This window comes from Eleutherodactylus coqui, chromosome 13 (genome assembly GCF_035609145.1).
Source record: "Eleutherodactylus coqui strain aEleCoq1 chromosome 13, aEleCoq1.hap1, whole genome shotgun sequence".
Taxonomy (NCBI): domain Eukaryota; kingdom Metazoa; phylum Chordata; class Amphibia; order Anura; family Eleutherodactylidae; genus Eleutherodactylus; species Eleutherodactylus coqui.
Genome location: NC_089849.1, coordinates 126,869,566 through 126,991,461, shown reverse-complemented (window position 1 = coordinate 126,991,461; position 121,896 = coordinate 126,869,566). Strand labels below are relative to the sequence as shown.

Genomic DNA, 121,896 nt, shown 5'->3' with positions numbered 1-121,896 from the left:
CGGGGTACAAGTATACTCGTGGCCTCATCCACATGGACATTGTCGGGTTGGAACCCTTCATGTGACTCTATGCGTCATCCTTGTATGAGGGCAGGAGGCTCTGAGCAGAGTTCTGTCTTCATACATCCCTGAGATATCAACTAGTTTACTTGTGGAACATGAAGTGCTCAGAGGTGAAGAACCCCTCTAAGAAAAACCGAAATATCTATGTGGATGGGCCATAAACATTTCTGGAATGTCTTGTTTAAAGGCAACCTGTCACCTTCTTCTAGTCCGATGAGCTGAAAGTAGGTCATCCACTGAGTTCAGGAATGTAAGTTTTAAACTTACCTCCCCTATTGTTCCCCCGGGATAACGATGGGGGAGGTAAGTATAACTGATCCCCAGACTTAGCAGGTCACCTACCATTAGCCCATAAGCTCAGTTCATAGGACTAGAAGAAGATGACAGATTCTCTTCAAAGGGGGCATCTGCCTCCACTCTACGGTGAATGCTAACAAATCGGTATATCCAGACCTTCATAAGAGAATTGTGTTCAAATGTATCTAAGGAGTCCAAGATAAGTTACCAACAACCACGTGGGTGAAACACACAGAAGATACACCTCCCTTACAGGAGAACATAGTTTTAAGCCTTTCCAATCCAATATCGGGCCTTGTCCGACATCGCGGTTTCCCTGCACAGCTCCGCTGCCGGACGAGGTCTGACAGATGCAGGACAGAGCTCCGATGTCAGATCTCTCCTCTGTATAATGTAATATACATATAGAGAAGAGAACTCCAACGATGGACCTCTCTGCTGCGTCGTGTAATATATGTATATAATATACACATCAACTCACTTTTAATTTAATTTTTTGAAATTGTTAATAAAATCCTCATGGCAGCTTATCTTTATGTGTTTGTGTTGAGTCATTCCAAGGAATCCACAAAGCACTTACCCATCCAAAATAAATAAGAGCTGGGGAGCGTGCGGGGCAGGGAAATTGGATTGGAAAGGCTTAATAATGCCACAGGATGCTTAAAGGGGTTGTCTGTGATAAGAAAAAAGGGTACTTTCCTTCCCAAGGAATCCGCCCCTTTAGTACGTGGGCTGAGCTTGTCTTCTAGCTCCTCCCCATTTGTGGTGCAGTTTTTTTTTTTTTAAATCGGCAGACTTTTTGTAAACTTGCACAAGCCCTTTAAGCCCCGGTATCATGTACAAAGACAAGACTACACAAGCGGACGGAGCAGGAAGAGGTCTGTTCCTTCATTTAGTATCGGTCTGTATGTTCTACTACATGTTCAACGGAGGTGTGAAGACTGACAGATGTACAACATTCACTAAAGCCTGTTCATCGCCCCATTCCAAAGCCATAACTCACTGCCGTGCCGTGGAGGGGCTTACTGTTTGTGGGACGCGTTATATCATTACATGTCACCACATATAACGTGTTACAGAAGATGGAAGCCCCCCAGGCGTTCCACCATTGTTCTTTAGGCGTTGTCTTCACAGCGTTCAGTAAAAGTAACACGACATTTCATTTATCTGGTAATACCTATTATGTGCTGCTTTAACTAAAAAAATGGTATTTCATCCATTTGAAAAGATATTTTGGACCAAACTGAACAGGGGAATCCCAATCCCGGCTCCATTACCCTTCCTCACCCTAATACTCTTCTTCCTCTCTTTCCTGAGTCTATTCCCATGTCTGTCTCTATTTTCCCCAGACCAGCAGATTTCTGGGAGAGACGGGTAATGGGGTTATCGTGAAATGACTGCATGAGGTGATGGGTAACCACTAACCATCAAGTGAGACACAAGCGGTTTGTGTTCTTCTGTTGCAGTTTGAAGACCGGCCTGTATTGCCACGAATAATGCAGTTGAATAATAAATACTTTTGAACCAATAAAAAGGGTTTTTGTGCGGAAAATGCATATTTTTTAAACCGGGTTTTTAATAAATTAAACTCTATTGAGCTTCTTTTTACACTATTTTTTAATCACTCAGAAGACTTCAATTGGTAGCATAGTACACTGCATTACTTATGTGGTGCATTCTGCAATGCCTATGGCAGCAGCCTATTAGACTCTGCTGGAGGCGGGGTCTAGGAGGCTGAGTTATATGGCAGACATGGAAGACTTTATCAAGCCTCCAGCTGCCACGGGAGCCAATTGGTACTTTGCAATCGCATTGTGTCGCTAGGTGACAGAAGGTTCCCCCTCCCATCTGCTTACTTGCTACAGTTGCTATTGATTGTAGCATGTAAGGGGTTAAACTGCCAAGATCTGAGGTTTCTCTGTTCCTGGTAGTTACAGCCGGTTTCTGTCAGTAGTCGGCTAAGCCACCGCCTTTACATGATGTATGTGCAGGTTTGAAGGCCATTAGTGACCGCTGTAAAAAGGCGTATTGGTGGTCACTAAGGGGTTAAGCATCTCTGAATCATATACATTTTTTTACCCCGTATAACAGGGGTGTCAAACTCATTTTCACCAAGGGCCACATCAGGCTTATGGTGACCTTCAAAGGGCCGATTGTAAGACTGTATAGTAAGGGCCCGTTCACACCAGCGTATCTGCGTACATAATATGCAGTGAATAGAAGCCATTGATGTCAGTGAGCTCATTCACATGATGTATATTTTCACACAGCATGATCTATATTGTTACATACTACGCACCCCAATAGGCCACTGAAGTGAATGGGCCGCGCAAATACAGGGTGAATGTGCAGAAGACCTCTGTATTCACTGCATATTCGTGCACCATTTCAGTGGGCCCATCTGTGCTTTGCGTGCCCAAATATGCAGGCATAAGCGATTTTTGATTGCGCAAATACAATTACACCCGTGTCAACGAGCCCAAATAGTGACCGCTATAGTGGTCGCAGTAGTAATAGTGACTCTGATACTGGCCCCAGTAAAAAATAGTGACTCTCATAGTGGCACTAGGAATAATATTGACCCCACAGTGGGCCAATTAGTAATAGCGACCCCTACCGTGGCCCTCAGTAGTAATAGTGACCCCCACAGTGGCCCCAGTTGTAATAGTGACTCCCACAGTGGCCCCAGTAGTAATAGCAAGCCCCACAGTGGCCCCAGTAGTAACAGGGTACCCCACAGTGGCCCCAGTAGTAATTGCAACGCCCACAGTAATAATATTAACCCCCTCAGTAGTAATAACCCCACAGTAATATCCCCCTCAGCAATATTAACCCCCCTCAGTAAAATTAACCCCCCTCAATATTAAACCTCCTCAGTAATAATATTATCCCCGTCAATAATATTAACCCCCCTCAGTAAAATTACCCCCCCATAGTAATATTAACCCCCCCTTCAGTTATAGTAATAACCTCCCCTCAGTAATAACCACCTCTCAGTCATAATAACTCCCCCTCAGTAATAATAGTTCCCCCACAACCCATATACTTACCTCCTCCTTGCTGTGGGCGCCACTCCCCCTCTGCTCATGCTGAGCCCGGATGCACACTGACATCAGTGTGTGTGCCCGGAACATTTCCTTCCTGAGTCCTCTCCTGCAGAACTGAGGAGCAGAGGACTCAGGGGAGGAGGATCCCGGCTGCACACTGACGCCAGAGTGTGTGCCGGGATCAACGGTAACAGCGTGATTACCAGCGGGGAGCTGCAACACCACAGCTGGTAATCGCTGCAGTGGTGAGCGGCCATCGGCACGCCACGGGTCACATAACATGAGGCAGAGGGCCGGATTCGGCCCGCGGGCCTTGTGTTTGACACATGTGCCGTATAGCGTCATGCACCCGTAGGCTAGAATGGGTCAAACATTGTTCAAATCTACGTACTTGTTCTGGCGTTTAACCTCCCATACGTTTGTGAGCCTACCATGTTGTCTGCCCGCAAACATAACGTATGGAGACGTATTCTAGGGCTTTAACACTGCGGTCACCGGGAAGCACACGGAATCGTTGGCCGGACGCTTCTGGGCGTTTAACTATTTAGCTTTTATCAAATACTTCAAAGGAAAAAAAAAAGTGTTCAACTACAAAACTGGATTAGGAAAAAAAGTGTTTACAGTGAAAAACGTGCGTGGTTTATGATAATGATATGTTAATGAGAAGCGGACACAATGGTAGAGAATCGTACGGTTACCAGATCATGTAACGCTTTAATGAAGTTCAGGCACGCTTGGATACATTACTCATGTCCGTTTATTGTATACGTGAAGCATACATGAGAGCGCTGATGTTCGCTGCCCCTTAGAGATGATTGGAGCGGCGGGTAAAGGGGTTCCTATATAATAACTAGCGCACATGAATACATTCAGCATCTATATACACAACCATCACCAACCTGGTGCCCTTTACCCGGGAGTGACGGTTGGGATCCTGGAGCGCGGTGGCAGGAAGCTGTTCCTAAACCTCTCCCGCCTGCGTGGGTCACATCGTACATCCAGAACGTCATTTCCCAAACTAATGAGTCAGTAGAGTCAATATTCAGATGCCCAACATCCTATTAGTGTAAACTACTCATTCTCTACCCCTGGCAACCAATTATATAGCAGGTAACATTGACATTGCACTGACCGTCAGGCTTGGCATGCCTCAAAACAAACACAGAACTTCATGCAGACCGAAACTGGTGAGAACCGCGATCACATGACCATCTGAGGAGGAAGAGGCCAGGAGCTGCAGGTAGCGGGAAACAACTGACCGGGGTGACACTAACCAACCTGGGGGGTACTGCATAATAAATCACCGGAGCGCCCCTTTATGTAAGTGTGTTTGTGGTACGTGGAGCGAGCTTTTTTTCAAGTCATGTGCGTTTTGGGTTTTTTTTTAATGCGTTGCATGCATGTTGTGATGCAGTTAAAAAATGCAGCAGAAAATGCCAAGTGCAAACGCAGTCTTACGAGTGGCGGCTGAGGGAGACTACAGCTTAGAAAGGGTTAAAGGAGTTGTGTTATTAGAAAAAAATCCATATTTCCCTTCTTCTCCTGGCTCCTCCAGTCCCCGGGTCGGCCTCTTCCTGTGATGTAGCGTCCACCAGCTACAGTTCACTTCCCGCAGGGCGGTGTACCCGGTCACTGGTGACGTAGCGTTCACTGCCTAGCAGGGAATGACGAATCCTCAGCAGCCTGCTTTAGTGCGCAGGCGTGGGCTATTACCACTAGTGTCTGATATCGTACATGAACACTTGTGGCAAGACGCCGCGCCTGCACAGTCATAGCTTGTGCTAAAGCAGGCAGCCCAAGAATCGGCATTTCCTGAATGCTACGTCACCAGTGACCAGTGACCCTGCCCTACAGGAAGCAGAATGCCGCGAATGGACGCTATGTCACACGAAGAAGAAGATCCGGCCGGCGTCAGGTGACGTGAGGGAAGGGTTGAGTTTTTTTCTAAAGACAGAATCCCTTTGAACAGCCCAGTGTTCTAGTTATACACACCACAGCCAATCAGAATCAGACTGGTGTAAGGAGTGAAATTAAAGGGGTTTTCCACAGAAATACAATTGATGCAATTACAAGCACCGGCCACTATACGGGGGTCGGTGCGGAGGCTTCCACTCGGACCTCTGTGTATTTGGAGAGGAAGTCCCCATGCCAACCTCCCATGCAGTGGTCGGCGCTTGTAACTGCAGGCAATGAGAGCCATCTCTGCAGTTACAAGTGTTGGTCACCACCCGGAGGTTGGCGTGGAGGCTTCCGCTCTGACCTCTTTGTATTTGTGGCGCTGACAGCATGCGCCCCCACAGCTGATCGGTTGAGGTCCCAAGCGACGGACCCGGACGATCAACTATTGATAACTTATCCTGATGGTAGGTCATCAATTGTATTTCCCTGGTAAACCCCTTTAAGTATAAGTTTAGACAGAGTGTAGATAAGATCATTTAAAGTTGCTGGTTTAGGATTCAGTATGCTAACTGGCTTGGAGAGTGACCCATGGAGTTCTGCCACAGTGGCAGAGAAGCAACCACCATGCCACATGCAAGTGGATTTCTACCTATTTACCCTCATGCTTGGTGGCCACATATTCACTAGCTGGCAGCGTTCTGCGGGGGTCTGTGATAGAAGTAATAGGTCAGTTCTGCGTTGGTTCGGTAACAGGGTTGGGCTCATCACACACAAATGACCCTGTTTATGTACAGTTTAATTCATACTTTGTTAATATGTGACACAGCTTAACTAATTGGACTCTGGCATTATCTTTAACAGGGGGCATTTAACTGTCTAACATCAGCATAGCAAAGAGTGCATGAAAACTTTTAATTCCAAGACCCAACAAAACAGCGCCACCTATTGGCCATAATATCACAGGCTATAATGGAATCACTTACCTACAGTGCACAGTTCCACCCTTGCTGTAAGTGTATCTTATTTCCTTTTCCTAGAGCTATGTGACCTAAGCGTATGACTATACCAGCATGTCAAGTTAACGAATGCTAATAATGCCAATTATGTAAAAAAAACATGTGTATGAGCGCATAATGTACTCAGTGCTGCACTACCCTGCATGATGTGAGAGATCAGGAATGTTCCGAGCTCCGCAGTTACAACTTGTATTGTTTGTTAACCTTAAAACCCACCAAACGCAAAAGACAGGTTAGGCTGGTCTAGCAATGCATTTAACATTCCTACATAGTTCCACAAGAATACTTAAATACTTCTGTTCCACCAGAAATGGTTATCCTCTGCTGTGGGAACAACCACTGTAAGCCACAGACAAATAAGACTTTCATACTAAGGACAATGGAAGTCTTCAGAGGCCGGACAGACATTCGTCTGGGATGATTTAGTGATCCTGCACTGAGCAGGGGGTTGGACCCGATGACCCTGAAAGTCCTGATGACCCCGGAGGACCCAATGACCCTGGAGGTCCTGATGACTCTGGAGGACCCGATGACCCTGGAGGTCCTGATGACTCTGGAGGACCCAATGACCCTGGAGGTCCTGATGACTCTCGAGGACCCAATGACCCTGGAGGTCCCTTCCAACTCTACCATTCTAGGATTCTAACAGCATTATTGCAGCAATGTAAACAGGTGGCTGTAGACTTGTCTGCTTGTCTAGCCTTTTACGTATATCCAGATAGAAGGTCAAAAGGAAGGAGACATCTCCATACCGTCTCCTGATCCCATAGTCTTTATATACTTCGATGAGACCAGTTGGCCAACCAGCTCCCTACTGGTGACTGGTCTCTAGTTAATGTCTAGTGACGAGTGGGACATGTTTATATGCAGCTTTAAGAGCAACGGTATATAATACATGAGGCAAGAGTAATGTACAGCTCACATATCCTTCATATAGACACATCTGTTACCCCTAGGGCATAATGATCAGCATTACATTTACATTCTACTGTATTTGGCCAATGGTGACCATAAACATTATGATGGGGTCACTGTTGACATTTGTTCCCAGTAGGTAGGAACAGCCTGACTCACAATAGGGTTTTATACCAAGGTGTTATACACCAAACCACACATCTGATATCTGATCAGTGGCTCACAAGACTTGTACCTTAAGCGGAGGTTCACATGGGGCAGATTTGCTGCGTAATTTCCATGCAGAGGAAGGGGACATTTACAGGACCCGCAAAATGGTTGAGATTTTGAAAATTTCACCCACAAGCTGCGGAAGAAATCCGCATAAAACTCGTGTAGAAATTTCCATGTGGTGTGGAATTCAGTTCCATACATGTCGGTTTTATCGCTGTTTCCACTGCAGAATCACCTCTTCTCAATGAGGGGTGAATTCCGCACAGGAATACGCGATAAAACCCGCACCAAGTGGAGCAACGTTGGAGGCAGGCTTTCCGCGGCTGACCTGCTATGGAATGCCCACTGCGGACATTCTGCTGCTGATAAGCCCCCATGTGGACCCCTCCCAAAGAGGTTCTCTAAATTATAAGCTAGTCTAAGATGGAAAGTAGCATAGCTTGCCTCTTGTCCAGCTTACCCTTCTGAGCTCGGCCAACATGGTGAGTCCACTTTCAATTGATCAGATAGTTCAGCACTCCATGCACTTTCAATGGGAATGCAGAGATAGCTGAGCGACAGCCACTCACGGATTTCCATCCCTCCCAGTGAAATGAATGGAGTGCTGACTGCGCATGCTCGGGCAGCGCTCCATTCAGAGTACGGTCACTGCTGGGGACGCGGGAGGGGAACCCCTCTAATACACGGGTTGCACTTACATCAGTGAAAACTTAACCTAAACCGGTGTAGTGCTGCGTTTGGGCGGAATGATTATCGTTCAAAAAATCGCTCAATTGTTCGGCTTGATGGCGACCGACGACCGCATGAGAAGCGTGCACTTATCTTCACTGTTCACATTCAGCCAGCATAAGAATCATCGTTCGCTTATTGCTGCATTTAAACACTCAATGCGAAGCTCTGAGCGAGAAGTCAACGATTCTCAACGATGATCCGCTTGTCTAAACAGCCGAACGACTACAAACGAGAATCGGCTCACCAAAAGGGGTGTAAGAGATGCCAGCCCAAGTCAATCTGCCCCATGGTGCCGTGGAGGACCCGCCCCGTTGAGACACACATTCTCATCTCCTTATCTCAAGTGCATAAAGAGACTCCTGAGGATGGGCATCGTGTAGAATATGTTTTGGATGTGGGAGGACACCGGGGTACCTGGGGAGATTCTGAACACTCACAAAGTACCAATTCATGGGCAAGAGAGATGGAGATAGATCTGTGGCCCACTACACCGGGCAATGTCGTATCACCAAACCACCAATTGTTATGGCAAAGTCGGCTCTTACTGATCAAACATAATAAATTAAAAGCTTTGCTAGAAGTTTTAGTGGTTGTGACATCCAGTCTACCGGCCCAAAGTCCTGTCCAGGTTATGGCTTCTGGTACGTTTTCACCAGTTGAGCTCCTTGTGCTTCAGTTTCTCTTTGTAAAATATACAACAAATATGTCAAGTAAAACATTCCCAAGTCTTTCCATCCCTGACAGCATTGTAGGGTACTGCAAGCAAAGCAGAGGTCCAGAGGTTCCAGGTTGAGGGGAAGCTTCCGGAAGGCAGGAGTATGGATCTTTGTATTGGTGGTGAAAAAGAGGTAAACTTGGATGGTGGAGCGGGTAAGGATTGGGAGGAGGTTAGGATCAGTAGCTTTGCAAAGTTTTGCTGGCATGGATGGAGTTAAATTACACCTGGGATAAAAGAAAAACATACATTACAGAAAGCTACAAGGCACTCAGCAAGCTCCTCCCCTCAGAAAGAGGCGGACCTCATCATAGTCAAGGGGGTCTGTCTGGTTCCGTCCAGAGACGGAGCTATTTGGTTGTGGGGATTACCCTTTCCTGATCACCAAACGGAGCAGGAAAATGGAATTGCCAACGCAGGCGTGAAACCATCCATAATCTGTACGGAGCACAGGAGTCGGAGGTGTCCGCCATCTTGGGTCTAGAAGCAGGACATCATTGTCAGTGTTCTCTTATGTGTTTAAGCCCATGCATCTTTAGTTGCACATGACCTCTTTTCAGCATCCTGATTTCAGAAACTCCTAGCCTTCTCTACGGGTGTATTCACATGGGCGATTCTTCCCGGGCGAGTTCTATCCAATTCCGAGATGGGGAGAACTCACGCAGGAAAAGAACCCGTTCATTTGAATGGGTTAAGTCGCATCAATGATTTTCCCCTCGGAGCCGCAGTCCAAGTTAGGACTCACTCAGGCATGTACAACTTTGGTTCATGAAAAATGCACCATTTTCACTGCATGTATATTTGCATTTTTGGTGCGCGTTGCATCCATATTAACGGTCTAAGAAGGCCCAATGGATGTCCCCTTCGTTCACACTGTCTTCTGGGAACATGCGTAATAATGCAGTGACTATACATGGAGCATCTCTGTTCACTGCAATTGTAATTGCTCCCATAGACTTCCTTGGGCTATCCTGGTCGGTGAACATCCACTAACACAGGGCACGCTGCGATCTATTATTTATCCTACGCATGTAATATCTGCACGTCTGAATACACTAATATAATACAACGGGTCTGTATTCAGTTAATAAACATCCACCCATGGGAATGGGCCCTTAGAGCAACGGCCGCATGTCCTGTCTGCCTGGTTTCTTCAAGAATCGACCATTATTTTCTATGAGAGCAAAAATCAAACGCATCGTGATCCTATTCAATGCAAATATCATGTAAGTGCAATGCGTTTATAACAGAGGTTACTGCGGGGGCCGCATGAAAGGACGAACCACGAAGTTCAGAGCGGACAAAGTAGCAGAACATCGCCTGGAAATTGGTCCATTTTTCACTGACTAAAACTGCATTGGTCCATGTGAGTACAGCCAAGAGTGGGTGCAACTGAAACATATAGACCTGGGGGGGCCACACACCCGTATCTGTCGGGGCAGTTAGGTCCGGCCTTAGGTTGGTGGATGCCCTCTCCATTACCGTCTATTGGCACAGAACCTTATGATGCATCATATACAGTTGTACCCAAATAATCCAATCATATAGCGCCCATTGCCATAAGGTGCCTATACTCCACTCCCAGACAACTACCCAGTCCAGTCATTATACTATGTAATACAGGGCACGTTTTTTCCCATTTGAATGCCATTTTTCTGCTCAAAAAACAGAACAGAGTTCAAATGGAAATACCTAACGAGGATGTGAACGAGCTCCTCCAGCATCCGGTGCAGCTGCCCTTCAATAGGCTTGGGTCCAAGAGTGGCATAAGGGGTACAAGCCCAGGACATCAAGGCCAGTGCTACCTCCATGACTGGTGACAGATGAGGCTGGTAGGTTGCACACCCCGAGGCCCGTCCTTGTGGACTAGAGTGTATATATATACATATATTATACATCTATTATACCAGTAAGCTGTTCCTATCCAACAGTCACATCTCCAATCCCAGTTGAACAATATCCAACTAGTGTTGGGCAGAGGCAAGGAACAACCACGCCACGTTCCACTGTGCCTTCCAGAAGCTGAGAAGTTTAACAATTCCTATTCTATAAACTACATCTCACCCTACAGTACTAAGTGGGAAGACGTCTACTAACTGGGCGCTTCTCCTGATTGCTGCACCGACAGAGTGTTTCAGAGGATGAAACCAGTCCAAAAATGTTTGGATGACTTCAGGTTGATCTGAATGCCATTTGTATCACACATTCATTTTTGTATAACGGTGATACTAAAACACACGATGTCCTGAAACTGATTGTAATCCCATTGCATACCATGATTAGGCATAGAAAGTCGTGAGGAGTAGCAGCCTAGGGAATCCCCTCTAAATGATGACCTCTAGAGTACTCATTATGTAATAGTCTTAGAATTAGGATGGTATTTTCATACCTTGAAGACTTTTCTGTCTTCCCAGAATATAATAAAAGTTCTCTACTTACAACTGGGCTTCCCCCAACATGAAGGTCGTAGGCTCAGTGCTTCAGTCCCACAGACAAGCCGATAATCAGAGCAATAATTGCTAGTAGAATAATTACCACCACAATAATTATGATCATTTTCTGGAAGGAGGCAACATCAAGGAGAAGGGTAAGCAACGGATTTCAGACAGATACCCAACAGATACAGCCATAGTTGAGAGTTGGCCACAACCGTACGGTCCAAGATGATGATTATCACTTCCTGGCCGCAGTGATCCGCCACTCGTAGGACAAACACTTCAAATAATGTAATTATCAACATTTTCATAACAAATTTTGTAGATCTTTTTGGAACATGTTTAGGCCATTAGCATTCGACCCTGTGAGTGCAGCCACAATCATACACTGCCTTGTAGAATCATAGACCCTCCCATGTTAGACAATCTGTGTCTACGACCACAAATACATGGCTTGGTTCATAGTAGACACAATCATTATGTTTGTAGGCCACAGGTCAGGGCATTAGTCATTTACTATGTGTCAAGTAGTCAGAGAGACCCCCCGGGGCGTGCTGGTCTCATTGGACAGTAGTTGTTTATGTTTGTGCCGTATTTTCTGTATTTGTGGTTGGGCAGAGGTTTGTTTGAGCCGTTTGCTCCCCGTGCTGCACTTGTTTCTATTCTACAATGTTGTTGTGCTGTTTACTGTCTGCCAATTATTTCACTGTGTAATATAATATATTGCTATTGGTGTTGTTTTCCCTGTGGCGTTGGGATAATCAGCCCTAATGGCAGGCTACTAGTGCCCGCCTACACAGCCGGTAATGTGCTCCAGGCGTGTAGTATGATGCCATAATGCGAGAATTGGTGATATAAAGTTTATAGAAAGGACAGAAGTTGGTGCACTGATCAGTAGTCAGCGACAGAAAGCTGACTTTTCGTTGGTTAGGATAGCGGAGATTAGGAAGCGCCGCGGCCTGATGGAGAACGAGCGTGCACTGTATTGGGCTCTGGAGATGAGATGGTCTGAGTGAGGCTCCTTGTACTGTGAAGGTAGAGAGAAGTCTCCATGGGAGGTAATATGAGAGGAAATGGAGGCTGGAGGACAAAGTCCCCCCACAACAATTAAGGATGTTGAAGTCTATAGATATATTTGTGCCATAAAAGTCTTATCTGAGAACTATTACTTGGCACTTGGTGCTTATAAGAGAACTCTACTGAATATGTACAACTGCAAATACGTCTGGGAATGTGTGACCAGCTACGCCCCACCGCAGCTATATAGGTGATCTATGTGTATACCCCAGCGTGCAGGGGATAGCAGGAAAAATGACTGATCCAAGGAGTGCTTCACTCCACTCACATGACTGAAGACATACAAAATGAAGGACTGAGGGAAGGACAAGCTAAACAGTTGTCTATCTAGCACCCGGACATTAGGCTAACTACATTGTAATGTGGTGTACTACTGACGAAACAAGTTGTGAAACTACATGCTAAGGGTGTGGAGGAGTTGGCTTCAGGGTAATTCTCACCCGCCTGGCCTCACTCTGGAATTTTACGGCTTTCTTTGTGTCGGCCACGGCTCGTTCCACGAAACCCACAGACTCATCCATGTTATTTTCTATGCGGTCTATAAGAGCACCCTTTATGAAGAGAAGAAAGGATAGCAAAAGAAGAAATGGGAAGATAGAAGCGAGGAGAGCGGGATGAATGTGAAAACAAGAGGGTGACAGAAGGACGGTAGGTACAATGCAGGCGGCAGACCAACATTGGTTAAGGTATGTAGAGAATGGCACGGAGAAGGCAAATACAAGAAGCAAGGTTGGTGGTCATGTATGGACAACGGCGGTAAGGAACAGAAGCAGGATGTAGAAAGAGTTAGAAGAAAATGTGCAGAGATACATAAATATGCTGAGATAGCGTACAACCACATTACAAGGTGCCGTCAACAGTGTCCTGGCTGGACCTTCACCGAGTCCCACAACCCTTAGTTGTCAGATATACAGCGTGGGGCTGTTCTGTCGGCTCTGCGGTCTCCTGTTCTCACCTTTCGTGCTTTACTCTGGTATTTCACTGCTTTTGTGGTCTCCACTCGAGCTTTCTCTACATGTTCCACCGCCTTCATGACATTGATCTCTATGTTATCTGTTACTTCCCCCTGAAATGGACAAAATGCTTCAATACATGTAGCTGGAGAAAATGTTTCAGGAGAAGGAATAGAGCCGGCCAACAGATGTAGTTACCTGAGCTACGTTCAGCCTCAGTCTCCAAGCAAAGCATTAAAGATAGAAAACAGGACACAACTGAGACATCCGGTGGTTTACAGGAGTTCTCTTAAGGACCACAACACATTCCCACCCTAGAACCCTATAAGTTCACTGCACTCTGATAGCTACGTCCTCACGGTCTCCTTGTCTTATCGTTCCCACAGTACCCTATATGGTTACCTGGTTCTCTACTAACATGGCGATGTCCAGGAACATATCGTGGAGTTCTTTCAAGCTGCTCTCTAATCGTACAATATCACGATGCCGGGACTCAATCTCACTCAACGCTTGACGGGAAATCTGCGAGTCATTGATTATCTGCAAAATAACAGAAATGACTTGTCTTATAACCAGTTGGCATAACTGATTGTAACCGGGATTACTTTTGGTCAGCTGGTAATGGACTGCTTAATCCGTCTTTCATACATTGTACATCCCAATAAACCTCACCTTCATACTCCTTGTTTACTTGTCCAGCAGTGTTTCCTCTTCTCTTGTCCTAGCAGCACTAAATACTATTTATATAGCTTTATATCACCGCTTCGTTGCTTTCCATATTCTCATGAATGTTCCTTCTCTCTTGGCGCGATCAGTATTGTCTATTTAGAGCAGCAGTTTGTGATCAGACTGACCCACGGGGATCAGGTGAATCAGGAGTCGGCGCCCAGCTCCCCACACAAGCAGCACATGGCACAATGCAAGAGCCATATTACAGTAGGGCACTACACAATGAGGAAAGCTGGCAATGAGGTCCACAATGAAGAGAAAAGGGCTGCAAGCAACTATAGTAAATACAAGGGTCGTACTGAAAGTAACGCAAAAGTGGCCAGAACTTCTTTATTAACTGCTGTAGATCATTAAACTGCACATGTAGTTGGGGTGATTCTTCCTCTATACAAATCTGTTACTCAATATAGTCTCCATTAAAAGCGATGCATTTGCACCACATACCGTTCGCTGTTGATGGCACGACTTCGTTCCAGAACATCAAGGAGAATGACGCCCTTGTCATCCCTAAAACCAGTCACCACGACCTTCTGTGCTGATCGCTGGCTCTTGCACTCCCTAGGCCTTGGAGAAGAGGTGTGCCACCATGCATGGACTGATTCTTGGTTTCTGAATCATGAAGATACGCCCATGCTTCATTCCCCATCACCAGATCGGAAAAAAACTCGTCTTCATTGGCTTTGAACACTTCAAGCAGATCAGTGCAGACTTCCACCCTTGGAATCCATTCTTCACCAGCAAGGAAGAAAAAGATTCTGAAACCCTTGTATAGAGGAAGAGTCACTCCAACTACATGTGCAATCTGAACAATCTACATCAGTTAATAAAGAAGTTATCAGCACTTCTGCATTACTTTCGGTACGACCCTCGTAGCTACTCATATACACAAATTGCCCAGAGTAGTATAAGAGAACGATTGCTAAAGAGGTGCCACCAGAATGAAAAGTGAAGCAAGGGTCTTCCTAAAGAGAGGAATGAAGGCTACATGTGGTCAACCCACCCACCCACTCTACGGGTATGACTGGTGGATGCCAGGGTTCATCAGGGTGCCACCGCTGGCGATATGCGCAGAAATCCTCTGCAACTTGTTACTTGTGACCGCAATGAAAATCTCCGGGTATGTGTGGCACATTTCATATTGGAAAAACTGGCAAAGCCTTGTGCTCAAGGGCGATCTCTGAGATCTCAGACTACAGAGTCCAGTATAGGCAAATGTCATCGTACTCCCAGGACTGTTACCCCCTCTAAACAATCATATCTTTCATTCTAGTCTCTTACCCCAGATGTGAAAATACTAGGATTTCCGCTTTCAAGCATTTCTTCCAGTTCATCGTCTGTTGTACTTTTGCCAGCTGGGAAAGAAGACATAATCATCAGCATGGCCGTCATTAGAGGTCTTAAGATACTTCATTAATTATTCATTCCATTATTTTCAGAAATATCATCCTTTCATTGACAGAGCGGGAGCGAGCGGGAGAGACGGGTCCACTATTTCAGGGTGTCTACTCGGCATTCTGGTCTTGGATGGTCATATGGAGTTAATGGAATAGAAGGTCACCCTGGTGGCTTTGCACCCTACTGTGCACTACATGTCACTGTATAGCTGAAGTGTACGTAGACTTCAGCAGGTCTACATAATAGCAGATGCAAATATATCTTAAATGTTTCAAAGCAGATAAAAGCGGACAGTTTCCAGTTGACTCACTGATTTCCAGCTGTCTCTGGATCCGCCCTTTGCTTCTCTCTCTGAAATCCACCTGAGCCTCGTTGTACTTGGTCATAACATCCACAAATTTCCGGGCGAGAACAGAATGCTGTACAAAAGACAGGAAATGAAATGTAAATAGAGGTTTAACATGTGACCCTACAAGGTTGGACCGGCCCACCGGAATACCAAGGAAGGCTTTAGTGGGCCCAGGCGTAATACAACAGGGCCATAAGAATCCAGCAGAAGCCCAATCACCTACCACTAGCAGCTAGGACCTATGGGATGAGACATTGTCTGCTGAACGCCTCAGGCTCCATGTTCATTTCTGAAGCGAAGCGTGTGGATGAGTTCCTTGAGATCTCATCCATATTGCTTGTACTGTGATACGGTATTTTCTGCATGCAATCCACCGCGCATGCGCTACATGTGGACGTACTCTAAAAGCATTAGTAAGACGCCCGGTTATGTGCCGCTACGAGTATGGAAAACATGGAGGTGTTTGGGACATATTTTTAAAATGTATAACTTTAGGCAACATTTGTACCGCGTCCTCAAATGTATGGAAGCGCGCTTTACTACAAAAAAGGGAATGCAATGTATGTCTGCTATGTGCTGCTTCTGATGGATCCAGTGGTGGGGAATATACCGTGGTAATGTAATGAGCTTGCTTCTCTTATCATATCTATGGAATGGATTTAGTTCTGGTACTGTATTTATGTAGTAAGCTTGGTTCTGTTACCAAATATCCATCTAGTAAGTTTGGTTCTGTTACCGTATTTATATAATGATCTTGGTTCTGTTGCCATATATATGTTCTAGTGGGTGATAATCCTCTGACAAAGGCATATAGCAATACCTAATTGAATCCCTTTTCCCCAACAGAAACCCTTGCACTTTTGCCCAAGCATGCATGTGTATGAGGGAGTCAGAGGGTCAGAGGGGAGGGCTGTCATCCTAATATGTGTGTCAGGACCGGCGGGTCGCAGAGCCTCCATCCACACACCGCTGGCCCAATCACCCGGGCTGCATCTGTGTGGCGCAGGGGAGCTCCGGTTCTGGTAACCTCCCCTGGCCCTGTTCGCCACAGGGTCGGTAAGGACAGAGCGGGTGCCGCCCCGCGTCCCTGTCGCCATGACGACCACATGCGCGTTCTTGGTCTCCGTCCGTCCAGCAAGGCTGGGGGCGGGTTCCCCAGTGCCTCGGTGATTGAACTCTGCTGCTATCAGGCTCCCTTTCCCAATCAGCTGCTGGGGCCGGAGCTCTGACAGCATTTAAGCGCCTTTGTTCCTTCCAGCATTGCCAGGTCTTCTGCTGCACTCATGTTCTTTGGATTTGCCTGTCTCCCTGTTTGACTATTTGCTTTGACCCTGACTTCGCCTTCGCCTGCCCCTTTGTACCGCGTACCTTCCTGTTGCCGACCCGGATTGCCTGACTTGCCTCTGTGTTTGTTTGTCTCAGTGTCTGTTTGTAGTCTGACCCCTTGCCCCGCTTCCCTAGAGAGTCTAGAGACCGTCGCCCAGTTGTCACCCTGGGGCCTAGCCCAGGGGGGCAGTTAGGTAGGGACAGTGGGTTGCGGGCAGTTTCTGGGACTTCCAGTACCCAGACCCCAGTTCCCTGACAATGTGTTTGTCCAACAGATATCTCATGCCTACAGGCAGCAGCTTTAACCTAACTCCCCAATAGGGGCAAGAGCACGAAATGTTTCGAGGGCAACATGAACTCTAAATACGACCCTGCTGGTGGGTCGAAGCCTCGCCAGTCTGATGCTCTACCCACAGATCTACACTAGGCCACACAGAAGAGTTATACAACTGGTGTATGTTATAACCAAATAATACTTAGAGAAATCTAACAACCAAAGCAAGACATATCTGCAAGACGGCACAGCCGAGTCGGCCGTTATCGGGCCCCATCGTGCAGCCATACTGTTGTATTACTTGGAATTCTAGTATTCTCTCCTGTCCCTCAGATCCATTATTATCTGAACGATATCAGACCAAGCATTGATTTAGATGAAGGTGAGGGTAATCAAGGCCAGATTACAGCGAGGGATACATATGACTCTCACCTGATTTAGGCTCCTGAATAGCAACTAGTCAGATGCCTAAACGGTGTTCAGCTTGCCACCCTGGCTCTACAACCACATGGTATGACTATTATAAGGAACATAAAAAGTAGAATTTTATAAAAACTGTTGGATTTGGGGGTGTCATGTGGTGATCTGAACAACTCTGCCCTCGTTTACCCCCCTAACAGTTATGTTAAAAGTGGAAAAAGCCTCCCTAAAATGTCACTTTTTTTATTTGTAGATTTTGAATTTACATCTCATATGAATATATTTGGTGGTAACTCAGTTGCCTTAAAGGGGTTGTCTCATGAAATCAAGTGGGGGTATACACTTCTGTATGGCCATATTAATGCACTTTGTAATGTACATCGTGCATTAAATATGAGCCATACAGAAGTTATTCACTTACCTGCTCCGTTGCTGGCGTTCCCGTCGCCATGGATCCGTCTAAATTCGCCGTCTTCTGGCGATTTTAGATGCGCTTGCGCTGTGCGGTCTTCTCCGTGGTGAATAGGGCCGCTCGTGCCGGAGAGCTGGTCCTCGTAGCTCCGCCCCGTCACGTGTGCCGATTCCAGCCAATCAGGAGGCTGGAATCGGCAATGGACCGCACAGAGCCCACGGTGCACCATGGGAGAAGACCCGCGGTGCATCGTGGGTGAAGATCCCGGCGGCCATCTTGGTAAGGTAAGTAAGAAGTCGCCGCAGAGTGGGGATTCGGGTAAGTACTAAACGGTTTTTTTTTTAACCCATCCCTTGTGTTTGTCTCGCGCCGAACGGGGGGGCCTATTGAAAAAAAAACAAAACGTTTCGGCGTGAGACAACCCCTTTAAGTGCATTTTAACCCTTTTGTAATGTTGCTAATTTTAGCCTTAAAATCCAGTAAATGATTTCCCCCTTTATGTTTCAGTGGTCATAACTTTTTATTTTTGTGTATAATGTAGCTGCATGACCGACCTGACAGAATAATAGGGGTGCAGGTTGGGGTACATGGGAAATAGTGACCGTAATGTAATACATTTCACTTGTCTGTTAAGAGAGAGTTTTATAGGAGAGCTATAAACAACAAAAAAAGCATTTAAACTACTTAAACTAGAAAGCAGCAAAGCCCTACAAACCTATAAGAGGAAAATAAATGATGTAACAATCAGATAAAAGCAGCAAAGATGGAGACAGAGAGATTTATTGCCAAAGGGAGTAGAACCAACCCTGAACTGTTCTTTAACTATATAAATAGTAAAAAAAATAATACTGAAAGTATTTAATAAATAATGTAGGAAAAATTGTAGAGGCTGATGAGGAGAAATTATTTATTGCCAGTGTATTCACCTAGGAAAATGAGATGTCAAGTGAAATGCATATACAGTAAACTCTCCATTAAATGTCACCAGTCTAACCCAGTAAGGGGTGCAGAGCCTCCTTAAACAGAATAAAATAGAGAAATCGCCGGGTCCCGATGGCATACACCCCTGAGGTCTAAGGGAGTTAAGTAATGTGATACACAGACACCTTATTTCTTACATTTAGGGACTCTGTAGTGACGGGTCTGTTCCACTAGATTGGCGCATAGCCAATGTGGTGCCAATATTCAAAAAGGGGGCAAAAAGTGACCCTGGAAACTACAGACTGGTAAGTCTAACTTCTATTGTGGGTAAAATGTTTGAGGAGCATCTCTTAGAAACTATCAGTAAAAATAGCTGTATAACTCCGAATCAGCACGGGTTTATGAGAGATCGCTCCTGTCACACCAACCTGATCGACTTCTACGATGAGGTAAGTTCTAGACTGGACCGGGGAGTCACTGGATCTTGTGTATCTGGACTCTTCCAAAGCGTTTGATACTGTGCCGTATAAAAGGTTGGTATATAAGATGAGAATGCTTGGTCTGGGGAAGAATGTGTGTAAGTGAATGAGTAAAGGCCTGTTTACACTGGACAAGTGTCGGGCAAACAATGACCGACACTCGTCCCTGTGACTCTGCGCTCCTGCTCCTGTGCTCCTGCACAGGAGCTAGCAGGGCTGGATCACACACACGAAACAGCCAGCAGGGGGCGGGGCAGTGCAGGAGATTTCTCTCATCTCGCTACCCCCCCCCCCCCTTCCATTCACATAACACAGCGGCTGTTCACTACTGAACGGCTGCTGTTTAAACTGAACAATGATCTTCATCGCTCATCTTTCATGCAGCATAAAGCTCATCGTGTAGTTTAAACAGCCACCATTCCATAGCGAACGGCTGCTGTGTATCTCAATGTAGAGGGGCGGGGAAGCGAGAGAAATCTCCTGCACTGTCCTGCCCCCTGCTGGCCGCTCCATGGGGAGACAGCTGTGCTAGCTCCCGCGTGACAGCATGGGAGCGTGGAGATACAGGGCATCGTTTGCCCGACACTCGTCATGTGTAAATGGGCCTTAACTGGTCAGGGATAAAAAAGGAGAGGGGGGTTATTAACGGTACATACTCTGATTGGGTCACGTTACAAGTGGGGTACCACAGGGAGCAGTATTGGAGGGGTCACTATTACTAGTGCGGTATCACAGTGGGCAGTATTGGAGGGGTCACTATTACTAGTGGGGTATCACAGGGGGCAGTATTGGAGGGGTCACAGTTACTAGTGGGGTACCACAGGGGGCAGTATTGGAGGGGTCACTGTTACTAGTGGGGTACCACAGAGGGCAGTATTGGAGGGGTCACTGTTACTAGTGGGGTACCACAGAGGGCAGTATTGGAGGGGTCACTGTTACTAGTGGGGTACCACAGGGGGGCAGTATTGGAGGGGTCACTGTTACTAGTGGGGTACCACAGAGGGCAGTATTGGAGGAGTCACCGCTATTAGTGGGGTACCGCAGGTTGGCAGTATTGGAGGGGTCACTGCTACTAGTGGGGTACCACAGGGGGCAGTATTGGAGGGATCATCATTACTAGTGGGGTACCACAGGGGGCAGTATTGAAGGGGTCACTGCTACTAGTGGGGTACCACAGGGGGCGGTATTGGAGGGGTCACTGTTACTAGTGGGGTACCACAGGGGGGCAGTATTGGAGGGGTCACTGCTACTAGTGGGGTACCACAGGGGGCAGTATTGGAGGGGTCACTGTTACTAGTGGGGTACCACAGAGGGCAGTATTGGAGGGGTCACTGTTACTAGTAGGTTACCACAGGGGGCAGTATTGGAGGGGTCACTGTTACTAGTGGAGTACCACAGGCGGTAGTATTGGAGGGATCACTTTTACTAGTGGGGTATCACAGGAGGCAGTATTGGAGGGGTCACTATTACTAGTGGGGTACCACAGGGGGCACTATTGGAGGGATCACTTTTACTAGTGGGGTACCACAGGGGGCAGTATTGGAGGGGTCACTTTTACTAGTGGGGTACCACAGGGGCAGTATTGGAGGCGTCACTGTTACTAATGTAGTAACACAGGGGGCAGTATTGGAGGGGTCACTGTTACTAGTGTGGTACCACAGGGGGCAGTATTGGAGGGGTCACTGTTAGTAATGGGGTACTACAGGGGGAAGTATTGGAGAGGTCACTATTACTAGTAGGGTACCACAAGGGGGCAGTATTGGAGGGGTCACTGTTACTAGTGGGGTACCACAGGGGCAGTATTGAAGGGGTCACTATTACTAGTAGGGTACCACAAGGGGGCAGTATTGGAGGGGTCACTGTTAGTAGTGGGGTACCACAGGGGGCAGTATTGGAAGGGTCACTGTTACTAGTGGGGTACCACAGGGGGCAGTATTGGAGGGATCATCATTACTAGTGGGGTACCACAGGGGGCAGTATTGGAGGGATCATCATTACTAGTGGGGTACCACAGGGGGCAGTATTGGAGGGGTTACCGTTACTAGTGGGGTACCACAGGGGGCAGTATTGGGGGAGTCACAGGTACTAGTGGGGTACCACAGGGGGCAGTATTGGAGGGATCACCATTACTAGTGGGGTACCACAGGGGGCAGTATTGGAGGGATCACCATTACTAGTGGGGTACAACAGGGGGCAGTATTGGAGGGGACACTGTTACTAGTGGGGTATCACAGTGGGCAGTATTGGAGGGGTCACTGTTACTAGTGTGGTACAACAGGGGGCAGTATTGGAAGGGTCACTGTTACTAGTAGGGTACCACAGGAGGCTGTATTGGAGGGGTCACTGTTACTAATGGGGTACCACAGGGGGCAGTATTGGAGGGTCATGGTTACTAGTGGGGTACCACAGGGGGCAGTACTAGAGGGGTCACTTACTAGTGGGGTACCACAGGGAGCAGTATTGGAAGGGTCACTGTTACTAGTGGGGTACCACAAGGGGCAGTATTGGAGGGATCATCATTACTAGTGGGGTACCACAGGGGGCAGTATTGGAGGGATCATCATTACTAGTGGGGTACCACAGGGGGCACTATTGGAGGGGTTACCGTTACTAGTGGGGTACCACAGGGGGCAGTATTGGGGGAGTCACAGGTACTAGTGGGGTACCACAGGGGGCAGTATTGGAGGGATCACCATTACTAGTGGGGTACCACAGGGGGCAGTATTGGAGGGATCACCATTACTAGTGGGGTACAACAGGGGGCAGTATTGGAGGGGTCACTGTTACTAGTGGGGTATCACAGTGGGCAGTATTGGAGGGGTCACTGTTACTAGTGTGGTACAACAGGGGGCAGTATTGGAAGGGTCACTGTTACTAGTAGGGTACCACAGGAGGCAGTATTGGAGGGGTCACTGTTACTAATGGGGTACCACAGGGGGCAGTATTGGAGGGTCATGGTTACTAGTGGGGTACCACAGGGGGCAGTACTAGAGGGGTCACTTACTAGTGGGGTACCACAGGGAGCAGTATTGGAGGGGTCACTTACTAATGGGGTACCACAGGGGGCAGTATTGGAGGGGTCACTGTTACTAGTGTGGTACAACAGGGGGCAGTATTGGAAGGGTCACTGTTACTAGTAGGGTACCACAGGAGGCAGTATTGGAGGGGTCACTGTTACTAATGGGGTACCACAGGGGGCAGTATTGGAGGGTCATGGTTACTAGTGGGGTACAACAGGGGGCAGTACTAGAGGGGTCACTTACTAGTGGGGTACCACAGGGGGCAGTATTGGAGGGGTCACTTGGGAAATCCATGTCACCGTTACAAACTAAATAGGAAACCACTGGGGAGCACTGACATGGAGAAGGACTTGGGGGTTTTATAACTGTAAGCTTAACTGGAGCAACTAGTGTCAGGCAGCTGCTGCCAAGGCAAATGTATTTGTATGAGGGCTTGTTTTTTGCAGGATGACTTCTAGTTTTTATTTGAGGTGTATATGACTCTTTGCTTATTTTGTATTCCTGTTTTGGGGAAGCAAGAAGAATAGAAAATGGCTATTATGGCTTTTTTATGGACTTTACCTTGCTGGATAAACAATGTAATATTTTATAGTACAGGCTGTTATGGATGCGGGGACACCAATTACGTGGCGTTTTTTTTTTTTTTTTTTTTTCAAAATTTAAAGCATTGTGTAAAGTGAAAAAAAAACAAAAAAACAATTTCTGTAAAAATTTGACCACGTGAAAAAACGCACGGAAAACAAATCGCGGCATGCTCTATATCTGTGCGGGGCTCGCAGAGGCCCGCACAGAAACGTCACTAGTGACACGCCGGTTCCACTCTGCCCACGCGATGGCTGGGTGGCAGCCGGCACATAGCAGAGCTTCGGAGCCGCGGGAGCAGGCGAGTCGCACTGGTCACTGAAGGGGCGCGGGTCGGATCCTGCTGCCACAATTCTCGCAGTGCGATCCGACCCGGCCGTCTGCAGGCGGCCTTAGACTGCGTTCTAGAATAATTCTTCATTTTCCATACCTGAGATTTCCGTATCCGAAGGTCAGCAGAGGACTGAATGCTGTCCTGCTCTATGGACTGTTCCATTGCTGTAAGGAAAAGGTAAGTGTTTAGAATAGGTTGAAATTCAAAGGTTTACAATATATGAGGTCAATGTGTAACTCTGGGACCCTGCAGGGCCACCACGAGCGAAAACTGACATCCTAGGATGGTAATGGGCCGTACACAAAACACTCACACTTTAAGCGGGACCTGACGCTGTTCGCGGCTTTCTTGATCTCTAACGTCAGATTCTCCAATTCATCCTTAGTTTCTTCAAAAAGTAGAGAAACAAAAAGTTATTGATATTGTCCGGCAATATTTTAGAATAGCAAATCTAGCAAAACATCCAGGAGTATTTAGTGCAGACAGGTCAAAGCTGAGATCTAGATAATGAAGAAGTCCTTCAAGAAGCCCTTCTTCACTAACAGCCTCTGAATCCTCAAGGTGGGCAGTTTGCAGTCCACTAATTCCCAGCATGGCCGTCCTTCAGCCGATACAAAGTGCCTAGTGAGTTTAGTGATTAAAGCATAGTCTATATTGTCCTATAAAGAGTGACGGTGCTCAAATCCCAGAATAGGAGGTCCTGCTTCTGCACCCCCCAATGCGTTCCTATCATTTATAGAAGAACAGCTGGACGCTCAGGTCACATTGCAGGATCCATGGGAGGAAAAGTTCACAAAACTCACTGCTTAGTAAAATTGGACCTGCCTGGAATGAAGCCCACTGTCTCCACGAGACCCCCTATTTTACCCATCATACACCCTTGAGAAGTAAACGCATAAAAACAGTGACATTTTGAAAGTTTGGATCAGTGGAAGTGCTGAAACCCCTGCTGATGGCTGAAGTGAAGGCGTTGCAGCGCTGTGCCTCTTTGTCAGTCTTCGTTGCCTGACAGCTCCTCTCGGCAGCTGAGGACAGAAGCATAGACCACTGCCCAGAGAAGCCAACAGGCAATGGAGCCATCTGCAGGGGCGCAGCGCTCAGGTGATGGAAGGAGCCAGGGTCACCTCATCTGCTGGTCTTACTGCTCTACACATAGTGACACTGCTGTACGCACTCTGCTCAGGCAGCGGCGCTGAAAGGATCACACTGTGCAGTCTCTTGGTCTCAGTGACGCTCTCAGAGATCTTCTCAATGTTCTGCCGGGTCTCTTCAATCTACAAGTAGACACAGAGGTTATAAGACGTCTTAAAGTATATGAAGATAAGCAGAGGGCATCTCTCACCTGGGCAAAGAAATCATCCATAAAGGCCGCATTGTCGATGGAGATATCAATGTCATCCGTGTCGTCTGTATCTTGAGTCTACAACACAGAGGAAAACTGCAGGATTACAAACATGCCGAGTTGTCCGGGTGCTCTCCAGCATGAACTCACTGGCACCCCTAAGGAGTACCTGCACTTACACCTCCGGGGCGCTTCTGCTTCATCGGTAGTTTTTGGCTCTTTCTGGCCGACGGAGCAGACGCTCTGAAGGTGAAGGTGCGGGTACTCTAAACAATCGTGTGCCCAGCTGAGCCCTTGGTGCTGCGTACTTGATGCATTAGTGAAGGCAACAGGGCATTCAGGTTGTTTGCGTGTTATGCCAATGTGTTACTCATATAAGTTATTTGGAGGAACTATGCTTCTACAGCTAGCTCTCATCTTTACACTATGTAGAAGCGGACATGGTGGGCTGGTGAGCGCTCTGGGTATGAGTGTGGGTTTTAGGATGGAGCCAGAGTATATAATGTGGCATCTTGGAGAGTGAGCAGAAAATGCCTTTAATCCTGAACAAGACTGCCATGTTTACCTAGGTCTGTGATGGAGAGCGCTATGTGACCAGAGAAGGCCATGGGTAAACTGAAAGGGATTTCGGATCACTTCCAGCGTGTTCTGCATTGTCATCCCTACCCGTATGTATGACCAAGGGCCAGAGACTGAGCCAGTGCCAAGCCCACAGTGGCCTCCTGTGCATTAAGTGCTGTAATACAAGATTAACAGAGACTGTAACTGCCAATATGTGTGTGCAATAGAGACTGTAACCAACAAGCTGTGTGCCCAATTTAGACTGTAACCACCAAGCTGTGTGCCCAATTTAGACTGTAACCACCAAGCTGTGTGCCCAATTTAGACTGTAACCACCAAGCTATGTGCAACTGTTTGTTCTGTTCCATTCAACTGTGCTATGTTTGCTTCCATCACCCAACCATCCTTGAGTGGAGTGCCGTGATATGGTCAAGGGCCACACACAAAAACTGATCCTCTTACACGGTACTTTTCATCCATGGCCAGCAGTAGGGACATGTATCCAAGACCATATTTGCCACTAGGCACTGGAGGTTCAATTCCTGTGGTGTCTCCTGGGGAATGACTGACAAGACTTCTTTCCTCTACCCACAATCCTTCATGCCATGAGGTTTAGCAGTAAAATTGTCATCTTTTTCTCACCCGTCTCCAGTTACCTCCTGGCTCTCTGCTGCCATCATACCCGATGACACTAGACCTCCACATTCCACTGCAGCAGTGGACAGTAAGCCACACCAGATGCCTACATGTTTGCAGACTACCGAAGAGCCAGACGTAGCTGGTCTCCTCCTGCCAACAAAACCTGATACCTTCTTCTGCCAATTGTGGGTAAGTTACTTGTTCCCACTAATCATTGTGCCAGTCCCCTGTGCCACCATGTTTACATCCTTATATGACCTGCCAACATCCCGAAAATATTAATGACTAGTTTGACGCACAGCAGGTCTTCTATGCAGCCAATTACCGTGAGGTTTCATGATGCAATGCTTTCTACAGGTCAAAAGTAAAAACACATTTCGCCAGTAGGAAGCCTAGCGGTGGCCGTGCAGCCGGCTCATGCCTTGGTTGTGGCAGAGGGACAGCCGGGGGCCCCACCGTGATGCAAGTCCACGTCGCTTGCTAATTAATTACGTGTTCACTAGCTGTAAGTTATTAATGGCTCGCCATTAGAGATGAGTGAGCATACTCGCTAAGGACAATTACTTGATCGTGCATTGTCCTTATCGAGTATCTTCCCGCTCTGGAGAAAAGGTTCGGGTGCCGGCGCGGGGGAGCGGTGAGTTGCGGCAGTCAGCAGGGGGGAGAGAGGGAGAGAGAGATCTCCCCTCCGTTCCTCCCCGCAGCTCCCTGCCTGTCGCCGGTACTCGCTAAGGGCAATGCTCGATCGAGTAATGCTCCATAGCGAGTATGCTCGCTCATCACTAATCGCCATCCATTGAAGGGGTTTTCTGGCCACAAAATGGAAATTCTGAAAATGCTGAAATCTTGGAAGTACATGTATGAAGTGGCAACCTGTACCTTTTTTCTGCCACTCTGAACCCCCTTTTTTGTCCCATGCAGTCAGCAATCTGCCATTGTGTTACATACATCACTTCCACACTAAATACAACAGACTGTTGCCTACAACTCCCAGCATGCCTAGCACTGTAGCCCCGCCCACAGCTCACAGGTTCTATAGCCCCGCCCACAGCTCACAGGTTCTATAGCCCCGCCCACAGCTCACAGGTTCTATAGCCCCGCCCACAGCTCACAGGGCCTACAACTTACTAGCTCCAACCTCCCTGTCACTCAGTGCTAGAGAAAGCCAGCTGAAGCAGGCAGACCGGACCTCCCGGGACCCCAAACTGCCCATGAGCAGTACAGATCAGTGCGCCTGCTCCTGTCCTCCCATCATGCACTGCTCTCAGTAACAAATGCGGACAAGATGTCGGAGGATTGGAGATATTTTTCAGGCAGAGGATCATGTGACAGATAGAAAATGAATAAAGTAGCAAGACGGGGTACAGAGAACCTATTACAGAATGACTTAGATTTTAACCCCTTAATGACCCCGCCCTTTTTTTTTAGTGTTTTCCTCACCGCTTTTTTAAAAAGCGTAACTCCTTCATTCATCCATTGACGCAGCTGTGTGAGGACATGTTTTTTTGCAATGTTTTCTACTATTTACTGTATCCTATAATGTACTGAAGAACGTTAAACACATTCTAAGTGGTATAAATGGGGAAAAAACGACATTCCGCCATCTTTCAGTGCGTCTTGTTTCTACGGCGCACAAACGGCAATATAAATGGCCTGAAGACTTTGTTCTGAGGGTCGGTACGATCACTGCGACACCAAACATACAGGTCTATTTTTCCGTCAACATAGTTGTGCGCGGGCTCGTTTTTGCCTGTCGTTTGCGCTGGTACCATTTTTGAATGCATATGACTTTTTGATCACTTTTTATTGCATATTTTCTGGGAAACAGGGTGACCAAAAAAGTGCATTTTTGCTGTTCGTTATTTTTTTTTTCTGTGACGACGTTTACCCTTTTACGGACGCAGCAATACCAAGCATGTATTTTTGTTTTATTATTTAAATTCTTTTATTATAAAGATGGCAAAAGTTTTTTTTTGACCTTTTATTACAGGCAGGCAGTCCATCAAGCCACCCCGCGTGGATGTCTTGATAGGCATTCTGCTAAGACTGCCCTGGAGCCTTTCAGAAGGCCCCCGGCTGCCCTGACACCCGCACGGCTCTCTGCAATCTCATGCCTGCTGCGGATTTAAATGCCGCTGTCAGAATTGACAGCAGCATTTAAAGGGTTAATAGCGCCGAGCAGCTGCATGGCTGATTGCAGCTATTGCCTGCGGGTGTCAGCTGTAATAAACAGCTGACGCCCGCGCTCTATAAAGAGAGGTTCCCCCGTGATCTCTCTTCATACATACCCCGACCCCGCAGGACGTAAATGTAATTCCTATACCGGGAAAGGGTTAAAATGTTATTCGGTGCCTGAAGTCCCCCTCACGGTGAACAGCAAGCCAAGCCAAGTGGTCCTGCATGACGGTGAGGCTGTCCGCCACATCACTGCCACCACCAAGATGTGACCCAGCCACGCGGCCACCACCACTTGGGACAATGCCCCAACACTGACCAGTTACCAAGGGGTGCAGGGCTTAGTGCCTTGGGCAGGGGGCGCTGTAACAAAATGTTATTTGGGCACCATACTGTATGCCACTGGTAGTTATGGCCTCTATGGTGTAACTAGCTGTACACTATAGTATATAACAGCCCACCATATGGGGGAGGCCGCCAGCAAAAGATTCTACAAAGGGTTCCATCCAACATAAAACCAATCTTGACTGGACAGATAAATGGATACACGCTCTCCTTTAACAATATCCAGTCCCTGGGAGTTGTCAATTTGCTACACAATTCGGCATGCAGTTACATCTCAGGCAGATAAGCCTATAAGAGGCTCTCGGGGGCCCCTTGTATGCAGGGACCTCTTTTTCCGCTTGTGTAGAGCTTGTTGACCGCTAGATTTAACATAGTTTGAAAGGCGTCACTTTATTGAAATGCAAGAGGCTGGATGGTCATATTGCATAAGCTGGATGCGGCCCAACAGGGTGCTGGGGTGTGCGTGCCCACCCATATCACAACTTGGATCCTCCTAGAGGCAGCCCAACAGGGCACTAGAGTTACCATGCCCGCCCATATTATATTTTGTATACAAGCTTGAGACGGCCCAACAGGTTAGTAGAGCTTCTATGCCCGCCCATATCACATAGTGTATCCAAACTAGAGGTGACCCAGAAGGATACTAAAGCCTCCATAGCGGTCCGTATCACATCTTGTATCCAAGCTAGAGGCGGTACAACAGGGTACTAGAGCCTCCATGCCTGCCCATATCACATCTTGTATCCAAGCTAGAGGCGGTACAACAGGGTACTAGAGCCTCCATGCCTGCCCGTATCACATCTTGTATCCAAGCTAGAGGCGGTACAACAGGGTACTAGAGCCTCCATACAAGAGGTCAGTTCTCTACAGTAAATCCTCCTTTTGCTCTGATATTGTAATCACAGAGAGAAAGTTTCATCCAACAATGTCTAGAGGAGAGATGTTACTGACAATGAGTGTGTGTGTATATATATATATATACTCCATCTAAGGGAGAGGTGCTATGGATAATGAGTGTGTATATATATATACTCCATCTAAGGGAGAGATGTTACTGACAATGAGTGTGTGTGTGTATATATATATACTCCATCTAAGGGAGAGATGCTATTGATTATGAGTGTATATATATATATATACTCCTTCTAGGGGAGGGATTGGTTTTTACAGTGAGTCTATATGAGATAGTAGAGTGTGATTTCTAATTTATCACATTTGTGTCTCTGTTGTTCGCTGATGATTTATCGTTCTCTCTTGTGCTTTACTCCTGTGTGAAGCCTTCTCTCTGCTGTGATGTCTCCGGTCCTGCGGCAGTCGGTGACTAATGGCAGGTGTCTCGTGATCTGGGTAAATCTCATCATTCTGACAGGTTCTGACAGTCTCAGAGGTTTAGCGTTGCTCTAACTAGCGGCCAGTTCATGTTTGCACTGGGAGTCCCTCCGTGGCCAGATGGCCAGTGGATAATCCCCCTAATACCTATAACACGTTATTAAGGTTCTTACTGTTTAGTGGGGAGGGGAGCGGTGAGAGCTCCACACAAAGTCAGAGACCGTGCGCGGTCTAAAGAGACAGCCCGATGACTGCGCACAGCAGTCAGTATACATAGACTGCCGGAGGGACCGGCCAAGGATTCATTCAACATAACTGCTACCCTACAAACAAATGGCGAGTGGCCCTGGCCAGGGGTGTGATGGCGTGACCCACCCCAGCGACAGAGCCCCTCATGTCTGTGAGCGCCCGACAATAAAGGACTGTTCTCTCAATGGATGTTGTACAAATGATCTTTCTAATATGCGCACTGGACATTTGCACATTACGCCCCGGGGCACCATATTTAGGCCTCATGTCCGCTAGCGGAATTGAATTGCGGATTCCGCGGGTGAAATTTTGCCCATGTGATATCATTGGCATCCGCAGTCAATGACATTGAATTTTGCACCCGCAGATGGCATTTTAATTGATTTGTGTTTTTCGCAGCTCGCTCCATTTTAGTGCGGATTCCGCGCGGATCGGCCACATTGCCATCTATAGGTGTGGATATCCGCATGCAAGAAAAATACGCCCGCATCTATTAAGTTCTATGGAACCTCATAGCTCAATGCTCACGTGAAATCTCCCGTCCTCACCTGCGGCATGCTCTATTTGCCGCGGGTGTACGCACGGCCGGTTTCCATTGCAGTCAATGGAAGCCGTCCGCTCACGTTATCTTCTGCTGTAGCACAGCGGAAGATAGCATGAAATCGCCTCTCCGCCCACCACCGCCGCGTCATATGACGCCGCCGGCCACGTCATGTGACGCTGTGGGCGTGTCTTATGACATACCGGCATGTCACATGACGCTGCGGCGCATCACGCCAAAGCGTCATGCGGGACCCAGGTCGCCGAATCCGCTGGTAAGTATGTGGTCTCTGGGGGGCGCCGTGATGGGCTTCCCGTGGAATATTCCGCGGCGGAGCCCGTCAGGGCCGTGTGCAGCCGGCCTTAGGGTGCTTGTAGTTCTGCAATGCTGGATCCAGCAGCCCCGTCCAATCAGCACGCAGATTCACGTGTGTGTCTACAAGTAGGGAGCCGTTCCCATCACGCTTCAGCCAACCAGCAGCATACCGGATGAGCTTTAATGCAAAAAATGTACAAACACTTACTGCTTACAAAACCGTGGACTAATTGGTCAAACGTAGTTCACAAATACATACATTTTACTATGTGACCTCCCTTACATGTATGTACATTTTACTGTGTGATGTCTATTACATGTATGTACATTTTACTGTGTGACCTCCCTTACATGTATGTATATTTTACTATGTGTTCCCCCTTACATGAATGTACATTTTACTATGTGACGTCTATTACATGTATGTACATTTTACTATGTGACGTCTATTACATGTATGTACATTTTACTGTGTGATCTCCCTTACATGTATGTACATTTTACTATGTGACCTCCCTTACATGTATGTACATTTTACTGTGTGACGTCTATTACATGTATGTACATTTTACTATGTGATCTCCCTTACATGTATGTACATTTTACTATGTGATCTCCCTTACATGTATGTACATTTTACTATGTGACCTCCCTTACATGTATGTACATTTTACTGTGTGACCTCCCTTACATGTATGTACATTTTACTGTGTGACCTCCCTTACATGTATGTATATTTTACTATGTGACCCCCCTTACATGTATGTATATTTTACTATGTGTTCCCCCTTACATGTATGTACATTTTACTATGTGACGTCTATTACATGTATGTACATTTTACTATGTGACGTCTATTACATGTATGTACATTTTACTGTGTGACGTCTATTACATGTATGTAAATTTTACTATGTGACCTCCCTTACATGTATGTACATTTTACTGTGTGACGTCTATTACATGTTTGTACATTTTACTATGTGACCTTCCTTATATGTATGTACATTTTACTGTGTGACCTCCCTTACATGTATGTACATTTTACTGTGTGACCTCCCTTACATGTGTGTACATTTTACTGTGTGACGTCTATTACATGTATGTACATTTTACTGTGTGACGTCTATTACATGTATGTACATTTTACTATGTGACCTCCCTTACATGTATGTACATTTTACTATGTGACCTCCCTTACATGTATGTACATTTTACTGTGTGTCGTCTATTACATGTATGTACATTTTACTATGTGACCTCCCTTACATGTATGTACATTTTACTATGTGACCTACCTTACATGTATGTGCATTTTACTATGTGACCTCCCTTACATGTATGTACATTTTACTGTGTGACGTCTATTACATGTATGTACATTTTACTATGTGACCTCCCTTACATGTATGTACATTTTACTGTGTGACGTCTATTACATGTATGTACATTTTACTATGTGACCTCCCTTACATGAATGTACATTTTACTATGTGACGTCTATTACATGTATGTACCTTTTAGTATGTTACCTCCTTTACATGTATATACATTTTACTATGTGACGTCTATTACATGTATGTACATTTTACTGTGTGACGTCTATTACATGTTTGTACATTTTACTGTGTGACCTCCTTTACATGTATGTACATTTTATTGTGTGACGTCCATTACATGTATGTACATTTTACTATGTGACGTCTATTACATGTATATACATTTTACTATGTGACGTCTATTACATGTATGTACATTTTAGTATGTGATCTCCCTTACATGTATATACATTTTACTATGTGATGTCCATTACATGTATGTACATTTTACTATGTGACCTCCCTTACATGTATGTACATTTTACTATGTGACGTCTATTACATGTATGTACATTTTAGTATGTGATCTCACTTACATGTATATACATTTTTCTATGTGACGTCTATTAGATGTAAGTACAATTTACTATATGACCTCCCTTACATGTATGTACATTTTAGTATGTGACCTCCCTTACATGTATATACATTTTACTATGTGACGTCTATTACATGTATGTACATTTTACTATGTGTCGTCCATTACATGTATGCATCTTTTCCTATGTGACCTCCCTTACATGTATGTATATTTTACTATGTGATGTCTACTACATGTATGTACATTTTACTATGTGACCTCCCCTACATGAATGTACATTTTACTATGTCACGTCTACTACATGTATGTACATTTTACTATGTAACCTTCCTTACATGAATGTACATTTTACTATGTGACGTCTATTACATGTATGTACATTTTCCTATGTGACCTCCCTTACATGTATGTACATTTTACTATGTGACGTCTATTACATGTATGTACATTTTCCTATGTGACCTCCCTTACATGTATGTACATTTTACTATGTGACGTCTATTACATGTATGTACATTTTACTGTGTGACCTCTCTTACATGTATGTACCTTTTCCTATGTGACCTCCCTTACATGTATGTACATTTTACTATGTGACCTCCCTTACATGTAAGTACATTTTACTACGTGACCTCCCTTACATGTATGTACATTTTACTATGTGACCTCCCTTACATGTATGTACATTTTACTGTGTGATGTCTATTACATGTATGTACATTTTACTATGTGACCTCCCTTACATGAATGTACATTTTACTATGTGACGTCTATTACATGTATGTACATTTTCCTATGTGACCTCCCCTACATGTATGTACATTTTACTATGTGACCTCCCTTACATGTATGTACATTTTACTACGTGACCTCCCTTACATGTATGTACATTTTACTATGTGATCTCCCTTACATGTATGTACATTTTACTGTGTGACCTCCCTTACATGTATGTACATTTTACTGTGTGACCTCCCTTACATGTATGTACATTTTACTGTGTGACCTCCCTTACATGTATGCACATTTTACTACGTGACCTCCCTTACATGTATGTACATTTTACTATGTGACCTCCGTTACATGTATGTACATTTTACTACGTGACCTTTCTTATATGTATGTACATTTTACTGTGTGACGTCTATTACATGTATGTACATTTTACTATGTGACCTTTACATGTATGTACATTTTACTATGTGACCTTTACATGTATGTACATTTTACTGTGTGACCTCCCTTACATGTATGCACATTTTACTACGTGACCTCCCTTACATGTATGTACATTTTACTATGTGACCTCTGTTACATGTATGTACATTTTACTACGTGACCTCCCTTAGATGTATGTACATTTTACTATGTGACCCCCCTTACATGTATGTATATTTTACTATGTGACCTCCCTTATATGTATGTACATTTTACTGTGTGACGTCTATTACATGTATGTACATTTTACTGTGTGACCTCCCTTACACGTATGTACATTTTCCTATGGGCTAGAGAAGCACAGCATGCCAACGTTTTTCTGACCCATGAAGAAACACTCAGCTTATGTATCTTTTACTGATCACAGTTAGGCGGGTCGCACACGGAGAGACTCCAATTGCTGAATCCGTGATCCACATCCATGTGGAGGATCCGCAGCAAAACGTAGCCATTCAAAGGCATGTAAAATTACTTTTCGCTCACAATTGTGGATACGAATTGCGTATTCTGCAAGTGTAGAAAAAATTGCAGCATTTTACTGTGAAGTCAATGGAGGGGGTGTGATCCGCAGCCCATATGCAGTTCACATTGCGCCTGGGCCGTGGGTACCCGCGTCATCGCTTAGTGGCAGTGCAGGAAACACAAACATTAGAAAAAGGAAACTGTACCGTGCATGACCAACGGCGAGCCGCTGCGGTGATCCGCAAGGCAGGAAAATGCAGGTACGCAGCGTCAACGCCGGGCTCCGGCCGCAGTGCTTGATGGGAAATGTTTGGAAACTGCAAAGCTGAATGTTCCATATATTTATACATTTCTTGTCCTCAAATTCTTTAAAAAAGTGTTCAACCAAAAAACCTAATGTGAAAAACAAGAAATGTCAATTAACCTAAAAACATCTCAGACGGAGGTCTATGCCGGTAACATGTATGCTCAGATCACGCATGTTCAGAAGTGCACCCATGGCCACCTGTGTGGTGTGAACTCGCCCCGAGCGACATGATGCCAGGAGATCCGTCTTCAGTGATCTCTTTCGTACGTTGTTATTTTATGAACAGAGCCGAAGGGTCCTTCCACACGGGACGATCAATCGGTCGCTCCTCGCATCCAGCGGGAAGCTGAATGATTATCCTGCAGTGTAAATGGACGCCCCAATGATTGGCAGACAAGAAGCTGTTCGCTTTTTGTTGATTGTTCAGTTTCTGCATGTCGAACACTGGATAACAGATCGGCCGTGTAAAAAGGCAGTCTCTCTATTAAGAACAACGGCCTGTTTACGGCGGACGGAGGCTGGTGGCCCGGGCCGCTCCGCTTCCATCCACCAGCGGGGAGCATTCCTGCGTGAAAGCGCTTGAACCAGTATCACTGGACGGCCTGTTGGGGATCTGCGCTCAAAGGGTCGCCCCGTGTCCGAGGGATCATGAAGGCCCATTGTGCGTTGTGCCGTTTGTCATTTAGTTACACCCGGATTGATTATCTCTTAATTTCCCTATGCACAATACATGGTACAGATACCATTACACGGGGTGAGGGTCAGGTGCAGAAGTGGCTATCGATCTTGTGCTTTACACAGGAGCAATACTCATTGAATGCCCGGGGGATCGTTGCCGGCCACTCGTCCCCATTCACTGTAAACAAGAGTTGCTCAAACATTGATAGTTGCTTGATAGCGCCTCCGAGAAGTGAGTGGATTCCCGCTCAGCACTCCGCCCGCAGCAGCATGTACATGGGAAGATGATCGCCCGTAGAAAGGTACTTTAATGATCTTAGACATCTAGCAGCATGACCCATACTGTCTGCACACAGCTCATTGGGAAGGCCGCCTACAAGCGCTCTGCTGGGGTTGTAACACAGAACCGTAAAAACTCAAGATGTACATATTGCCCCCTCAAGAAAGTTCACTATCCTTATGAGAGTCTTCCAAGTATCTGTAGACATGGGTATATATCTTCTCTGGAAGAGGAGGCCAATCAACACCGGGAACATAAGGATATCTTGGTGGAAAGGACTTGTGCATAAGAAGTGCAGCCAGGTGAACGCTGGGAACATTTCCATCACTTCCCACTTAGTCTTCCTAAAGTCTTGTTCCCAGTTCACAGCTATGTTACCAGTGAGAACACTCCTGCCAAGATGCCTAAACCTTCTGTAGACTCACATCTGGTACAAGATTTTATTTTAAAAAAAGCTTCCAAAAATATTCAAGATTTTTCTTGGATCGCGGCGGACCTTTTACTTATAGATAATAATCATCTTTATTTATGTAGCTTCAATAAACTGGTCAACAACTGGAGCTCTAGGAGCGAGCGCTGTGCGCCAACGTATAGCCACAAGAGTGTGGGAAAACACTGGTGTGAAGTGTTCATGTCCCAGCTTGACATCACATCTTGTATCCAAGCTAGAGGCGGTACAACAGGGTACTAGAGTCTTCATGCCCGCCCGTATCACATCTTGTATCCAAGCTAGAGGCAGCACAACAGGGTACTAGAGCCTCCATGCCTATCTGTATCACATCTTATATCCAAGCTACAGGCAGTACAACAGGGTACTAGAGCCTCCATGCCCATCTGTATCACATTTTATATACAAGCTAGAGGTGGTACAACAGGGTACTAGAGCCTCCATGCCCTCCGTATCACATCTTGTATCCAAGCTAGAGGCGGTACAACAGGGTACTAGAGCCTCCATGCCCCCCCCCCCCCCCCGTATCACATCTTGTATTCAAGCTAGAGGTGGTACAACAGGGTGCTAGAGCCTCCATGTCCACCCATATCACATCTTGTATCCAAGCTAGAGGTGGTACAACAGAGTACTAGAGCCTCCATGACCCCGTATCACATCTTGTATTCAAGCTATAGGTGGTTCTACAGGGTACTAGAGCCTCCATGCTCCCCGTATCGCATCTTGTATCTAAGCTAGAGGTGGTACAACAGGGTACTAGAGCCTCCATGCTCCCCGTATTGCATCTTGTATCCAAGCTAGAGGTGGTACAACAGGGTACTAGAGCCTCCATGCCCATCTGTATCACATCTTGTATCCAATAGAGATGAGCGAGCACCAAAATGCTCGGGTGCTCGTTACTCGGGACGAAATTTTCGCAATGCTCGAGGGTTCGTTTCGAGTAACGAACCCCATTGAAGTCAATGGGCGACCCGAGCATTTTTGTATACGCCGATGCTCGCTAAGGTTTCCATTTGTGAAAATCTGGGCAATTCAAGAAAGTGATGGGAACGACACAGAAACAGATAGGGCAGGCGAGGGGCTACATGTTGGGCTGCATCTCAAGTTCCCAGGTCCCACTATTAAGCCACAATAGCGGCAAGAGTGGGCCCCCCCCCCTCCCAACAACTTTTACTTCTGAAAAGCCCTCATTAGCAATGCATACCTTAGCTAAGCACCACACTACCTCCAACAAAGCACAATCACTGCCTGCATGACACTCCACTGCCACTTCTCCTGGGTTACATGCTGCCCCCCCCCCCCCCCCCGCACGACCCAGTGTCCACAGCGCACACCAAAGTGTCCCTGCGCAGCCTTCAGCTGCCCTCATGCCACACCACCCTCATGTCTATTTATAAGTGCGTCTGTCATGAGGAGGAACCGCAGGCACACACTGCAGAGGGTTGGCACAGCTAGGCAGCGACCCTCTTTAAAAGGGGCGGGGCGATAGCCCACAATGCTGTACAGAAGCAATGAGAAATCCAATCCTGTGCCACCTCCATCAGGAGCTGCACACGTGGGCATAGCAATGGGGAACCTATGTGCCACACACTATTCATTCTGTCAAGGTGTCTGCATGCCCCAGTCAGACCGGGGTTTTTTATAAATAGTCACAGGCAGGTACAACTCCACAATGGGAATTCCGTGTGCACCCACAGCATGGGTGGCTCCCTGGAACCCACCGGCGGTACATAAATATATCCCATTGCATTGCCCAGCACAGCTGATGTAACGTCAGCTTTAATGCAGGTGGGCAAAAAATTAATTGGATTCAACTGTAGGCGAGGGCCCCAAAAAATTGGTGTACCAACAGTACTAATGTACGTCAGAAAAATTGGCCATGCCCAACCAAGAGGGCAGGTGAAACCCATTAATCGCTTTGGTTAATGTGGCTTAATTGGTAACTAGGCCTGGAGGCAGCCCAGTTAAAATAAAAATTGGTTCAGGTGAAAGTTTCAACGCTTTAATGAGCATTGAAACGTATAAAAATTGTTTAGAAAAATTATATGAGTGAGCCTTGTGGGCCTAAGAAAAATTGCCCGTTCGGCGTGATTACGTGAGGTTTCAGGAGGAGGAGCAGGAGGAGGAGGAGGAATATTATACACAGATTGATGAAGCTAAAAGGTCCCCGTTTTGGATGGTGATAGAGAACGATGCTTCCATCCGCGGGTGCAGCCTACGTATTGCTTAGGTATCGCTGCTGTCCGCTGGTGGAGAACAGAAGTCTGGGGAAATCCAGGCTTTGTTCATCTTGATGAGTGTTAGCCTGTCGGCGCTGTCGGTTGACAGGCGGGTACGCTTATCCGTGATGATTCCCCCAGCCACACTAAACACCCTCTCTGACAAGACGCTAGCCGCAGGACAAGCAAGCACCTCCAGGGCACACAGCGCGAGTTCAGGCCACGTGTCCAGCTTCGACACCCAGTAGTTGTAGGGCGCAGAGGCGTCACGGAGGACGGTCGTGCGATCGGCTACGTACTCCCTCACCATCCTTTTACAGTGCTCCCGCCGACTCAGCCTGGACTGGGGAGCGGTGACACAGTCTTGCTGGGGAGCCATAAAGCTGGCAAAGGCCTTGGAGAGTGTTCCCCTGCCTGCGCTGTACATGCTGCCTGATCTCCGCGCCTCCCCTGCTACCTGGCCCTCGGAACTGCGCCTTCCGCCATCATACCTTTGAAAGCCTCCGTTTCCACAACCCTATACGGCAGCATCTCCAGGCTGATAAATTTGGCTATGTGCACGTTTAACGCTTGAGCGTGCGGGTGCGTGGCGGCGTACTTGCGCTCCAACACTTGCACTAGCGACGGCTGGACGGTGCGCTGAAGACATTGGTGGATGGGGCCGAGGACAGCGGAGGTGAGGGTGTGGGTGCAGGCCAGGAGACGGTAGTGCCTGTATCCTGAGAGGGGGGTTGGATCTCAGTGGCAGGTTGGGGCACAGGGGGAGAAGCAGCGGTGCAAACCGGAGGCGGTGAACGGCCTTCGTCCCACCTTGTGGGGTGCTTGGCCATCATATGTCTGCGCATGCTGGTGGTGGTGAGGCTGGTGGTGGTGGCTCCCCGGCTGATCTTGGCGCGACAAAGGTTGCACACCACTGTTCGTCGGTCGTCTGCACTCTCAGTGAAAAACTGCCAGACCTTTGAGCACCTCGGCCTCTGTAGGGTGGCATGGCGCGAGGGGGCGCTTTGGGAAACAGTTGGTGGATTATTCGGTCTGGCCCTGCCTCTACCCCTGGCCACCGCACTGCCTCTTCCAACCTGCCCTGCTGCTGCACTTGCCTCCCCCTCTGAAGACCTGTCCTCAGTAGGCGTAGCAAACCAGGTGGGGTCAGTCACCTCATCGTCCTGCTGCTCTTCCTCCGAATCCTCTGTGCGCTCCTCCCTCGGACTTACTCCAATTACTACTACCTGAGTGATAGATAACTGTGTCTCATCGTTATCGTCCTCCTCACCCACTGAAAGCTCTTGAGACAGTTGCCGGAAGTCCCCAGCCTCATCCCCCGGACCCCGGGAACTTTCCAAAGGTTGGGCATCGGTCACGACAAACTCCTCCAGTGGGAGAGGATTCGGAACCATTGCTGCCCATTCTGGGCAGGGGCCCGAGAACAGTTCCTGGCAGTCTGCCTGCTCCTCAGAATGTGTCATTGTAATGTAGTGAGGAGGCTGGGAGGAAGGAGGAGCAGCAGCCAGAGGATTCAGAGTTGCAGCAGTGGACGGCGCAGAATTCTGGGTGGTCGATAGATTGCTGGATGCACTTTCTGCCATCCACGACAGGACCTGCTCACACTGCTCATTTTCTAATAAAGGTCTACCGCGTGGACCCATTAATTGTGAGATGAATTTGGGGACGCCAGAAACGTGCCTCTCTCCTAATCCCGCAGCAGTCGGCTGCGATACACCTGGATCAGGAGCTCGGCCTGTGCCCACACCCTGACTTGGGCCTCCGTGTCCTCGCCCGCGTCCACGTCCTCTAGGCCTACCCCTACCCCTCAGCATGGTGTATTACCAATAGTGCAGAAACAGAACGCTGTAATTAAATGTTCCGCTTATTTGCCTGTGGTTGGAGGCTGACTTCGCTTACGGAACGCACAGCAGAGGCAGGAAAGAATTTTGCGCAAGCCTGCTGTAACACTTAGCTGGCTGCGTATAAATTAGGACAACTACCCCCAGCAGAGACGCAGTACAGTCAGGACGGTCACAGGCAGCCCAAATAGATTTTTTTTCCCAAATTTTTTTGGAAAAGCCCACTGCCTATATAGACTGGATATGTCTTTCACTGTCCCTGCCTCACCACCACTACTGGCCCTGGACTATGTAAAACTACTGCAGACTGTTTCACTCTGGACAGGATGACAGCGGTGATGTAAGAGGCAACGCAGAGCCAGGAAAGAATTTTGCGCAAGCCTGCTGTAACACTTAGCTGGCTGCGTATGAATTAGGACAACTACCCCCAGCAGAGACGCAGTACAGTCAGGACGGTCACAGGCAGCCCAAATAGATTTTTTTTCCCAAATTTTTTTGGAAAAGCCCACTGCCTATATAGACTGGATATGTCTTTCACTGTCACTGCCTCACCACCACTACTGGCCCTGGACTATGTAAAACTACTGCAGGACGCAATGCTCTGCACGGCCGATAAACAAAAAAATAAAATAAAATCTGCAACACTGCAAAAAGCAGCCTCAAAGGTACTGCACACGGTCAGATGTGGCCCTAAGAAGGACCGTTGGGGTTCTTGAAGCCTAAAATCACTCCTAACGCTCTCCCTATAGCAGCTCCGGCACCAGCAGCACTGTCCCTGATCTCTGTCAGAATAAATCTGTGGCGAGCCGCGGGAGGGGCCGATTTATATACTCGGGTGACACCTGATCTCGCCAGCCACTCACAGCAGGGGGGTGGTATAGGGCTTGAACGTCGCAGGGGGAAGTTGTAATGCCTTCCCTGTCTTTCTATTGGCCAGAAAAGCGCGCTAACGTCTCAGAGATTAAAGTGAAAGTAACTCGAACATTGCGTGGTGCTCGCCTCTAGTAACGAGCATCTCGAACACACTAATACTCGAACGAGCATCAAGCTCGGACGAGTACGTTCGCTCATCTCTAGTATCCAAGCTAGAGGCGGTACAACAGGTTACTAGGGCTTCCATGCTCACATGTATCACATCTTGTATCCAAGCTAGAGGCAGTACAACAGGGTACTAGAGCCTCCATGCCTGCCAGTATCACATCTTGTATCCAAGCTAGAGGCAGTACAACAGGGTACTAGAGCCTCCATGCCCCCCATATCACATCTTGTATCCAAGCTAGAGGCAGTAGAACAGGGTACTAGAGCTTCCATGCTAACCTGTATCACATCTTGTATCTAAGCTAGAGGCGGTATACAGGGTACTAGAGCCTCCATGCCCACCTGTATCACATCATGTATCCAAGCTAGAGCCGGTACAACACGGTACTAGAGCCTCCATGCTCACCTGTATCACATCTTGTATCAAAGCTAGAGGCGGTACAACAGGGTACTAGAGCCTCCATGCCCACCTGTATCACATCTTGTATCCAAGCAAGAGCCGGTACAACAGGGTACTAGAGCCTCCATGCCCTCCCTATCACATCTTGTATCCAAGCTAGAGGTGGTACAACAGGGTACTAGAGCCTCCATACCCCCCGTATCACATCTTGTATCCAAGCAAGAGCCGGTACAACAGGGTACTAGAGCCTCCATGCCCTCCCTATCACATCTTGTATCCAAGCTAGAGGCAGTACAATAGGGTACTAGAGCCTCCATGCTCACCTGTATCACATCTTGTATCCAAGCTAGAGGCGGTACAACAGGGTACTAGAGCCTCCATGCCCACCTGTATCACATCTTGTATCCAAGCAAGAGCCGGTACAACAGGGTACTAGAGCCTCCATGCCCCCCGTATCGCATCTTGTATCCAAGCTAGAGGCAGTACAACAGGGTACTAGAGCCTCCATGCCCCCCGTATCACATCTTGTATCCAAGCTAGAGTAGGTACAACAGGGGACTAAAGCTTCGATGCCCACCTGTATCACATCTTGTATCCAAGCTAAAGGTGGTACAACAGGGTACTAGAGCCTCCAGGCCCACCTGTATCACATCTTGTATCCAAGCTGGAGGCGGTACAACAGGGTACTAGAGCCTCCCTGCCCACCTGTATCACATCTTGTATCCAAGCTAGAGGCGGTACAACAGGGAACTAGAGCCTCCATGCCCCCCGTATCACATCTTGTATCCGAGCTAGAGGCGGTACAACAGTGTACCAGGGCCTCCATGCCCACCTGTATCACATCTTGTATCCAAACTAGAGGCGGTACAACAGGGTACTAGAGCCTCCATGCCCACCTGTATCACATCTTGTATTCAAGCTAGAGGCGGTACAACAGGGTACTAGAGCCTCCATGCCTGCCTGTATCACATCTTGTATTCAAGCTAGAGGCGGTACAACAGGGTACTAGAGCCTCCATGCCCACCTGTATCACATCTAGTATCCAAGCTAGAGGCGGTCTACAGGGTACTAGCGCCTCCATGCCCTCCGTATCACATCTTATATCCAAGCTAGAGGCAGTACAACAGGGTACTAGAGCCTCCATGCCCTCCACATCACATCTTGTATCCAAGCTTGAGGCGGTACAACAGGGTACTAGAGCCTCCATGCCCTCCGTATCACATCTTATATCCAAGCTAGAGGCGGTACAACAGGGTACTAGAGCCTCCATGCCTGCCTGTATCACATCTTGTATCTAAGCTAGAGGCAGTATACAGGGTACTAGAGCTTCCATGCCCCCCTGTATCACATTATGTATCCAAGCTAGAGGCGGTACAACAGGGTACTAGAGCCTCCATGCCTGCCTGTATCACATCTTGTATCTAAGCTAGAGGTGGTATACAGGGTACTAGAGCTTCCATGCCCCCCTGTATCACATTATGTATCCAAGCTAGAGGCGGTACAACAGGGTACTAGAGCCTCCATGCCTGCCAGTATCACATCTTGTATCCAAGCTAGAGGCGGTACAACAGGGTACTAGAGCCTCCATGCCCTCTGTATCACATCTTGTATCCAAGCTAGAGGCGGTACAACAGGGTACTAGAGCTTCCATGCCCACCTGTATCACATCTTGTATCCAAGCTAGAGGCGGTACAACAGGGGAGTAGAGCCTCCATGCCCCCCGTATCGCATCTTGTATCCGAGCTAGAGGCGGTACAACAGTGTACCAGAGCCTCCATGCCCACCTGTATCACATCTTGTATCGAAACTAGAGGCGGTATACAGGGTACTAGAGCCTCCATGCCCTCCGTATCACATCTTGTATCCAAGCTAGAGGCAGTACATCAGGGTACTAGAGCCTTCATGCCCACCTGTATCACATCTTGTATCCAAACTAGAGGCGGTACAACAGGGTACTAGAGCCTCCATACCCTCCACATCACATCATGTATCCAAGCTAGGACTTCTTATTATATATTTATCGTACTTATTGATACATTCGTAAGATTTCAATATGCATATGAATTTCGTTTGTTTTTCCCCTCCTTTTTTGTTTTTCCCCTCCGTCCCTTTCTTTGTTTATTACTCCTCCATCATCTATTTGTACATATTACTCAGTGTCTAATCCAGCCGAACTGACGGGGGGGGGGCTCGTCCCCGAAACACGTTTTCACTTGCTGGTTTTGACTTTGATAAATAATAAGAGAGGTGCCTTCACGATGGCATGTTGGACCTTAATGTTCTGCTAGCTTAGAGTCTTGCCCCTTCACACCAATATTTTCCACACTCTCTTCGCTCTACTCATGCCCACCTTGGTGGAGCGCCATCTGGTTGGCAGCACCTCCATCATTTGAAACACTTTGTACTCCAGAACTATTTCACCGCTCTCTCTGGGTCTTGCTCCACCCTCCTTTTTCATGTATGGCGATTCTGCAGGGGATTGTCCTCATGTCCCCATGTCCCCATGTCCCCATGTCCCCATGTCCTCACTCTTCGGTTCCCCTGCAGGTTACAGGCTGGGCACCAAACAAAGAGACACTTTCCATTTAAGTAGAGTCACTGCAGTCAACTCCAGACTGCTAAGAAAACGGCATCCTTCATTTTCCCCAATATTTGCTGTTGGGGGGAGTCGGGATGCCCCCATGGACATTAGATATTTCTTGCAGGCTCTTCCAACGATCATGTGTGGGACCTTTAGATTATGGAGACGTCTCCCTCCTATTGGATAATACTAAACAGATATGTAGTTGTGGTCATATGAAATAAAGACGTCCTCTGCAGATGGCTGGACCTCATTCCTGCATTTGCCTCATTTGAGCTGCTCCTCTGGTCCTGCTTCATGAAGACAACTGGGTGCAGAGATGTCTCCCAGACACTTGTAAGAAGAAGTAAGTGAACCCACTGGGATTACCTGGATGTTTGCACTTATTACATGTGGTCCGGTTGTTATTTATGTCACAATTATAGATAAACACAATCTAAATAAGTTAGTACGATACAATTGTAGCAATCATGTCTTTATTAGGCACAATGCACAAACTGTTCTGCCCAGGAAAAGGAAACCAAACGAACCAGAAGCGAACAGACAGAGAAATGGAAATGGCTAATAGACATGTAATGATCGTGTGATCGAGCGCACCGAGATTTATAGCATTCAATCCTTCTAATGAGCCTATAAACATCCGCACTGCAAGTGAAAAAGTAAGTGAACCTCTGTGTTAATGACTGCTCCAAGAGCTAATTAGCAAAAGGTGTTTCAGTTAGGCCCCGTTCACACGGGCGACTCAGCATCACCGCTAGAAAATCGCAGCGATATCGCATCGCTGGTCCTTGAGATATCGCTGCATCTTCTTGCGGCAATACCGCGATTTTGTAGCGCCACAAAGTCGCATGACTTTGCAGCATCACATGCGAGGATTTTCAGAGGAGGCCTAAAATATAAGCCCTACCCCAAAACTAAGCTGTAGCTGAAGAAGAGGAAAAAAACACACATACATCACCCTAGACGCGCTGTCAGCCCGGCCGCATCTTCTCCCCGGGGCCCGGCACTGATCTTCTTTTGTTCTGGCTGGGGATTGAAAAATCCCCGCCTTCTGGAAGCGCTGGCTGTGATTGGCTAAGCATCAGCCCATCACAGTCAGCGCTTCCAGGAGGCGGGGATTTTTCAATCTCTGGCCAGAAGAGGAAAAGAACAAGATCAGTGCCAGGACCCGGGGAGTAGCTGTGGCCGGGCTGACAGCGCGTCTAAGGGGATGTATGGGTATTTTTTTTCCCCCTGCAGTTAGGTCTTAGTTTAGGCTTTGACAGTAGGATTTCCTACTGTCAAAGTTGCATTGCACCGCACGAAAACCATTTTCATGCAATGTGATGCAACAGAGAGAAAGGCTCCATAAGGAAACATGGGCTTCAAAACCTCACGAGTCGCAGCATATCGCTGGACCTGCGAGGTATTTGTGTCTGGTTGTCCCATGCTACAAAACATCATATGTGTGAAGTAACCCATAGGAAAGCATTGGCTTTACATACATGCAATTTGTAGTAACGCTACAAAGTTGTGCGACTTTCTCGCCCGTGTGAACGAGGCCTTAAGGAGAATAGATTGAAGTATGCCTTTGTCCACTGAGGCTTATTTACACGAGCGTACGCTTTCACAGCCGCCCGATATATGTTTCCATGTAAGCAGTTCCCCCCTTCCCTCCCCCTCACCGTCTCTCTGCCTCCCTCCTCCAATCTGGCGTATCCAATGGGAGGGATGGGGCGGAGCTAAGCTCCATTCTGTCCCACCCACTGCTATTGCTGGCTATGGACAAGGGCCGGGGAGGGGGCGAGAGCTTAGCTCCACCCCCATCTCGCCCACTCCTATTGCAAACCACTCGGAGGGGAGGAGAGAAGCAGAGAGTCAGTGAGGGGGAGGGTAGGGGGGAACTGCTTAGATGGAAGCGTATATTGGCCGGCCGTGAAAACGCCGGCTGATGTACACTTGTGACAATAAGCCCTTAGGCTGTATCCGCATGGGCTGCAAAACATCGCTCATGTGAAAGAACCCATTGGAAACAAGCGGCTTCACATTGTAGCAATGTTTTGTAGCCCGTGTGGATACAGCCTAAAATAAAGGCGCGCAAACCTAGTTCAGGGCTGGCATTGGGGGGCAGGGGCAAACTGGCAATTGCCCAGGGCCCCATCCACAAAAGGGCCCCCTGGTCTGTAGCACTGTGGCAGCGCTGCTACTCACTGTGTCTTGCTGTTGTCTGGCATTGGGAGTTGGGCAGTAGGCACGCAGTCTGGAAATCGGGAGGCACAGAGGTGAGGACAGAGGAGAGCGACATCAGATGCAGTCGCTCGGGCGGTACGTCTGCTGCTGGGCGGTGGGTTGGCCCTCTGCCAGTCCATCTAACATCACCCTCTTTTGACTCTGCCCCCTCCTCCAGCCCAGCGTACCCCATGTCCCACCGGACCAGACAGCATCATAATACGCAGGTAGTGGCACACACAATCGGGGTCAGGAGTTAGTGATTCAGAAGGAGCCCTGAACCCTCAGCTGAAAAGTGAGTGCCAGTGCCAGCCCGGACTGGCGACAAACTCTCTGTTCACTTGTCAACTATTAGTAAAATCCTGAACATGAATGGCATTTATTTATTAAGGAGCCGTAATACAGTTTGCCTGCGACTACCTGATGTTCCACAAGGCTTCTGGAAAATGTTCTATGACTGATAAGACCAAAGTGCAACCTTTTAGCACAAATGTACAAACCTTATCTGGAGGAAGAAGCGCTGCTCACCAAATGGGGGCAAAAGGGGTAAACCCAGCAGCTTCTTTAAAATAAAGATAATCCTTTCTTATTGGTTGGGGCTGCTTTGCTCCCTGAGGGCCCGGACACCTTGCAATCGATGAGGGAACAATGAATTCTGAGGTCTATCAAAACACTTTACAGAAGACGGTAAGGATAGCAGTTCAGGGCCTCAAGCTGCAAAGACGTTGGGTGATGCAATAAGACGATGACTCCAAGCACACCCATAGATCAGCTAAAGAAGGGCTGAAGAACACTTTGGAATAGCCAAGTCAGGGTCCTCAACGTAACCCCATCCAGATGCTGTGGCCTGGCCTGAAGAGGGCTGTGCATGCAAAGCATCACAGAAATATTGATGAAAAACATTTGCAGAAAGGATTGTTCCAAAACTCCTCCTTAAGGCCTCATGTCCACGGGGAAAATCAGGCCCGCCACGGATTCTCCATGCAGAATCCCGCAGCGGGTCCCTCCTGTCCCACGGACATGAGGCTAAAAATAAGATTCAACGTACCTGTCTGGACGCTGCGGATCTTTCCTCCGTCGCGGCCGGATCTTCTTTCTTCGGCCTGGCGGATGTGCTTGGCACGCCGGCAGCCGATGAAAGAAGATCCGGCCGCGACAGAGGGAAGATCCGCAGCGTCCAGACAGGTACGTTTTAATTCAGGTACGGGCATTCCGCAGATCCAGACGGCTTCCATAGGCTTCAATACAAGCCTGCGGGAGCCGTCCCCGCGGGAGACCCGCACTAAAATGTAGCATGTTTTCCCACAGACGCAATCCGCGCCTCAAGGGTAAAATGACATCCGCAGGTATTTAACTACCTGCGGGTGTCCAATGCATCCCTATGGGGCGCGGATCCGCATGCGGGAAAAACGCTGCGGATTTTAAATAATCTTTTTACCGTGGACATGAGGTCTAAGGGCTTTTAGCCACTAGCGTTTTTTTAACACTGCGATAGCGCTGCGTTTTTTGCAATGGGACTTTCTAATGTTAAAATCGCATCGCATAAATATCGCAAGTTTGTGCATTTGTGATTTTTTTGCGATGTGATTTTAACATGAGAAAGTCCCATTGAAAAAAACACAGCGCTATCGCAGTGTTAAAAAAAACCGCTGGCGGGTAAAAGCCCAAACACGGTGCAAATCACATTATTTGCAGATACAAGAAAGATTTGGTGGAGCAAAGTCCTGCTAAAGTGGGCTGCATGGCTTGTCACACTCAATGGTCCACCTCCTTTTTCTGGATCCACTGTGGATGTTTACTCAGTGAGCTCAGTAACAGACATGAAGGACACAACTGCCTGTGCATCATTGGGTAGATTGCCTTGTCCACCACTTAGAACTGACATAACTGCCAAACGACATCCTATTACTTCTCAATGTGGAAATCCAGGTAATTTCCCTTATTTTTTCTTGCAGCTGCAGCCAACCCTGCCACTGAAATCCAATGCACATTTGGCTAAACATGAATGGTGGTAGATTGATGACTGTTGGCTAAACTACAGCGTATCCCAGCCAGATATAGTCTGAATGTGAGAAGCCGTAGACAATGATAATCCGAGGAGCGCCAAGTGACAATGTATCAACAGCATCAACAGAGGACCAGTACACAGGACAGAAATCCCACAAGACCAAAGAGCAGCCACTAATCAGCCCCAACAATGGGTTCTGGGGGTGCCAGGTAAACGCCTTCACTGTTTGACCTGGTCTTCTGCTGAAGTCAATGGGGAGCTCTTGAACTGATTGGGGGACAGCAGCAAAGATATTCACCAGCTCATGATTTTGATATGATCTTAACATAGTACCGTATATAAGGCTGAAAAAAGACACACGGGTCCATCCAGTTCAGCCTTTTACCCCCCAATGTTGATCCAGAGGAAGGCAAAAAAAAACAATGAGGTAGAAGCCAATTTTCCTCAATTAGGAAAAAAATTCCTTCCTGGCTCCAGTATGGCAATCGGAATAATCCCCGGATCAACAACCCTTGAAGTTATCAATGATTATACCATAAAATATTGCATCGCTCAAGAAAGGCGTCTAGACATAAAGAACGCCCCCTTGTCACAGTCCTGGGTATATTAGGTGATGGGAGAGATCTCTGTACTGACCTCTGGTATATCTATACATAGTTATTAGAGCGCCCCCTTGTTACAGTCCTGGGAATAATAGATGATGGGATAGATCTCTGTACTGACCCCTGATATATCTATACATAGTTATTAGAGCGCCCCCTTGTTACAGTCCTGGGTATAATAGATGATGGGAGAGATCTCTGTACTGACCCCTGATATATCTATACATAGTTATTAGAGCGCCCCCTTGTTACAGTCCTGGGTATAATAGATGATGGGAGAGATGTCTGTACTGACCCCTGGTAAATTATACATAGTCATTAGAGCGCCCCCTTGTTACAGTCCTGGGTATAATAGATGATGGGAGAAATCTCTGTACTGACCCCTGATATATCTGTACATAGTTATTAGAGCGCCAACTTGTTACAGTCCTGGGTATAATAGATGATGGGAGATCTCTGTACTGACCCCTGATATATTTATACATAGTTATTAGAGCGCCCCCTTGTTACAGTCCAGGGTATAATAGATGATGGAAGAGATCTCTGTACTGACCCCTGATATATCTGTACATAGTTATTAGAGCGCCCCCTTGTTACAGTCCTGGGTATAATAGATGATGGGAGAAATCTCTGTACTGACCCCTGATATATCTGTACATAGTTATTAGAGCGCCCCCTTGTTACAGTCCTGGGTATAATAGATGATGGTAGAGATCTCTGTACTGACCCCTGATATATTTATACATAGTTATTAGAGAGCCCCCTTGTTACAGTCCTGGGTATAATAGATGATGGAAGAGATCTCTGTACTGACCCCTGATATATCAATACATAGTTATTAGAGCGCCCCCTTGTTACAGTCTTGGGTATAATAGATGATGGGAGAGATCTCTGTATTGTCCCCTGATATATGTATACATAGTTATCAGAGCGTACCCTTGTTACAGTCCTGGGTATAATAGATGATGGGAGAGATCTCTGTACTGACCCCTGATATATGTATACATAGTTATTAGAGCGCCCCCTTGTTACAGTCCAGGTATAATAGATGATGGAGAGATCTCTGTACTGACCCCTGATATATCTATACATAGTTATTAGAGCGCCCCCTTGTTACAGTCTTGGGTATAATAGATGATGGCAGACATCTCTGTACTGACCCCTGATATATCTATACATAGTTATAAGAGCGCCCCTTGTTACAGTCCTGGGTATAAACAGATGATGGGAGAGATCTCTGTACTGCCCCCTGATATATCTATACATAGTTATTAGAGCGCCCCCTTGTTACAGTCCTGGGTATAAACAGATGATGGGAGAAATCTCTGTACTGCCCCCTGATATATCTATACATAGTTATTAGAGCGCCCCCTTGTTACAGTCCTGGGTATAAACAGATGATGGGAGAGATCTCTGTCCTGACCCCTGATATATTATACATAGTTATTAGAGCGCCCCTTGTTACAGTCCTGGGTATAATAGATGATGGGAGATATCCGTGTACTGACCCCTGATATATCTATACATAGTTATTAGAGCGCCCCCTTGTTACAGTCCAGGTATAATAGATGATGGGAGAGATCTCTGTACTGACCCCTGATATATCTATACATGGTTATTAGAGCGCCCCCTTGTTACAGTCCAGGTATAATAGATGATGGGAGAGATCTCTGTATTGTCCCCTGATATATCTATACATAGTTGGTAGAGCGCCCCGTTGTTACAGTCCAGGTATAAACAGATGATGGGAGAGATCTCTGTACTGACTCCTGATATATTATACATAGTTATTAGAGCGCCCCCTTGTTACAGTCCAGGTATAAACAGATGATGGGAGAGATCTCTGTACGGAACCCTGATATATCTATACATAGTTATTAGAGCGCCCCTTGTTACAGTCCTGGGTATAATAGATGATGGGAGATATCCCTGTACTGACCCCTGATATATCTATACATAGTTATTAGAGCGCCCCCTTGTTACAGTCCTGGGTATAATAGTTGATGGGAGAGATCTCTGTACTGCCCCCTGATATATCTATACATAGTTATTAGGTCGCCCCCTCAGCCGTCTTTATTCTAACTAAATAATCCCAATTTTGATAGCCTCTCTGGGTTTTGAGCTCAGTTCCTAAGTAAATAGGTTAGTTGATACGTTCAGTAAATGGCAGTTCTCAGGTATGCCGAGTTGCACAACCAGCGAATAACCTCATACAATCAGCTTTTTATGAGCTCACAAGTTTCTCATTCAAGCATTTAATAGCAGCTCTACTTATCAGTCGGCAGTGTTTGAACTTCAGAACTTAATGATTCATTAGACTAATCATATGGTTCCTCTAGTAATCAATAACACAAGGGCTTTAGTGATTCACCATCACAAGAGATACTTTCATGCAGTCAATAATTGACCATTTTCAGGAAGACCCAGCGCCATGTGACACAAGACATTGAACCGTAACTATAAGAAAGACAGTCTGAGTTCATCTAATACACTGCAGTAAGTTTACACAATGTATGGCCTGAAGAGTCCTGGCCGTCCGGCTGTGCCGCAGGAACGCACTGTCAGTTTTCCTAGACTCGATAGGCAGTCCATATAGGCCTCAACTTGCCTTATAATGGGGCCACCGGATTCCATCAAGGCAGCCATCATTCTAATGGGAAACTTAGCGCTGCAATAGCCTAACTAACATTTCGGTTTGGGTGGAGAGCGGATACACGCACATCAACTATTACAACTCAGGAGGAAGTAGATCAGAACTCCACTATCTCTTCCGGAGGCCATGGTACAAACGTCCTTGAAGGAAGGGTTCTCGGAAAGTGGGCAATACCTTTAGGCTGCAATCTGTCAACTGATAGAAATAGGAGTTATCGTAATCATACTCTTCGGATTTAGTACGGTCGTTACTTTTAGCACATTAACCCTTTGGTGACTGGCCTATTTTGCAATTTAATGCCACGCAATTTTTTTCATTATTGCATTGTTCCGTTCCAAGTGTATATTCCGTTCCAAAAATTGTTTTGTTTTTACTAGCGATATTGGCGCCCGTTAATACTATGTGCATGAATGATAGGGCAGGACCGATCTTCATGCTTTTTTTTTCAAACTCGCACAGAATAACGCAGAGTTTGAATGGTAAAAAAAAAAGTTTTTTCTCCCTTTCACGTGCAACTATGCTGTGTAGCAGCGAGCGTACTGCAGTGGCCCAGAACCCCATCCTGGGCCCCTCCATAAATGTCATACATGTTAGTCCTGTGTAGATGCAGTGAGCAAAGCTTGTCTTGTCATATCCAGTGTGTGTGTTGCACAGCTGTGGCACTTGAGAGGTTAACTCCAGTAAAATCATAGTCTGCCTGTAAATGTATCAGTCTGTCATGTCATGTGGTGTAAATAGGAGTGCATGCGAGCAGTCTTGCTATTTACTCCTGCACAGATCCCCACAGCAGACATATCACTGTAATCAGTGTGACTGTCACTACCTTGTGCTGCTCTCAGAGAGGGATGAAATACAATGGTGGCAGAGTCCCTTCAATGGGCATAGTATACATAAGGACATGAGCTTATAATATCCTGTATTACAATGTAGTATGCCACTGCATCTACCCAGTAGGCCACCAGATAAACTCCATTAAAGGGGTTGTCCCGCGAAACCAAGTGGGGTTATACACTTCTGTATGGCCATATTAATGCACTTTGTAATGTACATTGTGCATTAATTATGAGCCATACAGAAGTTATTCACTTACCTGCTCCGTTGCTAGCGTCCTCGTCTCCATGGTTGCCGTCTAATTTTCAGCGTCTAATCGCCAGATTAGACGCGCTTGCGCAGTCCGGGTCTTCTTGTTTTATGAATGGGGTCGCTCGTGCCGGAGAGCGGCTCCGTGTAGCTCCGCCCCATCACGTGCCGATTCCAGCCAATCAGGAGGCTGGAATCGGCAATGGACCGCACAGAAGCCCTGCGGTCCACCGAGAGAGAAGATCCCGGCGGCCATCTTCAGCAGGTAAGTAAGAAGTCACCGGAGCGCGGGGATTCAGGTAAGCGCTGTGCGGTGTTCTTGTTTAACCCCTGCATCGGGGTTGTCTCGCGCCGAACGGAGGGGGGGGGGTTGAAAAAAAAAAAAAAAAACGTTTCGGCGCGGGACAACCCCTTTAACTATTGTGGTGTTCACTAATATAAAGTTATAAATCCATAAGGTTGCATCCTATAGCAAGAATGTGAGCTTGGAACTACCCTAGTAGTGGGATCAGGTCACGTAGCGTCTGGTCGTCCCGTTCTGGACACGATGGGCGTAACGCTGATCAAACCTGTTTTCATTTTCCCACAGACTTGTATTGGCATCAAATTGAACATGACGAGACGACATAAAAGCCGCTAAACAAGCCTACAGCTGTTGGGAACAAGGAAGGGGCTGTTTGCTGAGGATCAAGCTGTTTATACACAATCTGCATCGTCTTCTTGACCGTGATCAGTCCAGGGTTCGTTATGTCAGCCATGAGAAGAAGGGCTCAGCCAACCGTAAACAGCTGATGGTAGAGGCGTAACTTGAAGCTTCTGGGCCCCGGGGCAAAATCTTTAATAGGGCCCCCAACTATGCTGCTTTTTTCATAGTACTGGGCTTCCAATATGGAGAAGAGAGGTTTTATGGGCCCCCTCAGGCTCCTGGGCCCGGGTGCAACCGCACCCCCTGCATCCCTTATAGTTACGCCCCTGGCTGATGGCCTATCCTCAGTATAGCCCATCAAAGTCTAACTGGTCGGAGTCTGCTGCCGCTGATCAACTGACTGGAGGGGCCGCTGCGCTCTTGTGGCCGCCATAGTCTCTTGACTGCTTATACAGGAACACAATCCTGTTCATACTCAGAACACCGCAGTATCTGTAGCAACTCGTCCCACTGAAGGAGTGCTGCAGTACTCCGAACGACCATCACAGCTACACAACCCCTCTAAATCATACGAGATGACTAGCTGATATACCCGGCCTCGCCTGAGTTACTTTGGTCTAGATGTTTATGTGTTCGCATGGAAAGTTTTATGAAGTGGTGGTTACTTCAGAGGAACCAAGGAATAAAATATGTATACACATCGAGGAGCGTTAGATTCTCCTCAGACTGCATGTACCGATGTCCCTCTGCAGAATGTGCCGCCCCTTTCACTCTCCCCACTATATACCCTTAAAGGTAATGCCCCTTTTATTCAAATTTACCCCCAGACTGGAGGTTGCAGCCCCGTCGTAGCCTTAAAGGCTCCATCCTTGCAGTACATGGCCACTTCCTTATGTACTTTACAGCCTTTTGCTATATACACATAGAGGTCAGTTAGATTCTCCTCAGTATATGCACACAGTGGTGAGGTAGATTCTCCTCAGTATATACACATGGAGGTGAGGTAGATTCTCCTCAGTATACACACATAGAGGTGAGGTAGATTCTCCTCAGTATATGCACATAGTGGTGAGGGAGATTCTTCTCAGTATATACACATATAGTTAAGGTAGATTCTCCTCAGTATATACACATAGAGGTGGGGTAGATTCTCCTCAGTATATACACATAGAGGTGAGGTAGATTCTCCTTAGTATATACTCATAGAGGTGAGTTAGATTCTCCTCAGTATATACACACATAGAGAGGAGGTAGATTCTCCTCAGTATATACACATAGAGGTGAGGTAGATTCTCCTCAGTATATACACATAGAGGTGAGGTAGATTCTCCTCAGGATATACACATAGAGGGGAGGTAGAGTCTCCTCAGTATATACACATAGAGGGGAGGTAGATTCTCCTCAGTATATACACATAGAGGGGAGGTAGATTCTCCTCAGTATATACACAGAGAGGTGAGGTAGATTCTCCTCAGTATATACACATAGTGGTGAGGTAGATTCTCCTCAGTATATACACACGGAGGGGAGGTAGATTCTCCTCAGTATATACACATAGAGGGGAGGTAGATTCTCCTCAGTATATACACACAGAGGTGAGGTAGATTCTCCCCAGTATATACACAGGGGTGAGGTGGATTCTCCTCAGTATATACACATAGAGGTGAGGTAGATTCTCCTCAGTATATACACATAGAGGGGAGGTAGATTTTCTTCAGTATATATACACATAGAGGTGAGGTAGATTCTCCTCAGTATATACACATAGAGGTGAGGTAGATTCTCCTCAGTATATACACATAGAGGGGAGGTAGATTCTCCTCAGTATATACACATAGAGGTGAGGTAGATTCTCCTCAGTATATACACAGAGAGGTGAGGTAGATTCTCCTCAGTATATACACATAGTGGTGAGGTAGATTCTCCTCAGTATATACACATAGAGGTGAGGTAGATTCTCCTCAGTATATACACATAGAGGGGAGGTAGATTCTCTTCAGTATATATACACATAGAGGGGAGGTAGATTCTCCTCAGTATATACACATAGAGGTGAGGTAGATTCTCCTCAGTATATACACATAGTGGTGAGTTAGATTCTCCTCAGTATATACACACAGAGGGAAGGGAGATTCTCCTCAGTATATACACATAGAGGTGAGGTAGATTCTCCTCAGTGTATACACACAGAGGTGAGGTAGATTCTCCTCAGTATATACACATAGAGGTGAGGTAGATTCTCCTCAGTATATACACATAGTGGTGAGGTAGATTCTCCTCAGTATATACACATAGAGGTGAGGTAGATTCTCCTCAGTATATACACATAGTGGTGAGGTGGATTCTCCTCAGTATATACACATAGAGGTGAGGTAGATTCTCCTCAGTATATACACACAGAGGTGAGGTAGATTCTCCTCAGTATATACACACAGAGGTGAGGTAGATTCTCCTCAGTATATACACATAGTGGTGAGGTAGATTCTCCTCAGTATATACACATAGAGGTGAGGTAGATTCTCCTCAGTATATACACATAGAGGTGAGGTAGATTCTCCTCAGTATATACACATAGAGGTGAGGTAGATTCTCCTCAGTATATACACATAGAGGGGAGGTAGATTCTCCTCAGTATATACACATAGAGGTGAGGTAGATTCTCCTCAGTATATACACATAGAGGTGAGGTAGATTCTCCTCAGTATATACACAGAGGTGAGGTAGATTCTCCTCAGTATATACACATAGAGGTGAGGTAGATTCTCCTCAGTATATACACACAGAGGTGAGGTAGATTCTCCTCAGTATATACACATAGTGGTGAGGTAGATTCTCCTCAGTATATACACAGAGAGGTGAGGTAGATTCTCCTCAGTATATACACATAGAGGTGAGGTAGATTCTCCTCAGTATATACACATAGAGGTGAGGTAGATTCTCCTCAGTATATACACATAGAGGGGAGGTAGATTCTCCTCAGTATATACACATAGTGGTGAGGTAGATTCTCCTCAGTATATACACATAGAGGGGAGGTAGATTCTCCTCAGTATATACACAGAGAGGTGAGGTAGATTCTCCTCAGTATATACACATAGAGGGGAGGTAGATTCTCCTCAGTATATACACATAGAGGGGAGGTAGATTCTCTTCAGTATATACACATAGAGGTGAGGTAGATTCTCCTTAGTGTATACACATAGAGGTGAGGTAGATTCTCCTCAGTATATACACATAGTAGGTGAGGTAGATTCTCCTCAGTATATACACATAGTAGGTGAGGTAGATTCTCCTCAGTATATACACATAGTGGTGAGGTAGATTCTCCTTAGTGTACACACATAGAGGTGAGGTAGATTCTCCTCAGTATATACACATAGTGGTGAGGTAGATTCTCCTTAGTGTATACACATAGAGGTGAGGTAGATTCTCCTCAGTATATACACATAGTAGGTGAGGTAGATTCTCCTCAGTATATACACATAGAGGTCAGTTAGATTCTCCTCAGTATATACACATAGTAGGTGAGGTAGATTCTCCTCAGTATATGCACATAGAGGTGAGGTATTTCTCCTCAGTATATACACATAGAGGGGAGGTAGATTCTCCTCAGTATATACACAGAGAGGTGAGGTAGATTCTCCTCAGTATATGCACACAGAGGTGACATAGATTCTCCTCAGTATATACACATAGAGGTGAGGTAGATTCTCCTCAGTATATACACATAGAGGTGAGGTAGATTCTCCTCAGTATATACACATAGAGGTCAGTTAGATTCTCCTCAGTATATACACATAGAGGGGAGGTAGATTCTCCTCAGTATATACACATAGAGGTGAGGTAGATTCTCCTCAGTATATACACAGAGGTGAGGTAGATTCTCCTCAGTATATACATATAGAGGTGAGGTAGATTCTCCTCAGTATATGCACACAGAGGTGACATAGATTCTCCTCAGTATATACACATAGTGGTGAGATAGATTCTCCTCAGTATATACACATAGAGGTGAGGTAGATTCTCCTCAGTATATACACATAGAGGTCAGTTAGATTCTCCTCAGTATATACACATAGAGGGGAGGTAGATTCTCCTCAGTATATACACATAGAGGTGAGGTAGATTCTCCTCAGTATATACATATAGAGGTGAGGTAGATTCTCCTCAGTATATGCACACAGAGGTGACATAGATTCTCCTCAGTATATACACATAGAGGTGAGGTAGATTCTCCTCAGTGTATACACATAGAGGTGAGGTAGATTCTCCTCAGTGTATACACATAGTGGTGAGGTAGATTCTCCTCAGTATATAAATCATTTCCCTAGGCTTTATGTTTTCTGAGAAAAAAAAAACCTATCTGACGTATCGCGGATTTTCACAGTTTTTTGCACTTAGCCGGCGGAACCCGTCACAGCGCCCCCCAGAGACCTCAATACTTACCTCCGGATCCGGAGTCTTCCGTCCCGCATGACGCTTCGTCGCGCATGCGCATTAGAGCGCATGACGCGTCGGCCGCGTCATATGACACGCCCACAGCATCACATGACGCGCCTGGCAGTGGGCGGGGAAGCGGTTTCACGCTATCTTCCGCTGTGCTACAGCGGAAGATAGCGTGATGGACGGCTTCCATTGACTGCAATGGAAACCGTCCGCGCTTACACCCGCGGCAAATAGAGCATGCCGCAGGTGAGGACGGGTGAATTCATGGTTCGGAGTTCCGCGATGGAATTCGGCACCCTGAGCCCTGAGCTATTAGGTTTAATAGAACCTAATAGCTGCGGGCAACACGGCGGATTATCGCTGCGTATTATGCGGCGGAAATCCGTCCGTGGGAAGAAGCCCTTAGAAGTGAATATTAAAGTTGCAACCCCTTTACTTTTCCTATTAGGATGTAAAGAATGTTTGAGGCAAATTTCATGTTTGTGCGGTACAGATGTGTGTTATTAGTTACATTGCATAGGGGGTCTCTTACTTTTGCATTTGGAATGGAATAATCAAGCTGTGACCCCTATACTTTTCCTATTTAGCACCTAAAGAATGCGCCTGCCGAATTTCATGTAAGAGTGAGTGAGGGCTTTCACCTTAAGATAGATAGATAGATAGATAGATAGATAGATAGATAGATAGATAGATAGATAGATAGATAGATAGATAATAGATAGATAGATAGATAGATATGAGATAGATAGATAGATATGATAGATAGATAGATAGATAGATATGAGATAGATAGATAGATAGATAGATAGATAGATAGATAGATAGATAGATAGATAGATAGATAGATAGGAGATAGATAGATAGATATGAGATAGATAGATAGATAGATAGATAGATAGATAGATAGATAGATAGATAGATAGATAGATAGATATGAGATAGATAGATAGAAGAATAGATAGATATGAGATAGATAGATAGATAGATAGATATGAGATAGATAGATAGATAGATAGATATGAGATAGATAGATAGATAGATAGGAGACAGATAGATAGATATGAGAGAGAGAGATAGATAGATAGATATGAGATAGATAGATAGATAGATAGATAGATAGATAGATAGATAGATAGATAGATAGATAGGAGATAGATGATAGATAGATAAGATAGATATGAGATAGATAGATAGATAGATAGATAGATGATAGATAGATGATAGATATGAGATAGATAGATAGATAGATGATAGATAGATGATAGATAGATAGATAGATAGATAGATAGATAGATAGATAGATAGGAGATAGATCGATAGATAGATAGGAGATAGATAGATATGAGATAGATGATAGATAGATAGATGATAGATAGATAGATAGATATGAGATAGATAGATAGATAGATAGATATGAGATAGATAGATAGATAGATAGATAGATAGATAGATAGATAGATAGATAGATAGATAGGAGATAGATAGATAGATATGAGATAGATAGATAGATAGATAGATAGATATGAGATAGATAGATAGAAGAATAGATAGATATGAGATAGATAGATAGATAGATAGATAGATAGATAGATAGATAGATAGATAGATAGATATGAGATAGATAGATAGATAGATAGATAGATATGAGATAGATAGATAGATAGATAGATAGGAGACAGATAGATAGATATGAGAGAGAGAGATAGATAGATAGATATGAGATAGATAGATAGATAGATAGATAGGAGATAGATGATAGATAGATAAGATAGATATGAGATAGATAGATAGATAGATAGATGATAGATAGATGATAGATATGAGATAGATAGATAGATAGATGATAGATAGATGATAGATAGATAGATAGATAGATAGATAGATAGATAGATAGGAGATAGATCGATAGATAGATAGGAGATAGATAGATATGAGATAGATGATAGATAGATAGATGATAGATAGATAGATAGATATGAGATAGATAGATAGATAGATAGATATGAGATAGATAGATAGATAGATAGATAGATAGATAGATAGATAGATAGATATGCAGCTTCCGAAAAGTGGGCTGCAGCCTAGGAGACAGGGGGGTAAAGTTTGGGCCTTGTCACGGTGGCTCTACCGTCTCCCACCCGGAGGGTAACCGCTGACACGTCCAAGGGCCGAGGGCGGGTTATTAAACAGGGGAACCCAATTATGGAAATCCTTAGTCCTTTATGTCACGCGCCATAGTTGGCGGAGTAAATCCACACACACACGGGTACTTTTTAAGACACAGCCTCCGGAAACAGACGGGCGACTGGTCGTTTTACTGGAACATTGGTTAACAGAACTCTTTACATCAGGCAGCAGTTTCACAGCAACTTGACGAGTGGTGTGACAGGGAGAACTCACAGGTGAGCAGGAGAAACCACAGTCTTAATTATCAGCAGGTCCTGGGCCCGGCAACACACTTTCCTTTCTTTCCATCTCTACTGGTACACACTCACTGTTGGTGGTAGACATACTGCAGGACTCCTCACTGTCTCTATTACGACTGTGGACTCTTGAGGGTAGTAGTCACCAACCAGCCATTAGACCATTCTCTCGGCCTCTTCCATTCTTTGTCTGTGGGTGGAAGGTACACAGACAGCTGCCTTGCACGCCTCTAGCAAGCCTAGGCCTAAACTCAACTCAGCAACTACTCCGATCTCCCTGTCATGCATCTTGCATCCACATATGTATCACAAGGTCACATGACAAACAAACAGATACATTTTCCAGACAGTCAACTCACATACCAGACACTTAACTTTTTCAGTGCTGCAGCTATGCAATACACATCATTCATGCAACACAGAAGACACTGACATTACAGAGGCAAATGCATTCATACAGTTATGGAGGGTCCCGGTTGTTCTGGGCCACTACAGATAGATAGATAGATAGATAGATAGATAGATAGATAGATAGATAGATAGATAGATAGATAGATAGATAGATAGATAGATAGATATGAGATAGATAGATAGATAGATAGATAGATAGATAGATAGATAGATAGATAGATAGATAGATAGATAGATAGATATGAGATACATAGATAGATATGAGATAGATAAATAGATATGAGATAGATATGAGATAGATAAATAGATATGAGACAGATAGATATGAGATAGATAGATAGGAGATAGATAGATAGATTGATAGATGATAGATAGATAGATAGATAGATAGATAGATAGATGATAGATAGATAGTTAGATAGATATGAGATAGATAGATAGATAGATAGATATGAGATAGATAGATAGATATGAGATAGATAGATAGACAGATAGGAGATAGATAGATAGATATGGGATAGATAGATAGATATGAGATAGATAGATAGATGATAGATAGATAGTTAGATAGATATGAGATAGATAGATAGATATGAGATAGATAGATAGATAGATAGATAGATAGATAGATATGAGATAGATAGATAGATAGATATGAGATAGATAGATAGACAGATAGGAGATAGATAGATAGATAGATAGATAGATAGATAGATAGATAGATATGAGATAGATAGATAGATATGAGATAGATAGATAGATGATAGATAGATAGTTAGATAGATATGAGATAGATAGATAGATAGATAGATAGATAGATAGATAGATAGATAGATAGATAGATAGATATGAGATAGATAGATAGACAGATAGGAGATAGATAGATAGATAGATAGATAGATAGATAGATAGATAGATAGATAGATAGATAGATAGATAGATAGATAGATAGGAGATAGATAGATAGATAGATGGATAGACAGGCTGGGTTCACACCAGTGCTAGATTTTTCCATTGCTTGTCCAAGCAATAGAAAAACTGGAAGTGCCGGATTCAACATATACTGAGCCGAACAGCACTGAACAGCTCCCACTGACTATACCTGGGTCATTCTAACTTTTGGGTATTCCATATGCAGTTTCATGCTAGATCTACATCAGAGGATTTGAAAATAACTGGTGCAAAAGTGATCACAGTCTTAGGCGGCCTGCAGACGGCCGGGTTGGATCCCACGGCGAGAATTCTTACAGCAGGATCCGACCTGTGCCCCTGCAGGGACCAGTGCGGGTGTCATCAGCTCCTGTGGCCCCAGCTCTGCGATGTGTCGGCTGCTGGCCAGCCGGCACATGCGCAGAGCGAAGACCGGCTTGGCACTTCCGACATTTCTGTGCGGGCCTCTGCAAGACCAGACAGAAATAGAGCATGCTGCGATTGGTTTTCCGTGTGCGATTTCACGCGGACAAATCACGGCCATCTGCCTAGGATTGCATTTTCTAATGCAATCATATGGAAGTGGCCATGGGCGGAAATTCTGCGGGAAATCCTGCCGTGGAATTTCTGCCCGTGTGCAGGGGGCCTTAGGGTGCGATTCAAATACAGAAGTGCATTTTTAAAATTGGTACCACCCCCAAATTTGGTCACTTTTGTATAAAAGTAATTATCCCAATGTTTCCCTTAAAATGTACCTGCGGCACAAGCTGCTTGTTTTTTTGTATTTGTCCCAATATTAATGGCCACTTCAGCAAAAACATATTTCCATCACTTTTTTTTACAGCTGAAACGGGGCAGTATTACTGAATTGGTGGATAAAAAGGGTCATATGGATGAGCGGAGGCATAAAGAGTGCATAACAGGCAATATTATTAACTGGGGCATAAAAGTGGCCATTATTACTGTGGGACATGCTGTAAAATAGGGCACTTTTACTGTGTAAGGGCAAAAAAGGATGCACTTCCTGTGTATGGGGCCTAAATGGGGCAGAAAAGAGCAGATACTACTACTGTCTGGGGGACTATGGATGCAGAGCTTCTGTAGAAATATGGAAAACGTAAGGAGAGTGCTGAAAAAGCAGGGAACCAAAGATGTCTGCGCGTCAAATTCTGCAGAGACAAGTTGTGGTCTGGGGCAGATGGAAAAGAAAAGGCAAAAGCGAGTGACTTAATTCAGAGAAGATGTCACTTGTGATCACTGGACATAACGGAACCATAGTCACTACGATTTGCAATGTCTCGGCGTATATTTACCACTATACGGTCACTGTATGAGGCTAATACTGGTCTTTGTATAGCGGTCTGTATTCAGTAACAGTATGGCGGTATTATTCCTTCTCTATACCGCGGTGAAGGATCATTTTTAAAAATTCTAAAATTAGAATAAATAAAAAATTTAAAAACCGTAACTGGCACTGAGTCAATGCTGTAGAAGGCAATACATAAGGCCAGAATTGCATTTTTTTGGTCACCCCGTCTCCTTAAAAAAAAGTCATATCTACCCAAAATTGGTTTCACTAAAAACTACAACTTGTCCCTTAGGCCGTTTTCACAGGAGCGACAAAATCGCACGATTTTGCTGCAATGCGACAGCGTGAGAAAAGGCATGTATGTGGAGCCCGTGCCTTCCAATGGTTTACTTCACATTAGCGCTTTTTACTCTCATGCTATCTTACAAGGTAAACAAATAGTGACATGCTCTATATTGCCCTGAGTTGCGATTTTTTTTGTAGCCTGTGTTTCCCTATGGAGCCTTCATTTTTGTCGCAACGCACAAAATTGCAGTTTTCATGCGATGTGACGCAACATTATCATTAGAAAATAAGCCCTACCCCAAAACTAAGCCCTAGCTGCACCCCAAAAAAAGGGAATACTTACCTATAAGGCACAGTCTAGGTCCTCCCGCTGCTCTCCAGAGCTCCGCTGGGCATCCTACAGTCCTTGTTCACGCACAGAAGATTCATAAATCCCGCATCCAGAAGGTGATGGCTCTGATTGGTTCTTTGGCCACTGCTCAGCTAATCAATGTAGTGCTCAATGAACCAATGCAATGGCTGTGATTGGTTTATCCAGCACTGCATTGATTGGCTGAGTAGTGGCCGAAGAACCAATCAACAGCCAGCGTGTTGTGGAGATGAGATTTATGAATTGGCCAATCAATGCCGTGGCTCAGCCCACTGCAAACCTCTGTGAACCCTTTGCATGGGTGATGTACATTGATCGCGGTATGTAGGGGGTTAACAGCAGGGATCACTGAACTCCTGGATCCACGCCAGCTCCTGCTGGTCACATCTGATCCCGCACCATCCACAGGATAGTTATAAACTATATATGTAAACACACTGCATTCTGTCATGTTCTTACTGTATTGCAGGTTCAATCCCCGCATGGTTCAGGTAGCCGGCGCAAGATTGACTCAGCCTTCCATCCTTACGAGGTCGGTAAAATGAGCACCCAGCATGGGGGGGGAGGGGGTAAAGAATGACTGGGGAAGGCAAACCCCTCCGTAATAACAGGCTGCCAAGAAAACCTCACGATGTGACATCACCCCAGGGGCCACAAATAAAGAAGTGGCTTGGCAGCATAGATAGGTGCAAATAGTATAAATTCTTCTATTCTCCCATAATGCTTTGTCAAGCTTGACAAAGACCATAAAGTTCGAAACGTAGCATTTCCGTGCATTATGGGAGAATAAAAGAATTTACGCTATTTGCACCTATCTATGCTGCCAAGCCACTGCTTTCTTTGGACTGTCTGTGGGAACTTGGGTTTGGATTCCTCACTTGGCTGTTGCATCTTTGTGGTTCCACCCAGGGAGGTTTATTCGTGGTCCCGCGGGTGTAAGCATCTCTTTCTGCTATCACCCTGGGAGTCAGTCATGACAGGGGTCTTTACATTTACCCATATCTAGTAAATATCCTCTATGAGTGAGAAAGCCTGCAATAGGTTAGGCTGGTGGAGATAAATATATAGACCTCCATCATGCCGTATGGCTTCTTCCCGATATCCACTAACATAGACTATAACAAGATGGAAACTAGAGATATCTAACCAAGCATGGCTATCGCAGTCCTAATCTTCAGTAGGACGGACGTCCGGCCGCAGCAGTGAGCAGGTTGCTGGTTGAGTAAGGCCAGAACAGGTTAAACAGTGAATGTTCCCTTAACGCTTACAATGGAGCCCTGTATGCTTAGTTACGCCCATGTTTGTCTGCACAGATGCGGGCGGCTCTGTACATTCACAATCAGCTCTAATAAATGCTCTATGTGGAGTCATATGTTTCTTGGGGTCAGCTACAACAACAAGAGCACTTAAATGGATGCCGGTCTGTTTCTCGGATTATGGTGCATGTTGGTGGATGATGCATTGCAGAGCCAAACAGCGCAGTAGATGGCGGCACAGCCCGTTCTCATCGGCTCCTGCTTCTACTCTGCAGTTCGGGGATGCTGAGTGGATCATCTGAGGATCTCCTTCTTGGGTATACACGTCCAGCTGCAGGTCAGCTCTGCTGCAGCTCTCACTGGTTGAGACTTTGTTTTCTTTCCTGCACTTTCTGAAACTGCTGAGCCGCACCAGAGCCCGGGAACAAGACCGCTCTTTTATACCCAGCCCTTCAGCCAATTGGTGTGCAGCTCAGGTACTGTCAGTCCACAGTAACAAAAGATGATCTCAGATTGATAATGTTTCTCCGGTTGAGATTTCATGTTCCATCATGTTAGTACACCCAAAATTATGCCTGTGCTCTGAAAAGGCCAAAGCAGGTCATTTATGCTATTAGCTTGCTCCTTGGAGAATAGAGTCTGCTCTGATTCCATTTGCTCAAGGATCTTCCTTCCATTCCACCATGGTTCCTTCCTTTTGTTAACAGACATGGACAGTCCATGTAGCATCCACAATGGGGCATAAAGACAGATTGCCTGACCGGACTATTTCTCCTTTATAGATATGTACTTGAGCATCTCCATCGTGACTTGCATTTGGATCATGTAATCATTCACATTAGCACGGAGCACTGGAACCCAGCCGGCATCCTAGCCACCAATGGGTGACATCTGGTTCAGCTACTCCAACAGGTTCAATCATCATGGATATCCCAGTGAAATGCTTGTTAGTTGCCACAGACAGCATTAACATCTTCTCCAGTCTTGGGGATTGGTAAGGGCCTTTCAGGTCGGAGCTCTCAAAGGACGTATATGCCTAAAATGATGGGAGTGGCTTCTGAAGGACCCTTCCCCACATTCTGTTCATAGATTTGGACCTTCATCCAGAATACTCCTGCTACCAGAATTGAAGCATCATTTTTGCCGTCAACGTAATCATTGTTCCTGTATTGGGGTGAATAGAGTCCCCTAAATAGGGTGTCCCACCCCTATCAGATATGGATGTCGCCGCCATGACACTAGCACTTTCCACCTCGGTTGTCACATCCTATTGACTACATCAAATTGAAACGGGTGACAGGTGCGGTCTAGTAGTCTGTTAATGGAAAGGCCTTACAGAGGCTTATCAAGTAAACAAGACTTTACTGAGAATTGGGTAAAAAAATTACTTTAACCCCTTCATGACTTGGCCCTTTTTTTTTTCCATTTTCGTTTTTTTCATCCCCCCTTTAAAAAAATTCTAGCTCCTTTATTTATCCATCGCCGTCGCTGTATGAGGGCTTGTTTTTTGCGGGACGAGTTGTAGTTTTTAATGGTGCTATTTAAAGTACCATATAATGTACTGAAAAACTTTTTAAAAATTCTAAGTGGAGTAAAATGAAAAAAAAAGACATTCCGCCATCTTTTAGGCTGGGTTCTCACAGGGCGAATTCTCGGCTGAAATCTCGTGGTTTGGCCGCAGCGAAAAACCACAAAATTTCCGCCGGGAGAACCGCCGCTGCAAAACCCCCGGCAGCTTTGAAGCGGCCCGGCCGCTCGCTCTTCTGCTGTGGCCGGCGCTCCCATAGAGGAGAACGCGGAATCAGCGGGAAAAAAAAATGGACATGCTGCGGTCGGCAAATCTGCGCCGCAGCGGTGACTTCTGCCGGCTTAGCTGCAGCGGATTTGCCGTCCCGTGTGGACGAGATTTCTGAGTGGATCTCGTCCACATGGCTGGCTAATCCCGGGATTAGCGGTCGCATGCGGATATGCCGCTGCAAAATTCCGCACGGAATTTCCACGGCAAATCCGCCCTGCGTGAACCCAGCCTCAGTGCGTCTTGTTTCTACGGCGCATAAACTGCAACAAAAACGACATGATAACTTTATTTTATGGGTCAGTACGATCACTGCGATACTAAACTTGTATAGTTTTTTGTTTTTTTTACTATGCTACTTTTTTTTTTCAAAGACATGTCATTTTTTTCAATTATTTTCTGCCGTCATCTTCTGCGCACAATAACTTTTTTTTTTTTCCGTCGACATAGTTGAGCGAGGGCTCATGTTTTGCAGTACTAATTTGGAATACATACGACTTTTTGATAGTTTTTCATTGCGTTTTTTCTGGGAGACAAGGTGACTAAAAAAGTGCATTTATGGCTTTCTTTCTTTTTTTTTATCAGACGACGTTCACCGTGCGGGGTTAATAATGCGCTACTTTGATACATCAGACTTTTACGGATGCGGTGATACCAAATATGTATTTTTATTTTATGATTTAGATTTTGTAACCACAGATATGGCAAAAGGGGGGTGATTTAAACTTTTATTACCTTTTTTTTTACAAATAAAAAAAACTTTATTGATCTTTTTTTTTACTTTTCTTTTAAGTCCCTGGGGGACTACAATATGCGATACTTTGATCACTCCTGCAGTATGACGTAATGCTATAGCATGATGTCATACTTAGAGATGAGCGAGCATGCTCGGTTAGGGAAAAATACTTGAGCCAGCATCAGCATTTTCAAGTAACTGCCTGCTCGTCCAAAAAGATTCAGGGGGTGGCAGGGGTGAGTGGTGGGTTGCAGGGGGGAGCAGGGGAACTCCACCGCTCTCCCCCGCCGCCCCCCAAATCTTTTCGAACGAGCAGACAGTTACTCGAAAATGCCAATGCTCGCTCAAGTAATTTCCCTAACCGACCATGCCGCTCATCTCTAGTCATACTGCATTCTGACAGGAAGCCTATCAAGCCACCCCCGCCCCCCGCAGCCATGACACCTGCACAGCTCCCCCGATCTCAGCGTTGGGAGGCGTCTGGGACCCCCGAACATCGTTCCTATTTTTTTCATATTTCATCAATCAATGCACGGTCCATTGCTGACTTTCAGGCTGACAGCTTGGGCACTGCGAGGTGGGTAATTATAAAAAATACCTCCCGGGGCTCCTGGGAACCTGCACTAGTGTTCATAGCCAGTGACAGGCTCCCTTTAAACATATCATCAGATTTTATCTTTTTGATCGATAGTAGAACCATGGCCCTGTTATACAAAGGTGAAAAGTTTGACTTTGTACAATTAATAATTAGACCTGAAAACTTTCCAAACTTTTATATTAAACAAAGAGATATATTATTCAGGTATCAACAAAGTCATTTACTAATTGGCCATAATCATAGACTTCTCTAACATGATATGTCAATGTATTAGTCTAAGATATTATTCCGATATTTTCCAAGGTCGAGTCTATAATAATAGTATTTAGAATGGCATGAAAACTGCATCTTGTTTCCTAGATATAGTATTTATCTATGAAAATTCAGGCAAGTTGTTTCCCCACATATAATTGCTGATGTAGCTGTATATGAGCTGTATTAAGTGTGGCTGGAAGAAGTGTGATGCAGTTTGACCATGGCAGTTCAACAGTGTAGGAGACAGGTAGGCCACAAATTTTGCCTAAATGCCTTGCACTTCAAAGCTATCACTAATGCTGTCACCTCTGTTCTCATCCTTGCTCCCAGTTTCAGAAGCTCCTTCAAATGCCCACCTCTGGGGCATTCTATTCACATCAGCCCCTCTCTCCTGTCCTCACCTATGCACAGCTTGCATGCACTCTTTGCTTTCTTACTTAGCCTCAAACCCCCTAATGCCATCCGATGTAGAATGCGGCAACCCTGGCTCACGACTCAAACACGTTTCATCCGGTGGTGTTCTAGAAGTGCTGAACAGCTGTGGAGGAAGTCGCAAACGTCCGCGGACTTTCTCCACTACAAATTCATGCTCAAAACCTACAACCTTTCCCTCCACCATGCCAAACAAGTCTACTTCAGCTCTCTGGTCTCCTCACTATTGCACAACCCTAAAAGACTTTTTGATACTTTTCACTCCCTTCTCAGCCCTAAACCGCAGCCCCCTGTGACGGATCTCAGTGCTGAAGAGCTGGCTGCCTACTTCAAAAAGAAAATTGATGACATCTGTCAGGAAATAACCTCCCAACCCCAGACTAGCCCTGACCCCAGTCTTGTCAGCACTGCATCTAGCTCCTGCTCACTGTCTGTACTCAGACCACTGACAGAGGAAGAAGTCTCCAAATTGCTTTCCTCCGCTCGCCCCACCACCTGCGCTAACGACCCCCTCCCCTCATACCTCCTCCCATCCCTCTCCCCAGTGGTCATCTCCCATCTCACCACTATATTCAACCTCTCTCTGACCTCTGGCATCTTTCTTTCTTCTTTCAAACAGACCATCATATCCCCACTGCTAAAGAAGCCGACTCTGGACGCAACTGATGCTGCCAACTACCGAAACATCTCAAACCTCTCCTTCATCTCCAAACTACTAGAACGGCTGGTTTACTCCCGCCTTGTAAGCTATCTATCAGAGAACTCTGGTATGGCTACAGTCTGGCTTCCAACCCCAACACTCGACAGAAACTGCCCTACAACCTCTCTAAAACTGACTTACTGGTATTTCCACCCTCCACTAACCGACCTCATCCTGACATCTTCATCACCATAACTCCCAGCATGCCCGCTGTCTTAGGGTTATATTTGACTCCGATCTCTCCTTTACCCCCTACATCCAATCTCTTGCCCGAATAAGTCAGCTGTACCTCAAGAATATCGCAGGAATATTTTCTCACCGCATACATGCTAAAAACGCTTATTGTTGCCCTCATCCACTCTCGGCTTGATTATTGCAACTCGTTGCTGATCAGCCCCCCGCACCAGACTCTACCCCCTCCAATCCACCCTGAATGCAGCAGCCAGGCTCATCTTCCTGTCCAGCCGCTACTCGGATGCCTCTGTCCTGTGCCGGTCACTGCACTGGCTGCCCGTTAATTACAGAATTCAATTTAAACTCGCTACCTTCATCCACAAAGCCCTCCACAGAGCAGCGCCCCCCTATATTGTCTCCCTCATCTCAATCCATCACCCAGCCTGGGCTCTCCGCTTTGCTAACGAAACTAGACTGCGCGCCCCTCTGATTCGAACTTCTCATTCCCGCCTCCAAAACTTCTCCAGAGCAGCACCGGTCCTCTGGAATGCACTACCAAAGGCTACCCGAGCAATCCAGGACTCGCAGAACTTCAGGCGTGCTCTAAAAACACACCTCTTCAGGGAGGCATACTGCATTCCCTAAACAAACTCCTCTCTCTGTACTCCGCCTGATAACATGATCCTTGACCTACTGACTGCAATCCCTGCTAGCCATCATAAACCGCTCCTTCAGTCATACTGATTCTGCCATCACGCGGCTAAATGCCTGACCATTGTCTGTGTGTATAGCATCCCTCACACTCCACCCCACCATACTGTGCACATCTCCACCCTGCAATACCGTGCACATCTCCACCCCGCCATACCGTGCCCATCTCCGCCCCACCATACCGTGCCCATCTCCACCTCGTCATACCGTGCACATCTCCAGCCCACCATACCGTGCCCATCTCCACCCCACCATACCGTGCACATCTGCACCCCGCCATACCGTGCACATCTCCACCCCGCCATACCGTGCACATCTCCAGCCCACCATACCATGCACATCTCCACCCCGCCATACCGTGCACATCTCCAGCCCACCATACCGTGCCCATCTCCACCCCGCCATACCGTGCACATCTCCACCCCGCCATACCGTGCACATCTCCAGCCCACCATACGATGCACATCTCCACCCTGCCATACCGTGCACATCTCCACCCCGCCATACCGTGCCCATCTCCGCCCCACTATACCGTGCCCATCTCCACCTCATCATACCGTGCACATCTCCAGCCCACCATACCGCGCACATCTCCACCTTACCATACCGCGCACATATCCACCCCGCCATACCGGGCACATCTCCACCTCTCCATACCGGGCACATCTCCACCCCCCATACCGCGCACATCTCCAGCCCTTTACCTTCTGTATCCCCCCATTACCTGTAGTATGTAAGCTCGTTGGAGCAGGACCCCCACCCCTATTGTTTCCATCAGCTGATTACTATATAACTGGGGTTCTGTAATGTTTGTACTTTTGTCTTTCTGTATCCCCCGTCTATGTAAGCGCTGCGGGATATGTTGGCGCCATACAAATAAAGATTAGTATTATGTAGTTTCCCTAAAAGTTTCATCACTTGTATCGCCATTTTTAGCATTTTGTTTATACATGGCTGTATTCATGCCACCAACTATGAGTAACAGAACTGCCTTGAATACCTGTTTATGAAAGTTATACCTCTAAGTAAAGTTATACCGAACCCTAACCGTTCCTGGGGACACAAGGTACTACACACAAGTCTCTGTGTTATTTCTCCGCCGCATGTGTGGGAACGGTGGCGTCACCCATGACAACTACTACCACTTCCTAGGGGTGTCAAAGGTGCTCTGCAATCCTGCTCTGGCCTTGGCTACGTGTCATCCCTCCGGGACAGGAGCCGGTAAGTGCCGCCATCACAAGCCAACACTTAACCGTCCCAGCTCCTCACATACGTCAAGTGTCTGGGGTCATCCCCCTGGGGTGTTGCAAGACTCTTATTTGCCTACCAACCCTACCCATGGCAGGACTTCATAGACAACAATAAAAAGTGTTTTATACTGCAATACTTCAGTATGCAATGTCAGAATTGGGTTTGCTTTTTGTTATCCAGTCTCCCAAAAAATTAGAATAAAATGTGATTAAAAAGGCATATGTTTCCCAAAATGGTACTAATGCAAACTACGGCTCACCCCACAGGAAACGAGCCCTCACACCACCCAATCAACACAGAAAATTAAAAAGGTCTGGGTTTTTTTGAAAACGGTGATGGAAAGCAACTTCTGTCTAAGGGCGCCTACCCACTTGCGTTGCCGATTTTCGCGAGTGAAAAACGCGGCGTTTTTCGTGGCGTTTTTTGCAGCCCTCCATTGACAATCATGGGTGCATTAAGAGAAAACTAAGGAGACATATGCAACTGACAGTTCCTATGTGAAAAAACCCCACGAAACGGAAAAAAAACCTCAGATGGGCAAGAACACATTCTATACTAATTGCTCCTGAGAAAAAACGCAAAACATCACAGGAAAAAAAAAATCGCCAGTGGGTAGGCACCCTAAGAAACAATTTTATTTACTTTCCAAAAGCAGAAAAAACATTTAAAAACTAAATAATTTTGGCACTACCGTAATTGTACTAACCAATAGAACAGAGTTCATCTATCATTTTTACTGCACTGTGAACACTGTAAACCCCCTCCCCTCCCCCTACAACAAAGATGCAACTGCCAATTTTTTTTTTCATTTCTCTGCTTTCCTGTACACTATATGGTACATCATCCTGAAAAAAATTAAGCCTATGTCAATGGAAAAATAAAAAAGTTATGGCTTTTGGAAGGTGGAGACAACTCCGCCCCCCCCCCCCCAAAAAAAAACCCCTCTGTTCCTGAAGTGATAAAGGGGCACTCCATGAGGCATATTTTAAATACAGGGACACAGCATAGGTTATATTTTAATCAGGGGACCCATTGTGCAGCTTATTTTAAATATGGTGCACAGTGTGGAGCATATATTAATCAGGGGCATATTTTAATAGGGAGTGCAATGTGGGCTGAATTTGTATGTGGCAAACAGCAGACACATGTCACAATCAGGAGAAGTCGTTATTAGAGATGAGCGAGCACCTAAATGCTCAGGTGCTCGTTACTCGAGTCGAACTTCCCACGATGCTCGAGGGTTCGTTTCGAGTAACGAACCCCATTGAAGTAAATGGGCGACCCGAGCATTTTTGTATATCGCCGATGCTCGCTAAGGTTTCCATTTGTGAAAATCTGGGCAATTCAAGAAAGTGATGGGAACGACACAGAAACGGATAGGGCAGGCGAGGGGCTACATGTTGGGCTGCATCTCAAGTTCCCAGGCTCCACTATTAAGCCACAATAGTGGCAAGAGTGGGCCCCCCCCCCCCCAACAATTTTTACTTCGGACAAACCCTCATTAACAATGCATACCTTAGCTAAGCACCACACTACCTCCAACAAAGCACAATCACTGCCTGCATGACACTCCGCTGCCACTTCTCCTGGGTTACATGCTGCCCAACCCCCCCCCCCCCCCCCCGCACAACCCAGTGTCCACAGCGCACACCAAAGTGTCTCTGCGCAGCCTTCAGCTGCCCTCATAGCCACACCACCCTCATGTCTATTTATAAGTGCGTCTGCCATGAGGAGGAACTGGAGGCACACACTGCAGAGGGTTGGCAGGGCAAGGCAGCGACCCTCTTTAAAAGGGGCGGGGCGATAGCCCACAATGCTGTACAGAAGCAATGAGAACTCCAATCCTGTGCCACCTCCGTCAGGAGCTGCAAACGTGGGCATAGCAATGGGGAATCCATGTGCCACACAGTATTCATTCTGTCAAGGTGTCGCATAGCTCAATCCACACTGCAAGGGGAAAGCCGTCAGCGCTCTGCCCCCTACCCAAGTCAGTCAGTGTCTTTGTGCCAGACAGGTCAAACACCGCAATGGGAACTAAGTTTGCACCAACAGCATAGGTGGGTCCTAGGAAACCCAAGACATGAACAAAAAATTGATCTGAGCGGCCAAACATGGCAGACTTGCACCGCGCCCACGACATAGGCCTCGGCCCACAGATTCAGCAATCCTAGGCAGGAAGCGGACTTTCATTGCACCCAGGACATAGGCCTCTGCACAAACCCTCAGCAATCGCGTGTCTACAGCGGACTCCAATGCTAGCGTAGCTGTGCACGTCTCATTAGCGCTGTATTGCTCCTGTAGTTTGTCCCAATGCAGTGCCCCGGATAGTAGAGCTAACGTCAGATTAAATACAGCTGGGCTTCGGCCCACAATGCATGCCCCAGTCAGAATGGGGTTTTTTTATAAGTAGACACAGGCAGGTACAACTCCCTAATGTGAAGTCCGTGTGCACCCAAAGCATGGGTGGCTCCCTGGAACCCACCGGCAATACATAAACAAATCCCATTGCAGTGCCCAGCACAGCTGAGGTAACGTCAGATTAAATGCAGGTGGGCTTCGGCCCACTGCATGCCCCAGTCTGACCGGGGTTTTTAATACATAGACACTGGCAGGTACAAATCCCTAATGTGAAGTCCCTGTGGACCCACAGCATGGGTGGCTCCCTGGAACCCATCGGCGGTACATAAACGTATCCCATTGCAGTGCCCTGCTCAGCAGAGCCAACGTCACATACAATACAGGTGGGCTTCGGCCCACAGTGCATGCCCCAGTCAGACTGGTAATATGTACCTTAACAGTAACCGCGTTGGTAGGAATGTGGTGGCGACTGCAGACCTAGTAGCGCGGTTTTATTTAGTTGGTTTTTTGAATGTGGCCAGGATTAAGTGGGCCGTGGCGGGGGGATGGTGGGGGGGCTCTCTTGTTCTGTCCGTAAAGGTGAAATTCTTGGACTGCCACCAGACGGACCAATGCAAAGGTATTTGCCAAGAATGTTTTCATTGTTGGAGGAGGAGGGGGATATTTTTGAGGCACTACGTGTCCGTGGTTATATGCACCTTAACAGTAACCGCGTTGGTGGGAAATGGCCTCGCCGCCATCATGTCTTTGGGAAGCCTCCATTTCCACACTGCAGTGACATAGCATTAGCAGCGGTATAGGTAGAGCCAAGAATTAGTAACATTTCAGCGGTAGCATTAGGGACAGGCCCCAGTAACATATCACTAGCAGCAGTATAGGGGGAGCACAGTATTAGTTCCATTTCAGTAGTAGTAGCAGTCCAGACAGGCCCCATTAACATATCACTAGCAGCAGTATAGGGGGAGCACAGTATTAGTTCCATTTCAGTAATAGTAGCACTCAAGACAGGCCCCAGTAACAATTCCAAAACAGCAGTATAGGGGGAGCACAGTCTTAGTTCCATTTCAGTAATAGTACGGTAGAAGTCTAGACAGGCCCCAGTAACAATTCCGAAGCAGCAGTATAGGGGGAGCACAGTCTTAGTTCCATTTCAGTAATAGTAGCACTCAAGACAGGCCCCAGTAAGAATTCCGAAGCAGCAGTATAGGGGGAGCACAGTCTTAGTTCTATTTCAGTAGTAGTAGCAGTCTAGACAGGCCACAGTAACATTCCCGTTGCAGCAGTTTAGGGAGATAACAGTCTCTTTCACATTTCAGTAGTTGCAGTATAGACAAGGCCCCAGTTACATTTATGTAGCAAAAGTGTAGGCCAACCCCACATACCTTGCTGTAGCATGAGTGCAGGCGAAGCCCATAAAAATTATTAGGATTACACTGTAGGCGAGGGCCCAAAAAAATTGGTGTACCAACAGTACTAATGTACCTCAGAAAAATTGCCCATGCCCAACCAAGAGGGCAGGTGAAACCCATTAATCGCTTTGGTTAATGTGGCTTAATTTGTAACTAGGCCTGGAGGCAGCCCAGTTAAAATAAAAATTGGTTCAGGTGAAAGTTTCAACGCTTTAATGAGAATTGAAATGTATAAACATTGTTTACAAAAGTAATATGACTGAGCCTTGTGGGCCTAAGAAAAATTGCCCATTCGGCGTGATTACGTGAGGTTTCAGGAGGAGGAGCAGGAGGAGGAGGATGAATATAATACACAGATTGATGAAGCTAAAAGGTCCCCGTTTTTTATGGTGATAGAGAACTATGCTGCCATCCGCGGGTGCAGCCTACGTATTGTTTAGGTACCGCTGCTGTCCGCTGGTGGAGAAGAGAAGTCTGGGGAAATCCAGGCTTTGTTCATCTTTATGAGTGTAAGCCTGTCGGCACTGTCAGTTGACAGGCGGGTACGCTTATCCGTGATGATTCCCCCAGCCGCACTAAACACCCTCTCTGACAAGACGCTAGCCGCAGGGCAAGCAAGCACCTCCAGGACATACAGCGCGAGTTCAGGCCACGTGTCCAGCTTCGACACCCAGTAGTTGTACGGAGCAGAGGCATCACGGGGGGCCGTCGTGCGATCGGCTACGTACTCCCTCACCATCCTTTTACAGTGCTCCCGCCGACTCAGCCTTGACTGGGGAGCGGTGAGACAGTCTTGCTGGGGAGCCATAAAGCTGGCAAAGGCCTTGGAGAGTGTTCCCCTGCCTGCGCTGTACATGCTGCCTGATCTCCGCGCCTCCCCTGCTACCTGGCCCTCGGAACTGCGCCTTCTGCCACTAGCACTGTCGGATGGGAATTTTACCATCAGTTTGTCCACCAGGGTCCTGTGGTATAGCATCACTCTCGAACCCCTTTCCTCTTCGGGTATGAGAGTGGAAAGGTTCTCCTTATACCGTGGGTCGAGCAGTGTGTACACCCAGTAATCCGTAGTGGCCAGAATGCGTGTAACGTGAGGGTCACGAGAAAGGCATCCTAACATGAAGTCAGCCATGTGTGCCAGGGTACCTGTACGCAACACATGGCTGTCCTCACTAGGAAGATCACTTTCAGGATCCTCCTCCTCCTCAGGCCATACACGCTGAAAGGATGACAGGCAAGCAGCATGGGTACCCTCAGCAGTGGGCCAAGCTGTCTCTTCCCCCTCCTCCTCATGCTCCTCCCCCTCCTCCTCCAAAACGCGCTGAGATATAGACATGAGGGTGCTCTGACTATCCAGCGATATACTGTCTTCCCCCGCCTCCGTTTCCGAGCGCAAAGCATCTGCCTTTATACTTTGGAGGGAACTTCTCAAGAGGCATAGCAGAGGAATGGTGACGCTAATGATTGCAGCATCGCCGCTCACCATCTGGGTAGACTCCTCAAAGTTTCCAAGGACCTGGCAGATGTCTGCCAACCAGGCCCACTCTTCTGTAAATAATTGAGGAGGCTGACTCCCATTACGCCGCCCATGTTGGAGTTGGTATTTGACTATAGCTCTACGCTGCTCATAGAGCCTGGCCAACATGTGGAGCGTAGAGTTCCACCGTGTGGGCACGTCGCACAACAGTCAGTGCACTGGCAGATTAAACCGATGTTGCAGGGTCCGCAGGGTGGCAGCGTCCGTGTTGGACTTGCGAAAATGTGCGCTGAGCCGGCGCACCTTTCCAAGCAGGTCTGACAAGCGTGGGTAGCATTTCAGAAACCGTTGAACCACCAAATTAAAGACGTGGGCCAGGCATGGCATGTGCGTGAGGCTGCCGAGCTGCAGAGCTGCCACCAGGTTACGGCCGTTGTCACACACGACCATGCCCGGTTGGAGGCTCAGCGGCGAAAGCCAGCGGTCGGTCTGCTCTGTCAGACCCTGCAGCAGTTCGTGGGCCGTGTGCCTCTTCTCTCCTAAGCTGAGTAGTTTCAGCACGGCCTGCTGACGCTTGCCCACCGCTGTGCTGCCACGCCGCGCGACACCGACTGGTGGCGACGTGCTGCTGCTGACACATCTTGATTGCGAGACATAGGTTGCGTAGGAGGAGGAGGAGGGTGGTTTAGTGGAGGAAGCATACACCACCGCAAATACCACCAACGAGCTGGGGCCCGCAATTCTGGGGATGGGTAGGACGTGAGCGGTCCCAGGCTCTGACTCTGTCCCAGCCTCCACTAAATTCACCCAATGTGCCGTCAGGGAGATATAGTGGCCCTGCCCGCCTGTGCTTGTCCACGTGTCCGTTGTTAAGTGGACCTTGGCAGTAACCGCGTTGGTGAGGGCGCGTACAATGTTGCGGGAGACGTGGTCGTGCAGGGCTGGGACGGCACATCGGGAAAAGTAGTGGCGACTGGGAACCGAGTAGCGCGGGGCCGCCGCCGCCATCATGTTTTTGAAAGCCTCCGTTTCCACAAGCCTATACGGCAGCATCTCCAGGCTGAAAAATTTGGCTATGTGCACGTTTAACGCTTGAGCGTGCGGGTGCGTGGCGGCGTACTTGCGCTTGCGCTCAAACAGTTGCGCTAGCGACGGCTGGACGCTGCGCTGAGAGACATTGCTGGATGGGGCCGAGGACAGCGGAGGTGAGCGTGTGGGTGCAGGCCGGGAGACGGTCGTGCCTGTGTCCTGAGAGGAGGGTTGGATCTCAGTGGCAGGTTGGGGCACAGGGGGAGAGGCAGTGGTGCAAACCGGAGGCGGTGAACGGCCTTCGTCCCACCTTGTGGGGTGCTTGGCCATCATATGCCTGCGCATGCTGGTGGTGGCTCCCCGGCTGATCTTGGCGCGACAAACCTTGCACACGACAGTTCGTCGGTCGTCTGCACTCTCAGTGAAAAACTGCCAGACCTTTGAGCACCTCGGCCTTTGCAGGGTGGCATGGCGCGAGGGGGCGCTTTGGGAAACAGTTGGTGGATTATTCGGTCTGGCCCTGCCTCTACCAACCTGCCCTGCTGCTGCACTTGCCTCCCCCTCTGAAGACCTGTCCTCAGTAGGCGTAGCAAACCAGGTGGGGTCAGTCACCTCATCGTCCAGCTGCTCTTCCTCCGAATCCTCTGTGCGCTCCTCCCTTGGACTTACTGCCCTTACTACTACCTCACTGATAGACAACTGTGTCTCATCGTCATTGTCCTCCTCACCCACTGAAAGCTCTTGAGACAGTTGCCGAAGTCCCCAGCCTCATCCCCCGGACCCCGGGAACTTTCCAAAGGTTGGGCATCGGTCACGACAAACTCCTCCGGTGGGAGAGGAACGATTGCTGCCCAATCTGGGCAGGGGCCCGAGAACAGTTCCTGGGAGTCTGCCTGCTCCTCAGAATGTGTCATTTTCATGGAGTGAGGAGGCTGGGAGGAAGGAGCAGCAGCCAGAGGATTCAGAGTTGCAGCTGTGGACGGCGTAGAACTCTGGGTAGTCGATAGATTGCTGGATGCACTTTCTGCCATCCACGACAGGACCTGCTCACACTGCTCAGTTTCTAATAAAGGTCTACCGCGTGGACCCATTAATTGTGAGATGAATCTGGGGACCCCAGAAACTTGCCTCTCTCCTAATCCCGCAGCAGTCGGCTGCGATACACCTGGACCAGGAGCTCGGCATGTGCCCACACCCTTACTTGGACCTCCGCGTCCTCGCCCACGGCCACGTCCTCTAGGCCTACCCCTACCCCTCAGCATGGTGTATTACGAGTAGAGCAGAAACAGAACGTTGTAATTAAATGTGCCGCTTATTGGCCTGTGGTTGGAGGCTGACTTTGCTTACGGAACGCAGAGCAGAGCCAGGAAACAATTATGCGCAAGCCTGTAGTGAGACCTAGGTGCGTATCACTGAGCTAGTGGATTTCACAGTGCAGAAGCAGTCAAGTGGCCAAAGGCCAGTGGTAGGCCTTAAGTATTTTGCTTCAATTTTTTAAAATGGTGAGGTGAAAAACCAGGCAGACACCGTATGCAGCGTATATATGTATACTCTTTCCCTCTGGCGGGATGACGGCGATCATGTAACAGACACAGCAGAGCCAGGAAACAATTATGCGCAAGGCTGGGTATTAATCAGTGACTACTACCCCCAGCAGACATGCCGTAAACTGAAGACGGTCACAGGCAGGCCAAATATAGTATTTTTTTCCACTTTTTGGGAAAAAGCCCACTGCCTGTGATATAGCCTGTATATGGATTTCACTGCTGGAGGATGACTGTGGTTACTGAAAGCACAGTGCAGCCAGAAAAAATTATGCGCAAGGCTGGGTATTAATCAGTGACTACTACCCCCAGCAGACACGCCGTAAACTGAAGACGGTCACAGGCAGGCCAAATATAGTATTTTTTTCCACTTTTTGGGAAAAAGCCCACTGTCTGTGATATAGCCTGTATATGGATTTCCCTGTTGGAGGATGACTGTGGTTATTGAAAGCACAGCGCAGGCAGAAAAAATTATGCCCAAGGCTGGGTATTAATTAGCGACTACTACCCCTAGCAGACACGCAGTAAACTGAAGACGGTCACAGGCAGCCCAAATATAGTATTTTTTCCCAATTTTTTTGAAAAAGCCCACTGCCTATATAGCCAGTATACCTCTTTCCCTGTACCACTGTCCCTGCCTCACCAGTACTGCCCCTATACTATGTACAATGACTGCAGACTGAGGACGCTATGGTCTGCACGCCCGATATACAGAAGAAAAAAAAATTGAGCAACACTGCTAAAAGCAGCCTCAGCAGTACTGCACACGGTCAGATGTGGCCCTAAGAAGGACCGTTGGGGTTCTTGAAGACGAAGATAACAGCCTAACACTCTCCCTATAGCAGCTACAGCAAGACGGCACTTTCCCTAATGTCTCTCAGCGTGCATCTGTGGCGAGCCGCGGGCGGGGCAGATTTAAATACTCGGGGGTCACTTGATCTCCCCAGCCACTCACTGCACGGGGGTGGGATAGGGCTGGAACATCACAGGAGGAAGTTGTAATGCCTTCCCTGTGTTTCTATTGGCCAGAAAAGCACGCAAATTTCTCAGGGAAGGAAATGTAATGGAGTCGAGTGCCGCGTGGTGCTCGTCTCGAATAACGAGCATCTCGAACACCCTAATACTCGAACGAGCATCAAGCTCGGACGAGTACGCTCGCTCATCTCTAGTCGTTATGGTGGTCTGCTCTGGACAGATGAAGAACTGCAAGTAGCGGTGACGTCGCCTGTAAGTCACTAAATGTTAATGTTTGTTCTGCCACTGAGCGGGTCTGATGAGTTCTGTAGTCACTATGTGGTCAGCAGTGACCATACGACTTAGCATTATGGTTTATGAAACAACAACTCTCAGCGCATACTTACCTTTTCTGAGGTAAATACTGGGAGTTTTATGTTCATATGGTACAGATTTATACACCAGCAATTAACCCGACTCTATCTTGAGCTTAGTCCTGGTGATATGATTTACGTATTGAGCTCGGCTCTGGTGCCCTCTGTACCTACACGATGAAGTAGTTGTAGTGGCGTCATGGGGGGCGGGGGGGGGGGGGGGGTAAACGCAGTCTTGCACTCAATTCCTCCACAGATTCAGATTAGATTATATATAAATCCATCTTAATTAACATGTTTGCTCCTCATAGCTTGTGGGAGAGTTCAGTGATCAGGCGTACTTGTTCTCGATAGTGGCGGCATTAAGACCCTGGTAATCAATACAAGAAAGCGGGAATCGGTCTTTCTTTTTACAAAGTAGAAGCCGGCCGCAGCTGGAGGAGAGGACCCCCGGAGGGACGGGCATTCTAGGTTGTCCTCAGATACACAATCATGGCCGTTGTTTCAGGTACAGTGTACACTAGGGGGGCCCTTAGCTATAGGTCATTTTCTGAAAGCTAAACTTTTGCTGCTCTCACCCCCTAATCCTGTTCCAATGACCTAAAATCAGGCTGTGCAAAACTTCAGCTCAATCAGACAACTGCTGGGCGACCCTCGAACGCCTTGACGTTGGAACATCGAATACGCATGATGCAATGATTCATTCTGTCCAGAAGCGCTGCACTCTTCCCCATCTCCACCATTGTCTTATTTCTTCTTACAGAATGTTATGCGGGCGCATCCGGAGACCCCAGTGATTGCTTACAAATAGGGATGAGCGAGTATACTCGCTAAGGCACTACTCGCTCGAGTAATGTGCTTTAGACGAGTATGTCCCTGCTCGTCCCTGAAGATTCGGGGGCCGGTGCGGGGAGCTGCGGGGGAGAGCGGGCAGGAACGGAGGGGAGATCTCTCTCTCCCGTCCCCGTTCTCCCCTGCTCCCCGCTGCTCCCCGCTCCGCGGCGGCCCCCGAATCTTTATGGACGAGCAGGGAGATACTCGTCTAAGGGACATTACTCGAGCGAGTAGTGCCTTAGCGAGTATACTCGCTCATCCCTATTTACAAACATACTTTGCTGAAAATAGGTAAATAGATACAATCAGTGGCTTCAATAATGAAGTATTTCTATTTTTGGGGGAAAGACTAAGGCCTAATGCCCACGGACGGCTTTATGCCGCGTTCCCCACAGTATAAATCTGCGGTGAAGTAACACAGCTATTAGGTTCTATTGAACCCAATGGGTCAGTCCTCACATGCGGGATTCTGTCACGGATTTATGCCACGGGAAAAAAATTGCGGCATGTTCTATTTTACCGCAATACTTCCGCGGTGGGAGGTCTCCATTAATATAGTATTAATGGAGACTGCAGAAAAACGCAGTAAAAAGCACATTTATCTGCGATCGCTAGCGGGGACCTTTTTGTTTATCCCCGCAGGATTCCCTGCGCCATAAAATCGCGGGTGTATCCCACTCGATCCGTGGCCATGAGCCCTAATACCTGTACTTATCTGCAATAGACAATTAATGGTGAAGATGTGACCGCTTGGCTCCCTCACCAATCCTGAGAATGGGCGCGCCGTCCGCTGGACCCTCCCACACATTCATGAAATATCATCTGGATGCGCCAGAACGGTCTAATAGAAACCATTTTAAAAAAACATTGAACGTTATTGTTTCCCAAGAGAGGATTTAGTGGCAGTCGGGTATTCTTTATGGTCTCCGGCAGCGATCTGTAAAACAAAATGTTGGACAGCGCCGCTCCTGCCACCTCTTGAGCTTTACCTCATTAAGTGCAGTGATGAAGCCTGATAACGTTCTCCATGTATAACGAAGACCCAAGGTGCCCAGCGTTATACATAGGGGGCCTTGGTAAATGTGATAACGCCGGTAATAGCGATGTTACTTTTATCGCAGGGAATATACTGCATGCGGCGGAATCGTGCGATGTGCAAATCACATAATTGTATGTTAAATCAGTTGTAGCGCCGGCTGCTCTTAGCAATGCTAATTAAATGAATGAAAGCTCACATTAATTTCCATTATTAGGGCTTACAAGTAGAGATGAGCGAGCATACTCGTCTGAGCTTGATGCTCGTTCGAGTATTAGGGTGCTCGAGATGCTCGTTACTCGAGACGAGCACCACGCGGTACTCGTCTCGATTAAATGAGCACTGACCAATACAGCCGGCTCCATTGAAAGCAATGGGCTGCCGGCTAGCGTGGGATGAATTTTCGGGAAGGGCTTAAAAATATAAGCCCTTCCCTGAAAATCATCCAAAACTGTGTAAAAAGTAAAAATAAATATATACTCACCTGGTCCCGGCAGACGGAGTTCAGCCACGGCCGGCCGGCAGTTCTCCTGAACTGCTGTGAGTAGTATTCAGCAGCCGGGGATTTAAAATCCCCGCCTCCTGAATGAGCTGCCTCTGATTGGTCACAGCCTCACCAATTCATGAATTCATGAATAGGTGAGTGAGAGCTGCCTCTGTTGGTGAGGCTGTGACCAATCAGAGGCAGCTCATTCAGCAGGCGGGGATTTTAAATCCCCGCTGCTGAATACTACTTACAGCAGTTCAGGAGAACTGCCGGCTGGCCTCGGCTGAACTCCGTCTGCTGTAACAAGATGAGTATATATTTATTTTTACTTTTTACACAGTTTTGGATGATTTTCAGGGAAGGGCTTATATTTTTAAGCCCTTCCCGAAAATTAATCCCGCGCTCGCTGGCAGCCCATTGCTTTCAATGGAGCCGGCTGTATTGCCAGCTCCATTGAATTCAATGGGCTAACATCATTCTTCTCTGCCACAGCTGTTACAGCTGTGGCAGAGGAGAACGATCTTTATGCTGACAGTGCGGGGGGGGGGGGGCCCACTCTTGCCACTATTGTGGCTTAATAGTGAGACCTCGGAGCCCGAAATGCAGCCCTGCATGTTGCTCCTCGCCTGCCCTATCCATTTCTGTGTTTTTTACATGACTTTGGTGATTTGCTAAGATTTTCACAAATGAAAACCTTAGCGGAGCACCAGTCATATACAAAAATGCTCAAGTCGCCCATTGACTTCAATGGGGTTCGTTACTCGAAACGAACTCTTGAGCATCACTGAAAGTTCGACTCGAGTAACGAGCACTCGAGCATTTTGGTGCTCGCTCATCTCTACTTACAAGTGATTATAAATAAAATAAGGAAAAAAAATTTATCTGAAAAAAATGAATTCCCAGGCGAAAATTTCCAAAATTCATGGTGGATGAGGGTCGCCTCGCAGTTCTCCGATTGAGCTAAAATTGTGCACAGATGTTTTTTTTTGTTGATTGGAACGAGATAGGGGGGTGGGAGCTACACTTTTAGAAAGTCGAAATGTTGCTGTCGGCCTCTTTTGTTTTGATCTCTTCATCAATCCTCCAGGGACGTCCACTTCTTGGTGATGTCACTGTTGTGCCAAATTTAATCAAATTCTTGATGAAGTCCTCACTGTGTTCCATGGTACTCATATATGTAATGCCTTGGAGATGCTTTAGTCCCCTTCTCCTAACTGATTCCAACAGTCTGATCCCTTTGATTTGTTGTTAGCTCTTTAAGGGCCAACTAAGAAAATGTCAGGAAAATCCTCCTAGAAGAGCCCAACCTTATATGGGGGAAATCAGAATTCCTGGAAAGAATGGCAGTGGAGTGCTGACTACTGTTTATCATGAGCTTACATGTGATTGGCTGATTCTGAACACAACCACACCCCCAAATATCAGAGGGTGTTCACTGTTCACACTTGTGCAACAACATTATTTTAGTTTTGCTATTTTTATTTTTCCACCCGTAATTCTTTTAGTTTGTTTTTCCATGGATTTGTACAGATAATGGGGCGCACTGAAGGTGGAAACAAAGCTGAAATGGCTCATCTTTCCCCGATTTTTTAATATGACATAAAAAAATATTTATATACACACTACTAGTCAAAAGTTTTAAAACACCTCAATTTTTCCTGTTTTTATTAATATTTAGAGTTTAATGTCTCCAATGTACTTTGGAATGAAAACATGGAACAAATAAACAAGATGAACAAAAATCATGGATTAACTTTGTTTCACGAAATTAAATCTAGGTGTTTGATCCTTCAAAGCAGACCTTTGTAGCTGATATAACACCTGTACACCATCAAGGCATCTTTCTACATTTACATTCAGATATTGTTCAGAAATTTCTTCCACACATTGTTGCAGAAGTTCCCACAAATGTGCGGCAATTGTAGGTTGTTCTGCCTTCACCCTTCTGTCCAGTTCATCCAAAACCAGCTCAGTGGGGTTCTTCTTGTCTTTTTAAGTAGTTCTGACATCACCCTGATTTGGATCATTGTCTTGCTGAAAACTTAACCCTTGACCAACTAGGCGTACACCAGAGGGTATTACATGACATATCAAAATGCCCTTTTGTCCAGTGTGTCAGTAACTCTATGCAAGTTGCCACCTCTGGATCTAACAAATGAGCCCCAGACCATCACGCTTCCTTCTCATGTTTGACAGTTGGTGTTGCACACTCTTTCACCTACTCAATGGTGTACAAAAATGCTGCATGATGCACCAAAGATGTAACATTTTGATTCATCAGTTCACTTCAGTAGTCCATTTGAGGTGCTGGTTGGCCCAGGCAGGTCTTTTTTTATTTTGCAATCTCAGCAGTATCTTTCTTACTGATACTCGCCCTGTCAGGCCTGCAGATAGACGTCTTCTCTTCAAAGCTGAAATGGAAACTGTTACGTGTGCTGCTGGGATCTGTTGTACTATGTACTCCTGGCAGCGCAGTCAGGTGGTTAAGGGTTAATTGAGCTGGCTGGGTGTGGTACTTCCTGCTAGCCAATCTCCTGGATCTGTGCTCACATATAAACCCAGCTCCTGCCAGTCTCTGGCTGGGTTCCCCAGGGTGAGTACTCATGTTAGTTCTGTGTCCTGTAACTTGTTATTAGTCATGTTCAGCTTGTTCCCACTCCGATCTGTGTTTGCAAGTAAGTCTATTATGTGGCTCTGCTTCCCCAAGATTGTCTGGACACCTGTCGTCCTAGTCTGCAGTACATGCAGCCCCCTTTTCCTTCCCTTTGTTCAGGTGCAGCCTCCAGAAGTCTTATGTCTTACTCTGGGTGTCAGTTGGTGTAACTGGACACTCCCTTATGTCAGTTTGTGTAGCTGACTGTCTATTCCCCCCGGTATGAGGACACATAGACTTGGTGTGTGTACATGTGAGTTCTGAGTGGAGTCTGTCTTGCTGTGTGCCCTGTACTCTGTCCTGTTCCTGATGCAGCTCGCTGTGTGTCCAGTGCTCTGTTCTGTCCTGTTGCAAGCTTTGCTGAGTGATTTCTGTCTTGCTGGTTCATGTCCGTTTGTACGTTTAAATTCTGTCAGTTTCTTGTCAGTTTGCTGTGTGACCTGTTATTTGTGTCCTGTCCTGTTGCAGCTTTCTGTGTGAACTCTGTCCGATTCTGTTGGACTCCTGGTTAGTGTAGGGACTAGCGGTATAACCAGGAGCCGTGAAGTGGCCCGCTAGCTTTCAACATCTTGTACAACATGTCAACCAATACCTGGTATTTATATTCAGCTTATCTGTTACTAGTAGTTGCATTTTGGCTGCTGTATGCTGTGTGTTCTGGCTCTGTGCATCCTGTGGTTCTGTTTCTGTCCTGTAGCATGAGTATGTCTCCTGTTCTGTGGCGTGGCTCCTAGGATCAGCTAGGGCCGAGTTCCGAAGACCGTTGGGCTGCCCTTATTGGGGCAATGTTCCCCGCTTAGGTAGGGCCATGCCATCCTCCCGCTTAGTACAGGGTCAGTTGCCTGAAACCTGTGTGAATCCTGTGTGACCCTGGTGCTACCTGTGTACGTCCATCCCATCCATTACATTTCCCTTTTAGGATGTGATCCTGTAGGCTCCCATGTTAGGTTGCCCACACGATTGTAACAGAAACGTGTTTATTTTTGGCTGCATTAAGCTGTGCTTGAAGATTTTAAGCTTTGAGGCGCCAATTATGCTAATTGTTGACTTTCAAAAACATGTCATATGGTTTGTGTAGTGTTTTTTGGTCTGCCAGACCTGTTTCTGTTGGAGTTTCCTCCAGATTCCAAGTGCCTTACAATGGTATAGTAAACTGTACGGATGGCCTCCTTGGTTTTCTTGGCAATTTCTCTGTAGGATAGGGCTATACTTCTACGGGCTATAATTCTCTGTCTTCTTTGGTTGATTGCCATTTTCTTGCCATTATAATAGTAATGTCTTCTGTCCTGAAGAGCAAAACTGTCCAAATCCTGCCATAGAGGGTGTTCCAACACTGGTTATATAGAATCACAGGGTTGAAAAGTAATTTACAAAAGTTGTGCCACCTATAGGAATAGTTTGCAGCAAATTTCAAACCATAATTTGCTTTCTGTGCTGCACAGCTGCGGTCCTTGATGGGTTCCCTAAATACAGCCCTTTGGTTAAAATCATAAATTCACCTAAAAAGTTAGTATCTAGAGATGAGTGAGCATACTCGCTAAGGCAAACTACTCGAGCGAGTAGTGCCTTATGCGAGTACCTGCCCGCTTGTCTCAAACGATTCGGGTGCTGGCGGGGGGGGGGGGAGGGGGGAGGTGAGGTGAGGAACGGGGGGGGGGGGGAGATGTCTCTCTCACTCTCTCTCCCCTGCTTCCCCCCCGCTCATTCCCGGAACTCACCGCTCTCCCCCGAATCTTTTGAGACGAGCGGGCAGGTACTCGCATAAGGCACTACTCACTCGAGTAGTTTGCCTTAGCGAGTATGCTCGCTCATCTCTATTAGTATCACCTTCTCCTGTTTACAATACTCGGAAATCTGCAATTCCACGCAGGTCTTTGCCTCGCTCCCTTCCACAGCTGGCACACCTCTGGCTAGTGTGGCTCTTTTCATGTTTTGTCTGGGTCTGCCTGGCTCTCTTGTACAGAACTGTTATCTATCTCAGACTGTGTCTTACTGGGTTTCTGGAGAGCCAATCAAGTGGCCCACTTTTTGGACACCCTCCCTCCCGCGAGAGGCTTTGGCAGCCACTGACTCCATTTGAAAATACCTGTATGAGTTTGGGCCAGCTCACCACACTCGGTGTACTCTTTATGCCCTCCTGATCTCGCCTCCTGAAGATTGCAAGCCCCCTTATTTGATCAAATGAGTGTTTGCGCATAAATCCTCAACTGCCAGCTATAAGTTGCTCTCAAGGTGGTATTGTGTGCCCTCCAAACTAGATAATACATATTTCCAACATGCCGTCACTGCGGTGCGGTGCATGTGTTTTGGGACTGTCCTCGGGTACAGAGCTTTTGGAGAGCAGTTCATACGAACATTTGTACAATCTTGCATCTATGATTACTTTTTTTCCTTGCCGTGTTTCTTCTGCACGTCTCTGAGCTCCCGCTGTGGACCTATCGTAAATCTGTACTTAAGCATCTCATTAACGCAGCTCAAGTCTGCAAACCGGCTCTTTGGAAATCCACCCTCCCTGACACATTGGGTACACAAGGTAGAGGAAATCCAGTTAACGGAGGAGCTTACTGCCTCTCTGCATGACAATTATAATGCGTGGTACATTGCCTGGGTCCATTGGCTTGATTTCCAGTACACTCAGGAATTTAGGGGAAGTCTTGGTACAGACTAGTCACCATTTCAGACCCCTGGTGCTCCCCTGAGAGGTTGTTAAAAAGCTTAAAAATGTTTAAAAGCTTAAAATAAAGAATTTAAAAAAAAAACTATAAATTCAGAATATTGTTGTGTTTCAGGTTACAATTTCATAATTTTATATTTTTAATTTACTTTTAAACCTCTGAACCGTTTCATGTTATTTGCTAGACTTGAACTGTGTTAATGTCAAAAATAACTGGAAAAATGTAAGTCTTCTAAAACTTCCGACTGGTAGTGTATATATATATATGTATACATATTCATATATTCAGTCACTAGTGCCTGATCAATAAAGTATCAAGCCAAATCGGAATCCAAGTAGGTCTCAGAAGAGAACTGAGTAACACCATAGTTGAGGATCACAGGAAACACAACTTTTGGAGAGGAACTGGTCTCACCTAGTTTAGCCTCTCCCATTACTCATAGGTGGCAAAGCTTCCCAGCTTCACTAGCCATGAGCCATAAATCTCCAGTGTGTCTTTTATGCTCAGCAAGAGATAACCAGCTTTCAACCTAGGTGGTAATACTATCCCTGAAGTGAGAAACAGAAGAACCAGGACACACTAGATAACACCTAATGCTCAACCAAAAGACCACAAAGTCAGACATCCTCAGTAGCGGAAAGTTGCATGATATAACTAGGGAAACCTCATGAGTGCCAAGGGAAGACTTTCCAAGGTGTGTGTTGGCCCTTCAAGAGCACAGGCATGTGTACATGAGTGCCCTCAGGGCCACCGAGAGAGGCTGGGAAGATGCCAGAACAGGGTGGCAGGGATAGAACATGTGCTGCGACCACAAAAAGAGGTAAGTTGGCAGCCATGAGCCGTGACATCTTTTATGACCTATATGAACTTTCAATAATGTGTTTGATATTTCTACTTAGCCTATGCATATGCTATACCTCTATTTTTATAGGATTTACATGATACAACAGCAAGATAAACAAAGAGATTACTGATTTGTAGCTAAATGCAAGAGTTGTGGACAGTGAGGGTGGTGGACACATAGGTTCCATGCTCAAAACTGTAACTCTTATATTAAAACAGTGACTAATTTCGCTGCTCTATGGTACAGAGATTAAACGCAATTTCAAAACAGTAAACAGGTCAACGTTAGGCATTGAAGTCTTACCTCTTATCACTCTGCCAGTACATTACTGTGAATCCCAAGGCGCGGTTTCATTCCCAGTATATCAAGAATAGCAAAGTCCAACTTTAAATTTACCTAAGATGGGGCTGTAGATGGAGAGGAGTCATAGCTACCAGCTCCGGACTGTTGGCGCATGTGTGGATCTTTTTTTTCCCTTCCAGATGTACTCACCAGGACAGATGCTGAAGATGCATAAACCAGTGGCCTCTGGAATAATATTTCTCTGGCAATTATGGAGTAGGCAGAGGCGCCAAATTAATATCCAATCCCCCACAGGAGGAAAAGTAAACCTGCCCTCTTTCACTTCTCTCAGGGCTCCTCTGAACACAGGAAGCACGTGACCCTCCAGTTTGTGTCTCCAGCCACCACCCTCCTCCTAAAGTAACCATGGCTTAGTAACAGTAAAATTCAACAATGAAGTCAGGGAAAACAAGAGGTAGACAAAGGTACCGCCAAACCCCTTACATTCCCCCCTGCTTTACACTAGCCAGTCCTCTGGTCAGCAACAACAATATACAAATTTCTTTTTCAACATATCACAGCATACAACAATGCAATGAAATCAAAACCCGATCATTTCACCAGAACACAGTTATTTTGTACAGCTTTCTCCTCCAGACAACACCACAATAGGACTATAAATGAGGAAGGACTGGGCACCATTGTGTGCAATTGTAACAGTGCCACCGCATGCAGACAGCATGTCCTGAGTCTCTATAGCCAGATTTGCAGTGTCGGTAGATACACTTTTAGGGGCTGCCATCGTGAGAGGCATCTGAGGCCTAGCAGGGAGCACCATCTGGGGTACGCTGTTGGCTGATGCTATGGGTACATCCATATGGGCAATAACATCCAAATCAATTCCAAAAATATGTTCTGAAGCCAACCAGTCCAGCTAGAGCCTCTCTTCAAAAGGCTTAGTTGCGGCCGTGGCCTAGTACCCTCTAGGACCTAAAACACAGATATAGTAGAAAAATTCATCTTTCAGAAGGTTTCATAGTTCTGGATGGTGTTCTGCTCAACAGAAAGAATCCCTGTAGATGAAAAGCTCGTCTTCCATAACAGTGTCCTAAATGAACCCATGGCTACCCATAAATTCAAGTTTCTGTTCCATGCCTGAGTGTCAGAGTGATCTCTCTTGCAGAGGGCAATTATGGTTCATTAACAGTCTGTATGAACCATTCCTTCCTTTCCTTGTAGTAAGCTTGTACAAAGTCCCTTACAAGGTCCTCATCTAGTGGCTCTATCAGTGGGGTGGCCCCTTCGAGAGGGCACGTGTCCATCGGGCCAAAGACTATGCCAATTGTAAGAGTTGTGAACGGTGAGGGGGGTGGTGTGTCCCTCAGGGGATGGTACTACAAAGGCTAATGGAACACCCCATCCAGGCCTAGAGTCAGGATATCATCTCGCTAGTCTCTCTACCTCTCTCAGACAACTACGACCTATGGGACTATGGGCTCCTCTGAACACAGGAAGCATGTGACCATCCAGTTCGCGCCTACAGCAATCATCCCTCCTCTTAAAGTAGCCATGGCTTATAGAATAGCAAACATTATAAAATCAGGGAAACAATGGGCAGACAAAGGTAACGCCAACCCCCTTACATAAGCGCAGATAAGCAAGATTCAAAATGAAAGTATATAATAGAGCAGAAGTGTAGCTACCGGAATCAGGACCCGTGGAGGAGGGGGCACCAGAACCAAAATCAACATTCAGTGAACTTAAGCATGCCTGGGATAAGCAGGAATTCACATAAAAGCCGACTAGATGTGTTTCTGCGTAGCCAGTATTGCTGAATGTCAATGGGATTCATAAAATGTAGAAGCAGATTGGCAAAACACCCCATATATAAGTGTCATTTCAAATTAGCGCAGTGCGATAACCACAACCACCCTGAAGGTATATTTACAGTAGTGCAAAGTGCCACGAATACTGCCAGCAACCAGCGGTAGGTGGGTAACAAATCATAAGACCCCAGTCTCTGCGGGCTCCTGTGCATGATAAACCACTTCACAATCCTAGCTTCAGCTTCACCATACATTCTCCACAGAGTTGGGACTGTGTTTCATCCCTGTGTGCCGATGGGGATTAGCTCCGGCTCTCTCTTCTCTGTGCGGACGTCTATATGGCTTCCCTTACCCACAGTCAGCAACATTACCAAAAACATGAGCGGGCAATGCCACTCTCCTCCCCACAAAGGATTAGAGCTAGGCGCTAGAGAGCAACGTTTCTCAAGATGGAGGGGTGTGATGGTATGATTAACACCAGCAGGGGGCCCTAGTGTAATTTCAGTTATGGGGCTCTATGTGCTCCATTGTCCACAATCTTGTAGTTGCTACAACAATAAAGTTTGCTCCACTATAAAGGTCTCAACAGTTTATAATCAACTAATCTATTACAGCAGGGTCATCAGGCTTTTCTCATCACATGACCACTCTGATCCAGAAGGTGGTCGGAGATCCCCTTTATCCAGTCCACTCTTGTAGATTAAATGTATTAGTAGGTCAGCTGGCCATGTTTAATGCTGGCCTCCCATAAATGAAAATAGAGGAAAATCAGCTTTGGATTTGCATTCAGCAGCCTTCATTCAAGATACCTTTTAGAAGATAATCACGTGAAGCCGCATGTATGTGACCTCCTCTTTTTTTAACATTACATTTTGGTTTTTTTAGATAAATTCTTACATTTTTATATAATTTTTGAAAGCAGATGCAAACCTTAAAACACCACTTTACAAAGACGTAGACATACAAGATTACAAGGAAATCACGCTCAGTTAGTACATATAAACTCTCTATAAAAGGGCTCAAGTGAAACTGTAACTAGATTCATGCTGCTCGAACCACAGCCAGCATGAACCATGGGCAGCTCGAACCACAGCCAGCATGAACCATGGGCAGCTCGAACCACAGCCAGCATGAACCATGGGCAGCTCGAACCACAGCCAGCATGAACCATGGGCAGCTCGAACCACAGCCAGCATGAACCACAGGCAGCTCGAAACATGGACAGCTCGAACCACAGCCAGCATAAACCATGGGCAGTTCGAAACATGGACAGCACGAACCACAGCCAGCATGAACCATGGGCAGCTCGAACCACAGCCAGCATGAACCATGGGCAGCTCGAACCACAGCCAGCAGAAACCATGGGCAGCTTGAAACATGGACAACTCGAACCACAGCCAGCATGAACCATGGACAGCTCGAACCACAGCCAGCATGAACCACAGGCAGCTCGAAACATGGACAGCTCGAACCACAGCCAGCATAAACCACGGGCAGCTCGAAACATGGACAGCTCGAACCACAGCCAGCATGAACCATGTGCAGCTCGAAACATGGACAGCTCGAAGCACAGCCAGCATAAACCATGGGCAGTTCGAAACATGGACAGCTCGAACCACAGCCAGCATGAACCACGGGCAGCTCGAAACATGGACAGCTCGAAGCACAGCCAGCATAAACCATGGGCAGTTCGAAACATGGACAGCTCGAACCACAGCCTGCATGAACCATGGGCAGCTCGAACCACAGCCAGCACAAACCATGGGCAGCTTGAAACATGGACAACTCGAACCACAGCCAGCATGAACCATGGACAGCTCTAACCACAGCCAGCATGAACCACAGGCAGCTCGAAACATGGACAGCTCGAACCACAGCCGTTGGTTTGAGCAGCCCAGAATTCAAGCTGCCCGTGGTTCATGCCAGCCGTTGTTCACGCTGCCCATGGTTCATGCCAGCCGTTGTTCACTCTGCCTGTGGTTCATGCCAGCCGTTGTTCGCGCTGCCGTTGGTTTGAGCAGCCCAGGATTCACGCTGCCCATGGTTCATGCCAGCCGTTGTTCACACTGCCCGTGGTTCATACCAGCCGTTGTTCACACTGCCTATGGTTCATGCCAGCCGTTGTTCACGCTGCCTGTGGTTCATGCCAGCCGTTGTTCACGCTGCCTGTGGTTCATGCCAGCCGTTGTTCGCGCTGCCGTTGGTTTGAGCAGCCCAGGATTCAAGCTGCCCGTGGTTCATGCCAGCCGTTGTTCACGCTGCCCGTGGTTCCAGTTGCTGTGGTTGGAGCTGCATAAATCTGGTGACAGATTAACTTTAAAGAAAATGTAAAAATAAAAATGACCTTCCCAGTTTTCAAGTTCTTATTTTTTGTTTAACGCCTTAATGGCCAAAGTCAATTTTTATTTTTACTTTAGCTACAAAACACCTGGCACATGCGTAGACCTGACAAAGGTAAGCCCAAAGAGATATCCCTTTCTCATACCCATGTACTTCTAAAACTGTCAGCCCTGGCGATTACTACGCTGGAGCTGAAGGATTATCTAGGGAGTCCTGTTTCCCTTGTTTATTTGCCATGGATGCCACAATCGTCACTGATCACATCATCGAAGGTGTTCAGCAAGGAGGACCAGAGCTTCCTGCAGAGGAATGGAGCACTTGACAGGTAGTCCTTACAGATGACTCAGATGAGACAACCCAGCAGCAGGACGCCCTGAGATCCACTTCCCATCATGGTACCATTAGACATTCTCCAAAGCAAGCAGTCCCATTAGAGACCCCACATCAAAGTCTATAATAGGACTCCCATCAATTAAGGTTACTAGTTACTGATGGACAAGAAAGGAGAAGCACTGGACTTTGAGCATCGTCCCTTCCATCATGCTTACAAAACAAGGTGGCTGAAGGCAAAGCTGCTGCACACACAAGTTATTAGGCGTCCCACCCCATATAGGGTCTATGGAAACAAGGACTAATAGAGTGACGAATACCTCCTCCAAGAGTATATTACAGCTAGCGTGGGGCTGTACACAGGCGCTTCATGCTGATGTGATAATGTCACATAGCATCACTCCGTGTGACAGCATTGGACATGCTGGTCCCCTGACAGTCATACTACAATAGAAATCAATGAGCAATGTACAAAACTAAAGCCCAAGCAAGTACATTGATCCACAGGAATGCACGGAGTGGGCTGAGGCTGAAGTGGACCTTGGCAGTCATACATGATACAACATTCTGCATCTCGTGTTCGGTGGCCCGGGTTACATGGCCGAAGGCATCACGTTTTCCTCGCCTTCTCATTAACGTCTATTAGTGGACTGTGATTTGCACAAATATGTGACATATCAAAGACTCTTGTGTCACCCAGAACCGGACTGATTCACTTAGAGTCTTGGACCGAGGCAATCGATGCCACCACCATTTCCTTGGGCAGTGATGTGGGTAGACTATGCGGTATTATATGCTGGGGTGGAATTCGTAGTCTCGGACTGGGTGGTGTAGTAGTTTCACATATTGTGACTCTAAAAATGATTGACCCTGGGATGTCACAGCGGCAAAACCCGTCTGACCGGTTCCCAACTGATCAGCATCAACTCCCCTCCCAGGACCTGACCAGGAGTCACTCACCGCTTTTAGCTGCTCCAGTCGGTCCTTCATGGTGCTGGAGGTCTCTCCTTAGTCACTGACTGTCTCTCTGACTCGTATTCTCCAGGAACTGTCCAGAACTTTCACCAGAGGATCAGCAAGTCTATCCGTCTCCCTATAACTCCCATTCTTCTTGTCTCTTTGAAGGACCAGATATAATACAAGCCCCTCGGGGGTCTCTTTACCTATCAGGCTCGCTGTTTCCAGGCTTGTTGTCTGATCTGGTTGCTCTGTATTTAGTTAAATCCCTTGCAGTCTCTGTGTCACATTGATCCGGTCTGTCACATACACTCAACTCCTCCCTAATCCTACCAGGAAGAGAGGCAGGAAGGGAGAGGAGTGAGGTGACCTCATCTCTTACCTGGGCAGGTGTGTGACCGCCCACATCCAGCCACACAGCTAATAATATGAGGCTGGGAAGGCTTTCCTTCTGGTCTCACCAGCAGTATACATATATATATATATATCATTCTTATGTCATCACTTTGTTATGAGCATTTCTGTTGTGATGTTTTATTACCGATCCGGGACATTTGCAATAGAATGTTCATTTTTTGATACAAAGTTACAATTACAGAAGCGACTAAGGACTCTCTGAGCCGGTCACAACACATTTGAACCTGTTTTTCATTGGATTCAACTTGAATGCCCACCATAGACGCAAAAATGATGGCTGTAATGGCCAAATATCAGATTATGGGATTCATCCGGACATCTATGGCCGGTGGATTCAGGAGGCAAACAACTGACTCTAATCACCCTTGTAGCTGCTGAATAATAATTAGTGATTCGTCTCATCAGGAACATTTCTAGGACTGTTTTTTTAAATCCAAGTCACGGGGGGGGGGGGGGGGGTTATCTCCATGCACCCACAGCAGAACGAGGCATATACATTGGACCGGCAGTGATTAAAGGGCAACTGTCTGACACTGTATGAGGGGGGACTCTGCATCTCATTGCTTAGGCTCAATGTGTGAGGAGGACCCCAGAATGCTGTATATGGGTGAACAATAGACATGACGAATGACTAAGCAGATAGAGAGGGAGACAGGACCCCGCCGGCGAGGAAGAAGGGGGCGGAGACAAGAGGGGGTAGAAGCGGCTCCTGCGGTACTGGAGTGGCAGCAGGATTATTCTGGGCTTATAAAGGAACTATTTATGGGGCTACTTGGACTCATATTGGTCATGGGGGAACACTGACTAGCATGGTCTAAAATGGAACTGGGGCTGGTGGGGAACGTCTGAAGACACTGGTTGTAGGAACCGCATCCAGCGCTCTTGGAGGCAGCACTGACTGCCCCTGTTTAAGCGGCCAGCACTGTTTATAGGGAGACTCCTAGGGCTCATCCACACTGCGGAAGCGTATTCACGTAACCAAAAGTCGCTTCCGCCCGTGTATTTTGCCTGCTCCTGCCAGTTTTGTGCACACTAATACACTGCATATTTGGGCATGCAAAAAGGTACGCAGAACACCCCATGTACTGGCTGCACAAATTCACAGGTTTCCTGCATATTCACTGCGTATTCGCGCCTGCCCATTCACCTCAATGGCCTACTGCAGTGCGTATTAGGCACCAAAGCAGGACAAGACGCGGATTAAACATTGTATGAAAAAATATGTTCGTGCGAATAAAACCATTGAAATCAATGAAGCCTACTAACTGTGTACCATGCACTCAAAAATAGCGCACGGGTGACATAAATTCGCCTGTGTGAATGAGCCCTTACTGACACATTGGTTGCATTGTTTTAATAGATGGGGGCTAGTTGTGTTTAACAGGGATCCGTCTGCTGCAGATTAACGAGAAACTCAGGATTCCATCATAAACAACAACAATCGCTCGGACAACTCAACTGATGCGGGTACTACCCTGTTTCCCCGAAAATAAGACGCGTCTTATATTAATTTTTGCTCCCAAATATGCGCTATGTCTTATTTTCAGGGGGTGTCTTATTTTGCCGCGGCAAATCTGCTGTGACCGCTAATCCCTCAATTGGCCAGCTTTGTGGACGAAATTTCTCAGAAATCTCATCCACATGGGACAGCAAATCTGTCACGGCAAAGCTGGGAGAAGCTGGCGTTGTGGTGCGGATTCACCGGCCACAGAAACGGAAAAGTGTGCAGCCAGGTCGCTTCAAAACAAGCGGCTGAGTGCCGTGGGTTTTGAAGCAGCGCTTTCCCGGCAGAAATCTCGCTGTTTATCGCTGTGGCCAAACTGTGAGATTTCCGCTGGAAATACGCTCTGTGAGAACCCAGCCTTAAGAATCACACAGGGTGCCTGACTCACACAGAGCCATAAAAAAATAAGGGCTGTAAAGTAACGTACCTGTCTGCAGACAGAAGGTCCTGGACCACTTGTAAGCAGGGATGGTATTGCAGCTTCCGGCCACCAGGGGGAGCTCATCACAGCAGACATGTACAGCAGGAACAGAACGTACAGTATGGACTTTTCCAGCCAGCAAGGGGAGCTCACAACAGCACACTCATACAGCACAGCAGGGACAGGATAACAGCAGACTGTCTGCAGATCTACCTATACATCTGGAGGTAGGAGACAACGGGGATGGCAGCAGGGGACAGGCCTCTTGACTTGCCTGCACACTTTAGTATGCCTTACTATCGGGGGGTGCCTTATATTTGGGACTTCTGCCTATTTCAAGGGGTGCCTTATTTTGGGGGGTGCCTTATTTTCGGGGAAACACAGTATGTGATAAGAGAGAAATGTTGCTTGGACAGAAACAGTTTGCGAAGCTGCTGCAATAGAAACTGTGTGTGGTGCTGCTCCAGCAGAAACTTTTAATCACCACCTGCTGAAAGAGCTTCAGAGCAATGCAGGGAGAAGACTTGCTGGACGCGCCTGAGGTTCGGCAGCTGCAGAGAGGGGAGTATAGTTTTTTTTATTTTTAACACATTCTAGGGATGATTTTTCAGGGAAGGGCTTATATTTAAAGCCTTTCCCTGAAAATCCCTGCAGGGCTTGCCGGCAGCCCATTACTTTTAATGAGACTGCAGAAGTCCCGGTCCCATTGAAAGCAATGGGAGAACATTGCGATCCTCTGCCACAGCTGTGGCAGGGGATTATGTATTCCCCACGGGGAGTCCTCTCGGCACTGATCACTGTGACAGTGCTATCATAGTGATCACTGACAAGGGGTCTCCCCGCTGGGGAATACTGAAGCGCAGCACAGACCTATGGTGCATGTCCTATGTTTTGCAGGTACCTGTGTTTGCATGCCTGTAAAACATGGACATGTGAACACATCATAGGGAACCAATGGTTCTAATTGGAGCGTGTTTCTGTGCGCACAATTGTACACACATAAACACGCTTGTGTGATGCAACACTTAGTCTGAAAGCGGTATTACTTCACAACGGCAACCGTCTTCCTTCTGTTCCTGTTGGTCCTGAGGTTCACATGAAGGAGACTGATGCAAACATGACAGCCCTCCTCCACTCAATCAAATGCTGAACACAAGTGGACGATCTGTACTCTTAGGGCTCCGGCACACTTGCATTTTTCTTGTGCGTTTTTGTCATGTGATATCGCTGTGTTTTGTCAATGGGACTTTCTAATGTTAAAAAAGCATCACACAAAAGTCGTAAAGCGCCAACGGGATGCGTTTTTACATTAGAAAGTCCCACTGACAATTGCTTGAAAAAAATGCAGCGATACAGCATGAAAAAAAAAAAAGCAAGAAAAACGCAAGTGTGCAGCAGCCTTTAGGAATACAACTGGGGTCAATACTGATGTATGTGGGACAGGAGGGACAGGAAATCACATCACATTCACGCGGACCGGCCTGCAGGAAATCTTCACTCTACCGAGAAAAATGGCGTTGCCGAGCCTCTCGGGGACCCAAAAGAGGTTCTTCTTCAACCCTTCATGTAAAGCTGGGTTTAATGATACATGTTGTCAGAGGTATGACCCAGGATGGACGGGCAGGTAAGTACTTAAGAGACAAATCTCCAAGATTGAGTGATGCAAGGGTTAAGGAAGGTATTTTTGTTGGTCCATAAATCCGACAACTTGTAAAGGATCCTGCGTTTGACCAAGTGTTGGAGGGAAAAGAAAAGGAGGCTTGGCAAGCCTTAGGGTGACTACCCACTAAAGTTTTTCTTCACTGCAAAATTCGCAGTGTTTTTTTTTTCCTGCAGGGGCCTATGGGACTTGTAATGCTAAAATCGCGATCGCGCAAAATCGCAATTTCACAATAAATTGCGATTTTGCGCGATTTTAACATTACAAGTCCCATAGGCCCCTGCAGGAAAAAAAATGCTGCGAATTTCGCAGTGAAAAAAAACCTGTAGTGGGTAGTCACCCTTAAAGGGAGTTATTCATGGATTCTTAGTAGAGATGAGCGGGCGTACTCGGAAAAGCACTACTCGCTCGAGTAATTTGCTTTATCCGAGTATCGCTGTGCTCGTCCCTGAAGATTCGGGTGCCGGCACGGAGCGGGGAGCTGCAGGGGAGAGCAGGGAGGAACAGAGGGGAGATCTTTCTCTCCCTCTCTCCCGCCCGCTCTCCCCTGCTCCCCGCTGCGACTCACCTGTCAGCCGCAGCGGCACCCGAATCTTCAGGGACGAGCACAGCGATTTCCGAGTACGCTCGCTCATCTCTAACCTTAGCCATCAGATGATAACTACACTCAGTTGGTGACGGGACTTCTGGGAAAATCCCATCAACTCGGATGCAACATGTCCCTAAAATCATGTTCTGAGCTGTGGAGCTGTCAGTGATGAGCATGGAGAAAGATTCCACCAGGATATTAATGGAAGACAGATATCAGGGCCGTTGGAATGAAGCGATGCTTGTGGATTACTGCTGGTCTGTGTAGGGATGCTCCGGAACTCACAAGAGGCAAGCCAAAAGAAAGTGATCTCATGAAGTCCCCACCTGATTGTCTTCACACCGAACCGCTGGCCAGGAATACTTCCAAAAGTTTCAAATGCACTTTCAATGTTGTTGGCATATGGAATTAAAATGTATCATTTTTTTAAAATCTGTTAAAATAATATATTTCCACCTATTTCCACCAATTATTTCCACCTCACAAAATATCTCATACCTAACGCAGGAGGAGGTGCGGAAGCGTCTAAAGAAAACTAAAATTGATAAATCGCCGGGCCCAGATGGAATACACCCAAGGATACTAAGGGAACTAAGTGACGAGATAGCTAGGCCGCTATACCTAATATTTCTAGACACTATCAAGACCGGTGTAGTACCATTGGATTGGCGCATTGCCAACGTGGTTCCAATTTACAAAAAAGGGAGCAAAAGTGAGCCTGGTAACTACAGGCCAGTAAGTCTCACTTCAGTAACGGGAAAAATTTTCGAGGGGGTTCTGAGAGACGCCATCGATGAGTACCTCAAGGAGAACAAGGGAATAACTCCTCACCAGCATGGATTCATGAAGGGTCGCTCATGTCAGACAAATCTGATCAGTTTCTACGATGAAGTAAGCTCTAAGCTGGACCAGGGAGAATCTATTGATCTTGTATATCTGGACTTCTCTAAAGCCTTTGACACCGTGCCGCATAATAGGCTAATATACAAAATGAGGCAGCTCAGACTGGGCGAAAACGTGTGTAAGTGGGTAAAAACTTGGCTCAACGATAGAAAGCAGAGGGTGGTAATAAATGGCTCATACTCTGATTGGACCACAGTCGCTAGCGGGGTGCCACAGGGTTCAGTATTAGGCCCCACTCTGTTCAACATATTTATCAATGACCTGATAGAGGGGCTGCACAGCAAAATATCAATATTTGCAGATGACACAAAATTATACAAGATAATTAATGCAACGGAGGACAATGTGCGGCTACAAACAGACCTGGATAAGCTGGGGGCTTGGGGGGGGGGGAAATGGCAACTGAAGTTCAATGTTGAAAAATGTAAGACTATGCACATGGGCAGCAAGAATGGATGTCACAAATATTCACTTAATGGGGTACCACTGGGGAAAAGTGATATGGAAAAGGATCTGGGGGTATTAGTGGATAATAGACTAAACTGGAGTAACCAATGCCAGCCTGCTGCTGCAACGGCAAATAAAGTCTTGGGGTGCAGTAAAAGAGGTATAGGGGCGAGGCACGAGAACATTATCCCCCCACTATATAAGGCACTTGTCAGGCCTCACATGGAATACTGCGTACAGTTCTGGAAAGATGTCACAGTATTGGAGGGGGTTCAAAGAAGGGAAACTAAACTAATACATGGAATGACGGGACTGGAATACCCAGAGAGGCTATCCAAATTGGGACTATTTACTCTAGAAAAAAGAAGGTTAAGAGGCGACCAAATAACCATGTATAAGTACATGAGGGGACGATACAAGGATCTCTCCCGCGATCTGTTTACACCCAGGACCACGACGGTAACAAGAGGACATCCGCTACGATTAGAGGAAAGTAGGTTTCATCACCAACATAGAAGGGGATTCTTTACTGTAAGAGCAGTTAGACTGTGGAACTCTCTGCCGGAGGAAGTGGTGATGGCAAAATCCTTAGAGGAGTTTAAAAGGGGACTTGATGTCTTTCTGGAGAGGAAGGATACTATAGGATATAAATCTTAGGTTAATTGTTAATCCGGGTATACAGGCAGGTAGGAACTATTAGGGGTTGATCCAGGGAACAGTCTGATTGCCATTAGGGAGTCGGGAAGGAATTTTTTCCCCAAAAGGGCTATTGGCTTCTGCTCTTGGGGTTTTTTGCCTTTCTCTGGATCAACAAAACAGGAGGCTAGACAGGCTGGACTAGATGGACATTGTCTTCATTCAGCCTTACGAACTATGTTACTATGTTACTATGTAACTACACTAATATACTGATCACACTACACTACACTACACTGGCGTAGCTGCAAGTACTTGTACCATGTTCCGGCTGGGGGATCCCTTCCATCTAATATTTCCTGCGGAGTCTTCAACCCTGTACCTGTAAAGATGTCCCGGATCCTGGGAACTGGGTCCATCATCCTAGCCGTCAAGGAGGTGCCCCTTAGGAAGGCCGGTGCATCTGGATTACCTACCAGTGGAGCGAGTGGACCCGGGGATAAAATCAACCCGGATTTGACTGCCGGGCCGATCCAAGCGCTAAGTATATTTTCTATAAAGGGCGAAGACCCTAGATCTCTGTGTCTGTCTTTTCCCGGAATCCAGACACACCCCTGCCCCCCAAAAGGAGCCGAGTCCTGTTCCGCCTCTACCCATCTCTTGCGCTCCCTGCTATGGAGCAAGTCCAACACACATTTGGTCAGCGATGCTCTATAGTAAAGTAAGAAATTGGGGACTCCCATTCCTCCGTTTGCCTTAGGGCTAGAAAGGGCCATCCAACTCCGCCTAGGCCTGTGGTTGCCCCAGATAAATCTCATCATTAAACGCCGAATCCGTGAAAGGAATGCTGCTGTTAGTTTTATAGGGACTGTTTGAAAGACGTACAGGAACCTGGGGAGGGAATTCTTTCTGTGCATGCTGGACCAATTCACACCATCATGTGACACACCCCTTCCATGGATTAATAGGCTATTTAGCCTAATGAGGTCCGCATGTGTTCTTTTTTCGCGGTTTTCCTCAGTGTTTCACACATCCCCTTGTGTATTTGTGCACCTCCCATAGATGCTCGAAACGCAGATATAGAACAGGCCCTACTTTTAAAATCAATGGGTTCTATCATCTGTGTTTTGCGTGCGTGCGTATACCCTACACGTGCAAAAAAATGCGCAAATACGGTCATGTGAAGAAGCGCTAAGGTGAAAGGTCGTATATGGCCCCAAATGGCAACACAAGAGAGTCTGTGACTGATGGTGTAGAACAAAAGTAACAATCATTTCTAAGCAGTGTAATCAGTAGGAGGCTTATTCATTAACATGGTTAACATGTAACATTGTTGGGAGATGGAATTGCCGGATCAGCTGTTCTAAACTGGCCTGGATCACGGTCAAAGAGGGCACAGATGATGTAATCAAAATCAGTAGGCATACCACCCTATGGCAGTGCTAATGGTAGGGTTAATCTGTATCATACCAATGGATTAGATTAAGGTTCTCTTGAAATTTAGAAAATTATTATGAATTTGGGGTGCTTGAAATATGTAAACCCTATGGGCAAGCAGGAAGCCCCTCCTTATCAGGGCAGGTCATCACTAAGCAATAAGGATTTGTTCACTGATCTGCCTGGTTGCACCAAGATCATTGAACACGAGATCCTTACGGACACTCAGGTAAAAGTCTGCCAGAAACCATACCGAATCCCGGAAGCCCCTAGGGAAATAGTGTCAGTAGAAGTCAAACGAATGTTGGAACTAGGGGTCATTGAGCCATCTAACAGTGAGTGGTCAAGCCCAATAGTGCTGGTGCCAAAAGCTTCTGGGGAATGACTGTTTTGTAATGACTACAGGACACTCAATGAGGTCTCGAAGTCGGATGCCTACCCCATGACTAAGGTGGATAAGTTGATTGAGAGGTCAGGGTCCGCCAGGTACATAACCACACTGGACTTAACAATAGGGTATTGGCAGATTCCTCTATCAGCAGAAGCTAGGGGGAAGACGGCTTTTTCTGTCTTAGAAGGCTGTTTTCAATATGTGAGAATGCCCTTTGGGTTGAAAGGTACCCCGGCTACATTTTAAAGGGCAATGGATAGGTTGTTAGGTCCCCATAAAAGATACACAGCCGCTTACCTGGATGACATTGTCATCTTTAGCCAGGATTGGGAGAGCCATGTGAGTAAAGTCCAGGCTGTACTGGACTCAATCAGAGCGGCTAGGTTCACAATAAACCCCCCAAAATGTGCCGTAGGGATGGAAGAGGTCAAGTACCTGGGCTTTATCGTGGGAAGGGGTTTGGTAAAGTAGAGGCCATATAGAATTGGCCCCGGCCCCTGACAAAGAAACAGGTAAGAGCCTTCTTGGGGATAGTGGGCTATTACCGATGTTTATTCCCGTTAGCGGAGCTAACAAAAGGGGGGAAATCGGAAATGGCCCACTGGTCACCAGAAGTGGAAGAAGCGTTCATGGATCTAAAAAGTGCGTTGTGTCAGCAGCCTGTGTTGGTGGCGCCTGACTTTACAAGAACGTTTGTAGTCCATACGGATGCATCAGATGTAGGGCTAGGAGCAGTAATGTCGCAGGAGGTTAACGGCGAGGAACATCCGGTAATGTTCTTGAGCCGAAAACTTACTACCTGTGAAAAAAACTATGTGATAATTGAGAAGGAAAGGTTGGCGATAAAATGGGCCCTGGACTCACTCCGCTATTACCTCCTGGGAAGAAAATTCAAGCTGGTTTCGGATCATGCCCCCCTGGAATGGATGTATAAAAGGAAAGGGAACAACGCCAGGGTAACAAGGTGGTTCCTTGCCTTACAAGAGTTCGACTTTGAGGTTGAACACAGGCCAGGAAAAGCAAATGTGTTACGGCACTCTGCCCCCCGAGCGCCAGATGGGGTGCCCTGAACTTCCCGCACCCCACTGTCCCTGCCTACTTGCCTCGGCCCTGGCTAACCCCAGGCGGGCAACTGGGCGGCGGTCCCTGTACTGGCTAGGGACCTGGCGACTACCACGATGGAACTAACTAACGGGGGACAGAGTGCCGACAGAAGAGGCAGGTGTAACAGACCAACAAACTACTAGGTAAATCAAGGCTGGAGGTGGAGCTCACAGGCAAACGAAAGGATACTGACAAGCAACTAGGGCAGACTGAAACAGACCTGACTAGAGGCTAGCAGAACCAATAACTGGCAGTGAGCTCAGGTCACTGCCGGCCTTTTAACTTCAAGCCTCCGCCCGTGGGCGGAGAGTAGGAGGAGCCGACTCTCCCACTGTGCATAAGGAAGGTGGGGAAGAGCGGGCGGCACCCTACGGGCAGACACACCCATGCTGCCGCACGCTGGCTGCCCCACGCCGCCGGGAGAGCCCCGACTGCAGAGCTCCGGGGCGCAGGAGCCGACATCGGAGCGGTGCGCGCCGGCCGCAGGACCCAGCGCCGCCCTGCATGGTAACAAAATGGCAATGCTGATGCCCTGTCAAGGGTCAGCTGTTTAGTAGAGGTTAGTGCCCAGCCCCCCAGCTTGGGGCGGGAGAGGGGTTGGGGGGGTATGTAGCAGGGTGAGAGGTGAAGTCAGGGACAGAAGATATAGATTTCACGGAGGTTGCTAGCATCCATGCTGTAGATCCGGTCCGTTCCTCACTTCGGTACGGAGTTCCACCTGTGCAGGACAGGTGGTGCGTATAAAGTGGTGCAGCTGACCAGGTCAGGAGGAGATGTCTTGTATGAGCAGCAGAGGCTGAGAGTGAGAGCCTTGAGCCGGAGACACCGCACCCCGCTGCTGGGAAGGTTGGCTGAACTTTGCCCTACTGACATTTAAAAGACTTTTGTGTTTGCTATTGCTGGACTACTGATGTAAAAGGACTTTCCTTGAATTTTACGTTATCTGGAGAATGCCTGTGTTTTTTGTTGACAAGACGTTCAGCATTTGGGCGTGGCCTGGTGTGTTTCCCCCTGCACTGCTACAGTTGGTATTGACCAAGTTTCACAAAAATCATCGTGAATCGGGATGATCAATTTCGACTCCCATTAAACTCAATAGGAGTAAGAATCAAATTCACTCATTTTCCCTCCAGAAGTTCCCCAATGCAGGTAAAGCCCCCAAATTGCATTTGGATACAGCAACACATCTGGGGAACACTTATAAGTCTCCTCACTCACCTTCTAGGTGCTCTCCCTAAGGAGAAAAAACAGCGTTCCTGACCCAGACTGAAAAAAGACACACGTGCATCTAGTTCAGCTTATTACCCCCCAATGTTGATCCAGTGGAAGGCAAAAAAAACATTGAAGTAAAAGCTAATTTTCCTTTTTAATGGCAAATAAATTCTTTCCTGACTCCAAGTCTGGCAATCGGAATATTCCTGGATCACCGACACGTCTGAAGTAATCAGTGATATAACATATAATATTGTATCGCTCAAGAAAGTCGTCCAGATCCTCATACTCTTTTATCAAATTCACCATCACTGCCTCCTCAGGAGAGAGTTCCATAGTCTCACTGCTCTTACAGTAAAGAACCCCCTACTGTGTTGGTGTAGAAACCTTCTTTCCACTAGATATAGAGACCGCCCCCTTGTCACACTCACAGTCCCAAGTATAAATAGATAATGGTAGAGATCTCTATACTGATCCCTGATATATCTATACATAGTTATTAGAGTGCCCCCTTGTTACAGTCCTGGGTATAATAGATGATGGGAGAGATCTCTGTACTGACCCCTGATATATTATACATAGTTATTAGAGCGCCCCCTTGTTACAGTCCTGGGTATAATAGATGATGGGAGAGATCTCTCTACTGACCCCTGATATATTATACATAGTTATTAGAGCGCCCAGTTGTTACAGTCCCAAGTATAAATAGATAATGGTAGAGATATCTATACTGATCCCTGATATATCAATACATAGTTATTAGAGCGCCCCCTTGTTACAGTCCTGGGTATAATAGATGATGGGAGAGATCTCTCTACTGACCCCTGATATATTATACATAGTTATTAGAGCGCCCAGTTGTTACAGTCCCAAGTATAAATAGATAATGGTAGAGATATCTATACTGACCCCTGATATATCTATACATAGTTATTAGAGCGCCCTCTTGTTACAGTCCTGGGTATAATAGATGATGGGAGAGATCTCAGTACTGACCCCTGATATTTCTATGCATAGTTATTTGAGCGCCCCCTTGTTACAGTCCGGGGTATAATAGATGATGGGAGAGATCTCTGTACTGACCCCTGATATATCTATACATAGTTATTAGAGCGCCCCCTTGTTACAGTCCTGGGTATAATAGATGATGGGAGAGATCTCAGTACTGACCCCTGATATTTCTATGCATAGTTATTTGAGCGCCCCCTTGTTACAGTCCGGGGTATAATAGATGATGGGAGAGATCTCTGTACTGACCCCTGATATATCTATACATAGTTATTAGAGCGCCCCCTTGTTACAGTCCTGGGCATAATAGATGATGGAGGAGATCTCTGTAACTCTATTTTATTAGAAAAATGAAAAACATAACAAAACAAGCCTTTTGGACTAAGCCAAGAAAACAGAAATGTCCAAGACAACATAAACAGGTTTGCTTCAAACTGTATCCATCGGACCTCCAGTATGCGCCCACTTCAGACTTCCTTGTAAGCCAGATCTTTTCTGGTTAGAGACCTTTTGTTCGGACTCCAGGTGTTCCTCAGGTATTTACCGTCCGTCCGGAAACAGAATAGAAAAGGATGCAATTACTAACGAGGTCATACCCCACCAAGACCGATGCTGCACAAAGATGTGTTACAGAAATTGTAGCAGAAGCCACGGCAGAAGCTGTACTGACCATCTCTCTTACAACTTGAATATATACATCATTATTCATTAGTGATAATTATACTCTCCATAATACAGTTTACCATACGCAATATACACACACACGCGTTTTTTTGTTTTTTTTTTCCCCTCTTCTTTTCTCCCCCATGTGGCCTAAATATAAACCTAAAAACAAAACCATAACTCAAAAAGAAAACATAACCCAAATACCCGCCTACAGAAATAATGGACAGAAATATAAACCTTTTTTTTTTTTTTTTTTTTAATAATATACATATATTTATACACATACATTTTTTTTTTTTTTTATAATTTAAATTTTAAATTTTTTTATTTTTTTATTTATTTACTTATATATTTTTTATTTTTTATTATACTTTCTTCTTCTTAGTTTATACTAATACGACACCTTATACCCTACATACCACACACCTTATACCATTAAGAAGCCCAAGTTCAGTGCTTACAAGCCCTCTTTTCTTCCTCTATTTACTAAAACAAAAAGCTATCAAGTGAATAGAATAAAATTAGCCCATTACCGGGAAAGGAGACCCCAGGCTAGGGCACTCCAAAAGAAAGACCCCTCCATAGGCGAGAGGCCCTGAGTGCACCCAACCTGTTGAACTCCAAAGAACGCACCTTCACCAGGTCACCGAGGATGTCCCTACACACCACATCCACAGGGAGGATTTTTTGACGCGTCGAAACTAAACACCGCGCGTGCCACGTGTAGTACCTAACCACTAGACTAACTAGATATAATGTGCACCTGTCCCGTCCACCCAGATCTCTGAATGCCCCATAGGCCCACTCAGGATAGGAGAGGACAGCCAGCCTAGGCCAACCGATGGAAGCCCCTACCCTTCTGTAGACCTCTGTATTAAAGGGACACTGAAGTAAGAAATGCTCCATAGTTTCCACTACAGAGCCACACTCCTCCCGGGGACCGTCCCTCTCCTCCACCTTTCTGTACTTCAAGTTATCCCTCACATACAACTTACCATGGAAGGAGCACCAGGCCAAATCCCAAAACTTCAATGGGCCCCTTACTGAATTTAACAAAACTAACCCTACCTCTAGGTCCTGACCTGGGCAGTCCCTGAGGGCCAGTGGATTTTGGAAGCGGGTGACCAGAACCCTATTGTCAAGGAACCTCCTTGACAGAGTCCTAATCTCCTCAGCTCCCAAGACCCAGCGACGGATAACCTTCAGAACCGGCGCAACGTAAGCCGGGAGATGTCCATGGGTTGAACGAAAATCTTTCACACGCCCTCCTGTCTCCCATTCCTGGAAGAAAGGCTGAAACCATGCCTTAGAGGAGACTACCCACAAAGGAGCCCTTCCTGTATTCCAGAAGTTTGCTATATTGGTTTTAAGAAAGGTATTCACTAGGAATACCACAGGGTTGACCATACACAACCCCCCTAGTCTCCTTGTGCGGTATGTGACCTCTCGCTTTACTAGGTTTAGTCGGTTCCCCCACAACAGCTGGAAGAACAGACTATAGACCCGTGTGCAGAGAGGCTCTGGCAAGATACATACACTGCCCAAATAGATTAACAACGGGAGCAGGAAAGTCTTGATAAGGCTAACCCTTTCTCTCAGGGACAAAGACCATCCCTTCCACTGGTCAACCTTCTGACTGGCATCTTTCAGTTTACCGTCCCAATTTCTCCCTGGGTAATCACCCTGGCCAAATTGGATGCCTAAAACTTTTGAAAATTCTTGAGGCTCCGGGAGAGTGTCCGGGAGACTGAAATCAGGATCTCCTACCCCCAGCCAGAGACTTTCACACTTGTCCCAATTGACTCGGGATCCGGAAGCCTCCGAATACCTAACCACCTCCGGCATCACCCATCCAGCCTCCTCCTTGGACGAGATAAAGACAGTGACATCGTCAGCGTAGGCCACCGCCCTAAGTGCAGACTCCGGCCCCTCCAGGCCCATCCCGACCCCCGCCAATGGTCCGCCACTCAACCGCCTTAAAAAGGGGTCAATTGCGAACACATATAGCAATGGGCTCAAAGGACAACCCTGGCGGACACCGGACCCCACCCCAAAGGGGCGCCCGACCCAACCGTTCACCAGTGGGAAACTCTCAGCCCCTGCATACAAAACTTTAAGCCAATCAATAAACCCTATTGGTAAACCGTATCTCAGAAGGACTGACCAGAGGTACTCATGGTCAACCCTATCAAAGGCCTTGGCCTGATCCAAGGACAGCAAGAACCCTTTCCAATTACCGACCCTACCCTGTTCCACAGCCTCCCGGACACCCAGTACAGCACTGAAAGTACTTCGGCCAGGAACAGAGCAGTGCTGGTCCCCGAAAGTAGTTTGGGTGCAAAATGCACCAGCCTGTTAAAAATGATCTTTGCAAGAACCTTCCGGTCCGTATTGAGAAGTGCTATGGGACGCCAATTCTCAATCCGGGATGGATCTTTACCCTTTGACAAAATGATCAGGGCCGACCTCCTCATTGACTCTGGCAGAATGCCCGAGGATAGACATTCATTAAATATCTCGGTCAACAGGGGAGCCAACAGCTCCTTAAAGGTCTTATAAAATTCGGATGTTAAGCCATCCGGACCTGGCGTTTTCTTGAGCGCAAGCCCATCAAAGGCCAGTCTCACTTCCTTTTCCCTGATCGGTTCCGTCAAAACGTCAAGCGACGACGCCACCCCCTGCTCAGGGATGGTATCAGCCAGGAAAGCCGACATCTTGACTCGATCTAGATCCTTCCTTGCCAAAAGGTGTGAGTAGAAAGATCTGACGACCTCCAGGATCCCTGAACTGGACCTTTTCAGAGATCCTGTACTATCAACCAGACCCGTTACCAACCTACTATTCACTGACAACTTACAGTTTCTGTAGGGGTCGGGCGAGCGGAATTTCCCGAAATCCCTCTCAAAAACTAAAGATGTGTGCCTATTATACTGACATCCCTTCAGCAAGGCTTTAACCCTGGAGGCTTCCTCACGGCTGCCCCCAGTCGAGACAATTTGCTCGAGTTTCCTCCTCAAAGCTTGATATAAACGGTACTGGGTCAAACTTCTGAGGTTTGAGAGCTCACGGAAATATTTTGCAACCCGTTTCTTGAAGATCTCCCACCACTCTGACTTACTGTTACAAAGGCCCATCAGTGGAAGCTGGCTCTGCAGAAAATCCTCAAAGGACTGTCTTATTTCCTCCTCCTCCAGGAGTGCCGAATTTAACTTCCATAAACCTCTTCCCATCCGAGGGGTTTCTGAAACATTCAGAGAAAACATAATTAAACAGTGATTGGAGAATTCCACCTCCACCACCAGAATTGGTGAGGAGACAGCCTCCTCCTTTAAATAAAACCTATCTATTCTAGATCTACAACTACCTCGACAAAAAGTGAACCCCGTGTCGCCTGTGGTGTGCCGAACGTGGACATCCACCAGGCGAGCCTCACTCACTATATTATTCAAAGCGACGCTGTCGTAAGCCAACTTGTCTCTGGCACCTCCCCTATCACAGAGCCTCGAGACATTATTGAAGTCTCCGCCAAAGATCACCAGTCGACTCGTAAAAAGAAAGGGCTTGATCCTTATGAAGAGGTCCTTCCTCTCGTTCTTGCTCTGAGGACCATAAATATTTATGAGCCGAAGCTCTTGACCTCTCATAAGGACGTCCAAGACCAAGCACCTCCCCATTTCCACCTCGATTACCCGTCTGCATTCAACCGCTGTGGTTTTAAAAAGAACCGCCACCCCGCTATATGGTTCGGCCGCAAGAGACCAATAGGAGGGCCCATGCGTCCACTCCCTCTTTGCTTTATGGATACTGGCCAGGTCTGTTAGCCTGGTCTCTTGCAAAAACAAAATATCAGCTTCATTCCGGCTGAAAAAATCAAAGGCCATAAAGCGAGCCATATCAGACTTAATGCTAGTGACATTAATGGTCGCCAACGTCAACGGGGTGAGTGTCGCCATCAAGGGTGATCGAGTTGGACAGCTCTCTTCTTTACATTACCCGATTCCCCACCAGAATCCCTACCACCCCTTTTTAAACACTCCGACATATCCATTTCTACAATATTTATATTTTTTACATGATTGTTTATTTCTTTTTGCGAACCCCCCTCCAGATTCGGAGAGGAGCCCTCACCTTTGTCCCGTGGCACTGAGTCTCCCCTAACCCCCGGAGGAACTTGTGGCCCCCCAGGAGGGAGGGGAGCGTTGTCTCCCACCGTCACTACTCTATTCCTTGGCTCCCCCTCCTCCTCCTCCTCCTCCTCTAATGAGGAGGATTCAGGGTCGCCTCCTTCCAGAGTCTGAAAGCGGTTTGTTAAGATGACCAGAGGGGAGCCGGTTTGGCCCTCCTTTAGCATCTGACCTGGAGGGGGAGAAGATTTCTTTTTCCCCTTCTTTTTATTCTGTTTACCCTTCTTACGTTTTTCCTTTTGCCATTCCCTACTCTCCTCATCCAAACTGTCTTCTGGATGGGAACTTGATAGGGAACTGGACCTTTCGTCCTCCTCTCTCGCCAGTCTCCTGACCTCTTCCTCCAAATCGCTGCCCCTTATGTCCTCAGAGGTGGTCACTGGCCCTTGGGAAACAGGGACCAGGGTCATCCTACTGGATTTCCCCCCTTCCCCTGCCTCCTTTCGGGACATCTGCTGTCTGGTCTTACTCACTCTTCCACCTTTTTCCATCACCGGACCTCCAGACCCCCTACTTCCGCCCTCCCCCTCTCCAGCTGAGGCCCCGCTGCCCCGGGGTACCCCAGTCGGATCAGGAGCAACATCAGCACGGGCACGCTGAGGACAGCGACTGAAGGGGTGTCCTAGGACACCACACAGGTTGCAGCGAATGTCTGTACACGAGGCAGCATGGTGACCCTCTCCCCCACACAATGTACACATCACTTTGGTACATGCCACACTGAAATGTGTGGGGTCACCGCACTTGTGACAGACCTTCGGCTGCCCCTGGTAAAAGGCCAGGATCCTATCTCTTCCCAAGAAAGCAGAGGAGGGAATGTGGGTAACAGAGTTTCCGTACCGCCTCAATTTCACCAGGAAAGTCCAGGCTCCAGACCAGATGCCGTACTCGTCACGGTTCTTTGTGGGGTTGCCCTGCACTTCCCCGTAACTAGATATTCAGGTCATGATGTCAATGAACGACAGTGACTCATTACGGGTTAAAACGGTCACTGACTTCACCGTGTCCTGGCGGGAAACAGGAATCACATTGAAATCCCGCCAGTCGGGCCTAGTCTGAACCAGCTCATAATTCGACCAGAAAAGTTCAAGACCTTCTGACCGAACAAAGCTGATATCAAACTCCGAGGTGCCAAAAGGATGGATCAGGGCAAAGATGTCATATGCCCTGAAGCCCATATTCAGCAGGAGCTCAACCACCTTCCCCCGTTTTGGGCATGTATCTCTGCTACCTATATGCCGAAGACGGACTACATTCCTTCTGGCCCCCGATGGCCCGCTTGTTGGGAGCGACCAATTCCCTCTATTCTCTCGGAAGGCCCCAAGTCCATGCCGCTGGATCCAGTACTCGAGGTTAACCTGCTCACCCTCTATATTGGCTGTCTTTTCTCCCCGCCTCAGGGCCTCCAAGAGACGCCGCTGTAAATTTCCCTGTTCAGCCCCACGGGAAAAAGGCCTCTCTGCCCCCCCACCGCTCCAGCATAACTTTTGGGGCCAGGCACCACCGGGAGGGGAGATGGGTCAGACACAGCCCCCACCGCACCCCCCACTACGGCAACATCAGCCCTGGCCTGTTCCTGGGCACCAGTCCTATTATCTGTAGATAATGCATCTCCACCAAAACCATCTGAAGACGCAGCACCACTAACCATAGCACCAGATGGGTGGGCAATCATCCCCACAGCATCCCTTTCTGGACAAACCGCCCTCCCATCCCTAGACTCCGGCTGTTGTACGTCGGCAGAGGAGGTGACCAGGTTTTGAGCCTCTCCCCACAATCTAGGACCAACTACACCCTGCATTGACCCCCCGGTCACCCTTATAATGACCGGGCTAGTCTGCATAGCCGGACACCCTCCTGACTTTTCTAATTCAGAAGAAACACTCTTTATATCACTCACGGTTTCCCATCCCACTGCACCTGCCACTACCATCCCAGACATCCTCTCCTCCCCTCCTGTGACTCCGGATCCACTACCATCCTCAGTGCTCCTACCAGCATTCCTACTACCACCCTCCTCCTCTGCAACCACAGTAGATATGCTACACCCACCCTTATGTAGCCCCTTCCCCTGGACCTCCTTCGCACTTTCACGTCCCACCACCTGCATCCCTGTTGACACTAGTACCCCTGAAACAGGAGAAGCCTTTTTCACTCCAACTGCTATTTGACCTCCATGACCAGATGTCATCGATTTTGCCACTGTAACGTCACTAGGCTCCGCCCCCTTCCTAGATGCCGGCACCGCCGCCGATGCCCTGGTGTCCCATGCTGCCGGAGCAGCTGCGATACCGCGCCCAAACTCTGACACCGCCGCTGATGTCTGCCTGCTCCGGGCATCAGGATTCACCTCTGACAAGGTGATAGCCTGCACTCCCTCCCCGGATGCCTGCGTGCTCCGGAGGGCGGGGTCTATCTCGGAAGACGGCACGCCACCCGCGAGCGTGCAGTCCATGGGAGTCTCAACACCCACCGCAGGTGCCTGACTTACAACGGATGCCATACCTTTCCCTCCCTGCTCAACATCCAACACCATTACTGGTACTGGGGTCAGCTGAGCAGGGGGGTCTTTCCCATCCTCCCCCTGGGTGCCGCTGGGAAAGATTCTCTCTCTCTGATCCATTCCCGGGACCACCACAGATGCCGAGTCTGTTTGACCAGAGGGGCTAGGAAATGATACAAAACGGGTGCATACGACCTGTAATTGCTTCTTCTTCTTGTTCTTCTTCTGCTTGCCTTTTCCTGATCTTTCTTTGCCCTCGTCAGGAAGGTCGTCCCCAAAAGAAAGATTAGACATATTAGTGGGGGATTCCATTCTTTTAATTTCTGCCATTAAATAACCACCTTCTCCCTCCCTTTCCTCCTCATCTGAGAAGTAAGAAGCACTCAGCCTTGGGCTGGGCTGCCTTGGGGGGATGGGCTGGGAAATCTCCACAGGTGATAGATCAGGAGACGCCCTGCAGGACATCACACCTGGAGACACCATTACACCTGCCTCATCCTCCTCACTGTCAGACACAGAGGTTACTGCTAACTCCTTCCCAGAGAGGTTCTTCATGCTGTCGAACCTCTCTTGGTTGCTCAGTCTTTCTTTAAATGCACCAGCATTCTGTAAAATGTATTCTTTTCTAGTGGAATGAAGCTTAATGGCCTCTCTCACCTTCCCCATCTCTTCTGATATTGTAACACGGTCCTTTCTCCTTGTAGCAGTCTCTGCCCGAGCCTTCAAAGATTTCAGCTCCATCTGCAGCTTTTTAAGCTTCTGACCGCATGCCTCAAATTCATTAGTACATAGATGAATTCTGGTACTATACTTGTTGGTGGTCTCCCCGGGACGGCGCTCACCCCACCCCTTGTACTGGATAAGGGAATCGCCACCATCCCGTCCTTGGGAAGACTCACCTTTCTTTCCAGGATGGCCTGCACTCTCCATGGAGTCTTGCTGCATCAGCCTCTGGGATCTTCTTAGTCGCTCTCCTCCTGAGACCAGTAACACACCGTCATTCCCCGCTGGTCTCACCCGGGGAACGGTGGAGGATGTGCTAGGTTGCACACTCATGGAGGACCCCTCACCTCTCCAGGGAGAGGGAAAGGGCTCCAGACACGTCTGCTCAGTAGCTCCGCACTGCTCAGACTGCAAGGCTCCACCTACTCCCAACCTACTCCAGCCCCCTTGTTGCAGTCCTGGGTATAATAGATGACGGGAGAGATCTCTGTATTGTCCCCTGATATATCTATAGATAGTTATTAGAGCGCCCCCTTGTTGCAGTCCTGGGTAGAATAGATGATGGGAGAGATCTCTGTACTGACTCCTGATATATTATACATAGTTATTAGAGCGCCCCCTTGTTACAGTCCTGGGTATAATAGATGATGGAGGAGATCTCTGTACTGACCCCTGATATATCTATACATAGTTATTAGAGCGCCCCCTTGTTACAGTCCTGGGTATAGTAGATGATGGGAGAGATCTCTGTACTGACTCCTGATATATTATACATAGTTATTAGAGCGCCCCCTTGTTACAGTCCTGGGTATAGTAGATGATGGCAGAGATCTCTATACTGACCCCTGATATACTATACACAGTTATTAGAGCGCCCCCTTGTTACAGTCCTGGTTATAATAGATGATGGGAGAGATCTCTGTACTGACCCCTGATATATCTAGGTTCACTTTTTGACTCCTTTAGGAATATTGACACCACATGGACAATACACGAATCCAGTGGAACAGACCCCGTCATGATAGTGTCCTTAACTATAAGAAGGCAGCTGTGCTCTTCTTCCTGGGTTAGACTGGTAACATTTAGTGGAGAGTTTACTTTAACACTCTGCATCCCATCTGACATTTTATTTTCCTCCGAGAATACACTGGAGAAAAAGCTATTTAATAGATTTGTTTTCTCCTCACTGCCCTCTGCAATTTTTCCTACATTATTTATTAACCCCTTAATGACGCGGCCCCTTTTTTTTTTCCATTTTCGTTTTTTCCTCCCCCTTTTAAAAAAAAATCATAATTCCTTTATTCATCCATTGATGTCGCTGTATGAGGACTTGTTGTTTTTTGCGGGACGAGTTGTCTTTTTCACTGATGCCATTTAAAGTACCACATAATGTACTGAAAAACTTTTTAAAAATTCTAAGCGGAGTAAAATGAAAAAAAAACCACATTTCGCCATCTTTCAGTGTGTCTTGTTTCTACAGCGCACAAACTGTAACAAAAGCGACATGATAACTTTATTCTGTGGCTCAGTACGATCACTGCGACACCAAACTTGTAGAGGTTTTTTTTACTATGCTACTCTTTTTTTTTTTTTTTTTCAAAGATATTTAATTATTTTCTATTATTTTCTGCCGCCATCTTGTGCGCTCAATAACTTTTTTATTTTTCCGTCGATGTAGTTGAGCGAGGGCTCATTTTTGGCGGGACGTCCTGTAGTTTACGTTAGTACTAATTCGGAATACATATGACTTTTTGATCGCTTTTTATTGCATTTTTTCTGGGAGACAGGGTGACTGAAAAAGTGCATTTCTGACATTATTTTTGTTTCGGACGAAGTTCACCATGCTGGAAAAATAATGCGCTACTTTGATAGATCGGACTTTTACGGACACGGTGATACCAGATGTGTATTTTAATTTTATTATTTCGATTTTTTAATTATGGATATGGCAAAAGGGGGGTGATTAAACTTTTATTACTTTTTTTTTTTACAAGTAAAAAACTTTATTGATCTTTTTTTAACTTTACATTCAAGTCCCCCTGGGGGACTACAACATGCAATGCTTTGATCGCTCCTGCAGTATAATGTGATGCTACAGCATTACTTCATACTGCAATGTCACAGGCAGCCTATCAAGCCAACCCACGGGGATGGCTTGATAGGCAGTCTCTCAAGGCAGCCCTGGGGCCTTAAGGCCCCCAGCTGCCATGACACCTGCATGGCTCCCCCGATCTCACCGCGGGGGGGCCGTGCGGGACCCTCGAACAGCGTTCGGGGAATTTACATGCCGCTGTCAGAACTGACAGCAGAATTTAGAGGGTTAATAGCCGCAAATGGACAGCTGACGCCCGCGCTGTATGAAGAGAAGTTGCCCCGCGACCTCTCTTCATACATACCTCGACGCTCCAGGATGTAAATATACGTCCTGGAGCGGGAAGGGGTTAAAGGGACAACACTTTTAGTATTAATCTTTTTAAGATTTATATAGTTGAAGAACAGTTCAGGGTTAGTTTTACTTTCTTCGGCAATAAGTCTCTCTGTCTCCATCTTTGCTGCTTTTATCTGATTTTTACATAATTTTATATTTTCCTTACAGACTTTTAGTGCTTTTTCGCGGCCCTCTTGTTTTAGTAGTTTAAACACTTTGTGTTTATTGCCCCCTTTTCCATTTGTATTCAGCCACATTGGTTTTCTCCTATCCCCCCCCCCCCCCTTTATTCCTGTAAGGTATCAATCTGTCAGTTAGTATTTAAGATGTTTCTGGTCGGTTTGAGGACATTGCCCCAGTCACTAAGGGTTAGGGCATCACTAAGCCAATTGAATTGTGCCTTCCTAAAGTTTAGTATTTTTGTAATGCCCCTGGAGTACTCTCTCTTGAAAGACAAGTTCAATGCATTATATTATGGTCACTACTTTCCAGGTGCCCCCAACCTGCACCCCTGTTATTCTGTCAGGTCTGTTGGTTCATATTAAGTCCAAATTTGGACAAAGTTGGGTAAGATAATTGTCTTTAGTTATTGACAGGAAGTTGTTGCCTTTATGAGACCCGCAGTTTATATCCACATAAGTCCCCCATAATAATGACCTCCTTGTGATTTCATCTGTTTCCCTCAGTAATGGATCTTCAGTGGCTTCTGTTATATTTGGTGTCTACAGAAAACCACTAAAAGGATCTTTTTGCTGTTTTTCCCTCCATGTATCTCTTCCCACAGAGGCTCCACATGTTCATCTCCATCTCATAGATCTTCCTGTAATGTGGGCTTTAAACAGGATTTTAAACAAACAGAAATGGAAGAACTGGACAGCGCCTCTTGTTGGTAGTTGGTGGTCGGTGAAACGTAAACCTGGGATAGTTTACAGTAGAACGCACAGGAGGGTACGGAGAGATTGTGGTAGTCATAGAAACGGGGAGACCCTGTCCCAATGAAGGGACGTCAGACGAGAGCGTGCGAGGAGAAGAGCTGGGGGACAAAGCCCTCAGAAGAGGTGCCAAGTAAAGAGAAGAGAGGATGACTCCTGCGCTGAGGGTGACCCGTGTAGTGCCCAGTGTGCCTGCCTGGGACAGACATGTGTAGGCGTGTGGACTAGTATAGTCCGTAGGATGTGGTAGATAAGTAACAGAGACCTCTGATAAAATAGATATACAGTTATTAAACAGAGCTCCAGTAGACAGTTAGTTAATAAGGGAGATTAGAGGAGCGTGCGTGGCCATTGGAGTCTCCTCACTTAGTTTATAGTAGTGCGTGGCCATTGGAGTCTCCTCACTTAGTTTATAGTAGTGCGTGGCCATTGGAGTCTCCTCACTTAGTTTATAGTAGAGTTGCTCTCCCTAAGCAGGGATAACGTTTCTGACCCCAGTAGACAGCGCAACGCGTTTCAGAGCTTAGGCGCCCCTTTGTCAAGCACAAGGTAACTGATATAGATAAAATGGTACAATACAAATAAATAGAAGGCACAGAGTAAGATAAGATGAACTGGTGGGCAGTAAGGATGGTAATTAAAAGATAATATGTAATTAGAATGAGTTAACCCATCATGCCCCAGAGCGCTCACTGCTGCTTTCCTATATTGATAGTTTAAGGCTTCCTCCTAAAGACGGAATGTGTTCTTGATCAGTGGTCTCTAGCCCCCAGATTACTGATTTTGTATACACAATGCTTTCAGCATGAACTGCTCTTTACAATCGCACCCCGTTTTCGGTTCTCAGTGTTTTTTTCTATTGTCATTTACTCTGCTGAAAATACAATAAAAAAACTAATGTTTCAAAATAGAAAACCAATTTATATAAAACAGATCAGTAAATACAGTCAAAGATGTAGTTACAATTATGGTGGTATGTCATGGCAGGCCGAACAAAGTGACAGACGCCTACAGTAAGAGTAAGGTCAGAAAATGATTACAATGTGTAGAGGTAACAAAAACAACCGCATGGAAGGGAGAAGCCGTATAGGGCATAATAGGTGAAGCAATACAGCGAGGCTAAGAGGTTGGCCGTATCATCAGCTGGACCTAATCATATAACAGCGGACCGCCATCCCTATGCTCTCCCGCTTCAGGGCCAGGCTTATTTTCTAATGTTAAATTTGCGATTTCGTGAGATGCGACAAAACGGTAGGGAAACATGGGCCACAAAAAAGCACAAATCGCGGCAATATAGGGCATGCCACAATTTTATTTTCTGGCAAGATAGCATCAGAGAAAACAGCGCTAATGTGAAGGAACCCGTAGGCAAGCATGGGAGTCACATACCTGCGTATTCTCACGCTATTGCATCGCGGCAAAATTGCACGATTTTGTCGGCCGTGTGAAAGCAGTCTTACATTTCATGTATCCCTTAAAGGGGTATTCTGGAGGCTGACAGTTTTCTCAGGCGTTCACCCATCCATGTCAAGCGCTCGGTAATCTCCAGCATTCTCACCGAAATGAAAAGAGCGGCGTGTTTAAGGGGACTTCTACACTGGAGCGCTATTAGAACATCCATGATGTTTGGCGGATATGGAACACCTAAATGGCGGTAAGACGGTCCCAGTTTTGCCTGTGTGCTAGCATTATTTTAGTGACCCCGCTGTTGCACTTTCGTAGCCTTGTATAGTGGGCTTCTTATACATATGGATTTTTTAATGCATATTGATTGGTTATGGTTTAACTATTTCTTCACCCCTTATTGGAGTGCAATGAGTGATTGTTGTGGATCTGTCTGTGTTCTAATCACTAGAAATGGTTACGCAATTCTATAGAAATAATGACATTGTTGCCCCTCTTATAAGGTTTTAGTGGCTGGGGAAGAATTTGGAGACCCTTTTATCCATATGGAATTTGACTAGTAATTATTAGGAAATTATAGTACCAGTGTTTTTGGTAGTGCAATGCACCACTCAGCTCTGCTACATGCATGTCACACGCACACAGCTCTGCTACATGCACATTACATACACAGCTCTGCTACATGCATGTCACACGCACACAGCTCTGCTACATGCACGGCACATGCACACAACTCTGCTGCATGCATGTCACACACACAGCTGCTACATGCACGTTACACAGAGCTCTGCTGCATGCATGTCACACACAGCTTTGCTGCATTCATGTCACACACACACAGCTCTGCTGCATGCATGTCACACACACAGCTCAGCCACATGCACATCACACATACACAGCTCTGCTACATACATTGTTCATCCTATACAACAGAGATCAGAAGCAGCACAGCACTGGAGATGAAGGACCTGTGGTGATGTCACCTTGATCCTCAGCCCCTAATCACATGATGGTGACACTCATCCCGAGTGAATGACTTACATGCTCCCCCCCTGATCACATGACGGTGATGTCATCAGAAGTCCTGCATCCTTGTGCAGATTATGGGTGGACCACAAACCCCCTGCAGCCTCAGTTGCTATGGAATACTAACAAACACCTAGCTGGACAGCAGCCGTGTGCTTACAGGACCTGTGATGATGTCCCCATGTGACCAGGGGCGGAGCATGTAACTCCCTCACTGGGGATGAAGGACCTTTTATGATGTCACCATCATGTGATGAGGAGTGGAGCATGTAAGTCACTCACAAACACACTCACTCATGCACAGACATACAGGTGGTCGTTAGTTTGATGGGCTGCTCTGCCTCTTCTGGTCCCTAACAGCTGCAGCGATGATGTCATGGAACGTTGTTGCTTGATGGCTCCTCCCCCTCACATTATCAAATCATGTACATTTTGGCATCTGGCAGGTTATATAAGGAACTCCAGTGCCAACATTCCATTGTGGGTTGTAGTTAGCGTTGGAGATAAGTTCGCTGTATCTCCCATCCCGTGTCCTCTTCTTCACTTCTTCCATCCCATGTCTACCCGACTATCCTTATTTATGGCGTATCCTCAGGATAGATCATCAATTGTTGATTGGCTGCAGTCTACTGTTCGGGACCCCGGCTGCTTGGGTGCCCGCTGACACCCACAAAACACAGAGTACAGAGAAGAAACTGATCGCTCTGACTCTGTTAGTGGCCGGTGCTGGGAATGACAGCTGTCATTAAAATCAATGAGAACCTATTAGTCTCATTAATATGAATGAAGTAATAGAGACGTAGTCTACTGGTCGTTACCAAGTTGTTGGTGGTGGGTGGTCCATCTGCCTGTGTGAGGTCTGGTTGGTTCCCATTGTCTTATGACCAGCATACAGTATGCTAGTAATTCACTAGGAACAGATACTGTAGGGGTAAATCACCGGCCGATGATGCCAGCAGCCAGGGCTCAGGGCCGGCCACCCATCATGTCTGACTTATTGCTGTATGGGATGTACTTAGTAACACAATATGTCCATAATATGGTGTCATATCCCCGTTATCTACTTGGGACATCTTTTACTATATCACCAAGCTGTTCCCGACTCGATTCTCTTGCGGTGCGTTC

At 46.8% G+C, this 121,896-nt stretch overlaps 1 protein-coding gene and 1 long non-coding RNA gene across 4 annotated transcripts; one reads left to right on the top strand and one right to left on the bottom strand.

The window, feature by feature from the left end:
• Window positions 1-4,086: 4,086 nt before the first annotated feature.
• Window positions 4,087-95,531, bottom strand: STX3 (syntaxin 3). Of its 3 annotated transcripts, XM_066588008.1 has the most exons (12): window positions 95,180-95,531; window positions 24,946-25,023; window positions 24,778-24,877; window positions 23,917-23,991; window positions 23,700-23,767; window positions 15,797-15,905; window positions 15,370-15,443; window positions 13,765-13,902; window positions 13,365-13,475; window positions 12,850-12,960; window positions 11,337-11,456; window positions 4,087-9,124 (listed from the first exon to the last, which is right to left on the bottom strand). In XM_066588008.1, the coding sequence occupies exons 1-11, from the start codon at window positions 95,207-95,209 to the stop codon at window positions 11,370-11,372; spliced, it is 981 nt and encodes a 326-aa protein (XP_066444105.1). In that variant the 5' UTR covers window positions 95,210-95,531; the 3' UTR covers window positions 4,087-9,124; window positions 11,337-11,369. The 3 variants fall into 3 exon arrangements, with proteins under 3 accessions (XP_066444105.1, XP_066444103.1, XP_066444104.1); XM_066588006.1 differs by lacking the exon at window positions 12,850-12,960 and having other exon boundaries at window positions 95,180-95,529; XM_066588007.1 differs by lacking the exons at window positions 11,337-11,456; window positions 12,850-12,960 and having other exon boundaries at window positions 95,180-95,530.
• Window positions 12,720-14,044, top strand: LOC136588633 (uncharacterized). Its single transcript, XR_010787594.1, has 2 exons — window positions 12,720-13,057; window positions 13,749-14,044. It is a non-coding gene; the product is annotated as an uncharacterized lncRNA (long non-coding RNA).
• Window positions 95,532-121,896: the final 26,365 nt, after the last annotated feature.

What these genes read in the sequence shown, in the direction of transcription:
- STX3 (XM_066588008.1), bottom strand. Translation starts at nt 95,209, where the DNA reads ATGAAGGACCGACTGGAGCAGCTAAAAGCG. An exon ending in TGGATGATTTCTTTGCCCAG is followed by an intron (nt 24,878 to 24,945) that starts GTGAGAGATGCC and finishes GTCTACTTGTAG; the next exon opens with ATTGAAGAGACCCGGCAGAA. An exon ending in CTAGTATTTTCACATCTGGG is followed by an intron (nt 13,903 to 15,369) that starts GTAAGAGACTAG and finishes GTTATTTTGCAG; the next exon opens with ATAATCAATGACTCGCAGAT.